General features: G+C 43.8%; 1 pseudogene; it reads right to left on the bottom strand.

Moving 5' to 3' along the window:
- Positions 1 to 61793: 61793 nt before the first annotated feature.
- On the bottom strand, positions 61794 to 127019 carry LOC105705574 (argininosuccinate synthase-like; annotated as a pseudogene).
- Between the last annotated feature and the right edge of the window lie 16939 nt (positions 127020 to 143958).

The raw sequence follows: 143958 nt of genomic DNA, 5'->3' as shown, positions 1-143958 counted from the left end.
AACAATTCTCCTGCCTCAGCCTCCCGAGTAGCTAGGACTACAGGCGTGCACCACCATGCCCAGCTAATTTTTGTATTTTTAGTAGAGATGGGGTTTCACCATGTTGACCAGGATGGTCTCGATCTCCTGAGCTCGTGATCCACCCGCCTCGGCCTCCCAAAGTGCTGGGATTATAGACATGAGCCACCATGCCCAGCCACCATCAATTTCTAATACTAGTCATTGTATTTTTTGTTTCCAAGTTTTACTTTATGACTTCAGATACATCAATTCGATTCTTATAAAATGTTATCATCCTGCTATAGCAGTCATATGATCTCACTGAACATTTACAGGAACAATTCTTAAGCTCCTATGTTACATGTGACCACATCGATTCTATACCATTCTGTTTGGAAGAGGGAAGTGTTGTATCGTGACTAGTACACAGAGACGTGCCACAGACAGTACGAGGGTTGAACAGGATGGGTTATCATGCTGAAGGGGCTTAGGCAAGGCACAGAGTACAAAGAAAATGTTTTCTGAATGTTGAGAAGAAGATTGAGTTTGGCTGGGGGCCGTGGCTCACGCCTGTAATCCTAGCACTTTGGGAGGCCGAGGTGGGTGGATCACCTGAGGTCAGGAGTTCAAGACCAGCCTGGCCATCATGGTGAAACCCCATTTTTATTAAAAAAAAAAAAAGAAGATTGAGTTTGGAAGCCAACAACAACAGCAACAAAAAAAAAGAGAGAGAGAGAGAAATAATTCCATAAAGATGAAGATGGTATTATAGTATTTTTCTTCCCTGCACTTACCTTCTTCTTTGTTGCTGTTGTTACAATTTTCCTGCTTTAGGGTCATAATAGGTCTCTACTAAATGTCTGTCTAATCTATTCCATCTGTAGGTTTAGCTTTCTCTCCCTTCCTTCCCCCATTCTCTAGCTCTCTTTAACCAGCAGTTTTCTTTATACATATTTAATGTTTATATTGTAGTCAAACAGAGCTACTCTTATTGATTTGTTAATACACCAAGTGGGCCAGATACTGTCTATAGGCATCTGGCACATTTTACGCTATGCTATCTCCCCTGTTTTGCAGGGACTGGAAACCTGGGAAAGATTTCTCTCTCTCTCTTTTTTTTTTTTTACTTTTTTGAGACGGAGTCTCGCTCTTGTTACCCAGGCTGGAGTGCAATGGCGCGATCTTGGCTCACCGCAACCTCCGCCTCCTGGGTTCAGGCAATTCTCCTGCCTCAGCCTCCTGAGTAGCTGGGATTACAGGCACGCGCCACCGTGCCCAGCTAATTTTTTTGTATTAATAGAGACGGGGTTTCACAATGTTGACCAGGATGGTCTCGATCTCTCGACCTCGTGATCCACCCGCCTCGGCCTCCCAAAGTGCTGGGATTACAGGCTTGAGCCACCGCGCCCGGCCTTTTTTACTTTTTTATTTTTAAAGAAAATAGAGACGGGGTCTCGCTATGTTGCCCAGGCTGGAGTGCAGTGGCTATTCACAGGCATGATCCCACTACTGATCAGCACCGGAGTTTTGACCTGCTCCATTTCCGACCTGGGCCAGTTCACCCCTCCTTAGGCAACCTGGTGGTCCCCCGCTCCGGGAGGTCACCATATTGATGTCGAACTTAGTGCAGACACCTGATCCGCATAGCGCACTACAGCCCAGAACTCCTGGGCTCAAGCGATCCTCCAGTCTCAGCCTCTCGAATAGCTGGGACTACAGGCACGCGCCACCGCGCCCGGCAAGATTTCTCATATTCCCTTGCCAGCACAGTTTCAGACACAGTCTGACTTCTGCCAATCAGATATATTGGTGAGAGACTTGGAAGGCAGAGGGAGATGGCAGCCACCATTGGCTTTTTCCTTTGTTGCTGGTGATGGGCAGCCCCTGAAGTCAGCAGGGTCTCCAGCCTCCAGCCTCCAGTGAGCAAATGGACCCAGTGCTAAGATCCTTAGCTTTCAGAGAGGGGAGAGACACGGTCGAGGGGACTTTTGCTTGATCTCTGTTGTTCCCAATTATTGCAATGTGAATGTGTTCCTATATTCTTTATGTACTTTGTAATAAATTTAAATTAATTTCTACTTTTTTTTTTTCGAGATAAAATCTCCATCTGTCACCCAGGCTGGAGTTCAGTGGTGCAATCTTGACTCACTGCAACCTCCGTGTCTCCAAGGTTCAAGCGATTTTCCTGTCTCAGCCTCCAGAGTAGCTGGGATTACAGGCATTCACCACCACGCCCAGCTAATTTCTGTATTTTTAGTAGAGATGGGATTTCACCATATTGGTCAGGCTGGTCTCGAACCCCGCCTCAGCCTCCCAAAGTGATGGGATTACAGGCGTGAGCAACCCTGTCTGGCCAAATTTCTACTTTTTATTTATTTATTTATTTAAAAAGACGGGGTTTCACCATGTTGGTCAGGCTGGTCTTGAACTCCCGACCTCAGGTGATCCACCCGCCTTGGCCTCCAAAGTGCTTGGATTACAATCGTGAGCCACCGCGCCCGGCCCCACATTTCTACTTTTTAAGGAAAAGTAGGAGGATACTTTTTTGAAACCCCTCAAAGAACTGTGGGGCATAGTGGCTCACGCCTGTAATCCCAGCACTTTGGGAAGCCGAGGCAAGCAGATCATGAGGTCAGGAGTTTGAGACCAGCCTGGCCAAGATGGTGAAACCCCGCTCTACTAAAAATACAAAAATTAGTTGGGCCTGTGGCGTGTGCCTGTAATCCCAGCTACTCTGGAGGCCGAGGCAGGAGAACTGCTTGAACTCGGGAGGTGGGGGTTGCAGTGAGCCGAGATTGTGCCACTGCACTCCAGCCTGGGCAACAAAAGAGAAACTGTCTCAAAAAAAAACAAAGGTTGTCAAAGACCTAAATATCTTGATATAGACCTGTGAATATGTTTTTAAATCTAATTATCTGAAAAATCCTATTTTCCATTTTAGGTGTGTGGAGTAGAATCATCACTAAAATATATTTTTTAAATGTTCCCGAGTATATCCATATAAAGAATCCAGTGTCCCTCTTTAATTTCCCCATTCAGATTAATATCTATTAAAGTAACACATTTGAAATTTCTATTATATTTAATATAATACCAAATGAGAAAAACAGAAAAGAAACATTACCCTAATATGATTTAAAAAGCACTTAATGATCTAATATGATTATCTCTTAAGCCCCAATTATAATATATTATTATCCTTACGAAAAAGCCAACTGTCTTGAGTCATAGATAAAAGTGGTAGCATTAAAAAAAAAATGGCCTGGCACGGTGGCTCACGCCTGTAATCCCAGCACTTTGGGAGGCCAAGGTGGGCAGATCACCTGAGGTTGGGAGTTCAAGACCAGCCTGACCAACATGGGGAAACCCCATCTTTACTGAAAATACAAAATTAGCTGTGGTGGCACATGCCTGTAATACCAGCTACCCTGGAGGCTGAGGCAGGAGAATTGGTGGAACCCAGGAGGCAGAGGTTGCGGTGAGCTGAGATCGCACCATTGCACCCCAGCCTAAGCAACAAGAGCAAGACTCTGTCTCAAAAAAAAAAAAGAAAAGAAGGCCGGGTGTGGTGGCTCACGCCTGTAATCCAAGCACTTTGGAGGCCAAGGCGGGTGGATCACCTGAGGTCGGGAGTTCAAGACCAGCCTGACCAACATGGTGAAACCCCGTCTTTAATTAAAAAAAAATAAATAAGGCCGGGCGCGGTGGCTCACGCCTGTAATCCCAGCACTTAGGGAGGCCGAGGCGGGTGGATCACGAGGTCAAGAGATCGAGACCATCCTGGTCAACATGGTGAAACCCCGTCTCTACTAAAAATACAAAAAATTAGCTGGGCATGGTGGCGTGTGCCTGTAGTCGCAGCTACTCCGGAGGCTGAGGCAGGGGAATTGCTTAAACCCAGGAGGAGAATTGTTTAAACCCTTGTAGTGAGCCAAGATTGTGCCACTGCACTCCAGCCTGGCACCAGGCAACAGAGTGAGACTCTGTCTCAAAAAAATAATAATAAAATAAATAAATAAGTAAATAGCACTTAAATGATCATGACTATGTAAATATTATTCATTGCAGAGATAAACAATGTGATGTATTTCCTGTTCTATTGTTCCAATATGACAACACTGGTAATATTCAAAGAATGAATACAATGAATTCTCCCTGTTGCAGTCAATCAATTGCTCAAAATCATGACACATTTAAAAATATTAGCATCATACCTTTTCTTGTGGAGTTTTTGTTTTTCCTGAAGTTTCTAATTACATTCCTCTCATTCTTTTTTACTGCTTTGTGTAAGAGTCTGGCATAGATGCACTATAATTTACTTCACACTCCACTATTGTTGAGGATTTACGTTGTTTTCATTTTTTCCTACTATGAATAATGCTCCAATGAATATCCTGCCCGTACATTTTTGTGTACATACAAATTTCTGTAAGATGCAAAGCTAGAGGTGGAATCGCTGGGTTGAAAAGAATATGCATGTTTAAGAACTATTGCCGGGGACAGGCGACAAAAGACAAAACTATTGCCAAACAGCTCTCAGAAAGAGGCACTGCCATCTACCTTCCTACCAACACTCTAAGGGAAGGTATAATTCTTTTTCTGAGACAGAGTCTTGCTCTGTCACCCAGGCTGGAGTGCAATGGCACGATCTTGGCTCACCACAATCTCCACCTCCTGGATTCAAACGATTTTTCTGCTTCAGCCTTTGAAGTAGCTGGGATTACAGACATGTGCCACCATGCCTGGCTAATTTTTTTTATTTTTTAGTAGAGGTGGGGTTTCACCATGTTGGCCAGGCTGGTCTCGAACTCCCAACCTCAGGTGATCCTCCTGCCTCAACCTCCCAAAGTGCTGGGATTACAGGCATGAGCCACAGTGCCTGCCTCTTTTTTTTTTTTTTTGTTTTTGTTTTGTTTTTAATGTTTAGGGTTCCTTATGTATTTTGGACACTAATTCTTTTTTCTGTTGAAAAAGTTGTAAATATATTCTCCCAGTATATCAATTGTCTTTCACCTTGTGGTGTCTTCTGTCAAAGAGAAGCTTTAATTTTCATGTAGTTTTAAAATCACTCTTTTTTCTCTGTAGATTTTATACTTTGTATTGCTTAACATCGACTTCCCTAGCCTAAGATAATAATCATGCTTTTCTGTGTGTTGGAAAATACCTTTATAGGTTTCTTTTTCCCTTTTTTTTTTTTTTAAAGTTGGGGTTTCACCATGATGACCAGGCTGGTCTTGAACTCCTGACCTCAGGTGATCCACCTATCTCAGCCTCCCAAAGTGCTGGGATTACAGGCATGAGCCACTGCACCCAGCCTTCCCTGCACATTTTAAATTATCCATCCCTCTCTTCTCTCTTTCTCTCCTACCTTGAAGTCATTGGTCAGTGTATGACATACTTCAATAGGCCTTTCTAATGTTATGAATAACCCCAGCACCTATGAAATATCCATTGCTTTCTCTCTCTTATTTTATTTTATTTTATTTTTTTGAGACGGAGTTTCGCTCTTGTTACCCAGGCTGAATGGAGTGCAAATGGTGCGATCTTGGCTCACTGCAACCTCCGCCTCCTGGGTTCAAGCGATTCTCCTGCCTCAGCCTCCCGAGTAGCTGGGACTACAGGTGCGTGCCACCATACCCAGCTAATTTTTGTATTTTTAGTAGAGACAGAGTTTCACCATGTTGACCAGGATGGTCTCGATCTCTTGACCTCGTGATCCACCTCCCTCGGCCTCCCAAAGTGCCAAGATTATAGGCGTGAGCCATCGCTCCTGGCCATTTTTTTTTTTTTTTTTTTTTGAGACGGAATCTCGGTCTGTTGCCCAGGCTGGAGTGCAGTGGCCTGATCTCGGCTCACTGCAACCTCTGCCTCCCAGGTTCAAGCAATTCTCCTGCCTCAGCCTCTCAAGTAGCTGGGACTACAGGTGTATGCCACCACGCCCGGCCATTTTTATATTTTTAGTAGAGACGGAGTTTCACTATATTGGCCAGGCTGGTCTTGAACTCCTAGCCTTGTGATTCGCCTGCCTTGGCCTCCCAAAGTTCTGGGATTACAGGCATGAGCCACCGTGCCCGGCTGCTTTCTCTCTACAGAAGCCGCCATAGGGCTTACCCACATCTGGTTCTCCTCTCCTCCTAGGGCACATGGAAAACTGCACGTCTCACATCCCATGCTTAGTGATCTGTGACTCATTCTGGCCATTAACTTCCGAGTGGAAACGATGCATCATTGACACGTCATTTCAGGCTGAGGAGTAGAGCCCCACCTGATCTTGCAGCTTCTTTCCTGAGCTCTTGCGTTGGGACAGTGGCACCTGTGTATGGAGACACTGTAAGGACAAGCTGACCTGCTGACTTGCTCAGAGGACTTGGTGTAAGTGAGAAATAAACTCTTCACGCCTGTAATCCGAGCACTTTGGGAGGCCGAGGTGGGTGGATCACGAGGTCAAGAGATCGAGACCATCGTGGCCAACATGGTGAAACTCTGTCTCTACTAAAAAATGCAAAAATTAGCTGGGCGTGGTGGCGTGCACCTTTAGTCCCAGCTACTCGGGCGGCTGAGGCAGGAGAACTGCTTGAACCCAGGAGGCGGAGGATGCGGTGAGCCGAGATCACGCCATTGCACTCCAGCCTGGCGCCTGGTGACGGAGCGAGACTCTCTGCCTCAAAAAAAAAAAAGAAAAGAAAAAAAGTCTTTTGTGCTAAGCCACTAAGATATTTTGCTTGTTTTTTATCACATCAGAAGGCCAATGAGTAAAGTATGACTCTATTTCCCAGTCAACCTTGATTCTGCTATTTTATTTTTTAGTTGACAGTTTACAGACTTTGATCCTTTATCATAGGAAACAAGTCATTAACAAAGTATCTTGTAATTGGTCTGAGAAATACCAGTATTATTTATTCATTATTTAGGGATGTTAATTGTGCATAAACCCAGAGGCTCTGTGAATGAGATGTGAGTACAGAGACCAGCTCCATGAGCAGACTGGCAGTGATCTCATAGAGAAGGCTGTGCAGGGAATGGCTAAGGGTGTGGCTTTGGAGTCAGATGCCCTACATTTGAATCTCGGCCACATTTGAATCTCGGCCTTGCCTCTTATGGGCTGAGTAGATTTACTCTAGTCAATTAATCTCCCAGTGCTTAATTTCCTAATCAATACAATTAAAAGTACAGGAGTTAATGCATGTAAAATATTTAGCACGGGGCTTGACAAGCAATAAGCACTAAACAAATACTAGTTATTACCACTATTGCAACCATGGGACTAGAATACACCCAGGTGTGTGAGGGGTAGACAGAACTAGAGTCCAGAAACATAAAACCAACGTCACCACATCACATTCCCAGCCTAGTAATTTGCCTCATGCTTCAGTAGGGTGTCCTCATCATCAGAAAACTAGCAAAATAGTTCTAAGGCAGTAAGAAGCAGGTATTATAAAAAGCACCTGACCAGGCACGGTGGCTCACGCCTGTAATCCCAGCAGTTTGGGAGGCCGAGGCGGGTGGATCACGAGGTCAAGACATCGAGACCATCCTGGCCAACATGGTGAAACCCCGTCTCTACTAAAAATAAAAAAAATTAGCCAGACTTGGTGGCACTTGCCTGTAATCCCAGCTACTTGGGAGGCTGAGACAGGAGAATTGCTTGAACCCAGGAGGCGGAGGTTGCTGTGAGCTGAGAATGTGCCATTGCACTCCAGCCTGGGTAACAAGAGCGAAACTCCGTCTCAAAAAAAAAAAAGCACCTTGTGTTGTCATTCCTCTCTCTCTCTCTCTCTCCTATATATATATATATGTATATATACACATATAAAATATATATATACACACACACATAAATATATATATATATATATATATATGGGGGAATGGAGTTACTCTCTGTCGCCGAGGCTGGAGTGCAGTGGTGCCATCTTGGCTCACTGCAACATCTGCTCCCTGGATTCAAGCGATTCTCCTGCCTCAGCCTCCCAAGTAGTTGGGACTATAGGCGCACACAACCATGCCAGGCTAATTTTTGTATTTTTAGTAGAGATGGGGTTTCACCATGTTGGCCAGGATGGTCTCGAACTTCTGACCTCAGGTGATCTGCCTGTCTCGGCCTCTCAAAGCTCTGGAATTACAGGCATGAGACTGCTCCCAGACTTCATCCCTATATATATTTCTTTTTTTCTTTCTTCAAAGCTACTGCAATGCAACGTCCATATATTTTAATTTTTAATTTTTAATTTTTGAGACAGAGTTTCACTCTTGTCACCAGGCTGGAGTGCAGTGGTGCGATTTCGACTCACTGCAACCGCCGCCTTCCGGGTTCAAGCAATTCTGCGTCAGCCTCCTGAGTAGCTGGGATTACAGGCACCCGCTGCCACATGCAGCTAATTTTTGTATTTTTTAGTAGAGACAGGGTTTCACCATGTTGACCAGGTTGATCTCAAATTCCTGACCTCAAGTGATCCTCCTGCCTCTGCTTCCCAAAGTGCTGGGATTACAGGTGTGAGCCACTGTGCCCAGCCCAGCCCTATATTTTTAATGTTTAACTTTTAATGTTCCAGGGCTCTGACTTAAAGAAAGATATTCTATTTTTAGTTGACCTTGAAAAAAATGACATCCAGGCCGGGCGTAGTGACTCACACCTGTAATCCAAGCACTTTGGAGGCCAAGGCGGGTGGATCACCTGCGATCAGGAGTTCAAGACCAGCCTGACCAACATGGTGAAACCCTGTCTTAAAAAAAATAAAACATAAAATAAAAATGACATCTAGATCATGGACTCTGAAATTCTTAGTATATGAATGTGTGTGTGTGTGTATACACACACACACACACACACACACACACATATATATTTGAGACAGAGTTTTGCTGTCGCCCAGGCTGGAGTGCAGTGGTGCAATCTTGGCTCACCAAAACCTCCACCCCCACGGGTTCAAGCAATTCTCCTGCCTCAGCCTCCTGAGTAGCTGGGATTACAGGTGCCCGCCACCACACCCAGACAATTTTTGTATTTTTAGTAAAGATGGGGTTTCGCCATGTTGGCCAGGCTGGTCTCAAACTCCTGAACTTGTGATCCACCCGCTCCCAAAATGCTGGGATTAGAGGCATGAGCCACTGCGCCCAGCCAGTAGATGAATATATTATAAGAACTTTGTATATTTTGCTTGTGGCTAAATATCGCATATATACACATGTACTTAAACTTGTAGAGATACACACATATCTAAATGCACTTTCTATAGAGAGGGCCAGATTGTTTTGAACCCTGAACTTTAAATGTAGCTGTTACCCAAGATTACAGAACAAGTCAGTAGCAGAGACAAGATTAGAATCATAAAATCAGCAAATGTTCCTTCCATCACAAGCCTGTCTCATAGAAGAAATAACCACCTTTGACTTACTAGAGCTGCAGTCAACTCAGAAAATACAGTAATATATTGCACATGCATACCTTTTTATTGCTAGACTGTATAACCTTATCTTCAGTGGAGGTTTCAATATTTTCTCAGTAAACAGAAACCACTTCCTTTGTGTACCAGTATAGCTAAATTATTAATAAACGCAGTAGGCAGCAAGGTCTTTGGTAAAGCTGTAGATCTAATATTGGGTCAATTACAGAATCTCACTCCTTGCTTCTTACAAAAAACTGCTTTACCTTTTTATTCTTGTAGCCCTCTGTACCATGTCCTCCTAAACCACTAACCAAATCCCCAAGGGAAAGAAAAATGAACACTTATTATGATACGCACATTTTTATGCTAGGAAGAGTCTTCACGTAAGCACAGACATTCAACATACAATCAATTCAAATATAGACATGGTGCATAATTTTATTTCAGGTTTATGAAATCCTGAAGAGCTCACAGAAAAGCAGGCAAAGGAAAAGGACTGTAACCTTCTTATCATCTTTATTCTGGTTTGGATTGGTATTTGGTTCACAAAGAATCAATGAACTGTAACCAATTGCCAAAACCATAAAAACCTCTGGTTTTATATGTGAATGTGTTGTGTGTATGTGTTGATTATTTGTTGTGAAAATATGTGAAATATGATTAGTAAACTTTTGAAAAAATTCCTATGATCTCAATTACCCAGAGAAGTCCACTGTCAATATTTTTTATTATTATTATTTTTATTTAGAGACGGGGTATCGCTATGTTTCCCAGGCTGGAGTGCAGTGGCTATTCACAGGCGTGATCCCACTACTGATCAGCACGGGAGTTCTGACCTGCTCCTTTTCCGACCTGGACCACCCCTCCTTAGGCAACCTGGTGGTCCCCTGCTCCCGGGAGGTCACCATATTGATGCTGAACTTAGTGCGGACACCCGACTGGCATAGCGCACTACAGCCCAGAACTCCTGGACTCAAGCGATCCTCCAGCCTCAGCCTCCCGAGTAGCTGGGACTACAGGCACGCGCCACCGCGCCCGGCCACTGTCAATATTTTGAGGTATATACTTCAGAATTTTTTTCTCTGTGTGTATGTGTATTGTGACTATATTTTCATGCTAAAGTACACATCTGTATACTTTTATACAGATGAATAATTATTAAAGGTCTAAATCACAAACACATAGATAATGCAAATAAAACGGCCGAGCGTGGTGGCTCACGCCTGGAATCCGGAGGCCAAGGCGGGCGGATCATCTGAGGTCGGGAGTTCAAGACCAGTCTGACCAACAGGGTGAAACCCCGTCTTTATTTAAAAAAAAAAAAAAAAGAAAATGCAAATTAAACTCCATATAGGCTACACAGATAAATTCTCATTCCACATTGAAATGCATACCTTGGTACAACAGCGATGATAGAACACGTAGCCAAGCCAAACTCGTTTTACACTTAAGATAGTAGCCTCAAAATCACACATCAGGGAGTGAGGGTAGGCATAAAGCTCATTGTTAAAGCCTGCATATTTTTCCCTTGTACCGTAACTATGTACTATAATTTATATATCCAGTATCCTATTGCTGGTCAATTAAGTTGTTTCTAACTTTCGCTGTCATAAATACCCCAATGGAATTGCTGAGTCAGATTCTTCAGAACAGGATATCAGGGCTATTCAAGGTAAAGGCATGTAGCTAGGTCCTCTGTATTTCTCACTGTTCAGCCTATGGGCCCTTCATTCCTCTCTTCCTAGAGTATGGTAATGTTCAAGGAACATGGATAAGGGAATCCATGGGATACGGATACTTGGATTCCAACCTCAATTCTGATTACTAATTTTTTTTTTTTTTTTTTTTTTGAGACGGAGTTTCCCTCTTGTTACCCAGGCTGGAGTGCAATGGCGCGATCTCGGCTCACCGCAACCTCCGCCTCCTGGGTTCAGGCAATTCTCCTGCTTCAGCCTCCTGAGTAACTGGGATTACAGACACGCGCCACCATGCCCAGCTAATTTTTCGTATTTTTAGTAGAGACGGGGTTTCACCATGTTGACCAGGATGGTCTCGATCTCTTGACCTCGTGATCCACCCGCCTCGGCCTCCCAAAGTGCTGGGATTACAGGCGTGAGCCACCCGCCCGGCCGGCATTCATCTTTTATGCTCCCTTCTCCGTTCCCCTAAATCCTTTATAGTCTTCCCTGTGGTCCAGGAAGTTTGTGTTTAACAGTACCGGAAAAACAAAGAGAGATTAAAAAACAATACATTAATTAAAAACAGAACTCTTGCCCTCAAGGTGGCTCACGCTTGTAATCCCAGCACTTTGGGAAGCCAAGGCAGGTGGATCACCTGAGGTCAGGAGTTCAAGACCAGCCTGACCAACATGGGGAAACCCCGTCTCTAGTAAGTACAAAAATTAGCCAGTCGTGGTGGCATATGCCTGTAATCCCAGCTACTCGGGAGGCTGAAGCAAGAGAATATCTTGAACCTGGGAGGTGGAGGCTGCAGTGAGCCAAGATGATGCCACTGCACTCCAGCCTGGGCAACAGAATGAGACTCGGTCTCAAGATAAATAAATCAATCAATAAAAACAAAACTCTTGGCCAGGCACAGTGGCTCACACCTGTAATCCCAGCACTTTGGGAGGCCAAAATTGGCAGATCACCTGAGGTTAGGGGTTCGAGACCAGCCTGACCAACAGGGAGAAACGCCATCTCTGTAAAAATAAAAACAAACAAATAAAAACAAAACTCTTGAATCATTTTTAAGAAGCAAATTAAAACAAAGATAATAAAATAGTCTTTGTGTTACTTCTTAATGATTTACCTGTTGTCTAGTTTAATAAAGCGTTGGTTTTAAAAATTACATTTTATTCTTTTTCAAAGTCTGATTGAAATTTTTCTTGTTGTTCAGACAGATGCCACATGAGAAATGGCAAATAAGCTGCCTAGATGACAATTGAAAAGTCCAAAGTCACTTGCAGTTCCCAAAATCTATGATTTTATTTCAGATAGTCTTATAGATGCTAGAACAATACACACACAATTGGCAGGTCTAACTCTCTGTCTCTATGGGGAATATGCTAACAGAAAAGACTCTTATTAAAATGCAGCTGTTTTTTGGAAAGTGAAATATAATACACTGATTCAGAGGTACAGCCAGTCAACCAATACTAATTTAGAACACAGGGTTTATCTAAGATCTTTGCTTTCGAGTATCAGTTCAATGGAAGTAGGCTTAGAAAGCATATATAGTATTTTCATTTTTCATTCTATTTTTTTTTTTTGAGACAGAGTTTCACTCTCATTGCCCAGGTTGGAGTGCAATCTCAGCTCACTGCAACCTCCGCCTGCCAGGTTCAAGAGCTTCTCCTGCCTCAGCCTCCCGAGTAGATGGAACTACAGGCACGTGCCGCCACCACCCAGCGAATTTTTTGTACTTTTAGTAGAGACGGGGTTTCACCATGTTAGCCAGAACTGTCTCGATCTCCTGACCTCATGATCCACCCGCCTCGACCTCCCAAAGTGCTGGGATTCGTGAGCCACTGCACCCAGCCTGGTGCTGAGCTGTTTTCTAGGTTGTACTTCACTTAAAATGTGATATTCAAGAATAGAGGTGCCAAAGGTTGCTATTGCTGAGAGTCATTTACAGCCTCAATAACAAAGCTAGTGTTAAATATGAAATCATTCATAATACTCAGCAAAAAAAGTATACTCGAGGGCTCCAATTTAAGCCCTCATAGCAAAAAGAAACCTAGAATTGGAATTGTCTTGATAGCCTCAATTTACTATTTGAGGGGTTGGAGTGGAAGGGTTAGGATTTAATTCTCCTTCCACAGGGAGAGAGAAGACTGTCATGAAGTTAGGAAGCCACAGACTGAAAGTTCTTCCCCTTTTGTGAGGGGAAACTACTGTAATTCCCCCAAAGTGCAGAGACCTTCCTTCTCAAGTGAATGAAGCAGAGAGAAACCATGCCAGCTTTGCTCCTTTCTCCTGCAATCCTGGGGGTGTGGAAGAAGTAACATGGTAGTAATTGTGTGTGTGGTTTTTTTGTTTTTTTTTTTTTGGGTATGTCTTTGAGAAAAGGACCTTTGAAATATAGTCAGTCAGCCAGGTATGGTTGCTCACGCCTGTAATCCCAGTACTTTGAGAGGCTGATGTGGGCGATCGCCTCAGGTCAGGAGTTCGAGAACGGACTGGCCAACACAGCAAAACTCCGTCTCTACTAAAAATACAAAAATGAGCTGGGTTTGGTGGTGCACACCTGTAATCCCAGCTCTGTCTACGTTCAAGCCTCCCAGGTTCAAGCAATTCTCCTGCCTCAGCCTCCCAAGCAGCTGGGATTACAGGTGCCCGCCACCACGCTCGGCTAATTTTTATGCTTTTAGTAGAGACAGAGTTTCACCATGTTGGCCAGGCTGGTCTCGAACTCCTGACCTTGAGTGATCCTCCTGCCTTGGCCTCTCAAAGTGCTGGGATTATAGGCATGAGCCACCCTGCCTGGCCTTTTGTTTCTTTTGAGACAGGGTCTCGCTCTGTCATTCAGGCTGGAGTGCAGTGGCACGATCATAGCTCACTGCAGCCTCTGCCTCTTGGGCTCAGGTGATTCTTCTACCTAGCCTCTCAAGCAGCTAGAATTACAAGGCATGCGTCACTATGCCAGCTATTTTTTTTTTTTTGTATTTTTTGTACAGATGAACTTTTGCCACGATGCCCATGCTGGTCTAGAACCCCTGTGCTCAAGCAATCTACCTGCCTTGGCCTCCCAAAGTGGTGAAATTACAGCCTCGAGCCACCACGCCCAGCCCAAAGGTAGTTTTATATACATAGTAATAGCATTTATCGAGCTGCTTAGTGAGAAGCCCCATTAAAATGACTCGTAGGCTCCAATTTAAATTCACATAACAAAGAGAAACCTCAGGTTGGAATTAGGGGAGGTGGAGGCTCTGCTCTGTGCAGTCACTTAGAGACCTTCTTTCTGAAGTTTTTGCAACACCCGGGACATCGGAGCCCTCCAACAGAGCCTCAGATAAGGGATGAAAGAGAGTGCATGTAGAAAACACACCTGTCAACTGCCATGGCCCGAAAGTGCCTCCCATCACTCACTCACAACGCACTGGAGAGAGCTCCTCATGATTCCTTCCTAGATTCAAGGCGCCTGGGCTGTGCAAGCCAGCAGAATGGGAAACAGTTAGCCAATCTCAGAAGTTCTCGGTCAGTATTTGTTAGACTGAATGAACTGCTTTTTTTAATTTTTTTTTTTTTGAGACTGAGTCATGCTCTGTCACCCAGGCTGGAGTGTAATGGCGCCATCTCCGCTCACCACAACCTCTGCCTCCCGGGTTCAAGCGATTCTCCTGCCTCAGCCTCCTGAGTAGCTGAGATTACAGGCACGTGCCACCACGCCCAGCTAATTTTTTGTATTTTTTTTTTGACACGGAGTTTCACTCTTGTTACCCAGGCTGGAGTGCAATGGCCCGATATCTGCTCACCGCAACCTCCACCTCCTGGGTTCAGGCAATTCTCCTGCCTCAGCCTCCTGAGTAGCTGGGATTACAGGCACGCACCACCGTGCCCAGCTAATTTTTTGTATTTTTAGTAGAGACAGGGTTTCACCATGTTGACCAGGATGGTCTCGATCTCTTGACCTCGTGATCCACCCGCCTCGGCCTCCCAAAGTGCTGGGATTACAGGCGTGAGCCACCGCACCTGGCCAAGTTTTTGTATTTTTAGTAGAGACAGGCTTCACCACGTTGACCAGATTGGTCTTGAACTCCTGACCTCGTGATCTGCCTGCCTCGGCCTCCCAAAGTGCTGGGATTACAGGCATGAGCCACCGTACCCCACCCTAAATGAACTACTTCTTTCTGACTCCTGTATATTGAAATGAATCATCCTAGACCTTACACTTGGACCTTGCTAAAGGTGTGGTAATAGCTCCCAGTTTATAGCTCCCGGAAAACATCTATATATAACAAGCCTTGGTGACACAACTCCTTAACCCAAGACAATGGATTGGGAATGGTGAGAAGGGCGTAGCCCGGACCTATACCCTCCGAAGTGGCATTTACGTATCTAATACTTGACTATGTGACTAGTAATACAGTTTCACCTCTTTGGGAACAGCAGCTCCCATGAAGTGCGTGTTGTTTATTTACATCTATGTTGCACGTGTCCTCTTGCAGGCAATCTTTGAAGCCCTTTACTAATGAGAAATGATTGAATTCTCATAAGCCTATGAGGCACTGTTTAGCTCCATGTTGTAGCTGGGAAAACTGAGGCACAGAGAAAACAGGAAAGTTGGGGGGGTGGGGCTAAAAAAAAAAAAGAAAACAGGAAAGTGCCTAAGAATAATAGCTTATAAACAATGAGGCAGAGATTCAAAACCAGAGAGTTGGGTTCCAAAGACGAAGCTCGTAACCACCATACCATGCTCTGTCCTCATGTCAGCCTCTCCCTCTCTTTTGTCACATTTGAGTTTACACTCCAGGACATCATGTACACAAGTAGGGGTTTGCCTAATATTTTTTTTTTTTTTTTGAGATGGAGTCTCACTCTGTTGCCAGGCTGGAGTGCAGTGGCGTGATCTCAGCTCACTGCAACCTCTGCCTCCTGGGTTCAAACGATTCTCCTGCCTCAGCCTCCCAAGCAGCTGTGATTTCAGGCGCGCACCACCACACCTAGCTAATTTTTGTATTTTTAGTAGAGACAGGTAACATTTCACCATTGCCTAACATTTTTCTAGGGCCAATGTTCTTTCATATTGTTGGTAGTTACAGATAAAAATGAAGCCTGATGGCCGGGTGCAGTGGCTCAGTCCTGTAATCTCAGCACTTTGGAAGGCTGACTGAGGTGGGCAGATCCCTTGAGGTCAGCACAGGAGTTCGAGACCAGTCTGGCCAATATGGAGAAACCCCGTCTCTACTAAAAATACAAAAATCAGCTGGGAGTGGTGACGCACGCCTGTAATTCCAGCTACCCAGGAGGCTGAGGCAGGAGAATCGCTTGAATTGGAGAGGTGGAGGTTGCGGTGAGCTGAGATTGCGCCATTGCACTAAAGCCTGGGCAACAAGAGTGAAACAGCGAAACACCGTCACACACACACAAAAAGGGCTGGGTTTGGTGGCTCACGCCTGTAATCCCAACACTTTGGGAAGCTGATGCAGGTGGATCAGGAGGTCAGGAGTTTAAGAACAGCCTGGCCAACATTGTGAAACCCCATCTCTACTAAAAAGTAGAAAAATTAGCCAGATGTGGTGACAGGTGCCCGGAAGCCCTGCTAATCTCAGCTACTCGGGACGCTGAGGCAGAAAATTTCTCGAACCCAGGAGGTGGAAGCTGCAGTGAGCCGAGATTGTGCCACTGCACTCCAGCCTGGTGACAGAGGGAGACTCCGTCTCAAAAAAAAAGAAAAAAGAAAAAGAAAAATTTTTTTTTTGAGACGGGGTTTCACCAAATTGGTCAGGTTGGTCTCGAACTCCTGACCTTGTGATCCACCTGCCTCAGCCTCCCAAAGTGTTGGGATTACAAGTGTGAGCCACCACGCCCAGCTTTTTTTCTTTTGGAAAAAGAAAAATTTTTAAGCAGGGGAAGTGACTTGATCCTTTTCATTTTAGAAAAAACTTTTTGGCAGACAAATTTGAGGGGTTCACAGTGGAAACAGGTAGATGAGTTAAGAGGCCAGTGCAATGGTCCATACATACTTATATTTATGCAACTGGCCACCAAAAGTACATGTGAAGTTGTCCTTATCAATCCCTCTTGAAACTCGAGATACAATAAAAAGCTTTCCATACTGACTTGTATCTTGCTTGTTTCGGCATGGATGGCCCATCTCTCCTTGGAAGAGGACACCTTTAGGACTCCAAATATAACTTGTAAGAAGGCATTTTGCAGGGTTATCTTCTTTTTCCATTATAATTTAAGATTGATAACATGGAAGCAGCAGGTCTTATAGAGGGCATCCAGATAACTGGATAATAAAAAATTGAAAGGTTATATAAATAGATCATTGAATATAATAAATATTTATAGTACGCATGAGTGAAAGGAAAAAGCACATGAAGAACCATCAGTGAAATGAGAGGTGATTCTAGAGTTTTTTCTTTGGGGATAAGGATGCTATTTTTCAGAGGGGAGGCTGGGTTTTGGCAATGTAATCTGGAGTATTTTTCTTTTTTAAACTCATGTAACAAGTAGTTCAAGAATGTTATTATCTATCTATCATCTATCTATCTATCTATCTATCTAATTTCTTTTTTTTTTTTTTGAGATGAGTCTCACTTTGTCACCCAGGCTGGAGTGCAGTTAGATGATCTTGGCTCACTGCAACCTCCATCTCCCAGGTTCAAGCGATTCTTCTGCCTCAACCTCCCAAGTAACTGGTACTACAGGTGCCTGCCACCATGCCTAGCTAATTTTTGTATTTTTAGTAGAGACGGAGTTTCACCACGTTGGCCAGGTTGGTCTCGAACTCCTGACCTCATGATCCACCCACCTCGCTCTCCTAAAGTGCTAGGATTACAGGTGTAAGCCACAACACCTGGCCCAAGAATATTATTTTAGGATGGGTATGAGGTGGCCTTTCAATCAGAGATAATTGTTCCTGCGTTATTGACCATTCATCCCTAAGGTGGTATTGATCTTAGTCAAGGTTTTTTTTTTTTTTTTGAGGCAGAGTCTTGCTCTGTCACCCAGGTTGGGGTGCAGTGGCTCTATCTCGGCTCAATGCAACCTCCTGGGTTCAAGTGATTCTCCTGCTTCAGCCTCCCAAGTTGAGTAGCTGGGATTATAGGCGTGTGCCACCACACCCAGGTAATTTTTGTGTCTTTAGTAGAGACCGGGTTTCGCCATGTTGGCCAGGTGGTCTCGAACTCCTGACCACAGGTAATCCACTCACTTCAGCCTTCCAGAGTGCTGGGATTACAGGTGTGAGCCGCAGCACCTAGCCTACCTTAGTAAGGTTGATAATAGCTAACTAGCCAGCAGGAAGGAGAAGCGGAGAAGTGAAGATCAAACATACTTCCTTTAATAACACACCCCACAAGTTGTACATGATGCTCTGCTCACACCTCATTAGCCAGCACTTAGTCACACAGACAAGAGAGACTGGAAAATCTAGTCTGTTACTGAAAGAGTAGAAAACATATATTGAGGCTGGGCTGGGCACAGTGGCTCACGTCCATAATCCCAGCACTTTTGGAGGACAAGGCAGGAAAATCCCTTGAGCCCACGAGTTCGAGCCTAGCCTGGGCAACATAGGGAGCCCTCATTTATATTAAAAAATTTGATGAATGTCGGGGCTTATGCCTGCAGTTTTAGCTGCTCAGGAGGCTGAAGCTGGAGGATTGCTTCAGCCCAGGAGCTCAAGGCTACAGTGAGCATTGATTGTGCTATCGCACTCCAGTCTAGGTGATAGAGTGAGCCCTTGTCAAACACACACACACACACGAGCGTGCGTGCACACTCAGAAGAAAAGAAGGCCAAGAGCTGTGGCTCATGCCTATAATCCCAACACTTTGGGAGGCCGAGGTGGGTGGATTACCTGAGGTCAGGAGTTCGAGACCAGCCTGGCCAATATGGTGAAACCCTGCCTCTACTAAAAATACAAAAATCAGCTGGGCATGGTGGAGCATGCCTGTAATCCCAGCTACTTAGGAGGCTGAGGCAGGAGAATCACTTGAACCCGGGAGGTGGAGGTTGCAGTGAGCCGAGATGGCTCCACGGCATTCCAGCCTGGTCGACACAGTTAAGACTCCATCTCCAAAATAAAATAAAATAAAATAAAAATAAAAAATAAAACAAAGAAAGAAAAGGAAAAGAAATTAGATATTGGGAACAGACAGACAGCATTCTCACCATGGGGCTGTAGGTTAAATGAGGCTACATTTTTGGAGCTTAATGCCTATTGAGAAAAAAGACATTAAACAAATAATTATACAAATTATAGCTGCATATAAAATTACTATAATTATAAGCACAGGTGCTATTAGGGTCACTAACAAAGGAGTCGAACCTAATCTGCTGGAGTGATGGGAATGGGAGTGAGGGTCCGTGGAATACTTTTCTGCAGAAATAACATCAAGACTAAGACCTGAAGGAAGATGAAGAATGAACCAGGAGAAGGGCATCTTTTGCAGAGGGAATCAGAAGGGACCATGGTAGATTCTGGAGACTCAGAAAGAAAGGGTGGAGAAGGAAGGGCTCCCGTGTGACCAGAAGTAGCTGGTGGGAAAAAAAGAGTGACTGGAGCTGAGTGGGGAAAATAAATTCCCTGAGGAGTTAATGATGCAGTTTGCCTGACAAAAAGATCATCCACCTGCAAAGTAGAGAAGTATGGGCTGAGACAAGACCGGAAGCAGAGCGATCAGGTGGCGGTAAACCACGTGGGGATGGGCAGATCTTGTACGTCTGAAAAGGTCTTTATTCTGCCATCGTAAGTAAATGCTGCTCAGACTTGATTCAAAATTTTAGACTTCAGCCAGGAACAGTGGGCACGCCTGTAGTCCCAGAGACTCAGTACGGATCACGTGAGCCCCGAAGTTTGAGGCCAGTCTGAGCAACGCAGCAAGACTATCTCTAAAAAGAAAAAAGAAAAGAAAAAAACTAGACTTCAAATCATGTTGTTGTTTTTTTTTTGTCTCAGAATACTGAAGACATTGCTTAATTATCTTCTTCTTCTTTTTTTTCTTTGAGACGGAGTTTTGCTCTTGTTACCCAGGCTGGAATGCAATGGCTCGATCTCGCCTCACCCCAACCTCCGCCTCTTGGGTTCAGGCAATTCTCCTGCCTCAGCCTCCCAAGTAGCTGGGATTACAGGCGTGCACCACCTCACCCAGCTAATTTTTGTATTTTTAGTAGAGACGGGGTTTCACCACATTGGCCAGGCTGATCTTGAACTCCTGACCTCAGGTGATCCACCCGCCTCGGCCTCCCAAAGTGCTGGGATTACAGGCGTGAGCCACCACGCCCAGCCTGCTTAACTAACTTCTAATAATCAATGTTGCCAATGTAAATCTGATTCCAGTCAAATCATTGTTCCTTTGTAGACTGTGTCTAGAATTTTCTGGTTTTCCTGAGAATCTTGAAATTCAACCAGTATTTCTGTTGGTTAAAAAAAATTTTTTTTGGCCGGGCGCAGTGGCTCACGCCTGTAATCTCAGCACTTTGGAAGACTGAGGCGGGCAGATCACCTGAGGTCAAGAGTCTGAGACAGCCTGAGCAAATGGAGAAACCCCATCTCTACTAAAAATACAAAAAATTAGCTGGGCATGGTGGTGCCTGCCTGTAATCCCAGCTACTTGGGAGGCTGAGGCAGGAGAATGGCTTGAACCCGGGAGATGGAGGTTGTGGTCAGCCAAGATGGTGCCATTGCACTCCAGACTGAGCAACAGAAAAAGACTCCATCTCAAAAAAAAAAAAATTTTTTTTTTTTAATTTGTTCTGCTTGGTCTGCAGCCAGTGGTACTTGGAGCGTTAAGCTCCTTGACTTTCTTCAACTCTGGGAAATTGTACTTTTCTTCTAAAATATTCCATATTCTTTATTTCTGTTTCCTCTTTCTAGAGCTGCTGATGGAACTTTTTAATTATCTGAAGTATTCAGCTGTTCTGTAATACTTGATATTGCTAATCAAGTATTCTTTTCTGGCTAAGAAACATTACTTTGGACGTTTTAGTTAACTAATTTGATCTCCAACTGAGTCCATTCTATATTTATCCTGCCTATTGAACTTCACAGACACTTTTTTTTTCATTTGTAAGATGAGAGTTTTATTTTATTTTATTTATTTAAGATGGAGTCTCTCTCTGTCTCCCAGGTGGAGGGCAGTGGCGCCATCTTGGCTCAGTGCAACCTCTACCTTCTGGATTCAAGTGATTCTTCTGCCTCAGCCTCCTGAGTAGCCGGGACTACAGGCACTCGCCATCGCGCCCGACTAATTTTTGTATTTTTAGTAGAGATGGGGTTTCATCATGTTGGCCAGGCTGGTCTCAAACTCCTGGCCTCAGGTGATCTGCCCGCCTCAGCCTCCCAAAGTGCTAGGAATACAGGCGTGAGCCATGGCGCCCGGCCCAACTTTGGCTACTTTGTAAGAATATGAACTGACTATATATTTGTGGATTTGTTTTTAGACTTTCAATTTGGATTCATTAATCCCATAGGCCCATCTTTACACCAGTCTTTTTTTTTTTTTTTTTTTTGAGATGGAGCTTTGTGTTGTCACCCAGGCTGGAGTGCAGTGAGTGATGTGATCTCTGCTCACTGCAACCTCCGCCTCCCGGATTCAAGTGATTCTCCTGCCTCAGCCTCTTGAGTAGCTGGGATTACAGGCATGTGCCACCATGCCTGGCTAATTTTGTATGTTTAGTAGAGATGGTGTTTCGCCATGTTGGCTAGGCTGGTCTCGAACTCCTGACCTCAATTGATCCACCCACCTCAGCCTCCCAAAGTGCTGAGATTACTACTTTTGCTTTGTAGTAGGTCCTGAAACAAGTTGGTATGAGTCCTCTTATTTTTTTCTTTCAAAGTGACTATTTTCTAGTGATTCTTGATCTTTAGCATTTTAATATAAATTTAAAAATCAGCTTGTCAATCTATGTAAAAACATCTTCTCAGGTTTTGATTGAGGTTTCATTAAATCGGCGGGTGCTGTGGCTCATGCCTTTAATCCCAGCTCTTAGGGAGGGAGAGGTGGGAGGATAGCTTGAACTCAGGAGTTCGAGACCTGCCTGGGCAATATAACGAGATATAATTTCTGTTCTCTACAAAAAGGAAAAAAAAGATTTAAAAAAATAATAAAAGTGAGATTGCATTAAATCCATAAGTATCTTGGGGAGAATTAATATCATAACAGTATTTAATCTTGCAAGCCATGAACATGGTGTACTCTCTGTTTATTTAGGATTTCTCTGCTCTCTTTTCAGCAACGTTTTACAGTTTTCAGTATATAGGTCTTACAACTACTTTTAAGTATTTTGTGTGTTTTGGTGGTATTTGAAATGGTTTTATTTACTTTTTATTTTCCAATTACTTGCGCAAGTGTGTATAAATACACATGAATTTAGTATATCGGCCTGTATTTTGCTACTATGCCAAATTAACTTATCAGTTCTATTAATTTTAAAAAATATTCCTTCAGATTTCCTAAATACCTGATTATGTCCTCTGCAAATAGGCAGTTTTACTTAATTCTTTTCAAGTTACATGCTTTTTTATTTTCTTTGCCTTATTTTATCATCAAGCTAGATCCCCCAGCCCACAGTTGACTAGAAATTGGAAGAATTGTCATCTTAGCCTTTTTTCAAACTTGGATAAATGATAATCTTTTATCATTAAGTTTAATGTTACCTGAGGGCTTTCTCATCAAATTTAAGAACAAATGTTCTCATGAAATTTAAGAAGTTACTTTCTCTTTCCAGTTTACTGAATTATCATTTTAAAATCATGAATAGGTATTGAATTTTGTCAATTCTTATTTTACATCTATTGATACGATCATGGTTTTCCTCCTGTGTTCTGCAAACTGATTTTCAATTTTTAAATATTGTATTCATTGTATAAACATCAGTTGTATTTCTTTCCAATTTTGAAATGTACCTCTTTTTTATTTTTATTTTTCCAGAGTCTCACTCTGTCGCCCAGGCTGGAGTGCAGTGGCACAATCACGGCTCACTGTAACTTCCGCCTCCTGGATTTAAGCGATTCACTATGTTGGTCAGGCTGGTCTCGAACTTCTGACCTTGTGATTCTCTCACCTTGGCCTCCCAAAGTGCTGGGATTACAGGCATGAGCCACCGCGCCTGGCTTGAAATGTACTTCTTAGCTATAGGTTTTGTGTTTGTGTTCATAAGGAATATTGCTTTTTTGTTTTGAGACAGAGTCTCGCTCTGTTGCCCAGGCTGCAGTGCAGTGACACGATCTTGGCTCACCACAACCACCACCTCCCAGGTTCAAGTGATTCTCCTGCCTCAGCCTCCCGAGTAGCTGGGACTACAGGTGTGCCTGGCTAATTTTTGTATTTTTAGTAGAGACGGGGTTTCTTTATTTTGGCCAGGCTGGTCTCGAACTCCTGACTTTGTGATCCATCCGCCTTGGCCTCCCAAAATGCTGGGATTACAGGCTTGAGACAACGTGCCTGGCAGAATATTGTTTTCTTTTTGAGTAATATTTTATCTGGTTTTGATATCATGGTAATGCTTATAAAATGAGTGGGAGGATTGAATAAGAGTAATGTTTATAAGATGAGATTTGTGTAAGATTAGCATTATTTCTTCCTTAAGTGTTTGATAGAATTCACCAGTAAAGTCATTGGGGCTCAGAGTTCTGTTTGTGGGAAGATTTTGTGTTACAAATTTAATTTAATAGATAAAAAGTGTATTCAGCTTTTTTTCTATCTTCTTGTATCAATTTTCCTTTGCTTTCTTCAAGGAATTTTTCCACTCCCTCCACGTTGTCAAATATATAGGCACACTGATCCTCACAGTATTCTGTTATTATCCTTTCAATGTCTGTAGGATTTGTAGTAATGTCCAGTCTTTCATCTCCATTGTCACAACGTGTCTCCTCTCTTCCCTCTCCTCTCCCCTCTTGTCCATTCACGAGTTCATTACTTTTACTGATTTCTTTAAATTCCAGCTTTCCATTTTGTGGATTAAAAAAATTTTTTTTCTGTTTTCTGGTTCATTGATATCTGTTCTTATCTTTTTTTTATTGCATTTTAGGTTTTGGGGTACATGTGAAGAACATGCAAGATTGTTGCATAGGTGCACACGTGGCAGTGTGATTTGCTGCCTTCCTCCCCATCACCTATATCTGGCATTTCTCCCCATGCTGTCTCTCCCCAACTCCCCACCCCTCGCTGTCCCTCCCCTATTTCCCCCCAACAGACCCCAGTGTGTAGTGCTCCCCTCCCTGTGTCCATGTGTTCTAATTGTTCAACACCCACCTATGAGTGAGAATATGGGGTGTTTGATTTTCTGTCCTTGTGTCAGTTTGCTGAGAATGATGGTTTCCAGGTTATCCATGTCCCTACAAAGGACACAAACTCATTGTTTTTTATGGCTGCATAGTATTCCATGGTGTATATGTGCCACATTTTCCATGTCCAGTCTATCATTAATGGGCATTTGGGTTGGTTCCAGGTCTTTGCTATTGCAAACAGTGCCACAATGAACATTTGTGTGCATGTGTCCTTAGAACGATTTATTTTATTTTATTTTATATTTTAAAGATGAAGTTTCACCCTGATGGCCAGGCTGGTCTTGAACTCCTGACCTCAGGTGATCCACCCACCTCGGCCTCCCTAAGTGCTAGGATTACAGGCGTGAGCCACCGTGCCCGGCAGAAGGATTTATAATCCTTTGGATATATACCCAGTAATGGGTATATATGGAATGGAATTTCTATTTCTAGGTCCTTAAAGAATCGCCACACTGTCTTCCACAATGGTTATCTTTATTTTCTCACCACAACTTCCTTCTCCCGGGTTCAAGTGATTCTCCTGCCTCAGCCTCCCGAGTAGCTGGGATTACGGGAATGCTCCACCACACCCGGCTAATTTTGTATTTTTAGTAGAGATGGGGTTTCTCCATGTTGGTCAGAGTGGTCTCAAACTCCTGACCTCAGGTGATCCACCTGCCTAGACCTCCCAAAGTGCTGAGATTACAGGAGTGAGTCACCGCCCCGGCCTCTTTTTTTTTTCAGAGATGGTATGTGGCCCTATCAACCAGATTCGAGTGCAGTGGCACAATCATAGCTCACTGCAGCCTTGACCTCCTGGGCTTAAGTGTCCTCTTGCCTCAGCCTCCTGGGTAGCTAGGACTACAGGGATATGCCTGGCTAATTTTTGCATTTTTTTTTTTTTTTTTAGAGATAGGGTCTCGCTATGTTGCCCAGGTTGGTCTCGAACTCCTGGCCTCAAGTAATCCTCCCCACTCCGCCTCCAAAGTACTGGGATTACAGGCATGAGCCACTGCACCTGACTTATTTTCTCTTTTAAGTTTTATTTCAACTTCTTTTTTTAGCTTCATAAAGTGGAATCTTGGTTGACTGTTTTAAAACTTCACTTTTTAATATACTTAAAGCTATACATTTCTCCTTTGTCGTTAATTTTACTTTATTTAACTTATTTGTGTATTTATTTATTTATTTATTTTTCTTTTCTTTTTTTTTTTTTTTTAAGACAGGGTTTCACCATGTTGGTCAGGCTGGTCTTAAACTCCCAACCTCAAGTGATCCTCCCGCCTTGGCCTCCAAAGTGCTTGGATTACCAGCATGAGCCACCACGCCCAGCCTTATTTATTTTTGTTTTTGGTAGAGCTGGGGTTACCCAGGCTGGTCTCAAACTCTGGGCCTTAAGCGATCCTCCCACTTCAACCTTCCAAAGTTCTGGGATCACAGGCATGAGCTACCGCACCTGGTTCCCACACATTGATTTAGCTACATCCTAAACAGTTTGATATACTATGCTTTTATTACAATTCAGTTTAAATACCTTTCTGTATTCCCTCGCAATTTCTTCTTTAACCCCTAAGTTGTTTGGAAACATGTTATTTAATTTCCAAAACTTTGAGAATATTCCACATATCTATTTGTTGTCATTTTATAGTTTAATTTCATTGTGGTCAGAGAACATGCTCTGTGGGATTTCATTCTTTTAACATTTATTGAGATGTGGCCCAGATAGGCTCTTTTGCGGTGAACGTACCATAAGCCCTTATAAACAATGACTGTTCGGCCGGGCGCGGTGGCTCACGCCTATAATCCCAGCACTTTGGGAGGCCGAGGTGGGTGGATCATGAGGTCAAGAGATCGAGACCATCTTGGTCAACGTGGTGAAACCCTATCTTTACTAAAAATACAAAAAAATTGGCTGGGCATGGTGGCACGCGCCTGTGGTCCCAGCTGCTCGGGAGGCTGAGGCAGGAGAATTGCTTGAACCAAGGAGGCAGAGGTTGCGGTGAGCCGAGATCGTACCACTGCACTCCAGCCTGGGTAACAAGAACAAAACTCCATCTCAAAAAAAAAAAAAAAAAAAAAAGAATGACTGTTCTACAGTTGTTGAGTATAACGTTTAACTTTGTCGTGGCGATTAGTTTTGTTGTTCAAGTCTTCTCTGCCTCTACTATATACTATATACTGCTGGCTTACCTTGCTGGTCTGGGTCAACAGCCAGGCACACCGCTGCCCTGCTTCCTCTACCCTTGGTCCTCCTTCAGTTTCTCTGACTCTTGGTCAACTGTGTGTTTAGGTCCCTGATAAAGGGTGCCAACTTCTTTTGCAGAAAACTCTTCATTAACTTTGGAGGTGCGGAAAGACTGGTCTAACTTCTAGTTCATCCAGATTATAATTGTGGGTTCTAATTAGTCCTTACTCCCCACACCCCCGTATTTTTTTTCCCAATGGCTTTCCTGCAGACTTCAAATTCCAGTGCCAGACACAAAGACAATAGCCTTAGCAGGATTATTTAGCTAGCTGCCCATATTACTTAAGGTTTTTTCCCAGGCCGGGCGTGGTGGCTCACGCCTGTAACCCAAGCACTTTGGAGGCCAAGGCGGGCGGATCACCTGAGGTCGGGAGTTCAAGACCAGCCTGACCAACATGGTGAAACCCTGTCTTAAAAAAAAAAAAAAAAAGTTTTTTTCCCTAAAATAAAGTGTAAGCTTTAAAATCTGTATGAGTTATCTACTGTTGTGTAACAAATTACATCAAAACTTAGTGTGTGAAAACAATAGACTTTTTTTTTTTTTTTGAGATGAAGTCTCCTTCTGTCACCCAGGCTGGAGTGCAGTGGCATGATCTTGGCTCACTGCAACCTCCGCCTCCTGGATTCAATCAATTCTCCTACCTTGGCCCTGAGTAGCTGGGGACTACAGGCATGTGCCATGATGCCCAGCTAATTTTTTTTTTTTTTGTATTTTTGGTAGAGACAAGGTTTCACCGTGTATGTTGGCCAGGTTGATCTCGAACTCTTGACTTCAGGTGATCCATCCACCTCGACTTCCCAAAGTACTGGGATTACAGGCGTGAGCCACACAGTCTGGCCGACTTTTTTTTTTTTTTTTTTGAGATGGAGTTTCGCTCTTGTTAACCCAGGCTGGAGTGCAATGGCGTGATCTCAGGTCACCGCAACCTCCGCCTCCTGGGTTCAAGCAATTCTCCTTCCTCAGCCTCCTGAGTAGCTGGGACCACAGGTGCGTGCCACCATGCCCAGCTAATTTTTGTATTTTTAGTAGAGATGGGGTTTCACCATGTTGGTCTGGGTGGTCTTGATCTCTTGACCTCATTATCCACCTGCCTTGACCTCCGAAAATGCTGGGATTACAGGTGTGAGCCACCGCGCCCGGCTACCCTTTACTAATTATAGTGGAAGAGGAAAACTCTGACTCACATAGCTTATCTAAAACTCACAATTTAATGAATTACTCTGACGATTATGTTAAAGCTACTCTACTTTTCATTTTTGTTGCTTCTGAGCTTAGAGCATACCTGGAATGGTTCTTTTGCAGCTGAGAGGGAGAGGGGAATGGAGTCTTGCTCTGTGTCCCAGGCTGGAGTGCAGTGGTGCAATCTCGGCTCACTGCAACCTCCACTTCTCAGGTTCAAGTGATTCTTCTGCCTCAGCCTCCTGAGCAGCTGGGACTACAGGCACACACCACGATGCCTGGCTAATTTTTGTACTTTTTTAGTAGAGATGGGGTTTCTCTGTGTTGGCCAGGCTGGTCTCAAGCTCCTGACCTCAAGTGATCCATCTGCCTTGGCCTCCCAAAGTTCTGGGATTACAGGTTTGAGCCACCAAGCCCAGCCTATGACTCTTAATTTTAAAGTGGATTTGTATTACACTCTTATTTAATTTTCCAGAATTCAATTAGATTATATGGTAAAAATTTTTTAAAATAAGTTTTAAAATGTGGCAGATGATTTTGCCTGTCATTCAATTCAATGAGTTTTGTCCCAGAATGAGCATGTGCCTCTTGTAGTAAAAGCATTCACCACATTTAGTATGACAATAATGGTTAAAGATATAGAGTTGTTTCTATGGCACAGCTTCTAAATATAAGCTAAACAAGTTTCCGTCAGGTGTTTAATTAAAGAAATGTCTGTTCCAATGTTGAGGAAAAATCAGTTGTGCTGGATGCTTATGGCTGTCTGCCATGTGGCCTTATTCCCAAGAACTCTTCAAGAATATTTATTTATTTATTTACTTACTTATTTTTGAGACATAGTCTCACTCTATTGCCCACACTGGAGTACAGTGGCACAATCTTGGCTCACTGCAACCTCCACCTCCCGGGTTCAAGCGATTCTCCTGCTTCAGCCTCCCAGGTAGCTGGGATTACAGGCATGTGCCACCATACCCAGCTAATTTTTATATTTTTAGTAGAGATGGGGTTTTGCCATGTTGGCCAGACTGGTCTCAAACTCCTGACCTCAACTGATCTGCCCGCCTCAACCTCCCAAAGTGCTGGGATGATAGGCATAAGCCATCATGCCCAGCCTATTCATTTTTTTATTATTTTATTTTATTTTATTTATTTCTGAGACAGAGTCTTACTCTATCACCCAGACTGGAGTACAGTGGTGCGATCTCGGCTCACTGCAACTTCCACCTCCTGGGTTCAAGTGATTCTCCTGACTCAGCCTCCCGAGTAGCTGGGATTACAGGAACACACCACTATGCCTGGCTAATTTTTTGTATCTTTTAGTAGAGACAGGGTTTCACCCTGCTGGCCAGGCTGGTCTCGAACTCCTGACCTCGTGATCTGCTCGCCTCAGCCTCCCAAAGTGCTGGGATTACAGGCATGAGCCACCGCAGCCGGCTCATTTATTTTTAAAAATAATGTAACTATGAAGTTTTCATAAAGATGACTGTGTTAGTTGGAAGACAGTAAAGTGCCAAGTAAATAACACGAATACCTTGAACGGAAATAGAAAAGGTATAGGTTGCTACATCCAGGCAGCTATATGGAGCAAAAAGCACAGCAGCCACCTCCCTGTCGGAGGGGAAACTCACCTGGCTGCCCTCTCCCACAGAGGGGTCTTGCTGCTGGCAGCACCACCTGTTGATGGATAGAATCTTAAGGGTCTTTAAGAGCTCTTGTTGCCATTCTCTCAGATGCTTTACTCCTTCTTGATCACTTTCAACTGTCCTGCATCCTTTGGTTACATTTCTAATGGTCACCAGGTGCAAACTAACTCGTGACCCCCAGCACATTCCTGAATGCTTACTGTCAGAACAGGGGAATTGGAGATCAATTGCCCAGGGCAGTTTTTCCAGGTATACTAACCCTCCAGCAGACCCAGCTGGGCCTCCTGAAACCATTCCCAATGTAATACATGCATAATGTACAACATTTTAAATGGACGAAAGAGTGCAGTGAAAATAAATACCTTGTAAATGCAAATTATAAACAATTTTTGCTTGTAAAATACAAATTCACTGAAATACTCTTGTGTCTGTGCTGCGGACTGGGTGGGGTTTTGTTTTCTTTTTGGTTATTGGCTATTTCCCTTTAATTTCACATCACTTTGTTTCTTCCTCAAATTTCTGGTCAGATGATGGTGCAATTTTTTTTTAAGCACAATTACCCTTTATAAAGTTACCCTTTATAAGATAAATGTTTTTTCTTTTCTTTTTTTTTTTTTTGAGATGGAGTTTCGCTCTTGTTGCTCAGGCTGGAGTGCAATGGTGCAATCTCAGCTCACTGCAACCTCCGCCTCCTGGGTTCAAACGATTCTCCTGCCTCAGCCTCCCTAGTAGCTGGGATTACAGGCACCTGCCATGATGCCCAGCTAATTTTTTGTATTTTTAGTAGAGATGGGGTTTCACTATGTTGGCCAGGCTGGTCTCCAACTCCTGACTTCAGGTGATCCACCCACCTTGGCCGGTCTCCCAAACTGCTGGGATTACAAGTATGAGCCACCGTACCTGGCCCTTTTTTTTTTTTTTTTTTTTGAGACAAGGTCTCACCCTGTTTACTTGACCGGAATGTAGTCACAAAATCATGGCTCACCTCCCTGGGCTCAGGTGATCCTCCCACTTCAGCCTACCCAGTAGCTGGGACTGCAGGCACATGCCACCATGCCTGGCTACTTTTTGTACATTTCGTAGAGAGGGGGCATTTGCCATGTTGCCCAGGCTGGTCTTGAACTTGTGGGCTCAAGCAACCTACCTGTCTTAGCCTCCCAAAGTGCTGGGATTACAGACGAGAGCCACCACACCCAGCCAAAGGAAAATTTAAACTTTTTTTTTTTTGGTAGGCTAAAGGGATTGGGGAGAGAAGGCTAGATAGATATATGCGTTTGGTCTGACAGCTTGATCTAAACTTCATGTTTGTCTTTGGTTTTGCTGTTTCTGTGTCTGCACTCCTAGTTTTTGGCTGTTGCACAAGGACTTTGGCTTGGGTTTCGTCTCCATTCTCCTTGCTTTTACTGTTTCTGATGGAATTCCTGCACTGGCTGCCATTGCTGAACCTAATTTCTGTTCTTGCTATTGTGTTTAATGTTGTGACGACCTGTCCAATCCCCCAGGACTGGGGAGAGGACCTGGGCAAGGCCTCTGCAGTGCCCGGTGGCGGTGGTAGCTGCCTCTAGAGCCCCTACTTGTCCCCCCTCCATTGCTCTCGCTGAGGTCACACAGTCTCCTGTCAGTGCCTTGAGCTAAAACAAATGCCCAGTTTTGCTTCACAGGCTTTTCCATGCTTTCCTCTGTGTCTAGGACAGGCTTTTTTTTTTTTTTTTTTTGAGATGGAGTTTCGCTCTTGTTACCCAGGCTGGAGTGCAATGGCTCGATCTCGGCTCACTGCAACCTCCGCCTCCTGGGTTCAGGCAATTCTCCTGCCTCAGCCTCCTGAGTAGCTGGGATTACAGGCACGCGCCACTATGCCCAGCTAATTTTTTGTGTTTTTAGTAGAGACGGGGTTTCACCATGTTGACCGGGATGGTCTCAATCTTTTGACCTCGTGATCCACCTGCCTGGCCTCCCAAAGTGCTGGGATTACAGGCATGAGCCACCGCGCCCGGCCCGAGCACGCTCTTTTATACACTCTAACACTTAGATATTGCTTAGTCATTTTCAGGCCTCAGTTCTAATACCACAGCCTCAAGAAGATCTTCCCTGACTCCCTGTACGATCTAGATCCTGGAGCATGTAGCAGTTTTCTCAGGGAACTCATTACAGTTTGTAGTTGTGTTTATTTGTATTATAATTTAATTAATACATTTTTTGAGACCACTAGACTTACAAGTATGTCCAAAGGATCATGTCTGTTTTGCTGTTATAATCTCAGCTACTAGCAGTGCCTATATGAATTGCTGAATGAGGAAGTAAAGTGCCAGTGAGTCTTCAGTAACATGGTTTCAATGAAGACATTGAAATGATAAATAAGACTGAGGTTTAATTCTTCTTGGATTTCTGACATTAATAGTATTATAGGACAGATGTTTATATTTATAGCATAGAACAATACACATAGAGCTATATATATATCATAAAATAATTTATATTTACAGCACAGAAATTAGATGGTGACAATTTTAATACACACCAACTTACAGATTTCTTAAAGTATACATTTTGTCCTAGTAATATATGTATTTATTTTAAAGACAGGGCCTCACTTTGTTACCCAGGCTAGAGTGCAATGGTTCATTGCAGCCTCAACTTCCCAGACATAAGCAATCCTCCCACCTCAGCCTCCCAAGTAGCTGGGACCACAGGTGTGCACCACACCTGGCTAATAAAAAAAAAATTTTTTTTTTTTAAAGATGGGGTCTCACTATTTTGCCTAGGCTGGTCTTGAACTCCTGAGCTCAAATGATCATCCTGTTTCAGCTTTTCAAAGTACTGGGATTACAGACGAGCCACCACATCTGGCCTATTAATATTTTATTTTATTTATTTATTTATTCATTTTTTAAGACAGGGTTTCACCATGTTGGCCAGGCTGGTCTTGAACTCCTGACCTCAGGTGATCCGCCTGCCTCGGCCTCCCAAAGTGCTGAGATTACAGGCTTGAGCCACTGCTCCTGGCCTAATATTTTATTTAACAACCTCAACTCATATATATGTCAGTGAATCCGTTTGTAAAAATGTTATGAGATACTTTGTTTCCATTTTGTAGGCTCTATTAACAACACATAACATCAGTGTGAGTCACGGTTCTTTAGGCAACAAGGATATGGCCACAATAAGTTAGCTATTATTGATGTAATAGATTCTATGAATTTAAATTAATCTGAATTTGCTTTATAAAAATGTAGAATAGAATATTTTCTCCTGTGTTGTAGACACAACATAGTAAACATGGTCCACCTATATATTAGGTTGGTGCAAAAGTAATTTGCCATTAAAATTTTTGAGAGAGGGTCGAGTGTGGTGGCTCACGCCTGTAATCACAGCACTTTGGGAGGCCAAAGCAGGTGGATCACTTGAGGTCAGAAGTTCGAAACCAGCCTGGTCAACATGGTGAAACCCTGTCTCTACTACAAATACAAAACAGTTAGCCAGCTGTGGTGGTGCGTGCCTGTAATCCCAGCTACTCAGGAGGCTGAGGCGGAGAATCGCTTGAACCCAGGAGGCAGAGGTTGCAGTGAGCTGAGACAGTGCCACTGCACTCCAGCCTGGGCAACAGAGCAAGACTGTCTAAAAAAAAAAAAATTTAAGCGAGACAGTGTCCTGCTCTATTGCCCAGGGTAGTCTCAAACTCCTGGCCCCAAGCAATTCTCCCACCTTGGCCTCCCAAAGTGCTGATATTATAGGTGTGAGCCACTGCACTTAGTCTATCTTATTAAATAATTTTATAATACTAAAAATCCAAAGTTATGTTGGTTAGGGTTTTTAGTGAAAAACAGGTAAGTCTATTCTGACTAATTTAAGCAGCAAATGCCACTAAGTCAGTCATAGTATTAAGGTGATTGTAAGGCTCATCTGTTTAGTACAGTTCTGATTTACCCTTGAAATTATTAATAGCAGGCCAGGTGAGGTGGCTCATGCCTGTAATCCCAGCACTTTCGGAGGCTGAGGCAGGCAGATCATTTGAGGTCAGGAGTTCCAGACCAGCCAGACCAACATGGTGAAACCCTGTCTCTACTAAAAATACAAAAATTAGCCGGGCATGGTGGTGCATGCCTGTCAGCTACAGGGGAGGCTGAAGTGGGAGAATCGCTTGAACTCGGGAGGCAGAGGTTGCAGCAAGCTGAGATCGTGCCACTGTACTCCAGCCTGAGCAACAGAGCGAGACTCTGTCTAAAAAAAAAAAAAAAAAAAAGAAATTAGCTGGGCATGGTGACAGGTGCCTGTAATTCCAGCTACTTGGGAGGCTGAGGCAGGAGAATTGCTATAACCGGGAGGCAGAGGTTGCAGTGAGCTGAGATTGTGCCACTGCACTCCAGCCTGGGCAAGACAAAGCAAGACTCTGTCTCAAAAACAAAAACAGAAAACCATCACAGCAACATCCAGACTAGCATTTGACCAAATATTTGGGAACTATATCCTAGCAATGGCATATAACATCACCATCCCACTGCCTTTTTTGTTCTTATTCAATTAAAAGCATCCAGCTTCATCTTCCACATGCCTTCCTACTCTTATGATTATTTGGTCCCTGAAACGCTTGTCTTTGATAAGTTCCTCATTCCACATGGCCAAGTGATCATTTAGTTACCGTCTCTCCCTGCTGCGGTGGTCTGGATCCTCGCTGCCTTTTAACCTGACCTCATCACATAAGCATTTCCTGAAAGGTCTGTTGCCCATCACCACATCTGCTATTAATTACTATATTGGTCAAGGCTCCTGTTTTCAAATAACAGAGTTCACTCTGGCTAATTTTAGCTGAAATAGGTTTAATAAAAGATGTTAGGTAGTTGATGGGATAATTGAGAGGTCTGGGTAAATGGCTGAGTCTCCATAAATACGGTCTAGAGCCATCCTGAAGCACTGCCCTAATGAGAGAGTTGCCACCATTGCTGCCAGTTCCAGACCACACAGCTGAACCAGCCAGATGAGAAAACTCCTGGGTGCCAGCCCCAAGGGTGGAAGTCTGAAAGTGCATTGCTTATGACATCTATACCGAAGGATGGAATAGCAACAGCGCATCTCTTTTTATTCTGGTTTGAAGGAATAGCCGTCCTCAAGTGTTGAATATCTAACTTCATTTTTTTCTTTTCTTAATTTTTTAAAGATGGGGTTTCACCATGTTGTCCAGGCTGGTCTTAAACTCCTGACCTCAGGTGATCCGCCCGCCTCGGCCTCCCAAAGTGCTGAGATTACAGGCATGAGCCACCACGCCCGGCCGAATATCTAACTTCAAAACAGTGGTGACAGGGCAGTGCTGACAATGACACTTCCAGATAATTAGGTAAGAATCTAGGCATGGCCTCCCTCTTAAGGGCTGTGAATTTAAAGTAATCATGATAACTTCAAGCAACAATATGCTCTAGGTTGTTGGGGTAGAAGGATTTGGAGATGGTCCCCAGGATTCTGTCCCCTGATACACATGCCCTGTAAAACCCCCTTCCCTGGAGTGTGAGTGGGAACAGTCACTATGATGGAGTCAGAGTCGGTGATTCCCAGGACCCCCACAATGAGGTTGCTAATTGATTCACTTTGACTTTATCACAAGGGAGATGGTCCTGGGAGGACCTGGCCTAATCAAATGAACTCTTTAAAAGAAGGTGGGTTGGGCCGGTGACTCTCGCCTGTAATCCCAGCACTTTGGGAGGCCGAGGCAGGCGGATCACGAGGTCAAGAGATCGAGACCATCCTGGCCTCCATGGTGAAACCCCGTCTCTACTAAAAATACAAAAATTAGCCTGGTGTGGTGGTGCGCGCCTGTCGTCCCAGCTACTTGGGAGGCTGAGGCAGGAGAATTGCTTGAACCCAGGAGATGGAAGTTGCAGTGAGCTGAGATTGTGTCATTGCACTCCAGCCTGGTGACAGAGCGGGACTCCGTCTCAAAAAAACAAAACAAAACCACAGAAATTAGCCAGGCGTGGTGGCGTGCACCTGTAATCCCAGTTACTCAGGAGGCTGAGGCAGGAGAATTACTTGAACCCAGGAGGTGGAGGTTGCGGTGAGCCGAGATGATGCCACTGCACTCCAACCTGGGCAACAGTGGGAGACACCATGTAAAAAAATAAAGAAAAAAAGAAAGAAGGTGATGCATCAGTGAAGTACTCTCCTGCCGGCTTGAAGACAAGCAAACTGCCAGGTTGTGAGAGAAGGCAGGTGCGTAGCTGAAACCTGCGGGTTATCTCAAGGACTTGAGGATACACCCTGGCCAACAGCCAGCCAGAAAATGGGGACTGCAGTCCTACATTGTAAGGAACTGAACTTTTACCAGCCCTCTAAGGGAGCTTGGAAGAAAGTCCTAATCTTGATATGAGGACATGGCTTGACTGACACCTTGATTTCAGCCTTGTGAGGCCCCACACAAGTAACCCAGCATGCCACACCAGACTTTCACCTTACAGAAAGTTTGAGGTGATACATGGGGATTGTTTAAGCCATTAAGTTTGTGGTAATTTGTTATACACATATAGAAAATGATACAGTTGTGGTCAGGAGCTATTGAGAAAATTCTTAGTGGCATAAAAATGCCTCTCAAAATCTCATCACTTTTTGGAATGAAGACTTTCTTGAAGATATGGGAGAAGAGAAGAAAAAAATTCAGCAATACATCAGTGAATCTACTGAATACATTTCTTCAAATACAGGATTCTTATGCTGTCACCAGTGATTTAAAAAAATAAAGCCCAGATTTGGGGGTAAATCAAAAGACCTGTCTCCAAGCGCCAAGATCTGCTACAGAACTTGGCCTGTTATTGGTACATTTAAATAATAGCTATTATCATTATTATGAAATATATATTTGTACATATTTTAAAAATCTTTCTCTCCTTTTCTTTTTTTTTTGAGATGAGATCTCACTCTGTTGCCCAGGCTGGAGTGCAGTGGCACAGTCTCAGCTCACTGCAACCTCTGCCTCCCAGGTTCAAGCAATCCTCCCATCTTAGCCTCCTGAGTAACTGGGACCACAGGGGCACACCACCACGCCCAGCTAATTTTTTGTATTTTTGGTAGAGATGAGGCTTCGCCATGTTGCTCAGGCTGGTCTCGAACTCCTGAGTTCAAGTGATTCATTCGCCTCCGTCTCCCAAAGTGCTGGGATTACAGGCATAAGCCACTGGCCTGGCCTAAAATCTCATTCAGTTCTACAGTTGAGAAGTTCCTACAGCTTCCTTTGTTAAAGCTAAAACCCATTCACCTGAGTGAGCAATATTACCTATATGCATATTTCTAAGCACAGGAATTCTTCACATAAAAAAAAATCAAAATACTTTATGTACTTCTTGTCAATTTTAAAAGAAAAAAAATCAGTGAATGTCTTCTTTTCTATATCCAAATTAATTTTACTGAAATAAATGGAGAGAGGATAGTAGCATTAGTGTTTTTTCTTTCTTAATAACTGAATCTTATTTTTGAATGAGTGATCTGATTCACCAACAGATGATTCCATTTCAGATACTGTTTGAAAATACCTAGTGGCTGCAGAACAGAATGTCTAACCATGCTTTGTAGACCTATCCCAATTTTTAAGCTTCAAGATGTTGAAAAGCTGTATAGCCTCTGCTGCTGTTTATCTAATCACTGGCAATTTAGAAATTTCTTTTGGCTGTCAAAGAAACCAGAAAAACAGAATTTTAAAGGAGACACTTTTGTGTTCTTCCTTTTTTTTTTTTTAAAGACAGGGTTTCACCATGTTGGCCAGGCTGGTCTTGAACTCCCAACCTCAGGTGATCCACCTGCCTTGGCCTCCCAAAGTGCTGAGATTACAGGCGTGAGCCACTGCGCCCGGCGTGTTCTTCCCATTATGTGATGTCTGGAGCTAGGCATTTCAGGGCTGGCACGTGGCTTCCAGTCCAGTCTCCTTCTGTGCTTCCCCTCAGCCATCCTTAGTGTGTGTTTATTGCCTCCTAAGCACAAGCTCCCTGCACCACCTCTATCATCATGTCTACCCTCAAAGACAGAAGAGAAAAGGCAATGGAAAATATTTGTTAGCTGAGAGTATGCTTCTTTTAAAGAGGTTTCCTAAGAATTCCACCCAACGGCATCCACTTATACATTATTATTATTTTTTGAGATGGAGTCTTGCTCTGTCACCACGGCTGAAATGCAATGGCGTGATCTTGACTCACTGCAACCTCTGCCTCCGGGTTCAAGTGATTCTTCTGCCTCAGCCTCCTGAGTAACCGAGACTACAGGCGTGCACCAACATGCCCGGCTAATTTTTGCATTTTTAGTAGGGACGAGGGTTTCACCATGTTGGCCAGGTTGATCTCGAACTGCTGACCTGTGATCTGCCTGCCTCGGCCTCCCAAAGTGCTGGGATTACAGGCCTGAGCCACTGCATCTGGCCAACATCTTTGTTGTTGTTGTTGTTGTTGTTGTTTTATTTGCTTGTTTGTTTTATTTTGAGACGGAGTCTCACTCTGTCGCCCAGGCTGGAGTACAATGGTGTGATCTTGGCTCACTGCAACCTCGGCCTTCCAAGTTCAAGTGATTCTCCCGCCTCAGCCTCCCGAAGAGCTGGGATTACAGGCACCCACCATCATGCCTGGCTAATTTTTGTATTTTTGTAGAGACAGGGTTTCACCATGTTGGCCAGGTTGCTCTTGAACTCCTGAACTCAGGTGATCTGCCCACCTCAGCCTCCCACAGTGCTGGGATTACAGGTGTGCGCCATTGTGCCCTGCCCACATCTTTGTTTTGTTTTTAATCACTTTGCTATCCCAAAGTAAAAGAAAGTGAGGAGAGAGAAAATCATAAATCTTTGCCACATAGAGCACAGACAAAAACCAATATTATTTCAAAAAGAGGAGCTGTACAGGCTCTTCGACTTTGAATTGATAAGCAAAACTATTTCAGCATTTGAAATTATTTAAACAGAGAGTACACATAAATTCCATTAGTAGAGTTATCTGATAACTAATATGGTCAAAATCCAATGAAACTTTTAGGTTTTTTGTTAACTATTGATTTGCATTAAGTACATTTTTTTTTTTTTTTTGAGACAAAGTCTCGATCTGTCACCCAGGCTGGAGTGCAGTGGCTCAATCTCAGCTCACTGCAGCCTCCTGGGTTTAAGTGATTCTCCTGCTTCAGCCTCCCAAGTAGCTGGGATTACAGGCGCCTGCCACCATACTGGCTAATTTTTAAATTTTTAGTAGAGACGGGGTTTCACCATGTTGGTCAGGCTGATCTTGAACTCCTGACCTTGTGATCTGCCTGCCTTGGCCTCCCAAAGTGCTGGGATTATAGGCGTGAGCCACCATGCCCGGCTATATTTTGAAAAATAAGTATTTAAACACTCATTTTTCCTAAAACAGAGATTCATATTTTCAGTTCTTTTGTTTGTTTTTGAGAGGAATCTAGCTCTGTCGCCCAGGCTGGAGTCCGTGCAACGGTGCAATCTTGGCTCACTGCAACCTCTGTCTCCTGGGTTCAAGCTATTCTCCTGACTCAGGCGCCCAAGTAGCTGGGATTACAGGTGCTGGCCACCATGCCTGGCTAATTTTTTGTATTATTATAACAATAAGTATTTTTTTGAGATGGAATTTCGCTCTTGTTGCCCAGGCTGGAGTACAATGGCACAATCTCGGCTCACCACAACCTCCACCTCCCAGGTTCAAGCGATTCTCCTGCCTCAGCTTCCTGGGTAGCTGGGATTACAGGCATGTACCACCACACCCAACTAATTTTTTGTATTTTTAGTAGAGATGGGATTTCTCCATATCGGTCAGGTTGGTCTTGAACTCCCGACCTCAGGTGATCCACCCGCCTCGGCCTCCCAAGGTGCTGGGATTACAGGTGTGAGCCACTGTGCCTGGCAGTACTTTAGTGCTTAAGAACATTTATATAGCAATAAACAAATAAAATTTGTTCTAAGGAAAAAAAAAAACTGGAGCTATAATAAGGAGATGAACAACTTGGTGAACATTTTCAACACTGAAATAGGTATTTTTTTTTTTTTTTGAGACGGAGTTTTGCTCTTGTTACCCAGGCTCACCACAACCTCCGCCTCCTGGGTTCAGGCAATTCTCCTGCCTCAGCCTCCCGAGTAGCTGGGATTACAGGCACGCGCCACCATGCCCAGCTAATTTTTTGTGTTTTTAGTAGAGACGGAGTTTCACCATGTTGATCAGGATGGTCTCGATCTCTTGACCTCGTGATCCACCCGCCTCGGCCTCCCAAAGTGCTGGGATTACAGGAGTGAGCCACTGCACCCGTCCTGAAATAGGTTTTATACAACATGAAGACACCGTTTTCCTGATTAGCAGAACAGTTGATCCAGCTGAGAATAACCTGCCTTTTGTGTACAAGCTCAGAATAGTTTTGCCCACTGAGGAAGTGGGTTAATTTCCGAGGAGTGCAATTTTAGGTGGGAGAGAAATGATGGATGAACACACTTCATAACCATTGTCATTCAGCACACCATCCACAAAGAATCTCTAGAAGATGGCATTTTTATGCCAACCAAAATATATTTACTCTACTTACAGGCATATAAAATATATTTGTGCCTTTGTGTCCTGTCTGTAAAATGGGAAAAATAATTATACCTACTTTAACTCAGGCTTCTGAGTTAATATGGGAAAATCACGTAGAATGTTGTGTGGTATATACCAAATGCTTTATGAGTTTGCTATTGTTTGTTATTTAAGCAAATTAGAAAATAGAGTTAATAACATCTGTTCTTCGGATGAAGTTCGTATAGGGCTGTCAAATGGTGATTTATTCTTCCTGGGGAGAGTGAAGAATGATGGCTTGAAATTAAATTTGTGCCTCCCTGTGTTTTTGTTGGCTATGATAAGACTGTTTCACTTTCATTCACTCGTGGACCTTAGCAGGATTATTGGAGAGGATCGAGGGAGGGAGCAACAGACAGAGTCCATAGCAACTAGCTCTCATTACCTGGATCCTCCATTTCCTCTGTGTATTTGTAAAGCCTCTTTTATCCTTGTTGGATACAAGTTTTCTGCCCCTAAGTTTGAAGCCAGCAAATTACCTGATGAATCTATTAAAGAGAAAGAAAGCATTGCTTCCAGAAAATGTTTTGTACGCTTGGGCTCCAAGCTAAGGCAGCTGCTGAGGAAGACACTGACATTTCATTGGACAGTGTTATCTTAACAGAAGAAAAATTACTACCTGTTTTAAACAAGAAAACTACAAAAAGACATGGACTATAATGTCGAATTTCATAATCTTTAGAAAGGTTGAAGGAAGCACTGCGGTTGGAGCCCTGAGTCCAAGCCCCAGCTCTGCCTCGTATGGGTTGTGTCTCCTGCAAGGACCCTGGCATCCATGAGGATGGTCCCTGTATTTAACTGGGTTCCACCTAAGCGTCTGTGGCAGAGAATGCCAAAATACATTGGCTATAATAAAGCAGATGCTTGTTTCTTTCTCTGTAGACATCTGGAAATAGGTAGCTCATCTCTGGCTTTTCGTTTGTTTTGAGATGGAGTCTGGCTCTGTCACCCAGGCTGGAGTGTACTGGCGTGATCTCGGCTCACTGCAGCCTCCGCCTCTCAGGTTCCAGCGATTCTCCTGCCTCAACCTCCAGTAGGTGCTTGTTTCTTTCTCTGTAGATGTCCAGAAATAAGTAGTTCATCTTTGAGTTTTTATATTTGTTTTTGTTTTTGAGACAGTCTTTCTCTGTCGCCCAGGCTGGACAGCAGTGGCATGATCTCAGCTCATTGCAGCCTCCACCTCCCGGATTCCAGTGATTCTCCTGCCTCAGCCTCTCAAATAGCCTTGACTACAGGCATGTGCCACCACACCCGGCTAATTTTTGTATTTTTAGTAGATACGGGGTTTCACTGTGTTGGCCAGGCTGGTCTTGAACTCCTGATCTCGTGATCCACCCTTCTTGGCCTCCCAAAGTGCTAGGATTACAGGCATGAGCCACCACGCCTGGCTATCTCTGGATTTAAGATGCCTGCTTTTGTTCTGTCTGTCTCATAGCCAGCAGGAAGAGAGTAAAGGGTCAAGCATACACAATCTTTGTAAGGGCAAAGCTGAGAAAAAGGCATCTAGCAGCTTCTCAACATTTCATTGCTAAAACTTAGTCATATAGCCACCTCTAGCTGCAGGTGTGTGGCTAAAGTAGTGATCTTTAGTTAGGTAGCCATGGGCTCAGTGGAAATTCTATGTCTGTGGAAGGGGAGGTCAGATACTGAAAGGCAACTGGCAATATGCCTTGTCTTGGGAGTACTTGGAGTATTTGGAATAACTCACAGTACTTGAGAGAAGATAAAATGAAAACCCAGTAGAAAAAGCACAGGACTGATTTTAATTCTATTTTTGTGGTGCCACCGATGGCAATACACTCAGCCTGATAGTTGCGGGTAGGAAGGCAGGAGTTGCAGCAAAGGAGGCTGGGCTGAAGGCATCTGTCATTTTTCTGCCTTAGTGTACAAAGGGATATTTTTCTCTTAGGGTTAAAAATATTTTGCAGACTAGGTTGGCTTTAGGAAATGTTTTTGTTTCCTTTTGGGAGGTGTGCGTGTGTGTATATGTGTGTATGTTGTTTAAAAGTGACCTTGAGGGCTGTGGCTCAGGCCTGTAATCCCAGCACTTTGGGAGGCTGAGGTGGGTGGATAACCTGAGGTAGGAGTTCAAAACCAGTCTGGCCATCATGGTGAAACCCCATCTTTTAAAAAAAAAAAAAGTTTAAAAAGAAAAAAAGGGCCAGGCGCGGTGGCTCACGCCTGTAATCCCAGCACTTTGGGAGGCCGAGGCGGGTGGATCACGAGGTCAAGAGATCGAGACCATCCTGGTCAACATGGTGAAACCCCGTCTCTACTAATACAAAAAATTAGCTGGGCATGGTGGCGCGTGCCTGTAATCCCAGCTACTCAGGAGGCTGAGGCAGGAGAATTGCCTGAACCCAGGAGGCGGAGGTTGCGGTGAGCCGAGATCGCGCCATTGCACTCCAGCCTGGGTAACAAGAGCGAAACTCCTTCTCAAAAAGAAAAGAAAAGAAAGAAAGAAAGAAAGAAAAAAATATATAAAAATTATCTGGGCATGGAAGCGCACACATGTAGTCCCAGCTACTCAGGAGGCTGAGGCAGGAGAATTGCTTGAACCCAGGAGGCGGAGGTTGCGGTGAGCCGAGATTGCGCCACTGCACTCCAGCCTGGGAACAAAAGCGAAACTCCGTCTCAAAAAAAAAAGTGACTCTGAGACAAGTAGGAGCATTATTCCAAAGGAAAGTACGGTTTTATTTTTCCATGGCAAACAAACAGGGAACCAGAAACCAAGTCAGAGTTGACTTGGAGTCAGGGTCACTGAGGAGACAGGTTATAGCCAGATGGTCTCTAGGAAGGAAATGAGATGGGCCCCGTACTTTGAAAGATAAATATTTAATTACTTACGTTTCCTATAACAAAGTGTGTGTGTTGGTGGCGTGCTGGGTGCAACTCTCATTTAGAAGTGGGGAGGGGACTCAAGCTGTTTATGTAAATATCAAAGGAAAGGGTGATGTCAGCAGACTAGACGGTTGGGAGCTTCCAGGGAGCATCCTGTGGTACATAAACAGGTAAACAAACCAGGACAGTAAGTTCAGAGTGGGTAAGTGAGTGAACGGTGAATGTAGCTGATCCTTGAGTCCAGGCTGCATTGGGAGGCTAGGAATGGGGTGTTGGATAAAGTATATTTTCAATTTGGAATCAAGGACTTGGAGTAGACCCTTTTGGCAAAGAGCAAGTTGCATGGGAGTGCCTAAGCAGAAGTGGACGGTCAGGAGCTGGTGGTCAGTGAGAGAGAAGAGGTCAACATCTTTTTTTATTTTTAATTTTTATTTTTTTAGAGAGGGGGGTCTCGCTATGTTGCCCAGGCTGGAGTGCGGTGGCTATTCACAGGCGCGATCCCACTACTGATCAGCACGGGAGTTTTGATCTGCTCCGTTTCCAACCTGGGTCGGTTCACCCCTCCTTAGGCAACCTGGTGGTCGCCCGCTCCCGGGAGGTCACCATATTGCTGCCAAACTTAGTGCGGACACCTGATCTACAGCCCAGAACTCCTGGACTCCAGAGATCCTCCAGCCTCAGCCCCCCGAGTAGCTGGGACTATAGGCAGCGCCACCGTGCCCGGCAGAGATCAACATCTTAAAGCCACGTGCTGACTGAAGCAGGTCAGGCACGACATCACAGAGCGACACACCTTTACAAACCTGTGGGCTGAAAAAGGAATGGATTGCTTTTTCCCCTTTATAACAGACACTTCTGGATTATGAAGAGAGAACACTTAGCTCTTCTCTGGCTTTAAAACAAAATAAATAAATAAATGAAAAATAAAAGAAGGAAGATCTTCTCTGGCTTTACAGGCGATGTATGGCCTACCTGGTGATACTCTTTACCTGCTCTGTAAAAGAACATCGCTAGCCCATTCCACCCAGCAAGTGTTTGCCAAACTTCACTGGTCAAAAGCAGGACCTGAGGTTTATTCCAAGCCAATTGACTCAGAACTGCAAAGAAGGGAATCTAAGACTCAATATCTTTAACAAGGGCTCCTGTGCATTCTTTTGACCAGGGACATTTGGGAAATACCGTGTTTTCTAAGCAGTGGCGGTCATGTTAGACTGCTGGCGTAGTTCTGTATGCAGAGAGCAGGTGTACTTAAAATTTAGGACAGGATTGGCTGGGCGTGGTGGCTCAGGCCTGTAATCCAAGCACTTTGGAGGCCAAGGCAGGCGGATCACCTGAGGTCGGGAGTTCAAGACCAGCCTGACCAACATGGTGAAACCTCGTCTTTAAAAACAAAACAAAAAAAAAACTTAGGACAGGGTATAACAGGAGAAGGGAAATTAAAGTGAAGCTGAGATGAGAAACAGAAATTCAAAGAGCAGCAGAATGACAATAGTGGATTTCTAAGTTCTTTATCTGAGTTATTTTGCTCTCTGGGCCTCTTTTTCCACATCTCTAAAATGAAGGGGTTAATCCAGTTTTAAGGCCCTGGTGGATGTCTCCAGGACCATTCTGAAGGGGAGAATGTCTTAATCTGTTTGTGTTGCTATAAAGGAATAACTGGCCGGGTGCAGTGCCTCACGCCTGTAATTCCAGCACTTTGGGAGGCGGAGGCAGGCGGATCACCTGAGGTCAGGAGTTTGAGACCAGCCTGGCCAACATAGTGAAATCCCATCTCTACTAAAAATACAAAAATTAGCCAGGTGTGGCAGGCACCTGTAATCCTAGCTACTCAGGAGGCTGAGACAGGAGAATTGCTTGAACCTGGGAGGTGGAGGTTGCAGTGAGCTGAGATCGCACTTCAGCCTGGGTAACAGAGTGAGACTGTCTCAAAAAACAAACAAACAAACAAACAAAAACAGGAATAATTGAGGCTGGGTAATAGATACAGAAAGGAGGTGTATTCGGCTCACGGTTCTGCAGATTATACAAGAAGCATGGTGCCAGCATTTGCTTCTGGTGAGGGTCTCAGGCTGCTGCTACTCATAACCAAAGGCTAAGGGGAAACAGTGTGCAGAGGTCACATGGAGGGAGGTGCCAGGCTCTTCTTAACCACCAGCTCTCACAGGAACACATAGACCAAGAACACATCATTCACCCCCAACCCCACCCAAGAAAGGGCATCAATCTATTAATGAGGGATCTTCCCCATGACCCAAACACCTCTCATTAGGCCCCACGTTCAATCTTGGGGATAAAATTTCAACATGATTGGTTGGGCATGCTGACTCATGCCTGTAATCCTAGCAATTTGAGAGGCCGAGGTGGCTGGATCATGAAGTCAGGAGTTCGAGACCAGCCTGACCAACATGGTGAAACCCCTTCCCTAAAAGTATACAAATTAGCTGGGTGTGGTGGCATGCACCTGCAGTCCCAGCTACTCAGGAGGCTGAGGCAGGAGAATTGCTTGAACCCAGGAGGTGAAGGTTGCAGTGAGCCTTGATCATGCCACTGCACTCCAGCCTGGGCCACAGAGCGAGACTCCGTCTCAAAAAAAAAAAAAATTTCAACGTGATTACTGGAGGGGACAAACATCCAAACTATAGCAGGCTCCCTCAGGCTTGTCACAATCTCCTCTTCAGCCAAAGCAAATCTGCTTGGATTTGCTTTGCTGATTGGGCTTCTATGTTAGATTTCATTTAAGTAAAATATTCAGTACAATTTTTATAAAAATTTTGAAAACGACTGCACTAAGTGATTTCTAAGGTCCTTACAGCTCTAGGATACTAAGTGTGTCTTCAGCAGCCATGCCAACAACAGAGGTCATTAGCACAGAAAAGAGCACCAAGAGCCTTAGGACGCAGGCTACACTTTGAGACCTAGCTTTTAAATAGTGACTCCTGCTGTTCAAGCCTGCTGGCTTCCTTGTTGTGGGCTGATATTCAAGTGGAGAAGAAATAATTGTGGCGTTTCCATGAATGTCGCAACTTAAAGACAAAAAATCAACCACAAAGATTGTTTGTCATTGTGTAGACAAAATAATAACTGGTTAATTGTCTGAATTTTCTTCCTTTTCACTGGTCGTTTTCATATCAAGTAGCTATAGTCAGATGTAAGTTCTGTTGAGTGACTGGGCGTAAGACCAGCTGTGCATTCAAAAGCAGGTGTACCCAGCGACAAGCCAGGTGCCTGGTGGGAGAGCCTGCCAGGAGTTTAGAGATGCCACTTCCCCTATTTAGGCAGTGCATGCTATACTGTATCTGTAGAAACAAGCATCTGTTTACAGATGAATATAACCTTTGCCTCCCTACTCACCTTTCATCCTAGGGGAAAGGACTGCTATCGACGTCTGTGGCAAAACGTGGGTTCAAGTCCAGCTCTGTGCTTGTTGTGTACTTTGGACAAATCACCTATCTTATCTAAACTGGGAGACTATAATATCTACTTTGTAGCACTGCTGTGCGGATTAAAAAGATAATGTATGTGAAAGCGTTTGGTAAATACCACAGTCTTAAAAATGTAAAGATACATTTATCATAATGAATAATGGCACCATATTCAAGCAAACAACATTAGGAAGAAAACACTTTTACATTCACAAAGTATACAGATGCTTTTATGTATAACCAGACAATAGATAACATGTTTATTAACACATCCATTTATTCATTTATTCATTCATTCACTCATTCCTGCCTATATAGCACTAGTCCCTGGGGAAATAAGAAGTAAATTAAGGGAAAATGGTTAGATAAAAAATACATTTAGAATTTGATGATCAAGGCCGGGCACGGTGGCTCACGCCTATAATCCCAGCACTTTGAGAGGCCAAGGCAGGTAGATCACGAGGTCAAGATATCGAGACCATCCTGGTCAACAAGGTGAAACCCTGTCTCTACTAAAAAATACAAAAATTAGCTGGGCATGGTGGTGCACGCCTGTGGTCCCAACTACTCGGGAGGCTGAGGCAGGAGAATTGCCTGAACCCAGGAGGCGGAGGTTGCAGTGAGCTGAGATCCCGCCATTGCACTCCAGCCTGGGTAACAAGAGCAAAACTCCGTCTTAAAATAAAAAAAAAAGAATTTGGTGATCAAACAGTTCGGTGTCTATTGAGCCAGTACTATGTTCCCGGAGCTCAGTTCCTTTCCCAGGGAGCACAGGTCTCCAGTGGAGAGGCTCATAGTCACGAAGAGAGGATAATGGCTCGGTGAAGTCTGAAAACTCCAGAGGATATCCAGAGTTTGCTCCCAGCTTGGCAGATGGATGCTGACTCAGCACAGATTTGATCTCAAGGCCACTTTCCAAAACTTTCATTGCTCTCCTCATTTCCATTCAATTGCACTCATGTCCCTGGCTGCTCAGGATTCTCCCAAATGCGCTGAATGAACTTCACAGTACCTCAGCTGAGCCCAGTTTGGCCTTTCAGAGTAAAATGACTACACTTTTGGATGACTAGACTAGTAGCCTAGTAGAGAGATGGTCCTCAGAGCCTCTTTAACACAGTACTGAAGGAAAAGTCTTTTTTTTTTTTTTTTTGAGAGGGAGTCTCGCTCTGTGACCCAGGCTATAGTGCAGTGACGCGATCTCGGCTCACTGCAACCTCTGCCTCCTGGGTTCAAGCGATTCTCCTGCCTCAGCCTCCCGAGTAGCTGGGATTATAGGCACGCGCCACCACGCCCAGCTAATTTTTGTATTTGTGGTAGAGACGGGGTTTCACCATGTTGGCCAGGCTGGTCTCGAACTCCTGACCTCAACTGATCCACCCACCTCAGCCTCCCAAAGTGCTGTGATTATAAGCGTGAGCCACTGCACCCAGCCAGGAAATGACTTTTTAAATAAACAATAAAATAAAGATGGTGTGCCTCCTTTGAGCATGTTCTTTTTAAATTGTAGTAGCCAACACAAATGATTTAGCATATACATGTATGATTATGTTGAGAAGATATGCAAGATGAAATAGCTTTAAGCAGCAGAGATAAAGGGACCGGGGGCTGCCAGTTGTAGAGTTAACCACACCCCTTGGTTACCTGTGTAATTTTGCATCATGCTGCACAAGGCATGCCTCTCTCACAGGTGGATCATTTAGGTCACTGCTCATGGTTAATTCCAAACTTGCTCCTCCTGCTTTTACTGAACGTAAATAAAAACAAATTTAAGATTGGCCATTTATTCCCCTGCAGAAGGCTGGAAGTGGATGGTACCTACATCTTTCCAGTCTAAGTGAAACCCTTGCCTTTGATCTCTCTCACTTCTCTCAGAAAATGGTAACAAAGAAGATTAAAGTTTTTCCCCTGTTGAGTGCTCCTCCTCCCTCCCACCCTTCCCTCTTTCGGAAGGGCTCTTAGGTCAGACAAGAGCATTGCATATATTTTGCAATCCAAAGCGATCAAGCAGGGATAAAGGGCGTGGTTTCCTGCCCAGGGAAGAAGCCTCTGCCAGCGGCCTCCCCTCTGAGCCTTAGTAAGAGGCTCCTTGACAAGCCCTGACTTTCTCCGTGCCTTTGACATTGATTAGTTCCAGGGACTCCTGTCGGGGGAGCCACCTGGTGTGTATTTTTCCTCTGCGTGTCAGAAAGGCTTTCAGGCACCATGTGACTTTGAAGTGGGTGCCTCGTGGCCTGTTACAGAGATTCCTCAGAGAAAGACTGTGTCCTCGTCCACAGCCTGGTGGCAGGCAGATGTCTTCTTGCTTTGGATACTGTTTTGCCCAGGCCCGTGGTGACATCCGTGCCTTGTTTCATGATATCTTGTAATCTTTTGTTTATTTATCTAGCAGTTTTACTCAGCTCTTGAATATACACAAAATGTATATTTCTTTCACTGTTCTTTAACATCATAATATTAGTGGAACCTGCTTTCTACTCTCTTTAAAATCCTTATTTATTTATTTATTGAGATGAAGTCTCGCTCTGTTGTCCAGGCTGGAGTGCAATGGCGCAATCTCAGCTTACTGCAGCCTCCACCTCCGGGTTCAAGTAATTCTCCTGCCTCAGCCTCCCGAATAGCTGGGATTACAGGCACTCACCACCACATCTGGCTAATTTTTTTGTATTTTTAGGAGAGACGAGGTTTCACCTTATTGGCCAGGCTGGTCTCAAACTCCTGACCTTGTGATCATCTCACCTCAGCCTCTCAAAGTGCTGGGATTACAGGCATGAGCCACCACACCCAGCTTAAAATTCTTTTTTAATACGCAAGGTTGTATAGACTTACAGTTGCGTAAAAGTTACGTGGAAAACTTAACTTTTGGAACTTAGATTATGTATTTTTTTTCTTTTTTTTTGTTTTGTTTTGTGAGACACAGTTTTGCTCTGATGTTCAGGCTGGAGTGCAGTGGTGTGATCTTGACTCACTGCAACCTCTGCCTGCAGTGTTCAAGCCATTCTCCTGCCTCAGCCTTCCGAATAGCTGGGATTACAGGTGCCCACTACCACATCCGGCTAATTTTTGTAAGTTTAGTAGAGACAAGGTTTTACCATGTTGACCAGGCTGATCTCAAACTCCCGACCTCAGGTGATTTGCCTGCTTTGGCCTGCCAAAGTGCTAGGATTATAGGTGTGAGCCATCACACCCCGCCTAGATTATGTATTCCTTGTGACTAAACACCATTACAAATTAGTGATCTTCTAATAAATCTCATAATAATTCTAAGACCAAGGTTATCCTGAGCAAACCATGGATATCTCCACCGCCAACACCATAATAATAATGACAACTACAGCATTCACCTAAGGCATAGAAGTTTAAAAAGTAGTTTCTCTAAATGACCCATTTTGTTCTTCATACCAGTGTCCATGTCATTTTACAGGCAGATAACCAAGACTTAGAGAAGAGAAGAAGAGAAGAGATTTGCCCAGGATCACTCAAGGGTACACGAAGGAGGCAGGATTTGAAGCCAGGTTTCTGACCGCAGAGCCACAGGGCCTGCCCAACATGTACGAATTTCATACATTTCTCTAAGAGTCGTGCGATCTGGCCACAAGTGGCAATAAATGTATGTGAATGGGCATCAAGGCACCGTGGTTTGGTCATGATGCTGCTGCCTGTGACTATGCGGTCCTCTGTAAATCTCTTCACTCAACCAGGCCTCAGGTCGCTCATCTCAAATAGCAAGAGCCTGAACAAGATGGGTGTTTGTCAACAGGGATGACTCTATGCGGGTATTTCAAAGATTCTGCAAATGCCTGGCTGATTTCATGGAGTTGGAGGCTGACCTTTGATCACAGCAATCTTTTTTTTTTTTTTTTTTTTTTTTTGAGATACGGTCTCTCTCTGTCCCTCAGGCTAAAGGGCAGTGATATGATTAGCTCACTGTAATCTCAATTTCCTGGGCTCAAGGGGTCCTCCTGCCTCTGCCTCCAGAGTAACTGGGACTACTGGCTTGCACCACCACGTCCAGCTAATTTAAAATATCTTTTTTGTAGAAACAGGGTTATGTTTTGTTGTGCAGGCTGGTCTCAAACTCCTGGTCTTAAGTGATCTTCCTGTCTCAGCCTCCCAAAATGCTGGGATTATAGGTGTGAGCCACCATGACTGGCAATAATTATTTTTAACGCTTATTTTCAAATTCCTAAATATTTAGAGTTCATCTAAACATCATCTTAGTTCGAATGTTACAAATGTGAACTCAAAACATATTGTAGGAGAGACCTATTAGGCAGAACCAATAAAAAGATGTTGAAATCAATTGGTTTTTTTTAGACAAAGTCTCGCTCTGTCACTCAGGCTGGAGTACAGTGGCACGCTCTCTGTTCATTGCAACCTCTGCCTCCCGAATTCAAGTGATTCATGTGCCTCAGTCTCCTGAGTAGTTCAGGTTACATGTGTGTACCACCATGCACAGCTAGCTAATTTTTGTATTTTTAGTAGAGATGGGGATTCATCGTGTTGGCCAGGCTGGTCTCGAACTCCTGATCTCATGGTGATCTGCCCGCCTCGGCCTCCCGAAGTGCTGGGATTACAGGTGTAAGCCACCATGCCCAGCCTGAAAACTAGTTTTGCAATCCGCCACCCACTTTGGAATGAAACAAGATTGGAGTTGAAGAGGCCAGGAATGGTGGAAATGGGAAGAGTGCTAGATCTTTATAGGGAGTTGTCAGTGTGCTGTTAGTACCCTTTACCTTCAAAGGAGGGAAAAGGGGGTGCTTTCTCTTACCCTATGACCCGTGGAAAGGGCTTCCCCTGACTACTTAGAGTGCTTGATTTGTGTCCCTTGCAGTGTGAGAGGAACCAGTGCACCAGGATCTGACTGACTTTATCTTGAGAAAGCTGGAGCAGGAGGATATGCACATGGCCTGGAGCACTGTGATTGAGGAAGTAACTGTACTCCCTTTGTAAGAAAGAGAAAGAGCTAGCATTGGGGGATTGCCTTAGATTCTACCTCGGAGAGCTACCTAGGAGAGCAAGGAGACCCCAGTAGAGAAAGGCCGGAGGACCCGGGTGCAATGGCTCATGCCTGTAATCCCAGAACTTTGGGAGGCCAAGGCAGGTGGATCACCTGAGGTCAGGAGTTCAAGACCAGCTTGGGCCGGGCGCGGTGGCTCACACCTGTAATCCCAGCACTTTGGGAAGCTGAGGCTGGCGGATCACAAGGTCAAGAGATCGAGACTATCCTGGCCAACATGGTGAAACCCTGTCTCTATCAAAAATACAAAAAAATTAGCTGGGTGTGGTGGCGTGCGCCTGTAGTCCCAGCTACTCGGGAGGCTGAGGCAGGAGAATTGCTTGAACCTGGGAGGCAGAGGTTGCAGTGAGCTGAGATTGCGCTTTTGCACTCCAGCCTGGGTAACAAGAGCTAAACTCCGTCTCAAAAAAAAACAGTGAGGAGTTTGAGAAAGATCAAGGTAGGGACTGATGGAAGACTCAAGTCACCCATCTTGAAGACATCCACTTGTGAAAGTCAGAAAAACAGCAAATGAAAGTCATAGAAGTGAGAGTCTCCCAAGAACCCATGAGAGGAAGAGTTATCTTCCGAAACTCCATCCTAATGGCTAAATAGTAGAAAGGAGAGCTTTACAGGGGACATCAGTTTATAAACCAGGAAGAGAGAGTTTCTGGCATGTACCAAAGGCACTCTCTAGGCCAGGTGCAGTGGGTCTCACCTGTAATCCCGTCACTTTGGTAGGCCAAGGTAGGTGGATTGCTTGAGCCCAGGAGTTTGAGACCAGCCTAGGCAACATGGCGAAACCTCATCTCTACAAAAAATGCAAAACTTAGCTGGGTGTGGTGGTGTAGCCTGTAGGAGGCTGAGGTAGAAGATTGGCATGAACCTGGGAGGCAGAAGTTGCAGTGAGCTAAAGTCTCACTGCCGCACTCTGGCCTGGGTGACAGAGGAAGGCCCCGTATCAAAAAAAAAAAAAAAAAAAAAAAGGAAAAGAAAAATAAAAGTCCAAAGCCCCTTTCCCTTTCTCATTGCTGGAGCTTATCCTGAGGCAGTGCTAACTGGGGAGCAGAGAAGCATAAATTTTGAAAGGAACTGACAGTTTTCATTCCACTGGACGCATCTGATTAATAACTGAACTGAAACTGAGGGAATACTGGACGAAGGACTGTCTTTTTTTTTTTTTTTTTTTGAGACAGAGTTCCGCTCTTGTTGCTCAGGTGGAGTGCAATTGTGCCATCTTGGCTCACCACAACCTCTGTCTCCCAAGTTTAAGCGATTCTCCTGCCTCAGCCTCCCAAGTAGCTGGAATTACAGGCATGTGCCAGCACATCTGGCTAATTTTGTATTTTTAGTAGAGGCGGGGTTTCTCCATGTTGGTCAGGCTGGTCTCGAACTCCTCATCTCAGGTGATGCACCTGCTCCAACCTCCCAAAGTCCTGGGATTGCAGACATGAGCCACCATGCCTGGCCATCCGTCTTCCTTTTTAGATCTAAGAGAGGGATCAGAAAAAGCTGCCACTAAATTGCATCCAAAGGAAGAGAAATAGCAGCCTCAGAGAATGGGCATGCAGGGGCAGAAGTGAGACACAGATGAAGACTTTTTTCTGCTGTGTTTCATGGGTCCTGAATATTTTATATAATGGTTACATCTATACACTTAAAAAAAATACAGACATTATTTTTCTTTGTTACAAGTAACTTGATTTTAGGCCTGGTGCAGTGGTTCACACCTGTACTCCTAGCACTTTGGGAGGCTGAGGTGAGATCACAAGGTCAGGAGTTTGAGACCAGCCTGGACAATATGGTGAAACGCTGTCTCTACTAAAAATACAAAAATTAGCCGGGCATGGTGGCGGGCGCCTGTAGTCCCAGCTACTCAGCTGGCTGAGGCAGGAGAATTGCTTGAACCTGGAAGGTGGAGGTTGCAGTGAGCAAAGATTGTGCCATTGCAGTGAGCCAAGATTGTGCCATTGCACTCCAGCCTGGGTGACAGAGTGCGACTCCGTCTCCAAAAAACAAAACAAAACAAAACAAATAAGTTGATTTGACAGTGTTTCTTAATTTCTTTTTTTTTTTTGAGACGGAGTTTCACTTTTGTTACCCAGGCTGGAGTGCGATGGCGCAATCTCGGCTCACTGCAGCCTCCGCCTCCTGGGTTCAAGCAATTTTCCTGCCTCAGCCTCCCGAGTAGCTGGGACTACAGGCATACGCCACCATGCCCAGCTAATTTTTTTTTTTTGTATTTTTAGTTGAGACAGGGTTTCACCGTTTTGATCAGGATGGTCTCAATCTCTTGACCTCGTGATCCACCCACCTCGGCCTCCCAAAGTGCCTCAATTTCAAAAGCTTGAAAACTACCAGAATTTGACGATGTTGAAAGCCACTTCCAACACTGGCATCAATACCATTAATTACAGAGTGGAAGAAAAGGTGACTGAATGTAATTCCCCTCGCCCTTCACCACTGTGTTACTATCCCTTTTTTTTTTTTTTTTTTTAAGAAATAGGGTCTTACCACATTGGCCAGGCTGGTCTTGAACTCCTGGCCTCAAGTTATCCGCCCTCCTCAGCCTCCCAAAGTGCTAGGATTACAGGCGTGAGCCACTGCGCCTGGCCCCATTTAGATCTTATGGCATGAAATTAAAGAAACTGAAATTGTTTTCTTCTTCACAAAGAGATGGCAAATCTTTGATCTTGGTCACCCCCATCCGCCCGTCCCCCACCCCTAGACAACAGTCACTCTTACACGGGTTCGCGGAGAGTAGGAGAGAAAATAAAGAAATTGGGCGGAGCGGGTAACAAAAATGAGGTTGAGGAATAGAAAAGGAAAGAGGAAGTCTTGAAAAAGGTTACTGTGGGCACAGAGCAGCCTTCCTTATCAGAAGGAGGAAAGCGAAACAGAGCCTGCTGAGGGAGGACCGGCTACTGCTTCAAGTACTGGCTGGGCAGTGCCACCTCTCACTCGAATGAGGCTGCACACAATTACAGGCACATCTTCTGGCTTTTATTTATTTATTTTTTTTGAGATGGAGCCTTGGTTCAAGCAGTTCTCTGCCTCAGCCTCCCAAGTAGCTGGGATTACAGGCCCACACCACCATGCTGGGCTAATTTTTGTATTTTTAGTAGAGATGGGGTTTCATCATCTTGGCCAGGCTGGTCGTGAACTCCTGACCTCATGATCTACCTGCCTCGGCCTCCCAAAGTGCTGGGATTACAGGCATGAGCCACCGTGCCTGGCCATCTTCCCGCTTTGTACCCAAGCCTTGGTACTGACCTACCACCCCTTCCAGTGTCTTTCCCCTCTCACGGGGATGCTGACATCCTCCTTGAGGTCTCACCCATGCCCCTCCCCAAGGCCTGTCCCTCAGCCAGCTGTACAATGTGTCACTGGGTTACCTACAGCCACAGGCTATGACTTGGTGCATATTCTCACAGTACCAACTCTATTTGCTGCCAAGTCATTTAAAATAGTGTGTATTGCCTGTAATCCCAGCACTTTGGGAGGCCGAGGCGGACAGATCACCTGAGGCAGGAGGTTGAGACCAGACTGGCAAACATGGTGAAACCCCGTCTCTACTGAAAATATAAAAATTAGCCAGGTGTGGCAGTGGGCGCCTGTAATCCCAGATGCTCGGGAGGCTGAGGCAGCAGAATCCCTTGAGCCAGGAGGTGGAGGTCGCAGTCAGCAGAGATCTCACCGCACTCCAGCCTGGGTGACAGAGTGAGACTCCGTCTCAAAAACAAATAAAAAACAGTATATATTAAAGCAAATGGATATATTATGGTATAGGATGTTGGATTCACACAAATGCTAAATCCAGCTGGAGACTTGGAAATGCTCAGCATCTGGCTGCTGCAGACTTAGTTCACTCAGTGTTATTAACTCACCCTGATCTGAGATATATTTTCCCCTGGAAATGATTGAGGAAATTTAGAGATATTTTTTCCCCTGGAAATGATTGAGGAAATTTGGCCTAATTTGCTCATCTTCTGAGGAGCATCTTTACTGGCACTAGATTAGCAAAAGTATTAGCAAAAAACCAAAGACATGGCACTTTATATTTTATTTTTAAGATGGGGTCTCCCTCTGTTGCCCAGGCTGGAGTGCAGTGGTGCAATCTCGGCTCACCGCAGCCTCTGCCTCCCAGGTTCAAGCAATTCTCCGACCTCAGCCTCCTGAGTAGCTGGGATTACAGGCACACCACCACGCCCCGCTTATTTTTGTATTTTTAATAGGGACGGGGTTTCACCATGTTGGCCAGGCTTGTCCCAAACTCCTGACTTCGTGATCCACCCGCCTTGGCCTCCCAAAGTGCTGGGATTACAGGCGTGAGCCACAGCGCCAGGCCGACATGGCACTTTAACGACAGAAATGAAGGCGGTTTGAAGGGAGGTGGAAGAGCTCTGTAGGTGGTAGGTGAAGTGATTCTGCCAACTGACAGAGCCAGCTCTGTTTATCAGTGTCTGTGTGGGCCAGGTCATAAAAATAGGAAGCACTCACTGAGCGTTTTTTAGAGCAGCTTTTCCCAAAGTCTATTTCATGGAATATTAGTCTTATTAAATGCCTCAAACAAGAAGGGTTCTGTGTTCAGATAAGTCTGGGAGACACTCTTGGAGGTTCACAAAGTACAAGATGTTAAAGGCTCTGAGAAATCATACAAATAAAGAAACAAATTGGTTTGGCTCAGTGTTGCCGAAGTATAATGGACCCCTTTAAAAAACACGTGACTCTTCTCTTTATAACTCTTATAATACGCTGGAATCGGTATTCTAGGGAACACGCCAAGGGAGACGCCATCCTAGATAATATTACAGACCAGAAGTTACCATTCCTCACTCAAGGGCCTTTTTGTTGTTCTCCCATCCCACTCTATCCTTTTTTTTTTTTTGAGACGGAGTCTTGCTCTGTTGCCCAGGCTGGAGTGCAGTGGTGTGAATGTGGCTCACTGCAACCCCCACCTCCTGGGTTCAAGCAATTCTTCTGCCTCAGCCTCCCCAGTAGCTGGGATTACAGGCGTGTGCCATCAGGCCCGGCTAGTTTTTGAATTTTTAGTAGAGACTAGGCTGGTCTCGAACTCTTGACCTCAAGTAATCCACCCGCCTTGGCCTCCCGAGTGCTGGGATTACAGGTGTGAGCCACCACACCTGTCCTGCTCTCTCCTTTTGTCTCATGTTTTGAACACCTTTTCTTAGCAAATAGAACCATATTTATCTTATTCACAGTGATATGTAAACATAGCAATGTATAGGCAGTATTCGCTGGCACAGGCTCCTTAATTTCAGCTGTCCGCCCCTGTGCTCCCCTGCTGGGCTATTCTGCTTTGGGTATTGTTTGGATATTACCACCTGATAACAGTCTGATCCACAAGTTTCACCAGAGCAATGCCAGAGGTGTCATCAACAGCCAATTAGGACTTGGGCAACATGAGCTAGTCCGCTGGCAGACTGAATTGATCTAATTTTAGCCCAGAGCAAAGAAATATGAAGTTATGGCTGACTTGTATAAATAGGTATAACGACGATTGTCATTAGAGCTTTTTCAATGGTAAAATAGCGCTGGAATGTCTTGCCCACTTCACAAATCCCTAAGAGTCTGGGTATTAGGGGTGGGAAAGTACCATATTAAGCCGTTCTACAAATGGTATTATTGTGCCTATGTAACATGCACTGTTTTTGTATTCAAGGTTCTATTAATCCAAAGGAGACCGTATTAGGTAGTTCTCAAGATTTCAAAAAAGGTGATACTACAAAAAATTATGAAAAAGTAAGAAAATTATAAAGCATGGCAAAGCCTCTGGTCTTTAAGCAGCAGTTTTTATTTTCAGTCAGTTGAATGTAGGAGCTTCAGAAGAGTCACATCCATGAATCATGTTTTATAGATGACAGTGCATTCCTACGTTCACTGTATCACTTTCTTCTCCCAGTAATCAGGTGATATCTTCATTAGTACACAATCTGAGCATTGAAAAGCACCACATTCTATAATTTTCAGGAACTTTTTGTTACAGATGTTAGAAACCCAACATAAACTACCTCATGCCAGAAGCCCAATTAATTGCAAGAATTCTAGTATTTTCTTTTCTTTCTTTTTCTTTTTTTTGAGACGGAATTTCAGTCTTGTTGCCCAGGCTGGAGTACAGTGGTGATCTCAGCTCACTGCAGCCTCTGCCTCCCGAGTTCAAGCGATTCTCCTGCCTCAGCCTCTTGAGTAGCTGGGATTACAGGTGCATGCCACCAGGCCTGGCTAATTTTGTATTTTTAATAGAGACGGGGTTTCTCCATGTTGGTCAGGCTGGGCTCAAACTCCCGACCTCAAGTAATCCACCCACCTCGGCCTCCCAAAGTGCTGGGATTGTAGGCATGAGCCACCACACCCAGCTGATTCCAGTATTTTCTTTTGATCTTTTTTTTTAAAAATAGAATTCTAGGAATAACTGAATAATCAAGACACAGGAATAGCAGAGATGCAGCTGAGAGCCAGACACTAGAAGGCTGTCAGAATTCTTCTCATGTTCCCCTCTGAATGTTGGCTTCAGTCTCATTTCAGAGTGGCTTTCTCCTCTTAACGGAGGCCATACTTGCCAGAAGCATATGAGTTCATATCTATTAATAAATGTGGAGCCAGTGAAGAGAGATTAGTCCAGCTTGCCCGTCATTCCTAGGCTATGAGCCACGAAGAAGGACCGTGGCCCAGCTTAAGTCCAGTGCTAACCTGTGGATGAATGAACAATGACCAGGGAACAGGGCCCTAAGGTATAGGTAAGGTGACTCCTATGATAAAAATGTACCTGAGTGGGAGTTGTGAGAGTGGGGGTGGGGAGGAAATAAATTCTTAGAAAAGACATGTTAGGCAGGTAATTCTGTAGGCATGCACTCCAGATTTATGCATTCTAGATGGGCATATTGTGTACATATTATGGAGGCCTGTCAGCAGATCCCCAAGTCCATGCTGGCTGAATTTATGCTCAACTATATGAGGAGAATGATTACATTTTTTTTTTTGAGATGGCATCTCACTCTCTTGCCCAGGCCGGAGTGCAGTGGCTCAATCAGTGCAATATGTCCCAGGTTCAAGTGATTCTCCTGCCTCAGCCTCCCAAGTAGCTTGGATTACAGGCGTGCACCGCCATGGCTGGCTAATTTTTTGTGTTTGGTAGAGGCAGGGTTTCACCATGTTGGTTAGGGTGGTCTCGAGCTCCTGACCTCAGGTGATCCACCCACATCAGCCTCCCAAAGTGCTGGGATTACAGGCATGAGCCACCACGCCTGGCTACATATTAGTGGAAACTCCGCATTTCATTACCTCCAAATCTTCCCCATCTCACAACAAGAATGGCAGAGGTTTGCTCTTAAGCTTCTATTTTAAGGGTAAGACTGGTTAGAAAAGATCTGTAAGGAAATAACGCATGACCTGGTGGAAGAAAAGACATTGTAGGCTGGACTATTTCCTTATAAGACAATTTACAATGAGATAAGGATGAAGGCGTGGGTGTCCCGGGAAGCTCTATCTGCAGATGTCTCAACTCCTCCTCCAGGAGGGAGGGGCAGTAAAAAAAGGTGTGGGAAAGAAAAGCGACAGTTCTAGGAATTAAAAGGAGGAATTCGTTGGTAGGAATTGTTTGGTTCCCAGGTAGGTGTTGGGTGTAGCCAGGCCTCCACACCTCCACAGAAACACATTGATAGGCAGCTATAGGACCAGAAATCATTTCTTTAGGAATTTGATGACTTGTGCTGTTTGAATTTTCTCTAATCATATCCTTTTACTTATTTTTTGTTTATTTATTATTTTTGAGACAGAATCTCACTGTCGCCCAGGCTGGAGTACAGCAGAGCCATCTTGGCTCGCTGCAATCTCCGCCTCCCAGGTTCAAGCGATTCTCCTGTCTCTGCCTCCTGAGTTGCTGGGACTACAGGCATGGGCCACCATAACGAGTTACACTGCTCAATTGTTTTGAAAAATAATTCAAACCATTTAGGAAAGTAAAAATGAAAAGTAAGAGTGAATCACCTAAAATACCACCACCTAGGCCCTGCCACAGTTAATGCAATTTTTGTATTTTGTTTAATAGAGACAGGGTTTTGCTGTGTTGGCCAGGCTGGTGTGGAACCCCTGACCTCAAGCGATCTGCCCACCTCAGCCTCCCAAAGTGCTGGGATTACAGGCCTGAGCCGCTGCGCCCAGCCTTTTTACTTCTTTTAATATTTTTCTTGAAAGCGAGGGCATACTTCAGTTGTGCTAGGGGGAATTTTCACCCCATGCATATCTTCTGAAACCTTCTGCTTTCTGTACATAATTTATGGGAGGGGCTTAATATTCATGTGGCTAGTTTTGGTGAATGATTGAGAAAAAAGTGATACAATTTTCTTGTTGTCGTTGTTTTTGAGACAGGGTCTGACTCTCTCACCCAGGCTGGAGTACAGTGGCATGATCACCCCTCACTGCAGCCTCGACCTCCTGGGCTCAAGTGATTCTCCCACCTCAGCCTCCCAAAGTGTTGGGATTTATAGATATGAGCCACTGCACCTGCCCTCTCCCCTTTTTTAAGAACTTCTTTTTTTTTTTTTTTTTGAGACAGAGTCTTGTTCTATTGCCCAAGCTGGAGTGTAATGGCTCGATCTCGGCTCACTGCAACCTCCACCTCCTGGGCTCAAGCGATTCTCCTGCCTCACCCCCCCGAGTAGCTGGGATTACAGGTGCCCACCACCATGCCCAGCTAATTTTTATATTTTTAGTAGAGATGGGGTTTCACCATGTTGGCCAGGCTGGTCTTGAACTTCTGACCTTGTGATCTGCTCAACTTGGCCTCCCAAAGTGCTGTGACTACAGGTGTGAGCCACCATGCCCAGCCTTTTAAGAGCATTTTTAAATTCACAGAAAAATTGAGAAAAAGGTACAGAGATTTTCCATATGCCTCCTTCCCCTACAAATGCATAGCTTCGGCCATTATCGACATTCCTTACTGTAGTGGAACAGTAGTTCCCATCAGTGGACCTACACTGACACGTCATTTTTACCCAAAGTTCACAGTTGTGTATGAGGGTATTGTATATTTTTTTTTTTTTTTTTTTTTTGAGATGGAGTCTTGCTCTGTTGTCCAGGCTGGAGTGCAGTGGCACCATCTCGGCTCACCACAACCTCCGCCTCCCTGGTTCAAGCGATTCTTCTGTCTCAGCCTCCAGAGTAGCTGGGACTACAGGCGCACACCACCACGCCTTGCTAATTTTTGTATTTTTAGCAGAGATGGGGTTTCACTATGTTGACCAGGCTGGTCTCGAACTCCCGACCTCATGATCTACCCGCCTTGGCTTCCCAAAGTGCTGGGATTACAGGCGTGAGCCACTGCGCCTGGCCTGGGTGTTGCACATTCTGTGAAATTGGACAAATGCATGACATGCCTTGAATTACTGAACATTATTGAATTATACAGATTATTTTCACTGCCCTAAAAGTTCTCTGTGCTCTTCCTGTTCATTCTCCCCCAACCCCCAACTCCTGACAACCACTAATCTTTTTATTGTCTCCATAGTTTTGCCTTTCCCAGAATGTCGTATAGTTAGAATCATACAATATGTAGTCTTTTCAGATTGGTATTTTTCATTTAGTAATATGCATTTGAGTTTCCTCCATGTCTCTTTTTTTTTTTTTTAAAGATGGGGTTTCACCATGATGGCCAGGCTGGTCTTGAACTCCTGACCTCAGATGATCCATGCACCTTGGCCTCTCAAAGTGCTAGGATTACAGGCATGAGCCACTGCGCCCGGCCTCCTCCATGTCTTTTCATGCTTGATAGCTCATTTCTGCTTGGAGCTAAATAATAATCCGTTGTCTATATGTACCAGAGTTTATTTATCCATTCACCTACCAAAAGACATCTTGGCAGGGCACAGTGGCTCATGCCTGTAATCCCAGCACTTTGGGAGGTCAAAGCAGGTGGATCACCTGAGGTCAGGAGTTCGACACCAGCCTGGCTGAGACAGTGAAACCCTGTCTTTACTAAAAATACAGGGGCATGGTGGCGCATGCCTGTAATCCCAGCCACTTGGGAGGCTGAGGCAGGAGAACCCCTTGAACCTGGGAGGCAGAGGTTGCAGTGAGCCAAGTTCTTGTGTGGACGCAAGTTTTCAGTTCATTTGGGTAGCTACCCAAGAGCGTGACTGCTGGGTTGTAAGGTAAAAATGCGTTTAGCTTTGTTGGAAACTGCAAACTCTCTTCCAAAGTGGCTGTACCATTTTGCATTTCCACCCGCAGTGAATGAGCGTCCTCTTGCTCCACATCCTTGCCAGCATTTGGTGTTTGCAGCGTTCCAGGTTTTGGCCATTCTAATAGGTGTGTACCTCATTGTTTTAATTTGTATTTCCCTGATGACATATGATGAGGAGCATCTGTCATATGCTTATCTTCCTGTAAATCTTCTTCTTTATTAAATGTATCTTTTTAAAATTGTCATTTTTTCAGCACCTCACTGCAGCTACCCCCCACCCTTCCCTTCGCTGACCACTTTTGCAGGCTTCAGGGGGACCAGGGACCAAACCGGAGCCTGGTAGCTCCACTACGCTACCAGCCAGGGAGAACAAGTCACGATTACAGATTATCACAACAATTAGTGCCTGTACTCGGGGCATCTGCAAAGTGAGGAGACCCCAACTCCTCACTGTACAGGGTCTGTTTGGCAGTGACCTTGCTCTGGTGATATTCCTTCAGCCTGAGGGAATTTATGTTGATGAAACCGGTGGCATTGATGGCATCAATTGGCTCCTGGTCACCCTGCACATTCATGATCACCCACTCCTCGTTGTAGAGTGGCAGTGGGGACTCCAGGCGGAGGACTTACACTTGGCCCTTAAGACGACACCTGTACTTTCCCTTCCACCGCTCCTGGGACTTGGCGATGCAGTGGTGGACAAATTCACACTCGGCCGTGCCAGAAACCGGTGTACACCAGCTCAGCCAATGTCAAGTCCAGGCCTTGTTTGATTTTGCCCATGTTCCGATCCATGGTGAACGCCTGGATGTCTAACAAGCATGGTAAAGGATGCTGCCTGCTGGGGTCTGGTAGATATCTTGGGACTTCATTCCAATGAAGCAGTTTTCCGCAATGTCAGTATGTCCCATGGCGTGCTTGCCCGCGACTTTGTTCAGGTATACGAAGAGCTCCAAGGAGGTCTGGTGGGTGGTGCCATCCTTGACGTTGGTCACCTTCACGGGGACCCCTTTTTTGAACTCAATCTCAAGAATGTCAGGGGTGTTGGGGGCTCTGGCCGGGTGCTGGGTCTTCCTGTAGAGACCTGGAGGCACTTGGTTCTTGGGACTCTCCAGGACTCCAGCCTCATAGCTGATGTGCATGACGTTCTCATCTGTGCCCCACGGGTTCCTGGGAGTGACTGGGAAGGGAATCCTGTGTTGCTTTGTGGATTCCGTCAGATTACTGCAGATCTTGAACTGACTGTAGAACTAGGACATCCTCCCCGGAGCAATGACCTTTATCTGGGGTGCCAGCGAGTAGCAGGTGAGCTCCAACCGGACCTGATCACTGCCCTTTCCCGTGGCGCCAGAGGATACTTACCTGGTCCCCTCCCACTGGGCAATTTCCACTTGTTTGTGGGTGATGCAATGCAGCACCTGGGGAAAGAGGTGCCCAGGAGGTAGTGGTCCTCGTACAGCGCACTGGACTGGATGGCCAGCCAGATGAACTCCTCCAAACCCCCCTGCTGACACCCTCAGTGAACACCTTTTCAGGCCCAAGCTTCGGTACGTTCTTCCTGGCTCCCTTGAAGTCTTCCTTCTCGCCGATGGTGACCAGGTAGGCAATGATGTCATAGCCTCGTTCCTTCAGCCACAAGAGGATGCAGGAGGGTCAAGGCCGCCGCTGTAGGCCAGAACCACGGAGCCTTTGCTGGACACAGTGTCTGGGATTGGAGGCGTGAGTTCCCAGTGTCTGGAATCTGTCTTCAGAGCTCAGTGAACCACCTGGGCCCGGACAGTGGTGGCAGGTGATAGAGCCTAAATCTTCTTTAGTATGCATCAGTTAAAGTCCTTGGTTCATTTTATTTTATGTTTTAAAATTTGGGGGGGTACATAGCAGGTGTATATATTTATGAGGAACGTGAGCTATTTTGATACACGTATATAATTCATAATAATCATATCAGGTAAATGGGGTATCATCACATCAAGCTTTTATCCTTTCTTTTGTTTTACAAACAATCCAATTATTATTATTTATTTTTAAATGTTTATTTATTTATTTTTTGAGATGGAGTCCTGCTGTGTCGCCCAGGCTGGACTGCAGTGGCTCACTGCAACCTCTGCCTTCTAGGTTCAAGCGATTCTCCTGCCTTAGCCTCCAAGTAGCTGGAATTACAGGCGCGCACCACCACATCTGGCTGAGTTTTGTATTTTTAGTAGAGATGGGGTTTCACCATGTTGGCCAGGTTGGTCTCAAACTCCTGACCTCAGGTGATCCACCCACCTTGGCCTTCTAAAGTCCTGGGATTACAAGCATGAACCACTGCGCCTGGCCTACAAACAATCCAATTATACCCTTTAGTTCCTTGATAATTTTTATTTAGAAAAAGTTTCTCTTTTTTAGAGAGACAGGGTCTGGCTGTGCTGCCCAGGCTGGTCTTGAACTCCTGGGCTCAAGTGATTTACCCACCTTGGCCTCCCAAAGTGCTGGGAGTACATGCATGAACCACCATGTTCAGCCCTTTTTAGTTAGTTTTAAATGTACAATAAATTACTGATGACATCTTGTAGTCATCTTGTGCTATCAAATGCTGGCTCTTATTCATTCTATCTGAATATATTTTTGTACCCATTAATCATTCCCACTCCCGTGCAGTCCCCCACCCCACTACCTCTCCAGCCTCTGCTGACCATCATTCTACTCTCTATCTCCATGAGCTCAGTTGTTTTAATTTTTGCCTCCTACAAATTAGTGAGAACACATGAGGTTTGTCTTTCTGTGCCTGGCTTATTTCACTTTTCTTTCTTTTTTTTTTTTAAAAGAGACAGGGTCTCACTATGTTGCCCAGGCTGGAGTGCAGTGGCTATTCACAGGCGTGATCCCACTACTGATCAGCACAGGAGTTTTGACCCACTCCGTTTCCGACCTGGGCCGGTTCACCCCTCCTTAGGCAACTTGGTGTTACCCCGCTCCTGGGAGGTCACCATATTGATGCCGAACTTAGTGCGGACACCTGACTGGCATAGCACACTACAGCCCAGAACTCCTGGGCTCAAGTGATCCTCCAGCCTCAGGCTCCCGAATAGCTGGGACTACAGGCACACGCCACCGTGCCCGGCTATTTAATTTTTCATAATGTCCTGCAGTTTCATCCATGTTGTTGTGAATGACAGAATCTCATTCTTCTTTAAGGCTGAATAGTCCTCTGTTATGTATACATACCAAGTTTTCTTTATCCATTTGTCTATTGATGGACACTTAGGTTGCTTCCAAGTCTCAGCTATTGGGAGCAGTGCTGCAATAAACATGGGAGTGCAGGTAACTCTTTAAGATTCCCATTTCCTTTCTTTTGGATATATACCCTGCAGTAAGATTGCTGGATCATAGGATAGCTCTATTCTTAGGTTTTTGAGGAACGTCTAAACTCTTCTCCATAGTGGCTCTACTTGTGACATTTCCACTATCAGTGTGTGAGGGCTCCCTTTTCTCCACATCCTCACCAGCATTTGCTATTGCCTGTCTTTTTGATAAAAGCCATTTTAACTGGGTGAGATCTCATTGTAGCTTTTATTTGCATTTCTCTGATGATCAGTGATGTTGAGCTCCCTTTCATATGCCTGTCATTTTTATTTGTTTGAGAAATGTCTACTAACATCTTCTATTTCCCCACAGCCTCCCATTTTTTTTATTTGAAATGGAGTCTTGCTTTCTTGCCCAGGCTGGAGTGCAGTGACACAACCTTAGCTCACCACAACCTCCCCCTCCCGGGTTCAAGCAATTCTCTACCTACCTCAGTCTCCCAAGTAGCTGGGATTACAGGTGCCCACCACTATGCCTGGCTAATTTTTGTATTTTTAGTAGAGACAACATTTTACCATGTTGGCCAGACTGATCTTGAACTCCTGACCTCATGATCCACCTGCCTCGGGCTTTCAAAGTGCTGGGATTACAGGCATGAGCCACAGCATTCAGCCTCTTTTGCCTATTTTTAAATCGGACTATTTGGTTTTTCCTATTGAGTTGTTTGAGCTCTTTATATATTTTGGTTTTTGTTTCATTTTTTTGAGATGGAGTCTCGACTCTGTCGCCCAGGCTGAAGTGCCATGGTGCGATCTCGGCTCACCGCAACCTCCGCCTCCTGGGTTCAAAGCAATTCTCCTGCCTCAGCCTCATGAGTAGCTGGGATTACAGGCATGCGCCACCACGCCTGGCTAATTTTTGTATTTTTAGTAGAGATGGGGTTTCACCATGTTGGTCAGACTAGTCTTGAACTCCTGACCTTGTGATCTGCCCACCTTGGCCTCCCAAAGTGCTGGGATTACAGACGTGAGCCACCGCGCCCAGTGAGCTCTTTATATGTTTTGGTTAATAATCCCTTGTCAGATGGATAGTTTGCAAATACTTTCTTCCATTCTATGGGTTGTCTCTTCACTTTGTTCATTGTTTCCCTTGCTGTGCAGCAGCTTTTTAATTTGATGTGAAAAACTGAGAGAATTTTAAGGAGAAGCTTCCCTTTCCTGGCTGGTAAGGTAATAGTGTTGGTGGGAGGAGCCTCTGGTGGGTGTTTGGAAACTGTGATGATTAATGTGTGTTCCAACTTGGCTGGGCCATGGTGAGCAGATATTTGGCCAAACATTATTCTGGATGTTTCTATGAGGGCTTTTTTTTTTTGGTCGAGATTAACATTTAAACCAGTGGATTTTAAATAAAGTAGATTACCCTCCATAATTTGGTGAGCCACATACAATCAGTTGAAGAATTTAATGGAACAAAGATGGAGTAGGAAGTTATTCTGCCAGCAAACTGCCTCTGGCCTCTTCCTCTGGTTTCCAGGCTATCAGCCTACCCTACAGATTTTGGTCTTACCAAGTCTCATGATTTCATGAGCCAATGACTTCTCTCTCTCTCTCTCTCACCCCCACCTCCTCCTTCTCTCTCTGTCTTTTGGTCTCTGCACATCTTGTGGGTGGTTCTGTTTCTCTAGACAACACTGACTGATACAGAAGCTATTCCTACCATCAAGCATCATACAGATTTTTCCCACTCAGACGTCTTCTTTTTTTTTTTTTTGAGACGGAGTCTCACTCTATCACCCAGGCTGGAGTGCAGTGGCGCAATCTCGGCTCACTGCAACCTCCGCTTCCCAGGTTCAAGTGATTCTCTTACTTCAGCCTCCTGACTAGCTGGGATTACAGGCGCGTGCCACCGCGCCCAGCTAATTTTTGTATTTTCAGTAGAGACTGGGTTTCAACATCTTGGCCGGGCTGGTCTTTTTTTTTTTTTTTTTTTTTTGAGACGGAGTTCCGCTCTTGTTACCCAGGCTGGAGTGCAATGGCGCGATCTCGGCTCACTGCAACCTCCGCCTCCTGGGTTCAGGCAATTCTCCTGCCTCAGCCTCCTGAGTAGCTGGGATTACAGGCACGCGCCACCATGCCCAGCTAATTTTTTGTGTTTTTAGTAGAGACGGAGTTTCACCATGTTGACCAGGATGGTCTCGATCTCTTGACCTCGTGATCCACCCGCCTCGGCCTCCCAAAGTGCTGGGATTACAGGTGTGAGCTACCGCGCCCAGCCGAGACCTCTTCTTAAATCATGGATGCTGTTGGTGTTCATAGCCCTACACTTGAAGAGTATAATGAAAGAGAAGAAATTAATTTCCCAGATATCAGAGATGATTTATCATTTATTGAGGACCTCTTTTTGTAGAGGGTTTCAAACACAGCAAGGTGAAACGTATTTGTGTAGGAATAGAGTGAAAGGGGGTTCTCTTTTTGTATGGGGACCTACAGGGTCGTGTGGGGACATGAGGAGGGGATGGACATGTTTGATAGGTACCCAGGAAATAGGAAGGGAAATATAAAAATGGCCTGTTGGAAAAGGTTTGTATGGCCTTGATTGCCAGGTTAGTGAGTTGGGCTTTTTCTGGGAAGGCAAATGGCTGTTACCGAGTTTTTAATGAAGGAGTGAAATATCTGAAGGGGAGGAAGCTGGCAGTGCAACATACAGTAGCTTGAGATTAGGAGTCCGTCTGGAAAGTTATTTTAATTATCTCTGTATTAATTCCTTTATTCTTTCTTTCTTTATTTATTTATTTTTATTTATTTATTCTTATTTTTTTCCAATGCAATAATTCCTTTATTCTTTTACTCACTGAACGTTTATTGAGGCTCTGTTAGTGCCAGGCACTGCACAGCTTAAAGACAAATCAAACAGGGACTGTGCTTGGGGGAGACGTGTGCAGTGAAAGAAATGTAAGTAAATGCTCATGGAAGTATTCCCAATTTTTTTTTATTGTACTTTAAGTTCTGGGGTACATGTGCAGATCATGCAGGATTGTTGCATAGGTACACCCATGCCATGATCATTTGCTGCCTCAATACCCCGTCATCTACATCAGGCATTTCTCCCAATGTTAGCCCTCCCCAACCTCCCCGTCCCCCGCTGTCCCTGCCCTACCCCTCACCCCCCAACAGACCCCAGTGTGTGATGCTCCCCTCCCTGTGTCCATGTGTTCTCATTGTTCAACACCCATCTATGAGTGAGAACACGCGGTGTTTGATTTTCTGTCCTTGTGTCAGTTTGCTGAATGATGGTTTCCAGGTTCATCCATGTCCCTACAAAGGACATGAACTCATCCTTTTTTATGGCTGCATAGTATTCCATGGTGGGTATGTGCCACATTTTCTTTATCCAGTCTATCATGGATAGGCATTTGGGTTGGTTTCAGTATTTCCCAACTTTTGATTCTTAGGTCTGCAGCCTGACCCACATCAGATTTTGACACCGAACTGAGAGTTCACATTTTTTTGCAGGGTGCCTGATAGAGCGGTGTAAACTGCAGTTATTCCTTGCTCTTCTGTCCTCTCTAAATAATAGAAGATAAAGATCCAGAGTGAATGGGAAAAAATCACCCCAGCAATTATGGACGCGATATACATTTGGCCCATCATCTCCTGACTCCGAAGTTGGGGGTGGCGAGTATGCTGTCTAGGCTAACTTGGGATTAGAATCAGAGTCTGAGAGAATGCCCTAACTGGTAAGGACTGGTCAGCTCCACGCTGATGACTCTGAGGATGGGCCCTGTGAATGTAAGAGATTGGACTTGGACCTGTCGCCAGGATACAGTAGTTTCTTATCTTTAACCTCCGCAGAGCTTGTGTTCATTCTTCTCTCACAAAAGCCAAGCCTAAAGTGAGATGCTGGAGTTGTTCCTCTTTGGACAGCTGTGTGTGCCCTATAAATGCCCTCCTGAGATGGAGAGGAGGAGCTGCGTGCACAGTGCTGTGAGCTGGACTGGAAAGCATTCCTGTGGCCCAGTGATACATGTACAGCGACACACTCGAGAGCCATGGTTCAGTGAAGGGCTAGGAAGGGCTTTCCTTTTGGTCATTCATTCACCCGGAAAGGCTCAGCACTATCTCATGAACCTGGTTTCTGGGAAGTCAGGCAACCTGATTGCAATTACAACTTGGTAAATGATATACTCTATGGGCTCATAAAAATTAATCCAGACGCATGATGCTGCAAAGCTGATACCATGAAATCATGAGTGCAGACCTCCTTCTATTTGAGTCCAGAAAGGGCCAGGTTTTGTGTGGGTCTGCACAGGGCCAAGGAGGAAAGAGACTTTACTACCAGTTTTCATTGCTGAAACTGTCCATTCTCAGCTCCCCTGGAAACAGCCCTCATACTCCTGCCATAGACACAAAAAAGTAATAGGTGTCATGGAAGTGGGGAAAGCTACCTTTGGAGAAGTTTCCAGAACATTTTCCAATTTGGTCCTATTTCCAAGTCCCTCCTTTTGAGTTAATGAAATAATTAATTATTTTGAAAATAATAATAGGTACCATTTACCAAGGATCTAATATGTACCAATTTATTTACATATGTTGTCTGTTTAATTCTTCCCATCACACACCATGTTCCGTGGTCATATGCCCTGGGAATCAGAAAGAAGAACTTGCCAAAATCACACAGCTAGAAAATGAGAATCAGTATTCAAGACTAAATTTCAAAGGGTCAGTATTTAAACCGACGTTTCTATTCAAACCTAGAAATGAGAGTTAGTGTTCAAACCTAGTATCATGGCCCACACTTACATGAATTCTGTCTCATTGAAGACAAGGTCTGGCTCACTAATGGACTGCAGTCATGCATGTGTGTTTCAAGTGGGAGAAAGTAAAAGGCTTAATTTTTTTCCTTTTTTTTTTTTTTTTTTTGGTTGAGTCAGAATCTTTATTTGTCACACAGGCTGGAGTACAGTGGTGTGATCTTGGCTCACTGCGGCCTCCGCCTCCTGGGTTTAAGTGATTCTCCTGTCTCAGCCTCCTGAGTAGCTGGGACTATAGGCGTCTGCCATCACGCCCAGCTAATTTTTGTATTTTTAGTAGATACAAGGTTTCACCATATTAGGCTGGTCTTGAACTCCTGACCTCAGGTGATCTACCCGCCTTGGCCTCCCAAAGTGCTGGGATTATAGGTATGTGTCACCACATTCAGCCAATTTTTTTCCTTTCTTCCTTCCTAAGATTCTCTAGCTCTCTTCCATTGAGGGAGAGAGTACAGGCAAGGGTGCATGAAAGAATTTTGAGTCATTTTTTTGTAAGCACTGCATCAAGTATTTAAGAGCAAGAAGATAACTAGGGAGCAACTTGATATTTTTAGAATTGAAAATTTATTTTAGAAAAACAAAGAACATTTAGGTATATATTAGGTAATTTGCATTTTAGCTTCTAGTATTTTTTTAAATTAATTAATTAATTATTTTTTTTTGAGACAGAGTCTGGTTCCGTGGCCCAGGCTGGAATGCAGTGGCGTGATCTCTGCTCACTATAACCTCTGCCTCCCAGGTTCAAGCAATCCTCCTGCCTCAGCCTCCCAAGTAGCTGGGATTACAGTTGTGTACCACCATGCCCAGCTAATTTTTGTGTTTTTAGTGGAGATGGGGTTTCACCACATTGGCCAGGCTGATCTTGAACCTCTGACCTCAAGTGATCTACCCGCCTCAGCCTCCCAAAGTCCTAGGATTACAGGTCTGAGCCACTGCACCTGGCCTAGTATTTTTTTTTTAACTGCTTAACTGTTTTGAAAAATAATTCAAACTAGGAAAGTAAAAATGAAAAGTAAGAGTGAATCACCTAAAATACCACCACCTAGAGCCCGCCACAGTTAACACCGAGGGACTTGCCTCTTTCTATGCATGCGCTCAAATAGTGATATTGCATAAAAATGTCCTCGTGGCATACGTACTATTTCTCAATAAAAACTGTTGAACTCAACAGAAGAAAAATAAAATGAAATGTAACTGGAGGAATTGTTGAACTTCAAAAAAAATGTTTCTCCTCCCCGAGAAATATTTCCTAAAATAGTCCTCTAAAGTTATAAAAGAGGTTATGAAGAACATTTAAAAGTATTTTCTGGTTAGGTGCGGTGGCTCATGCCTTAATCTCAGTTTTTGGAGGCCTAGGCGGGTGGATCACCTGAAGTCGACCAGCCTGGCCAAAATGGCTAAACTCTGTTTCTACTAAAAATACAAAAATTCTCGGTGTGGTGGTGTATGCCTGTAATGCCAGCCACTCAGGAGGCTAAGGCAGGAGAATCGCTTTAACTCGGGAGGCAGAGGTTGCAGTGAGCCGAGATCGTGCCAGTGCACTCCAGCCTGGGTGACAGTGAGACTCTGTCACCAAAAAAATACAATAATGTTTTAAAAAGTATTTTCCTCTCAATTTTAGGTAGTATAAAGTGTGAACATTATCCGTATTTTGTCCCCTCTTTTGCCCATCTTCATTGGCTGTTATATTATTATTTTCGAGTTATCCAGATTTACAATGTTTACTTTCTGTAATTACAGTTTCCACTATTTTAGTATAACTATATTTTAGTATAACTTACTGGTTTAAATGCAAGTATTGTTCCCCAACAATCTTTGTGCCAAGGCTTCTCTGATCTTTACTTTGATTCACCTCTTATTTGCTTAGATTTCATTGTCGGATATTTTTTCAAGAAGGCAGTTTGGTGATATTCCCAGTTCTTTTATGTTTAAAACTATCTGTTGTTATCTTTATACAGAAAGATGCCATGACTGAATCTGTGCTCCTGAGTCACGTTTCTTTTCTTTGTTTTTTCCTTTTTTTTTTTGAGATGGTATCTTGCTTTGTTGCCCAGGCTGGAGTGCAGTGGTGTGATCTCGGCTCACTGCAGCCTCTGCCTCCCAAGTTCAAGCAATTCTCCCATCTTAGTCTCCCGAGTAGCTGAGATTACAGGTGCACCACCACGCCCGGCTAATTTTTGTAGTTTTGGTAGAGACAGCATTTCACGATGTTGGCTAGGCGGGTCCCGAACTCCTGACCTCAGATGATCCACCCTCCTTGGCCTCCCAAAGTGCTGGGATTACAGGCATGAGCCACTGCGCCCCTATAATTTTATATTCAGTGGTATCTATTCTTCCTTGCCATCTTCCAGTTTATTGATTAGTCCTACGATGATATAGTTTCAGTATCATCTTCCTTTTAATCTCATTCTGTGGTTTTATCATCTCCTCTTTGAGCTCACACTTTATTGAATTAATAGTCTCATTAATGTATGTTATGGCATGAAACAAATGGTAATAATTTCCTTCTGATCTTCAACTTGGTTTTTCTTCAAGGTCTTTTCTGTCCTTCTCTTCCCTCTCTCCCTCCCTCTCTCTCTCTCTTCTTTCTTTCTTTCTTTTCCTATAGTACGTTTTCAGAGCTTCCATTGCATTTATTTTCATTGCTTTCCTGCTTGCTCAGTTCTGTTCAGGCTTGACTCTGTTACGATGTGAAAGACTTCTTGACTTGATTCCCACTGTATTCAATGTGATTTTCTCTTGGGCAAGGGTTTGAATCTCAGTACTTTTTCTTCTGTTTATTTTATTTTTATTTTTAAAGATGGGGTCTTACCATATTGGTCAGGTTGGTCTTGAACTCCTGACCTCAGGTGATCCGCCCGCCTCAGCCTCCCAAAGTGCTGGGATTACAGGCATGAGCCACTGCGCCAGGCTTCTTCTGTTTATTTTAAGAAGCTAATATGACTTTGGGGGAGCTGAACTTCGGCTTAATAGCGGAGTTAAACCAGCTCTCTCTTGTTTCTCTTAGACTGTTGGCTTCCTTTCCCTAATCATTACTTTTTGAAATACAGCATTAGGTTACACCTTTTTCCTGTTGGGTTGCCTTTGGTGAATCCATGCCTAAGAATGTTCGTAAATCTACGCTTTGTTCACATTTTATTTCCTTTCATGTTTTCAGAATTCTTAACCCAGAAATTGGAATTGTATAAGAGGAAACTAAATGAAGAATTTGATTTGTATTCAAGTTAAAACAACTTTAAACAAATTCAGGCCTGGCACGGTGACTCACGCCTGTAATCCCAGCACTTTGGGAGGTCGAGGCGGGCGGATCACAAGGTCAAGAAATCGAGACCATCCTGGCCAACATGGTGAAACCCCATCTCTACTAAAAATACAAAAATTAGCTGGGCGTGGTGGCGCGCACCTGTAGTCCCAGCAACTCGGGAGGCTGAGGCAGGAGAATTGCTTGAACCTGGGAGGCGGAGGTTGCAGTCAGCCAAGATCGTGCCACTGCACTCCAGCCTGGTGCCTGGTGACAGAGTGAGACTCTGTCTCAAAAAAAAAAAAAAAAAAAAAAAAACAGGAAAACTGTATTGTATAGTGAAGGAGAACTAGACTGAGCATCAGATAATCTTAAATTCTAGCCCCAACTCTAGTATATATAGCTAAAACTATTTTAGGTGCATAAATGTCTAAACCTATTAATTCTCAATGAGAGATAAATATAGAATAAGCTGAAAACATTTTTCAAACTAGCCACAATCTCTCTATCAGACTACAGACAGGGGAATATATATATATATATTTGTATATATATATCTCCCTTCAATAGTTTCAGATGTGGCCCATGGCAAGGCTGCGCATTGTGAAGGGAGGAGGAGGGTCTGTGAATGGGGAGGCCTGCAGTTTGCTGAAGAGAGAAGAAAGGACAGCATTAGTAATGAGAGTAAAATAAGGCTGGGAGCAGTGGCTCACACCTGTAATCCCAGCACTTTTGGAGGTGGAGGCAGATGGATCACAAGGTCAGGAGTTTGAGACCAGCCTGGCCAACATGTCGAAACCCCATCTCTACTAAAAATACAAAAATTAGCCGGGTGTGGTGGCACGCACCTGTAATTCCAGCTACTATATATATCTATATCCCTTCAATATATATATATTTTCCTTCAAATAAGTGAAAGGAATTCTCAGCTCTAAAATGAGTTGATTTTATCTATCATGACTATTTCATAGAGCTATTGTAAGTGTCAGATGAAATAATTAGATGAAAGGACTTTGTAAATAGCAAAGTAACATTCAATACAAGGTGTTGCCATTATTTTATTGTAATTATTATTACTGAATCTTTATTTGTAGAAGATCATCATAAAGATGGTTAGAGGAGAAGTTCTTAGGAAGGGGTTTAGCAAGGTGAGGGGCATAACTTTCTGATTAAGCTAGAAGTTTTCCCAAGCATTTATGTTTCCCCTGTCTCTAGTCTGATAGAGAGAGGGATTGTGGCTAGTTTGAAAAATGTTTTTAGCTTATTCTGTATTTCTCTCTCATTGAGAATTAATAGGTTTAGACATTTATGCACCTAAAAACAGATGACTAAGTTTCTCATATAGCTGTATGTTATTATAAATATTGGCTAAGTGCCCAAGTAATTCTTTTTTTTTTTTTTTTTTGAGACGGAGTTTCGCTCTCGTTACCCAGGCTGGAGTGCAATGGCACGATCTCAGCTCACCGCAACCTCCGCCTCCTGGGTTCAGGCAATTCTCCTGCCTCAGCCTCCTGAGTAGCTGGGATTACAGGCACGCGCCACCATGCCCAGCTAATTTTTTTGTATTAGTAGAGACGGAGTTTCACCATGTTGACCAGGATGGTCTCGATCTCTCGACCTCGTGATCCACCCGCCTCAGCCTCCCAAAGTGCTAGGATTGCAGGCTTGAGCCACCGCGCCCGGCTGTGCCCAAGTAATTCTTGCAGTACAAAAGAGTTAATAGTATTGATCATACTTTAATATTTTTATGATTCATTTTGGGTTTCAAGAGACTTGCACTGTTGTTTTCAATTTTGATTATGATTCTTTTCAAAACATAGGCATGAAAAATGTTTTCTTTACTGACCTGAAAGAGAAGAAATTTGAAAGCTTTGACCGTAAGATTCAGCAGTGAACTTTGTTTATAATACTACTTAAAACTAAAGCATTCAAACAAAATAATTTGGAAGGCGAAGTTAGGGAAACAGAAAAAAGAAAAAAGAAACAAAAAAATCCCAAAGTAATTTATTGCTTATGAGTTTTATTTTGAAACCTAAAACTAAATTTTTATTTATTCAATCTATAGCATTATTGAATTTTGTAATTCTTCCATTTTAAACATGCATATTTAAAAAAAGCAATTGACACATGGGTCTAGATGTCATACCCTCATACATGCTAAAAAGTAAAATAAGGCCAGGAGCAGTGGCTCACACCTGTAATCCCAGCACTTTGGGAGGCCGAGGCAGGTGGATCACAAGGTCAGGAGTTCGAGACCAGCCTGGCCAACATGGTGAAACTCCGTCTCTACTAAAAATACAAAAATTAGCTGGGTGTGGTGGCGCACGCCTGTAATCTCAGCTACTGGGGAGGTTGAGGCAGGAGAATTGCTTGAACCTGGGAGATGGAGGTTGCAGTCAGCCAAGATCACGCCACTGTACTCTAGCCTGGGTGACAAAGCAAGACTCCATCTTGAAAAAAAGGAACGTTAAAAAAAAAAGTAAAATAAGCTCATTGACATTGATTTTGCTTTCCACTTCATTCACGCTTTCAAAATATTCTTAGTCTGGGTAGAAGAAGTACTTAATTGAAGAGTTTTAAAAAGAAACCATTTATACAGTGTCTATAATTTTAATTTTAGTTTATAAATTGATTATTCTGCTTTTGCATTCATTTAGCCTACTGTAATAAAAGTTTTTATAAAATAATTCTTGCTGTGTAACTTTGAAACTCAATTGCAGCTGCAGAAATGGAGTAGTGAGATACCAGGTTGGGGAGCAAACATTTGTAAATATCAGCTTGAGATGGAGTGGTGGTACAGAATCTAACGTTGCGTTTGCATGTAGAGAATGGCAGTTTCAATGTACACAGGTTTGGCTCTGCTGCCATCCTAAGTCATACCTGTGTTAATGAAATGGTCTTATCAACTCAGTGTTAGGCAAGACTTAAATTTTTACCATAGAAACATTCCTACCCCTGTAGTTCAGAGAACCAGCCACTGAGATTTACAGCCAAGTTCTAAGGTATGTTTTGGCTGTGTTTGTTTTCAGGACTCATATTATTTTAAAATAAATGTATCATATTAGTTGGAAGCGTGTCTCTTCTAGATCTATTTTCTTTACTACTTATCAGCATAATCATTTCAAATCTGAGGTAGAGATTGAAAACTGAGCATTTGATTTCAATATACGGTATGAAAGGCCATTACACAGAACTTATTACACCATTTTTGCACCGTTAGTACAAAAAAAGAAAAAAAGGGTGAAAGAGGCCTCCTAAGAAGAATTAGATGTTTCCATTTGGCAGTATAAGCAGGGCATGGTGTTTTTATTCACTAAAAGTAAAAAATTATTTTTACTTTCAAATTCAGCCTATTTCCTGGGTTGTTTTCATTTATCACAAACAAAAATGGCCAATATATATTAAGGAATACCAGTGCTAATGTATCTTACTGGAAATATCAGATCAAATACCCAATATTTCCTTTAATCTTGGACAAAAAAAATGATTTGTGATTAGGTTTGTCAAGATATACACAATGTGCTTTTCTGACTTTTTTACTTCACTCATTCTGATTTAACAACTGATATTTTACATATGCTCATGACATTTTTCTATTCTTTTTTTTTTTTTTTTAGACGGAGTTTCGCTCTTGTTAACCACGCTGGAGTGCAATGGCGCGATCTCGGCTCACCGCAACCTCCGTCTCCTGGGTTCAGGCAATTCTCCTGCCTCAGCCTCCCAAGTAGCTGGGACTACAGGCGTGCACCACCACGCCCAGCTAATTTTCCATATTTTTAGTAGAGACGGGGTTTCACCATGTTGACCAGGATGGTCTCGATCTCTTGACCTCATGATCCACCTGCCTCGGCCTCCCAAAGTGCTGGGATTACAGGCGTGAGCCACCGCGCCCGGCGACATTTTTCTATTCTCAATAGCATGGCGAAGTTAATTGTGAATAAATACACCAAGGGTTTAGTCACAGATCAATAGCTTGTGTTGACAATCTTTTTGTCCTCAGCTCCCATCTGAGAAAGGAGAAATTCTGGGGTGGGGGTGCTCCGAGAACCACTCTTCGCTCAGGAATCACTCAGGGAAGTCTAGCTAAGTAGGACTCTAAGTTATTCCACTCCCATTTTAGCCAAAGCAGTTTTTCTTTTTCTATTTTTATTTTTTGAGATGGAGTTTCGCTTTGTCACCCAGGCTGGAGTGCAATGGTGCAAACTTGGCTCACTGGAGCCTCCGCCTCCTGGGTTCAAGCGATTCTCCTGCCTCAGCCTCCCGAGTAGCTGGGGCTACAGGCACTCACCACCATGCCTGGCTAATTTTTTGTATTTTTAGTAGAGAGACAGGGTTTCACCATGTTGGCCAGACTGGTCTTAAACTCCTGGCCTTAGGTGATCTGCCCACCTCAGCCTCCCAAAGTGCTGGGATTACAGGTGTGAGCCACCACACCCAGCCAGCAGTTTTACTTTTATCTGTTTATTATATTCGACTAAATTATAAGGTTCTGTATATAGAAAAGGTTTGACTGAGAAAAAAACAAATGAACAAAACCTTAAAACCCACTGTTCTGGTGATGTATTGTTGTGTGACATATTTCTCCAAAACTCAGTGACTAAAAATAAACCTTAGTGGGTCATAGTTTTTTGGGCTAATTTGGCTTAGCTGGGTGGGTGTCCCCTGAGGTCTCTCCTAGAGTCATAATCAGACAGTGTCTGGGGCTGAAGTCATCTGAAAGCTTGACGGGGTTGAACATCCAAAATTACTTAAATACTGGTAAGTTTGACACCTGGACAATTCAAGACACTGGAGTCATGGAGATCAGTTACAAGCCTTTTTTTCCCCACCTCAAAATCTGCTTAACTGAGGTATAACTGACATACAACAAAATGCACGTATTTAGAATGCACTTTGTTTTTTTGAGATGCAGTCTTGCTCTGTGTGAGTGGTGCGATCTTGGCTCACTGCAATCTCCGCCTCCTGGGTTCAAGTGATTCTTCTGCGTCAGCCTCCCAAGTAGCTGGGGCTACAGGTGCGCTCCACCATGCTCAGCTAATTTTTGTATTTTTAGTAGGGTTTGGGTTTCACCACTGGCCAGGATGGTCTTGATCTCATGATTAGAGTGCACATTTTGATAAGGTTTGCATATGTATACAGCCAAGTAACCATCATCACCAATATCAAGAAAATGAATATATCTATCACTCCCCAAAGGTTTCCTTGTGTTCTTTTGCGACATCTCCTCCTTCTCCTACCCCAGGCAACAACTGATCTGCCCTTTATCACTATGGATTAGATTGCATTTTCTAGAACTTTATGTAAATGAAATTACATAGTAAGTACTCTTTGTTTTTGGTTTGGCTCATGACCTACCATGCCCAACCCTGTTTAAATTTCTGATTTTGTTGTTAATATGTAGAAATACAGTTAAATGTCACATATTGAAATTCACATAATTTTAATCCCACAATCTTTCTCAACTCACTTATTAGTTCCAGTAGCTTTTGTATAAAGTTCACTGTATTTGTTACATAGATGATCTGCTAATAAAGATAGTTTTATTTATACCTTCTTAATCTGGATGCCTTTTACTTATTTTCTTGTCTTAAATCTTTGGTTAAAATCTCTAGTACAACGAACAAAAGTAAGGACAGAAGATATTCTTGTTGCGTCACTGATGTTAGGGGAAAAGTATTCAATCTTTCCCCACTAAGCATGTTATTAGCTGTAGGTTTTTTAATGGGTGCTCTTATCAGTTTAAGAAATTTTCCTTCTATTCTAATTTTTATTTATTTATTTATTTATTCATTTTAATTTATTTCTATTATTTTTTTTAAGACAGGGTTTCACCAGGTTGGTCAGGCTGGTCTTGAACTCCCGACCTCAGGTGATCCGCCCACCTTGGCCTCCAAAGTGCTTGGATTACAGGCGTGAGCCACTGCACCTGGCCTCTAATTTCTGAAGAGTTTTTACTGGGCCAGGCATGGTGGCTCATGCCTGTAATCCCAGCACTTTGGGAAGCTGAGGCAGGTGGATCATGAAGTGAAGAGATCGAGACCATCCTGGCCAACACAGTGAAACTCCATCTTTACTAAAAATACAGAACGAAATTAGCTGGGTGTGGTGGTGCGTGCCTGTAATCCCAGCTACTTGGGAAGCTGAGGCAGGAGAATCACTTGAACCTAGGAGACAGAGGTTACAGTGAGTCAAGATCGTGCCACTCAGCCTGGTGACAGAGGGATAGTCTGTCTAAAAAAAAGAGTTTTTGTCATAAATTCACATTGGATTTTGTCAGGTGATCTTTCTGCATTTATTGAGGTGATTTGTTGTTTGTTTGTTTGTTAGTATGCTGAATTACATTGATTGGTTTTCAAGTGTTAAACCAGCCTTGCTTTCCTGAGATAAACTCCACTTGGTTATGAGGTCCTATCTTTCTCGTATGTATTTGGTTTCAGTTTGTTCAATCACTTTTAAAAATTTTGCTCATGAAGGATTTTTGTCTATAATTTTATTTTCTTGTAATATTTTCTAATATTGATAATGGAGTAATTCTGTCCTCATAGAAGTTCAGAAGTGTTTCCTTATTTTCAATTTTTATAGAGATTTTGTGTTGAATTATTATTTCTTTCTTAAGTGTTTGGTAAAATTTACTCATGAAGCCATCGTGGCCTGGAGGTTTCTTTTTTGGAAGGTCTTTAACTGAAAATTTATTTTGTTAATTAGATAATGGAATATTCAAGTTATTTATTACCTCTTAAGTGAGCTGTGATAGTTGGTGTCTTTCAAGGCATTTGTCCAGTTCATTTAAATCGTCAAATTTATTAGCATAAAATTGTTCAAATACTTATTTATTTATTTATTTGAGACGGAGTCTTGCTCTGTCACCAAGCTGGAGTGCAGTGGCACAATCTTGGCTCACTGCAACCTCCGCCTCCTGGGTACAAGCAATCCTTCTGCCTCAGCCTCCCGAGTATCTGGGACTACAGTGTAACATACATCAAACATTTTATAAGACTACGAAAAAAGATGGCAGTTTGTTAAAGTCTTTGATATATCATGTAGCTCTTGAAGTCACTGGAATTAAATGATAAATGATACTATTATTAATGTAAGTCTTATGGTATTAGTCAAAACTTTGCTCAAGTTGAAACTTTCGGTATTATAAATTCTCACTTTCAGTTTTATATGTTTCTCCAATCTGTGGTTTGGAAGTTGTGTCAAAAGGATGAGAACATGTAGGGTAAGACATATTCATTAAAATAACAGTTCAACAATTTATGCAGATATTCGATACTTTTTTTTTTTTTTTTTTGAGACAGAGTCTCACTCTGTCGCCAGGAGCCAGGCTGGAGTGCAGTGGCGCAATCTCGGTTCACTGCAATCTCTGCCTCCTGGGTTCAAGCAATTCTCTTGCCTCAGGCTCCCGAGTAGCTGGGACTACAGGCACGCGCCACCACGCCCAGCTAATTTTTGTATTTTTAAGTAGAGACAGGGTTTCACCATGTCGGCCAGGATGGTCTCAATCTCTTGACCTTGTGATCCGCCCGCCTCGGCCTCCCAAAATGCTGGGATTACAGGCGTGAGCCACTGTGCCCAGCCTGGATATGTTTAATTTAGATTACATGAGCACTTGGATCAATGTATTTCTATTATTATAAGAAAAATCCAGAACATAGTACCATATAGTTCCCAGGCCACATGGGCCAAGGATCATCTTACATCAAGTCTGCCCTGGTCATGTAGAAAATGAGTATGTATGTTTAAGACCATTTTATATTTTTAGGGATACAAAAAAACTAAATATAGCAGACAGGTCAATAGTCAGTGCTAAATAATATTTCTAGATTTCATTTAGCATGCAGTCCAACTGACCTTCATCAGACCAAGCTCCCTCCGAAATCACAATAATCTTTGTGACAATTAGGGGTTTAGTTATTGAATGAGGTTAGAGTCTATATATTGTTCCTTCAGCTCAATAATGTCTCCATAGTGGTTTTTTTTTTTTTTTTTTTGAGACAGAGTTTCGCTTTTGTTGCCCAGGCCGGAGTGGAGTGCAATGTCAGGATCTCAACTCATGGCAACCTCTGCCTCCTGGGTTCAAGTGATGCTCCTGCCTCAGCCTCCCGAGTAGGTGGGATGGATTACAGGAATGCACCACCATGCTCGGCTAATTTTGTATTTTTAATAGAGATGGGGTTTCTCCATGTTGGTCAGGCTGTTCTTGAATTCCCGACTTCAGGTGATCTGCCTGCCTTGGCCTCCCAAAGTGGTGGGATTACAGGCGTGAGCCACTATGCTCGGCCCTCTGGAGCTTATTTTTATTTTTATTTATTTTATTTAATCTTATTTTTGAGACAGAGTAGTCTTGCTCTGTTGCCCAGGCTGGAGTGAAGTGGTGTGATCTTGGCTCACTGCAACCTCTGCGTCCCAATTTCAAGCGATTCTCCTGCCTCAGCCTCTTGAATAGCTGGGATTACAGATAGGTGCCACCACGCCGGGCTAATTTTTGTATTTTTAGTAAAGATGGGGTTTCACCATGTTGGCCAGGCTAGTCTCAAACTCCTGACTTTAGGTGATCTGCCCACCTTGGCTTCCCAAAGTGTTGGGATTACAGGCGTAAACCACCGCTCCTGGCCTCTGGAGCTTATTTTTAAAGATGAATTGTAAAACTTTAACTTAGGAAAAGCTCTTCTGTAAGCAAGTTTATATCTACCATAGAAATTTAATAATTAGACTGAAAATAAACCAAATCCACTTACAGAGAGAAGCTTGATCTCATTTACGAATGGAACTACAGTGTCAGGTTCAATGATTGCCTTTTGGAAAACATGCAACTTAGGAGGATGTGGATTTCTTCTAGTTGACTTTTTTTTGTTGTTGTTTTTTCAGTACTTCTAAATATCAGTGCATGGTACATACAATTATATTTTTAGCAACACAATTCACAATAAAACTTAATTCTGGGCCTGGCGTGGTGGCTCACGCCTATAATCCCAGCACTTTGGGAGGCCAAGGTGGGTGGATCACGAGGTCAAGAGATCGAGACCATCCTGGTCAACATGGTGAAACCCCGTCTCTACTAAAAATACAAAAAAAAAAATTAGCTGGGCATGGTGGCGCACGCCTGTAGTCCCAGTTACTCGGGAGGCTGAGGCAGGGGAATTGCTTGAACCCAGGAGACGGAGGTTGCGGTGAGCCGAGATCACGTCATTGCACTCCAGCCTGGGTAACAAGAGCGAAACTCCATCTCAAAAAAAAAAAAACTTAATTCTGTTTATTAAAAAATAAAAAAATAAGGCTGGGTATGGTGGCTTATGCCTATAATCCAAGCACTTTGGGAGGCTGACATGAGAGGATTACTTGAGTCCAGGAGTTCAAAACCAGCCTGGGCAACACAGATGGTGAAACCTCATCTGTACTAAAAATACAAAAATTAGCTGGGCAATTGAGGCAGGAGAATCTCTTGAACCCAGGAGGAGGTTCTCTACAAATAATAAAAATAAATTGGCCATGCATGGTGGTACAAACCTATAGTTGCAGTTACTCAGGAGGCTGAGGTGGGAGGATCGTTTGAGTTCAGTAGGTCAAGCCTGCAGTGAGTCATGATTACATCACTGCTCTCCAACCTGGGTGACCAAGTGAGACCCTGTCTCATAATAAGAAAAACAAAATAAATTCCTGAACCCCTGCCATATGAAAAAGGATTCTATTTTTGTATTTTCTCAGAACTTGTGCCGTATGGATGCAGTTGTAACATAGAAACTATTGGAAAATACAATCGATATAATTTAATTACTGCAGAGTGGTTCAATATAATTTAATTACTGTAGAGTGGTTTCAGGTATTGAATATTGTCTTAGTCCCTTTTCTGCTGCTATAACAGCATACCACAGACTGGGTAATTTATAAAGAAAAGTTTATTTGACTCATGGTTCTAGAGACTGGGAAGTCCAAGAACGTGGTGCTGACAGCTAGTGAGGTCCTTCTTGCTGCTTTATCCCATAGTGGAAGGCATCACATAGTGAGGAAGCTCTCAGCATAGAGAGGGGATATGGGGCCAAATGCATCCTTTTCTCAGGAGCCCATTCCCAGCATAACTAACCTACTCCTGTGATAATGGCATTGATTAATTCACTTATAAGGCATACCCTCATGACCTAATCATTTCTTAAAGGCCCCACTTCCCAACATGGTTACACTGGCAATTACATTTGAACATGAGGTTCGAATGGGGATATTCAAACCATAGCAAATATGAACACTATTGTTCAACAGGGCTTCTGATTTTTATTATAATTATGACATTACATTGGGAATACTGCAAATACTATGGGTTTTAATTCGGACGAGGCATTTGACAAGTCTCTTGGGGACAGACTTCTGGACAAAATTAAAAAAATGTTGGTAAGATGAGAGCTCATCAGTGTATTCATAACTGCAGAAATGACCACAAGAGTCTAAAATTTCAAAATTAAAATAACATCGTGTGCTTTCCCTTGATTAAAAACATAGGCTCTCCATGGACATTTTGGAAAATATAGCTAAGTACAAAAAAGAAAATGAAAGTCACAAGCAAACTCAAACCCAAACCCACATCTAACCACTCTTTACATTTTTGTAGACATATTACTATCCAATGAAATCATACATTTCTCTTTTGGGTAAACATTTTTTTCACTTAGTAAATTCATGAACATATTTCCATGTTACTAGCCATTTTTCTTTCTTTTTTTTTTTTTAAGATGAGGTTTCACCATGATGGCCAGGCTGGTCTTGAACTCCTGACCTCAGGTGATCCACGCACCTCAGACTCCCAAAGTGCTAGGATTACAGGCGTGAGCCACCGCGCCCAGCCTCTTACTAGCCATTTTTCTACAACATCATTTTAAACAAATGCATGGTTTTTATCAGGTGTAGGTACCCTAATATATTTAGCAAATCCTCTGTAGTGTCTCCTTTTTTTGGTTATTAAAATTAGGACTATATATTGACTTTTAAAAAGATCTTTTCAACATCTATTAAGTTGACCAAATGGCTTTTCTCCTTTAACTTTTTGCCATGGTAAAATATTTTTAATGTCAAATCATTTCTGCATTTCCAGAAATCCCCTTATTTGGTTCTGGTGTTAATTATAGTTTCTTTTAGTTATGGAAATTTCAAACGTACTCTATAGTCTAGAGAATGACATAAAGAATCCTATGTGACCTACAGATAAATTCAGTAATTATCACTATTCTCGTTTCATCTGTCCTTTTTCTTTTCCCTGTTTGGTTGAGTATTTTAAAGCAGATCCTAGAAATGTACCATTTTACCCATAAAATCAGAACTATTTATTTATTTATTTATTTATTTTTGAGACAGAGTTCTCTTCTGTTACCCAGGCTGGAGTGCAGTGACATGATCTCAGCTCACTGCAACCTCCTCCTCCTGGGTTGAAGAGATTTTCCTGCCTCAACCACCCAGCTAATTTTTGTATTTTTAGTACAGATGGGGTTTCACCATGTTGGCCAGGCTAGTCTCAAACTCCTGACCACAGGTGATCCACCCGCCTGGGCCCCCCAAAGTGCTGGGATTACAAGTGTGAGCCACCACTCCTGACCAAAATCAGAACTTTTTTTTTTTTTGAGACGGAGTCTCCCTCTGTCACCCAGGCTGGAATGCAGTGACGTGATCTCACCTCACTGCAGCCTCTGCCTTCCAGTTTCAAGCGATTCTCGTGCCTCAGCCTCCCTGAGTACCTGGGATTATAGGCACCCACCACTACTTTTAGTAGAGATGGGTTTTCGCCATGTTGGCCAGGCTGGTTTCGAACTCCCAATTTCAGGTGATCCACCTGCCTCTGCCTCCTAAAGTGCTGGGATTACAGGTCTGAGTCGCTGCGCCCGGCCCCAAATCAGAACTTTTAGGGTCACTTAAGTCATTAAGTGACCCTTAAGTCACTTGGCTCAAATATTGAGGTTTTTTTTTGAATTGTTGGTTTGAAGCAGTCTCACAGCTCTCTCTTTTCATTTTTTCATGCTTTGTTGAAGAAATGGGGTCATTCGGTGCATCTCTATATTCAAGAGTTGGTTGATTGCGTCTCTGTGGTTGTGAATACATCCTTCTCCCCTGCATTTCCTATTAACTGATGGTGAGACCTAGAGGCTTGATTACATTAAACTTCAAGACTATTCCACACATGGTTCTGTATCCTTGATTTTGTACCACATGACAAGGCACACAAAATTTAGTTGTCCTACTTTTAGTGATCTCGGTATTGATAAGTGATTTCAGGTGTTAGAGACGGATCCAGCCATTATAACGTTTCCTAACTGTGTATCATTTGAATTTTAGCACTAGATTTGATTGGCCACAATTTTATATAGGCTTTTAAAAAATATACAGTCCATATATTAGAAGGACACATGCACACGAATGTTCATTGCAGCATTGTTTACAATAGCAAAGACTTGGAACCAACCCAAATGCCCATCAATGATAGACTGGACAGGGAAAATGTGACACATATACACCATGGAATACTATGCAGCCATAAAAACGATGAGTTTGTGTCCTTTGTAGGGACATGGATGAAACTGGAAACCATCATTCTCAGCAAACTGACACAAGAACAGAAAATCGAACACCACATGTTCTCACTCACAGGTGGGTGTTGAACAATGAGGACACATGGACACAGGGAGAGGATCATCACACACTGGGGTCTGTCGGGGGGAATAGGGGAGGGACAGCGAGGGGTGGGGAGTTGGGGAGAGACAGCATGGGGAGAAATGCCAGATATAGGTGATGGGGGAGGAAGGCAGCAAATCACACTGCCATGTATGTACCTATGCAACAATCTTGCATGTTCTTCACATGTACCCCAAAACCTAAAACGCAATAAAATATATTAAAAAAAAACCAACAACAACAAAAAATAAATACAAAAAAAAGAAAAAACAGTCCATAAATAAGCTAATTATCTTGCTTTTTTCTGTGGTTTATTTTGACAGGTAAAGGCAACAGGATTACAGAGTAGGGAATCCAAGGAGGGTGGTACTTTGATGTTAGGAAACCTGGGTGGCATCTCAGAAGGCCCTCATCACCTTTTTGAGATAGGCACAGAGCACTAGTTCCTTAGGGGGAAACTGGCAAAAATACGATCGGAATCACGTCAGATACCCATCCTGAGAACAAGGAGCACGATTTGGAGCAGCGTTGAGGGCACAGGCTGCACTTCATTCTCCGGCTAGTCACCAGGGTCTTGGTTTCCTGAGCTGGTTAGTATCAAGAGACTGAGGGGATCACCACAAGAACCTCATCCGCAGTCTACGACAGCCCTCGTCCTATCCAGAAACGTAGACGTGCATTTCTTTCTAGATCACAAAGAGTTAATCATTTTGAATTGTTTCAGGATTTCAACAGTTCACCATTTTTCCTCACTGCTTCCTGTCTGGAGATTTGTTTTCTTCTTTGAGAGTAGATAATTTAAGAAATAGTTCTCATTGCCAGAAGGCTGACTCCTCGACAGGAAAGACATTAAATTTTATGCAAATCTCAGAGTGTGTGCTTAATCATGCACTTGGGGTTATCTTGGCAGTTGACATTCTAACGCTCAAAGGGAGCTGTGAGATGGCTTTCAGAAGCGCGGTCCCTATAGGATGTCCTTCCCACTATCTTCCCTTTCCTTCATTCTGTTCTTGACCTGGGGCCTCCAGATTCGAGATCATTCTTCATCCTATTGCTAAAATCCTGATGCTTTGGGTAATGTGCTTTAAGAATGTTTTATTGGCCGGGCGCGGTGGTTCAAGCCTGTAATCCCAGCACTTTGGGAGGCCGAGGCGGGCGGATCACCAGGTCAAGAGATTGAGACCATCCTGGCCAACATGGTGAAACCCCATCTCTACTAAAAATACAAAAATTAGCTGGGTATGGTGGCGTGTGCCTGTAGTCCCAGCTACTTTGGAGGCTGAGGCAGGAGAATTGCTTGAACCCGGGAGGTGGAGGTTGCAGTGAGCCGAGATTGTGCCACTGCATTCCAGCCTGGCGCCTGGCAACAAAGTGAGACTCTGTCTCAAAAAAAAAAAAAAAAAAAAAAAAAGAATGTTTTATTATCCTGACTATCCAGGCAGGTTCATTACTGAGGTTAGTTTAAGATCTGGTTTCAAAGCATGCCTTCCTGTGTTCAATCATTACTTGCTAAACATTTATTAAACCCTCTTGTGCTAGGTCCTGGCTAAGGCTGGGGAAATACTAAGCTGAAGAAGACGTATGTCCTGCCTGCCAGCAAAGAGATAGAGTCCAGCCAAATAATTACAACAGATGTGAATGCGGAAGCACAAAGGAAGGAGAAGCTGACTCTTCCTGGGAAAGGTGACATTTCTTCTGGGTTTCAGGGCTTCCTCTACTCCTCTCAAGTCTTAAATTTCCATTCTCGGTGGAACAATTTATTCTGCCTCGATGGTTTGGGGCAGAAAGAAGAGAATCTTGACAAAGTATATCTAGAAAGACTGGCAGAAGAGACTGTGAAAGATTTTCTTAGGAGTAAGAAACAACACAATTTTCTTAATATTCCTGTGCTATTTTCACATGCAAAAAATATTTTCCATCTTCTACCTCATCTGTGGGGCAATGGACAAAATGTCTTTTCTTATAGTAAATAGCATGTCCCATGTAAAATGATGCCATGATCTCCCTTTTTTGCACTTCTAAATATTTTATTTTTTTGCACTTTAAAATATTTAAAAATTGCTGGATTTTTTTTTTCTTTCCATTCTTCCTTCTGTACCTTCTGACAATTACTAAAGCTGGTATGATCGGTAACACAACTCAAGTTAGAGGAAGTCTCTCTCTTTTTTTTTTTTTTTTTTTTTTGAGATGGAGTCTAGCTCTGTCTCCCAGGCTGGAGTGCAGTGGTGCGATCTTGGCTCACTACCACCTAGAGGAGGCCTTTTTAAATTCAAGAGCCTCTTTTGAAATTATAAGCCCTTGGGAATATGTTGTGGGGAGGCCCCTTGCAGCAGTGTGAAAGAGCATGTTATCCTTTTTTTTTTTTTGAGATGGTGTCTCGCTCTGTTGTGGCGTGACCTCGGCTCACTGCAACCTCCACCTCCCGGGTTCAAGCAATTCTCCTGCCTCAGCCTCCCGAGTAGCTGGGACTACAGGTGTGCGCCACCACGCCCAGCTAATTTTTGTATTTTTAGTAGAGATAGGGTTTCACCGTGTTAGCCAGGATGGGCTCCATCTCTTTCTTCGGAAAGAGCATGTTATCTTATACGTGCCTGTAGCCCATCTGCATACATGAAATCCCCGTTCTCCCGAGTGCAGTGGAAACATCTCCACTCCTGTGGATGAACTGAAGAGGTGATAGTGAAGCATATTTCTAACTATTTGCTGTTGCTTGTTTCGACACAGTAGGAATTTCAGTGCCAGTGGCAGTGGGAGCTCTCATTTTATTGTAGATGCCTTTTTTCATTTCAGCTTACAAAGTTTCCCTCAGTTCGGGAGTGGGAGCCACAGAAATAAAATGGAACGCAAAGGAGGGACGCTCTGTGATTTTTCAGCTCATTGTCTCATTTTGAAACTGCCCCAACTGTATAGAACTTCTCGGAAGCCTGTACATGTTTTCACGTTCCAGGGGAAGAATGCTTCTCTTAGGAGCCAATGCTTTAAAAATTTTCTTCCAGGTTGCACTGGCATGCATGTCTGCTTAAATCACCTCTCTCCTCATGACATTTGACAGGACTAGGAAGTTCACGTCAGTCCCAAGACTGGCCCACGTGACCCCATCTCCAAAGACAGGCAGGTTCACTGCCACGTGAACTGAGAAGCAGACAGCATTCTGTGTAATGGGTACATGCTGAGGCTGCAGTTTTTGAAAAGTCATCGTTTTGACTTCCCTATATTCACATCTAATTATGCTTTTAGTCTTTGGTCTCAGCACTCTAGGAGGGGCTATATATCCTGTTCCTGTGTTTGCGGGAAGACTAGAAGCTGGGCAAAATGCCACTAGGAAGGCTAACATATGGTGATGTGACCCCAAGGGAAACTGAGGTCTCACATTGTCCAGCAACAGAAGGAGGTTAAACTCTGGAGGAGAATTTTTTTTTTTAAACTCAAACCAATAAAAGATGTTCATACATTTATTTATTTATTTTATTTTATTTATTTAATTTTTTTTGAGACGAGGTTTTACCATGTTGGTCAGACTGGTCTCAAACTCCTGACCTCAGGTAATCCACCCGCCTTGGCCTCCCAAAGTGCTGGGATTACAGGCGTGAGCCATTGTGCCATGCTGGGCCTGTAATCCCAGCACTTTGAGAGGCCGAGGTGCGCGGATCACGAGGTCAAGAGATCGAGAGACCATCTTACCAAAAATACAAAAATTAGCTGCGCGTGGTGGCGTGCGCCTGTAGTCCCAGCTATTCGGGAGGCTGAGGCAGGAGAATTGCTTGAACCCAGGAGGCGGAGGTTGCAGTAAGCCGAGATCGCACCACCGCACTCCAACCTGGCGCCTGGCGACAGAGCGAGACTCTGTCTCAAAAAAAAAAAAAAAAAAAAAGATGTTCATACATACTAAATATTTTTATTTGGATGCTGTGTGTGTTTTAAAACTTTTATTATCAACATAAAAAATGTATGCGGGTGTCTGTTGGAATCCAGTTAGGAAAAAAAGAAATCATACTAGGTGTTTTAAACAGAGGCAGGTTAATACAAGGAATTACTCACCTGAAGGAAAAAAAAGGATAGTGAACTAACCCAGAGACTATTGAAATCATAAGCAGCTACCATCCTTACAGCTGTGAGGAGCCGCTGCCTCAGAGTGGGGTCTGGGGAGAGGTTGCGGCTTAGTTGTTATTGAGATACAGCTGTGCTCAGTCACTGAGAGCACCTGCCCAGCTGGCTCAGTCCTCCATAGAGGTGCCCCATGGCTAAGCCAGGAACTGCGGGGGCTTCTAGGAGGCCACTGTGCAGCTGGTGTCCAGACCCAGAGGGGATTTGACCTGGCCGTCCTCGGGATGCCAAAAGATAGGGACTTTCTGTCTCTGTGCTGGAGAGATGCTGACGATGGCCAAGGGGAAGAAAAGTATCTCTTCTCCCCTTTTTCTCCCTTCTGGAGTTCCCTCAATGGCTCTCACTGGCAGAATTTAGAGAAAGTTGGTAAAGAGTCTTAGAAATGGTGGTTCGAGGTCAGGAGTGGTGACTCACGCCTGTAATCCCAGTACTTTGGAAGGTCGAGGCGAACAGATCACCTGAGGTCAGGAGTTCAAGACTAGCCTGGCCAACATGGTGAAACCCCATCTCTACAAAAAATACAAAAATTAGCCAGGCATGGCGGCATGTGCCTGTAGTTCCAGCTACTCGGGAGGTTGAGGCAGAAGAATCGCTTGAATCTGGGAGGCAGAGGTTGTGGTGAGCTGAGATCATGCCACTGCACTCCAGCCTGGGCGACAGAGCAAGACTCCATCCCGAGAAAGAAAAAAAAAAGAAATGTGTTTCTCACATCTCTAACCCAACATCACAGAGCACAGTGCAGAAGCTGCGTCTGGGGCTGAGAGAAAGGAGGTGAGTAAGCATCACGGATGCCCCCTTGGCTACCAAGCATCTACGCATCGTCCGCTCCCACGCGAAAACTTCTCGACTACGCAATAGTAACTTCATGCTTCTGGTAACAAGCTGTAACTTCCCTTTGAAAACATGCTTTCAACTTCTCCCCCCAAAATGGAGTTATAAATCTCTTAACACTCTTCACATTTATCTCTGGGTGACATTAATTATTTGTTTTTATTTATAAAAGAATATATATATATATAGTGTATGTATATACTCTTTATGTATGGTAAAGTTAATTATCACCAACACTGTTTATATAAAATAATTGAAAGTTAGGAGAAAAAAAGAAGATAAATGAAGACAAAAGGATTAATACCTGCTACTTTATTTCTAGAACTGGTCACAAAACCACTGTTGATATTTATAAATTCCTTTTTCTAGTACCTATTCTATATTTCCCTTGCCTTCAGACAGTTGGTCAATATTCCTTATCTGGTGAGGTCACCAAGAAGGGTCTGAGTTTCTTTTCAGCTCCCTGCTTTTTTGTTTTTTTGAGATGGAGTCTCTCTCTGTCACCCAGGATGGAGTTCAGTGGCGAGATCTCGGCTCACTGCAACCTCCACCTCCCGGGTTCAAGTGATTCTCCTGCCTTAGCCTCCCGAGTAGCTGGGATTACAGGCGCTACCACGCCCAGCTAATTTTGGTAGTTTTAGTAGAGGTGGGGTTTCACCATATTGGCCAGGCTGGTCTCAAACTCCTGACCTTAAATGTTCCACCCACCTTGGCCTCCCAAAGTGCTGGGATTGCAGGCGTGAGCCACCATGCCTGGCCTAAAGCCCTATCTTTCTTGGACATAAGAATTGCAGAGACGCCTTAGAGAGTCCCTTCAGCTCCAGATCTAGTATGCCCCGGCCACGCTGTGCAGCAGCCAACACAGCTAAACAGAAGCAATCGCCCCAACCAGTGGGTAACCTCTTCCTTTGTCTGTTCGTTCAGTGATACTAGGAACCGAAATTGCCAGATGGTAATCTCAACTTCCAATTCAACAGAACAATTGTTGTTCCCCCTGCTAGAATCAGTCTTCCTTTAGGAACTAAGCTCTCTAACAAGTGGAACACAAAGCTATGGGAATAGGAAGCAAAAATTCTATAAGTGAGCTATTAGGAGGAACAGTGAGAGAACTATTATCATTTTTTCCTCTTTATTTTCAGAATCGTAGTTTCTGGCTATGGGGAAAGAAGCACCACGTATTGGTCACTGGTTTAAGTGCATATACTGTGTCTCATAGGGTAGTGATTTCACCCCACAGGTGTTCTCTCAACCGAGTTGCTGGGAGACCATTCTACCTCTTCTCTGAGGACAGGTCTTTCTGTCTTTTTTTTTTTTTTTTTTTTGAGACGGAGTCTTACTCTGTCGCCCAGTTTGGGGCGCCGTGGCAGCGATCTTGGCTCACTGCAACCTCTGCCTCTTGGGTTCAAGTGATTCTCCTGCCTCAGCCTCCTACGTAGCTGGGATTACAGGTGTGCACCACCATGCCCAGCTAATTTTTTTTTGCCTTTTTAGTAGAGACAGGGTCTCACCATTTTGGCCACCCTGGTCTTGAACTCCTGACCTCCAGTGATTGACCTGCCTCCACGTCCCAAAGTGCTGAGATTACAGGCGTGGGCCACTGTGCCTGGCCGGGATTTCTCTTTGTTAGTGTGTTTGTTTGTTTTAGCACACCTATGATCGTGGCTATAATGCTCTATTTCTAGCTTGCCAGTGTATTGGAAAAAAAGAAATCTATAAACCAGGTTCTTCTTCAGCGATCTGTTCAAAGGGAGATTGCCATAAAAACTTACCATTGGATGAAAGAAAGACGGCAATGCAGCAGAAGAATGTGCCACAGGAGCCCGAGCCATCAGTACACGTGACTGCGCTGTTGCTCCGGGATCTGCTGGAGTCTGGTTTCATGTGTACCATTTCCACTTGCTGATGAAGTATTGCCATGCATGCTTAATTGTGTGGCCTAATGAATCAAATAACATCTAGTCCATTGTGGGCAGCTCAGCTGACACAGCCAGGTGTTCAGTCTTTTTAAAGCTCAATAGCGGCCGGGTATGGTAGCTCATGCCTGTAGTCCCAGCACTTTGGAAGGCCTAGCGGGATGGGCCTCTTGAGGCCAGGAGTTCAAGACCAGCCCGGCCAACATAGTGAAACCCCGTCTCTACCAAAAATACAAAAGTTAGCCAGGTGTGGTGATGTGCGCCTGTGGTCCCAGCTACTCAGGAGGCTGAGGCAGGACAATCGCTTGGACCTGGGAGGCGGAGGTTGCAGTGAGCCAAGGTCATGCCACTGCACTCCAGCGACAGAGCAAGACTCTGTCTCAAAAAAAAAAAAAAAAAAAAGAAAGTTCAATAACAAGACAGAAGTTTCTTAAAAGGAAAAGGGTTATCTGGAAAAGAGGGCACACCTTTACTTCAAGCGCTGGGAAGACGCACGTGGTTATCCTCCTAAGGTTTGCTGTCGGCTCCATATGGCATCCCTGTTTACTACAGAAACATCAGGTGCCGCTGCATCTGCCAGCCACGGGGCCCATGCCTTGCACGCGCTGGCGCTGGATTCATCTACAGTCCTCATTCTGGACTAGCTCTCCGTTGGTCACCACTCAAAGCTGGTTGTATTAATATTACCCTAAATTGGTCAGAGCAGCACACTCAAATGTGCCGTATCTTGCCTCCAATATAGAGGCTCATCAAACACTGACAATCTTTCTTGTTTATAGTTGATGCACGGTACCAACTTGCCTTTCACTTTGTAGGGAATATCTTAATAGGATCCAGAATGTTAGATTCATAGAAACGTCACTCAGGTAGCTGGCTTCTGGATTTCATGGGTTATAACTTCTACCTTCTGACAAGCTTGTATCTTAACGAGGCACCTGATGTACACACTATCTACTGCTCCTTACATCCAGCCATCACGGTGTATCCCAGGCCGTGGACCAATGTGATCTCTCGTAGGATCAACATCCCTGCACACTAGATTATGACATGAGACTCAACGTAGCCTTGAGACAAGATGATAAAGGTGTCTTCCGGTAGTTTTTTAAAAATTGGTGTAGAGAAAAAAGCTTAAATTACTAGTTGCCAGAATATAGGGCCCTCATATAGAAGCCTGGGCTTAGGCCTGAGAAACAATGAGAAAATAATTAAAATAATGTTCTTCGAGGGTCGGACGCAGTGGCTCACGCCTGTAATCCCAGCACTTTGAGAGGCCGAGGCAGGCAGATCATGAGGTCAGGAGATCGAGACCATCCTGGCCAACTTGGTGAAACCCTGTCTCTACTAAAATACAAAAAATTGGCCAGGTGTGGTGGTTCACAGCTGTAGTCCCAGCTACTCGGGAGGCTGAGGCAGGAGATTCGCTTGAACCCAGGAGGCAGAGGTTGCAGTGAGCCGAGATCACGCCACTGCACTCCAGCCTGGCGACAGAGCAAGACTCTGTCTCAGAAAAAAAAAACAAAGTTATTCCCAATTAATAGAAAGTGGGACTATGCAATACGTAACGTGGTAGATGGGGGCAGGCATGGAAGATACTTTAACAAAATCCAGATACGATTGCTGGATCTTTATTTAAAAAACACAACGTTATATGACTTTTACACCCTTTTTTGCTAATTATAAAATGCTGTCACATCTTTTAAGGATTACATGGAAGAGTATATGAATTAAATAAATGGAAAACAAACTCTATAAATGTGCAGGGTTATTGATGTTTACATTAGACCTCAAACTAGGCTTGTAAAACAGTTGGGCTAACGCTCAGCCTCATTGTGTAGATGAGGAAAGTGAGGCTTTCTGGGTTTCAGTATCTTGTCTAAGTTCTCACAGCTGACCAGTAATAGAGTTTCAAACCAAAACCAGCTATCTTGATTGATATATTGATATTGGTGATATTGTTACAGTGTGTGCATGTTTACATAACTGAGATATTAACTTTTATTTTCTTGTTTTATTTTTCTCCCTTCCTTTTCCCCTCTCCAAATCCTAACTCAAGATTTGCTTTGGAAGAAAGAAAGCTCCAAATCCTAACCCAAGAATCCTTTGGAAGAGGGATAGAAACAGCAACAACAGACAATGGAGAGACTCTTTAAGATTAAGAAAGAATGCTGGTCTTCGGCTTGTTCTTCAAGTAAAGACGCATGCCCAGCACTCTTGAAGCATGTTGGAAGGAACTTGGAGAGGAACGACTATGTGGTGTACTTAGGCTGAATATCAGATTTGGAATCCTTCAGCCCTGGCAAAGATTTCTGTGCTGGGCTTGGCAGGAACCAACAGACCTGTCTGACCTTAAGGGATCACAGGAGCTTGGACATGAGTACACATGTGGTGATCGCTATGAACTGAGGACAAGAGGCTTGGTCCAATGGGGTGCTCTGGGCAAGTTCCCGGAGGCTTTTGCACACCATTGGAAGACCCAGTAAGATGAGGACTTATCATTAAATGTATTTTTATTTATTTATTTATTTGAGACAGGGCCTCACTCTGTCACCCAAGCTTGAGTTCAGTGGCATGATCTTGGCTCACTGCAACCTCCACCTCCCTGGTTCAAGCTATCCTCCCACTTCAGCCTCTCGAATAACTGGGATTATAGGCGCCTGCCACTCTGCCTGGCTAATTTTAGCATTTTTAGTAGAAATGGAGTTTTACCATGTTGGTCAGGCTGGTCTCGAACTCCTGACCTCAGGTGATCCACCCGCCTTGGCCTCCGAAAGTGCTGGGATTACAGGCGTGAGCAACCGTGCCTGGCTGTATGTTGATCTTCAACCAAAATGAAGTATTGCAACATGTTTCATACACTCTTGTTTGTGGAGTAAAAGTCATACTTCTTACTTGTATTTTTGTGGGTGCAGAAGAAAAAAGCAGGACAGCGACGGTGATAGGAGTTTGAGTCTGGGTATTAGAAAGCTTGAGAATTTGCATGCTATCACCAAGGGCTGAAAGGGAAAAGAATGAGCGATTGTGCACCTTCATATCACTCTCAACTCAACATGTTTTCAGTTTATTATTGGTATGTGCCAGCCGCGGATGCACTTAGCTGTTTAGAAGAGAGTGCTAAGGAGGCCAAGGTCACGGTCCTCATTTCCATACAGTCAAATACACTTAGTGAGAGAATGTCACCTCCAGTCGGCACAGATTCAATCCCTAACTCTCAACAACTGGTTCACACATATGTGTGCTGGGTTGCTGGAGGCCAGGTGAGAGTGTGTTAATGGTTCAGCACAAAGCCTTACCACCACCATGACAAAAACAAAACAGATGTCCTGTTGATATCCCTGAAGTTCTTATGCTTATGAAGGAGAGAGCACGCTGCTGCCATGTGAACTAATTCACAAAGCAGAAATACGGCAAGCCAAATTGCTCTAATTTTTGAAGAGAAGCTGATACCATTTCACCCATAATGTAACACATGTTGTGGTGTAATTTACAAAAATAATGCAAATTTTGCGGCCGGGCGCGGTGGCTCAAGCCTGTAATCCCAGCACTTTGGGAGGCCGAGGCGGGTGGATCACGAGGTCAAGAGATCGAGACCATCCTGGTCAACATTGTGAAACCCCGTCTCTACTAATACAAAAAAATTAGCTGGGCATGGTGGCGCGTGCCTGTAATCCCAGCTACTCAGGAAGCTGAGGCAGGAGAATTGCCTGAACCCAGGAGGCGGAGGTTGCGATGAGCCGAGATCGCGCCATTGCACTCCAGCCTGGGTAACAAGAGCGAAACTCCGTCTCAAAAAAAAAAAAAAAAAAAAAAAAAATGCAAATTTTAAGAAGCATATTAGGCCAGGCATGGTGGCTCATGCCTATAATTCCACCAGCACTTTGGGAGGCCGAGGCGGGTGGATCACGAGGTCAAGAGATTGAGACCATCCTGGTCGACATGGTGAAACCCCGTCTCTACTAAAAATACCAAAAAATTAGCTGGGCGTGGTGGCGCATGCATGTAGTCCCAGCTACTCGGGAGGCTGAGGCAGGAGAGTTGCTTGAACCCAGGAGGCGGAGGTTGTGGTGAGCCGAGACCGCGCCATTGCACTCCAGCCTGGGTAACAAGAGCGAAACTCTGTCTCAAAAAAAAAAAAAAAGCATATTAAAAAAACTACAAAATGAAGATTGGGATTCTAAGATTACCTTTTAAATATAAATTCTAGAAAAGCAATGTAATTAGAATATGCCGGGTGCAGTGGCGCCCGCCTGAAGTTCCAGCTACTTGGAACGCTGCAGTGGGAGGATTGCTTGAGCCCAGGAGCTTGAGGCTGCAGTGGGTTAGAATGGCACCACTGCCTGGGTTGGGCACAGTGGCTCATGCCTGTAATCCCAGCACTTTGGGAGGCTGAGGCGGGCGGATCACGAGGTCAAGAGATTGAGACCATCCTGGCCAACATGGTGAAATCCCGTCTCTACGAAAAATAAAAAAATTAGCTGGGCGTGGTGATGAGTGTCTGTAATCCCAGCTACTGGGGAGGCTGAGACAGAGAATTCCTTGAAGCTGGGAGGTGGAGGTTGCAGTGAGCCGAGTTCGCGCCTCTGTACCACAGCCTGGGCGATAGAGGGAGACTCCCTTGCAAAAAAACCAAACCAAACCAAAACAAAATAATGCATAAGACTTTTTAAATCTTTTTTTTTTTTTTTTTTTGAGACGGAGTTTCGCTGGTGTTACCCAGGCTGGAGTGCAATGGCGCGATCTCGGCTCACCGCAACCTCCGCCTCCTGGGTTCAGGCAATTCTCCTGCCTCCGCCTCCCGAGTAGCTGCGACTACAGGCGCGCGCCACCGTGCCCAGCTAATTTTTGTATTTTTAGTAGAGACGGGGTTTCACCTTGTTGACCAGGATGGTCTCGATCTCTTGACCTCATGATCCACCCACCTCAAAGTGCTGGGATTATAGGCGTGAGCCACCGTGCCTGGCCAGTTCATTTCTTTTTATTTTGGTATGAAGGTAACACAAGTGATCTATCATCCTGTTCATAAACATCTGGTTTTCTTTTTTCCTTTTTTTGAGACAAAGTTTTGCTCTTGTTGCCCAGGCTGAAGTGCAATGGTGTGATCTTGGCTCACTGCAACCTTTGCCTCCTGGGTTCAAGCAATTCTCCTGCCTCAGCCTCCCCAGTAGCTGGGATTACAGGCCTGTGCCACCACGCCCAGCTAATTTTGTAGTTTTAGTAGAGATGGGGTTTCGAACTCCTGACCTCAGGTGATCTGCCTTCCTTGGCCTAGCCTTTCAAAGTGCTGGGATTATAGGCATGAGCCACCGTGCCTGGCCTCTTGTTTTCTACTATTAAGGCTAAGCCTTCTGTAAACATTTTTCCTAAATTTCACGTGTAAATTCTCATTTTTCATGCTATGCCTTTTTGAGCAGAAAAGGTTCTTTACTATAACTCCTGCAAACCGTTTGCTGGTTCCTTTACTTTGCTTTGATTTTTAAAAATTGTTGTTAAGATTCAGGAGTTGAAAAAAGCTAAATTTTCCCAAGTGACTGATAAGTTATGGGTATGGTATTGAGAAAGGCAAAATTAAAAAGCAGGTTCTCTACACCCAGTTTTCAGGCATCAAGTGCAACTTTCTGAGCCGTGCCAATTAAACCCAAACATGTATGTTTTTAATTCTGTGTTCCGAAAGCCTCACCTGTTTGCTGATGTGATTTTTTAGATAATTCTTTGTTTATACAGCAAAAATTTATTAGACTCCTATTATATGTTTGTTGGGCTTGTGCTGGGCTCTGTGTATATAAGAGCATGGATTGCATTTGTAGCAGAACTCCAGAAAATGCTGGCGGTGCCTAGCACAATGGCTAGCACATAGAGGTAACTAAATGAATTTTTAAAAATTCTTTTGAGATGGAGTCTTGCTCTGTCACCCAGGCTGGAGTGTAGCGGCACAATCTCAGCTCACTGAAACTTTCTCCTCTCAGGTTCAAGCAATTCTCCTGCCTCAGCCTCCCAAGTAGCTGGGATTACAGGCACCCACCACCATACCCAGCTAATTTTTTTATTTTTAGTAGAGATGAGGTTTCACCATATTGGCCAGTCTGGTCTCAAACTCCTGACCTCAGGTGATCCACCCACCTTGGCCTCCCGAAGTGCTGCGAAGATTACAGGCCTGAGCCACTGCACCTCACTCTGTCGCCCAGGCTAGAGTGCATTGGTGTGATCTTGGCTCACTGCAACCTCCACCTCCTGGGTTCAGGTAATTCTCTTGCCTCAGCCTCCCTGGGACTACAGGTGCACACCACCACGCCCAGCTAATTTTTTTTTTTTTTTTTTTTTTTGGTATTTTTTAGTAGAGATGGGGTTTCACCATGTTGGCCAGGCTGGTCTTGAACTCCTGACCTCGGGTGATCCACCCACCTCTGCCTCCCAAAGTGCTGAGATTATAGGCCTGAGCCACTGTGCCCAGCTAGGAATAGTGCATTTTATGTTTTTTTTTTTCTTTATGCTTACAGGCATAGAGTAAATTGCACAGGAAACTTCTCTGATTGAATATTGAAGGTCATCTTTTGGTAAGTGTAGCTCACAATGAATCTAGGCATTATAAATTCTAAGATGTAAATTACAAGAGCTTTGAAGTTTGAAATGATTCTCCTAGGCAATGCATTGCACAAAAGAGCAGAGTGGAAATGTCATCATTTATGTTTTATTTTGGAGAATATCACTTCCTCAATTCTTTCCTTCTCTGCTTTAGCAGACTTTGACATAAAAGAGATCTCATATTCTTTGTAGATATAATGTGGAAGTCTAATATTTCAGAATTCAGAATAAAACTATCTTTCGATGCCTTTAATAAGATCTTAAAGCATTTAAAAAGCATTAATTAAGCTTTACAAAGCAACTCTAAGATGATTTGATCAATTCAAAAACATAATTGTAAAGTCTGCGCTCAACTTTCAATTACTCTGTGTCCCAGTGGAGAAAAAAACATAGATAATACAAACCACACATAATAACCAAACCATTTCTACTCAAGGAACGATGGCACAGCTACTTTTAAAAAGGCAGCTAATTCCAAATAATTTATATTTGATCTTAGAATGCATTATATGATTTTCTTTCATGAAATCATGTGAAGATTTACTATTACAATTATGCTTTATTTATATGAAAACTACAATTAATTCAGTCTCCCTATATACTGATCACTGGAAGGAAGAAATATATAAAAATTACAGGTTGTGTGTCAGAGAGAAGTGGTGCACAGATGTGTATTTTTGCCTGTTTACAACGTGCAAAGTGAAGCCATCCACGTAAGGTTGCATTTCATAGAGGTTTAGAGATGAATGAGTTCTCCTAAACTACATCAGCCCAACTCATTTGATAGGTAACAATGAGGCCCACTGGAGTGACAAATGACCTGCTAGGGCTGTCTAATGACAGTATTATTTACAATGGAACAGTGAGAAAAAAAGAGCGAGAGAGCCTGAGCACAAAAGTCTAAATTTTTCACAACTAAAGAATGTTTGAATAAATTATGAGCCATCAACCTCATGCCATTCAACTACCATTAAAAAGAAAAAGTAAGTAGGTAACAGCAGCCTTAACTGAGATCCCTTCTTCTAAGATAAGCCCTTCTCTATTTCCCATATCTGGGATGGAGGCCCCTTAGGGATTCTACCTTTGAGATTGAATATACCCTATTGTAATTATATACTTAATTGTATTTTCTCTGGGCAGTTCTAAGCTCTTTGAGGCTTGGGCAATCTTATTTATCATTTTATTCCCAGATCCTAGCCAAGTGCCTGGCTCATTACTATTGTTCATTAAATATTCATTTCAGTGGAATAGAATGTCATTAATACCAACAAGAAAAATCAAGAAGAAAATGGATTCACAGCTAAACACAAAATCTCAGACTCTCCCCCTCTACAACGACGTCCTTCTATATTTAGCACTGATCCTTTCCTATCGGGTTACCCAGCTTGTTACCCAAGAACCAGAGTGATGGCTTAGAGTGACAGGGTGCTGGGCTGTCACCGATCATACACAAAGTGGACATGGCACTGAGACATAGTCATTTTGACAGAGAAGCGACATTTTGATACAGCCTAAAAAACAATTTGTTAAATTTTCAGCTTTTAAATAGGACCAGTAGATGTGTGCAACAGACACACTCACCTCAAACTTAAGCAAATCAAACCTTCTCAGGGACCCCTAGAGATGGATATAGCTGACAAATTTAGCGAATAAGCCAGGATGCAGGTCTCCGGACCCCAAGAGCAGTGCTTTCTATGTGCCCCACGCCCCATCTCAAAGGGCAGAGAGGACAGCAGGAAGTCACCGAGCATTAGCCCTGTGCTGCCTCCGGATGCTCCCCTTGTTCTCAGACAGATCTGTTCTGCTCCCTCTGATTTAGGATTAGTTTTGCTCTAAAATTTATCTTGAAAAAAGAATGAAAGCTTTTTCTTGTGGTAGGGCCGGGTTCTAAAGTCTAAGTGTCAGAATTTCGTCATTGAGTTCAGGTGAGGTCACTGTGGATTGAGGGAGCTAAGGCAGGCTGTAACGAAGACAGGGCCAGCATTTTCCAGGGAGGTGGCCCAGAGGATGTTCTAGGAGGAATTTCTCAGGAGTGGAGGGAACGGGGACACTTAATGTAGGCCACGCCCGGAAGTCCAGGATGGCAGGTGGTTAGCATTCGGGGTATTTGTCTTCAGATGTCACATCCTCCACCACCTGCCTGGGGCTTCAGTGCTCATATGGCAGCCTGCCTTTTCCTTCCCAGTACTTCTCTCGGTTGTAATTACATACCCTATATGTGTACATTTTTTTTTGGCCCTGTCTCCCATCAGGCAAAGATCATGCGTTTTTGTCTTATTGACTTTTGCTGTTGCCACAGTATCCACAGGCACGGAACAGTGTTTGGCACATAATAAGCATACATACATATATCTTGAGTGAATAAATGATGGAACAAATGAATTAACTCAAGTTCATTGTGTGTATTCTGAGAGGGACTAGGTTAGGTTACATTGGGCTTCATTGATGGAGAAGAAGGCAAATGTACAATTATCTAATAAAGATGGCTCGGGGCTAGGAAAGTAAAGCCGTAGATGCTGAGTCTCAGAATCCAGGCCAAAGTTATTTGTCTCTCCTGGCTGAGGTACTGTTAGGTCCTAGATTGGATTAGACCTGAACATGGGTGTCTTCAGGTACTCTGCACAGTATGGAGAGGTCTTGGGTTTATGTTATCTGGAACAGTGCAGGGCTGACCCAATGTCTTTTGACCATATTTGGTTCAATTCATTCCTTTAAGCTCAGAAGGCTAGGCTAAGTCTCTTTTGGAGTTAGAGTGTGAACAATACATTTTTTTCTCCCCTTTGCTTTCTAAATTCTTTGGCCCAGTCTAAATCATGTTATCTGAAGTCAAGGAAGTACCAGCGATCATCCGGAAGCATACTACCGCACTCCGTTCCTACATCTTCAACTAATGTACTGTTCTTCTGACCTGCTTCTCTCCCTATCTCTCTCTCTCTCATTCTCATTAAGCGGAGACCTGCAGGTCTGTGCACAGACCCTGAAGCATATTCAGAATACAATACTCAAAGTTGGCCGAGCGTGGTGGCTCACGCCTGTAATCCCAACACTTTGGGAGGCTGAGGTGGGCAGATCACTTGAGGTCAGGAGTTTGAAGCCAGCCTGGCCAACATGGTGAAACCCCATTGCTACTAAAAATACAAAAATTAGCCCGGCGTGGTGGCACACGTCTGTAATCCCAACTACTTGGGAGGCTGATACATGAGACTCAGTTGAGCTTGGGAGGTGGAGGTTGCAGTGAGCCAAGATCGTGCCACTGCATTCCAGCCTGGATGACAGAGTGAGACTCTTCCTCAAAAAAAAAAAAAAAAACAAAAAAACAACAATTCAAGGTCCTTCTCCTTCCTTTGGCTGAACCCTTTTAAAAGAGTGGCTTCTGTTCCCACTGTAGAAAGTTGTGAAAAGAGGCCCAATGGGATTCTTCTGCAGTTCCTCCTGCAGAGGAGTGACTCGCATATGTTAGACATAGCAATGCTTGCATTCGGTGATGGGGGGCTCACGTTAGTCTGGACCCAGCCTCTCGGCTGATGCTCAGCTGTGGTGCTCAGTATCTATCACTCATTCACAGGAGGGCCAGTTCCAATCAAGTTCGCTCTCCAATAAACCACACAGCTTAGGACTCACCCTTGTGCGATAAAATTGTGGCAGGTCTAATAATAGAAACCACAAATCCTGCCTGCCAATCCTGCATTCTAACCTCTAATCTACTTGTAGCAAGGACAAATGTTTTCAGGAAAATAAAATGACACTGCATAGAACACGGTGACACAACTGTTCCTATGGTCAGAACTTCCACTCAAAAAACCTGGAGAAAAAAGGATGAATTCCATCTTCCACACCTTGGTCACCATATACCTGGTTTCAACCTTCCTCTAATTTCTAATAGGATCTGAATTACAAAAGCAATAGAAAAAAATGAAAAGAGAATATGAAGCAGGAGGGGGAAAGAGACATAAATTTCCCCCTTGTTACAACTTTCTTAATGATGGGCATTTGTCTTTTGCGTTTCAGTACAATGGAAATGGACTAACAGAAGTTCAATATTAGATTAATAGGACTCTCACTTTGTCAAATGGAAAGCTGGTTAAGGAGGTGGATTCCTTAATCAAGTGCCTGGATTTGAGGACAGAGGCAGCCTGCTTAGTAAAAAGGACCCTCAGAAAACCTGAATGTGAGCCCCAGCTTGCCATTCACATCTAGTTCAAAAGAGGGCCAACTATTTCATCTCCTGCAGTCTTGGTGTTCTTATCTCTAAAATGACATTGCAGCTGGGTGCGGTGGCTCATGCCTGCAATCCCAGCACTTTGGGAGGCCAAGGCGGGCAGATCGCCTACGGTCAGGAGTTCAAGACCAGCCTGGCCAACATGGTGAAACCCCATCCCTAATAAAAACACAAAAATTAGCCAGGCATGGGGGCACATGCTTGCAATTCTAGCTACGCGGGAGGCTGAGGCAAGAGAATCACTTGAACCTGGGAGGCGAAGGTTTCAATGAGCCAAGATCACGCCACTGCCAGCCTGGGCGACAGAGCTAGACTCCTTCTCAAAAAATAAATAAATAAAATAAAATGGCTTGCAATTAACAGCCTTGTTTGCACAGAACTGTTGTGAGGCTCAGTGAGAGAGAATTCATGGGAAGTGCTGCATAAACTGTAAATCTATCTATAACTGAGGGATTATTATTGCTGGACACAAATTCATTGATTGTTCTTGATTATTGTACACATAATTCAAATTCCCCAGAAAACAGCTCTGCCCTTCATTTCCAGCTGTGTGGTATGCAGCTTCTAAACATTTTTCCTGAAACCCTGCCTCTTAACTGTTAGTCTTGAGGGTCTACACAGAGCTCCCACGCTCAATTAAGTGTTACTTCCCCAGCCAGCTGCAAGGCAGAAATTTCTGATTTGTGTTACAACCAGCTTAGCCCTCTATGTCTTGGCTACAGACAGACATGCCTCCACAAAGACACGAACCAGAATGGAATCTAACAGGAACCTTGGTGAGAGATGCGCTCCGGGAGGAATCTGAGTTAACAAATGAGATATGTAAACAGGACTCAAGAAACAGTGGCTATAGAATTCTCAAATGAGGCTTTAACTTTCTCAGTTTTGAAATGCTGCATTTGCTTTGCTGTGTGATGAATATAAGTGAATTAACAATGCGCTTACAGATTTCTTAGCTGGTAGTGTGATAAAATTTAAAATATTCTTGTTTGGTATCATTTTGAAATTTACATGGCACTTATGAAACTAATGAGAAACCCCCTCACGCTGTTGGAGTGAGTGAGTGATTTTCAGGCCCAGCGTTTGGGCGCTTCAGTCTTCCCTAATTAAATGCATGACAATAGATTTATTATTGAAGAAATGAAAAAAGAGGTCAGGCAAGAAAACAGCAGTTAATCATTTGAAGACACTGAGTCATCTACTATTTTATATCAGAAATCTTGTAGCCATGTTTACATAATAATAAAACATAGCTATGAGGGCACATGTTTTATGCCTAGACGTTCGCTAGTCAGTAACATGTAAATGTGAGAGTTCTAGTGGTTACGGCTTCACTTCTTGCTTTGGGGGTTGCTAGTCAGTTTTTCCTTGCTGCTCAGAAGCTACCAAATAATATACATTTGCCTTCGCTCTGGTCTGCAGTGAAAATAAAATGAGAAGAGAAAGAAGAAGATATGAATTATGAAGTGGAACAATGTGGTTGGGAAATTCCCATGCCTTTACCCTAAAAAAAAAAAAAAGAAAAAAAATTACTCTTTTAAGTAAGGCCCCAGAGGATATTAAATGCATATACTACAATTCAAAGTATTAGTCATCAAAGTGACCCCTGGTTTTGGCAGCGTATGTGAGACCTAAGGGTGGCAGCCTGCACGCTCTTAGTCAGTACATTTGTATCAAACCACAGGGGTCTGAGTTCTTACTGCCTAAGTGCCCATTTCCTTGGGTGTTTTGCTTTTGTCTCCAGAATATCCAGAGAATGAGTTTGTTAATTAAAAATAAGACTGGCCGGGCGCGGTGGCTCATGCCTGTAATCCCAGCACTTTGGGAGGCCGAGGCGGGCAGATCACCTGAAGTCAGGAGTTCGAGACCAGCCTGGCCAACATGATAAAACCCCGTCTCTACTAAAAATACAAAAATTAGCCTGGTGTGGTGGTGCACACCTGGGGTCCCAGCTACTCAGGAGGCTGAGACAGGAGCGTAAGGCCGGTCGCCTCGCCGAGCGCTCGGACACGCCCACTCCTCCTCCGGGAGCTCGAACACACCCACCCCCCCCCACACCTAGAAACTGCGTCATCATCCCACGCCCACTTCTGCACTCGGCACTAGGCTCTGCACTCAGCACCTAGCCAGCCGTTGAAGAATCCCGCCAAAATTTAAAAGAAGCCCCGCCAAAACCTGCCCAATAGCATTTTGTATCCTGCTTACCTGCCAATGGCAGCTTGCCCCGCCCACGACCTGCTTCCCCACAACCAATCAAGACGCGTCCACTCCCTATAAAACCCCCACTCCTGAGAGGAGTCAAGCGAGACTTCTCTGGCCCCTCCTGTTGGACAGCAGAACTTCCCCCCGGGAGCTTAGTAAGTTCGCATTCGATCTTCTTGTACTGGCCTCAGTTTTCCCATTTTAAACTCGGCAATAACCCTTACAAGGAGAATCACTTGAACCCAGGAGGTGGAGGTTGCAGTGAGCAGAGACTGCGCCATTGCACTCCAGCCTGGGCAACAAGAGTGAGACTCCATTTCAAAAAAATAATGATTTTTTTTTTTTAAAAAAAAGACTGGCCAACAGATAAAAATAATCAAACTCCTCCAGAATTCATTACAAGATTTAAATACTTTCTAGTCATTTCTTTTTCTAACCAGATTTTGGAAGTATGAACCAAAAAAAGTCACAGCATCATGCTCTCTGGTCAGCTTGCCTCAGGTAATGGCTTGTGTGACCAGTGGAGGTCCTGGGGGAAGGGAAATTCAGAGAGCAATAAGGAACTTCTCTGTTATCTCAGAGTTTCACAATACATGCAGGAAACATTTGTAGCCGGCCCTCTGTTAGTCTGAAAGATTAGCTAATCCCTTGTTTCACCATAAAATGCATTTTTAGCACTAGTTCCTGAGCTGCATGCAAAAACTCGGGTGGCAGGCTCATAGTCCTCCTGGATTACAGTTGAAAGATGCTTTGCATGGTAGATACTGGCTTGGGCAATAAGGAAACTGATATAGTTCCTGGGGATGTGCCGGGGTGACATGAATCTCTCCATGTCCCACCACCAATGGAGCAAGCCAATTTCATGTCCAGCATGGCCTATGAATTCTACCACAGTGTTCTTAGGGTAGCGTCGGATTCCTGAAGCCCAGAGATGGATTAACTGTCCAGGTGCCCCACCTGAATTCTAACTCAAATGAACACATCCTGTTTTTACAACCTCTCAACTCTATATAGCAAAACTGTGACCTCCTGTTCAAACAGGAAAGATAAGCAGCCATGTTTTATCACAGTGGTTCCTGAATATGTTTGCTACTAGCCTGATTTACTCATTTGTAGTTTGCCCATTTAGATCTTTTTCTCTAGACATAGTCATTTATTTCTAAAAGACTTGGGGGAGGCTTGGCATGGTGGCTCACGCCTGTAATCCCAGCACTTTGGGAGGCTGAGGTGGGTGGATCACTTGAGGTTAGGAGTTCGAGACCAGCCTGACCAACATGGAGAAACCCCGTCTCTACTGAAAATACAAAATTAGCTGGGCATGGTGGCTCATGTCTGTAGTTCCAGCTATTCCTGAGGCAAGAGAATCGCTTGAACCCAGGAGGCAGAGGTTGCAGTGAGCCAAGATTTGCTCCATTGCACTCTAGCCTGGGCAACAAGAGTGGCAGCTCACACCTGTAATCCCAGAACTTTGGGAGGTCAAGGCCAGTGAATCACCTGAGGTCAGGAGTTTGAGACCAGCCTGACCAACATGGAGAAACCCCGTCTCTACTAAAAATACAAAATTAGCCTTGTGTCATGGTTCATGCCTGTAATCCCAGCTACTCAGGAGGCTGAGGCAGGAGAATCACTTGAACCCGGGAGGCAGAGTTTGCAGTGAGCTGAGATCATGCCATTGAACTCCAGCCTGGGCAACAAGAGCAAAATTCCATCTCAAAAAGAAAAAAAAAAAAGACTTGGGGGAACTTTCAAAATTATATTTTAATTTGTTTAAAGAATTTATCACAGATTTATTGTACTGGAAGAGGTTTTAGAGATTATCTACCCCAATGGCTAAGGTCTTTATTTTACATATAAGGACATGAGAGACCCAGAGAGGTTAAGTATCTTGCTCAAGGTCACTCAGCTAGTTAGCTACAGTACATCTGCAATGTGAGCACATGGTTACTTCCTAAAGTATTCCCACAGGTCCTATGTATACGCAGTTCCTCATTACGCAAAGGTCCTAACTCAGAGAGCTGTTTTGTCTCACATGCTGTACCCAGCACTTTTCACCTCTAAGATACTGGGACGGTATCACCACGAATACCACTGGCCTGAGGTCAGCTTGGAGGGTCAGCTGCTCACAGGGTTTCCTGTGCAGTAAGGCAGCACGACAGCTGGGGAGTATCTATCCCATTTGTCTTTCTGAATAACCCTCATAACTGAGATGGCATTTGGCACAGATTCCAAATTGCAAATATGATCAAATTCACGTGTGCTACCCCACAGTGCATGAGATTATTTATTTATTTTGTGTTAATTAATTTTTATGTTTTGCTTTCATTATTATTTTTAACTGACACATAATGATTGTACATATTTATGGGGTACTGCATGATATTTGGATACATGGATACAATGTGTACTGATCAAATCAGGATAGTTAGCATAACCATTACCTCAAATGTTTATCATTTCTTTGTGTTGGGAACATTAAAAATCTGATCTTCTACCTATTTGAAAATATGCCATAAATTTTTTTTTAATTTTTAATTTTTTTTTGAGACAGAGTCTCACTTCTGCCCAGGCTGGAGGTGCAGTGGTGCAGTTTTGGCTCACGACAACCTCTGCCTCCCGGGTTCAAGCTATTCTCCTGCCTCAGCCCCCTGAGTAGCTGGAACTACAGGTGCGTGCCAGCATGCCAGGCTAAATTTTATATTTTTAGTAGAGACAAGGTTTTGCCATGTTGGACAGGCTGGTCTCGAACTCCTGACCTCAAGTGATCTGCCCTCCTTGGCCTCCCAAAGTGCTGGGATTACAGGCGTGAGCCACTGCAGCTGGTCTGAAAATATGCCATCAATTGCTGTTAACTGTAGTGACTCTCTAGTGCTGTATGTAGAACACTAGAACTTACTGCTCCTATCTAACTATACTTCTGTATACCTTAACCAACTTTCTGCTGCCCCTTCCCTGCCCTCTCCCACCTCTAGTAACCACTATGAGATTTATTTACTTCTGTCCATCTTATACCTCAATGGTTTTTGAGGTTCTCTCTATATATACAAAATATAAAAATATAAAATAACAATAGAAGCAATTAGGATGAAGGCAACATTGTTTTATTTTTGATAGAAAAATAATGCAGATAGGTAAAACTGATACACATAAATATTATAAAACCCTTGTTCTGTGTTTGGAGAAGAATGAAAAATTTGGCTGAGAGTTTCTTATTGGCCTCAGCAAAGGGAGAAATATGATCTATTATAAGATTCAGAATGTTTGTCAGATTTAAATTAAACCAATTCAAGAGAAATGTAGTTTGTACTCATACTAAAACCTGAGAGAAGTTTCTTCCTTGATAACATCTTCTTAGCAGAGATCACAGTGAATTTCATACAGCTGTGTCTCATATTCCTCAGTGCAAGTCAAAGGCACAACAACTCATGCAAATCAGAAAAGACATTTCCAGGATATTGAGTGTGGGAGAAAAATGATGAGCCCACGTATACACTGGACTATTTGGAAATAAGTGAATGTAGACAACTTCAAGAAATCTTCTGTGGATGCTATTCCTTAAAACCATTTAAAAAAAATAATGGCTGGGCAGCAGAGAAATAAATAATTAGATAAGAGTTCAATGAAGATCGTGCTTCCTGAGGCAAAGGCTCGAATTCTTCCCGATGTCCATGTTCTCTGCTGCTTTTAAGGCCACAGCTAGATTGCATTTCCCAGTAACCTTTGCAGTTGGGTGTGATCGTGTGACTGAAATTGGGCCACTGGAATATGAACAGGTCTTGCCTGTAAAACCCTCATGTGCCTTTCTCACTCTCTTTTCCTGTCCAACCTCTGAACTCAGAGGACTCCACGGATCTAGAGGAGACCAGAGCTATAAGATGGAAGGACCCTGGGTTACTGAATGGCTGTGAAGAGCAGAGTTGCTGATCTACATTGGGGTGTGATATAAATGAGAAATAAACTTTCTGAAAATATGTTTATTTGAGACAGAGTCTCGCTCTGTTGCCCAGGCTGGAGTGTAGTGGCACGATATCGGCTCACCACAAGCTCTGCCTCCTGGGTTCTGCTGCCTCAGCCTCCCAAGTAGCTGAGACTACAGGCATGTACCACCTTGCCTGACTAATTTTGTATTTTTAGTAGAGATGGGGTTTCACTATGTTGGCCAGGTTGGTCTCGAACTTCCAACCTCAGGTGATCTGCCTGTCTTGACCTCCCAAAGTGATGGGATTACAGGCGTGAGCCACCACGCTCAGCCAATAAATAAACTTTCATTGTATTCATTGAGGTTTGGAGATTTGTTTCAGCACCTAGCTTTACACTAAATAACAGAATTAAACTTTCAAACTTCAAGTCCCATCTACGAAGCAGAAGGTTACATAATCTAATCACCCTTCCTTACACTGAGAAAACAACAATCCAAATTGCGACTTCTTCAAGGCCATAGCCTTTGACTTCCACTAGTCTCTAGGAGACTGTTTGGTAGACAGATTGGACCACCTGGGCGTTACCTTTAAATCTGCGATCGCTGTGCCCTGGGCAAGTTACCTCACCTCTCTAAGCCTCAGATGCTCCATCTGTAAGATCGGGATAATAATAGGACCGACTGTCAGACTTGCTGGAAGGTGGTACCTTATACAGAGTGCTTAGCCCAGGGTTTGACATGTGGCAAGCACGTGATAAATGTTGGCTAGTAAAGCTCATCATTCTTTACAGATGTATCCTCATATTTCTGGCTGATGGTGGGGAAGGCTCACAACAGGACAAGCTACGCCTGGGCAAAGGTGGCTGAGTTTCTAGCAGTAAAGCAGTTCACAGCAACCAGGCTCTCCTCCCGTCCACCTCACCCTTTCCCTTCTCTCTCTTTTTAAATTCATGCAACAGCCCACACAACCTCCAGACTTTGAACTAGGCTACTGTGATCTGAGACCTGTTCACTCCACCCAAAATTTCTGAATAACTGTCATAGGATACTTCTGGAAAAAGAAGATAATACCAGTGACAGCAACAATAATAGTTCCTGATGCTAAGTACAAGCGCTTTTGAGTTTATGAAAGTTTTTTTTTTCCACTCAAAATACCCATGATGATTCCACCAGAGCATTTTTTGATGTTGGAAAATCTTAAAACATTTCCTGATAAGGCATGTTTCTGAAATGATAATTTCATAAAAATAGTCAGTTTTGTATTGAAACAAGAAATAATTCCATTTCTGAGTGAAAGACTATGCAGTACGTAAATCTTTCTTGAGGAATTTAGTGGTTTTTTTTTCCCCTTGTACCTGACTGGATATATAAACATAGCTATGGTCTTGGCGAATAATAACATCACCATGTGTACAGACCTGGCGTTCTTCAATACCTTTGCAGAGGTATTTGTGTCGGGAAGGATTTTATCATAAGTGCATTTCTTTTCTCAGGATCACATGATGTGCAATTGAATTTCCCATCATACAAACTTTCTAATCTCCCTTGCAGTCACAGAAGTTGAAGATAGATATAACTAATCAGCACTTAAGTACCTTATCATCTGTAAAGTAAAGCAGATGTGGGTAGACTGGCAGTAGAACACGGCAGGATTCTGGGCTAGTGGGTCCTGACTTCACTCCATTATTAATGAGTTCTGCGACTTCCACACCCCCCGGATCTCACTGTGATCCAGATTCCACATGTGCAAGTTAAGTTTGTTCCTCTGAGTTTCCCTGTAATTCTCAGTCAAATGAGTGTCATAATTCTCAATGTTTCAGCCTAATCTACAGCAGTGACTTTACTCATGATTCAAGACAGACCGGGGCCACATACAGGATCGCTGTGGCCTTTTCTGAGCTTAGGAAATCTGTACTGGGAGATCTGCCAGTTTCCTTGGCCTTAATCTCCAGTTCTAACAACAAATGTTCCCATAGTGACAAGTTGTATTAGAGTTGACGTGGGCAGCTTTCCTCCCATTCGAGTCTATTCCATTCCAAGTATCTATTTATTTATTCTGTTTTACATTTAAATCTCATCGTGCTAAAGCAAACTTCTCTTCTGAGAATGCCTGTGAGGCAATTAGAGAACTGACCAAGTGACTAAATATAACTTCTAAGACCTGACTTTCCTTGAGCTCTTCAAATCTAAAAATAGATTTAAATCTATTTAGAATTTAGCTATTTGGTTCATCTGAAAGGTTGACGATTGACTCAAAAATAGTTATCCTTTGGTAGGATTCTTCTTCATCAAGTATTCTGAGAGTGAAATTGGGGAAAATAGGGCACTTGAGAATGGAGTTAGGCAATGGTAGTTACCTGCGAATTTGCAAGATGCTGACAAACAAAAGAATGCAAAGTAAACAAGAACAGAGCGGATATAGAGAGTTAACATTTCTTTGACTCAAAGATAAGGCTTTACCGCAGAAAGTAGAAGGGTGGAATTGTTTCCTGTTTAGGTACTGGCTGAATAGGGTAGTGTGTGTGCCATTTGTGAGAATGTTTCGTAACAGGAGGAAGTCTGCAACGCACTGCAAAACCTAATCACGTAGTATTCGATACCCCGGGACTCAAGTCCAGGTCTAGCCAGACCTCAGTCGTAATTTGGCTCCCAGCCAGTTTGATTCCTGTAATATTATTCGGTGTGAAACTCCGTGGACGGATTTTATTATTTTTAGAGACTAAGTAGTGAACTGAGAGCCAGATGATAAACCAAACCCCACTCCCCCATCCAGTTTGTTGCGCACTGGGAAGCGACACGCAGCAGGGGTTTGATTCTGGAAATGTTCCTGTACTCTAGGTTTTTGGGTCATTGTTGTTGTCGCAGTCCTTAATTCCTTTATGCCATCAATGGTGGCAGTTACTGGATAGGCTTTGGCCGGTGCCTCGGGCCTGCTGCTTTGCCCAGTGGCTGTATCTTTCCTTTTAGCATGCTGATCATACTTGGAAATTATGAGTCAGTGAAATGCAGCCGCTCGCAGTGGGGGTGGGGAGATTACTAGGGAAAGTGCAGCCAAGACTTCCTGCACCAACTCAGGGTCATGATCTTCGGGGGAAGGTAGGAACTCAATACGGCAGTAGAAACACCTACGCTCACCTGGCATTTGCTGTGTACTATATTGATGTAGGGAGGATACAAAGAAAGAAAAAACAAAGAAAGAATTAAACCTTCTTTTGTAGACGCCAGGGTGGCGCTTTGAGAGTCATGTTTTAATATCCCTGTTATTGACACCTTCAACTTGCTATTAGTTGCTGAGACTCATTAACTATTCACATTTGTCTGCCCTCATTCAACTCCTAGCAACTGCAGTTACAGTCCTATTTAAAATAATAGAGTAAGATTGGTAACATTACTGATTTAACAGGAAATTAGAAGACTTACATTCACAGAGCTTGGGTAATTGACACCAACAGCACTTTTCTTGTAATTTATGCACTATGATTGATTTCATTCCCCAGCTAGTCCTAAAAGAATCTCTGAAGCATATTCAGCCATCAGATTACTGTGCAAAGGAATTAAATGAGTATTGCCCTGCTATCTATTTCACAGCTGGTAAAAAGTTTCTAAGTGGTTTGGAACTCAGGAGTCAGTCTAAAATTATAATGCCAATATAAAAGAGTTCAGATTTAGAGCATTTCTTTGTAAGTGACAACTGTGGATTCACAAGAAAAAGGCCTGTTATTGATAACGAGGACAAAACTACAAGGAGGTCATTTGTTTATGATTTTAAGGGTATTTTTTGGTAAGCTATATGCAGATATGTATTCCCTGGTTTTCCCTAACACACACTCACTGACCTATAACAGTTGTGCTATAAATGATTCATTTCCAGATGTTTATTTAGTGTGGCATTTGGATCATAATATATCACCACACTTCATGCTCCTCCCCCTCCACAATATAATTAACAATGCTGAGTGCAAGAAGTTTGATAAATGAGGAGGAAATATATTATTTAAGTCATGTATTCTACCCTGGAAACTTCATGAAACATTGGCAAGGAAGAGGTAGTAAATCTACCATGTTCAAATAAATCATCATTATTATTATTGGAGGGTTTTGGGCTTTTTTTGCTATTTATTTAGCAGAGTAGGTGTGGTCTCAGATCTACCCTATTTCGCTGGCTTTGTGCTCTCTCCTATGAGGCTAGGCCTAAGGAGAGCAGTCTATGCCCATATGATTCCAGGACTCTGGGGCTCCTTGCACACAGCTCACAAGGGGACATGCCCAGAAATGGCCAGGCTCCAGGTTCCCCTGGAGGAACTGACCTAAGGTAAGTTCAGGTGTTGACCTAAGGCAGTAACAGGTGATGGGTAAAGAGCTCCTGCAAAATATTGTTTAATATTGCAAAGAAGCAGAATAAAGATACGACAGCTATGCATGAAAAAGTAAAATTCTGTGAAGATTAAGACAAGAGCAGGTTTAAATACTTTCTTAATTGCTATTCTGGGTAGAAATTCAGCTGACAAACTAGGATGAAATCCCATGTACGTCAATGATTCTTCAGATTCTTCTTAGTTAACTCAGTGCTTTCTTTATGCCTGTCTTCCACTCAGAGGTCGGTTTTTTGTTGCTGTTTTGTTTTTTTTTTAACTTTAACAAAGTTTATAATTTGTACTTAGGAAAAAATTCAATCCTAAAGGGTTACTTTCAACATGGCAATATACATTATTCAGTTAAATTCTTCAAACAACTGTAACATCTATTGCATACATACACGTATCTTTGCTGGTAACAGTAATACAATGAAAAATTACAATAGTGATTGAGCATCAGCTCACATTTATATAGCACTGCACCAGCACATTTGTCTATTTTTTTTCTCATGTACATTTCAAAAGATACCTATGAGGCAGACAGGACCAACAGCAGAAAAACCTTTTTTGAGCCTCCGTACCTCTTTTATGGTGCTACTACTACAGAGCTGAAGGAGGTGGGAGGTGGTGCAGAATTTAAGGAGGCCCGCACTCTCGGGATCATGCCAGCAGAGTTAACACCTGAAAGCTGCCTCCTTAAATCGTGCATCCTAGGCACTTGGCTTGAAGAGACCTTCTTGACAGTGGAGTTTTGATTGTTCTCAGGCAGGGGGTGTAGCTAACTGGTTGCCAGGGGCAGAAGAGAGATTTGTCTCTTTGTCCTTCCACACCATTTGGATTTTATACCGTACACAAGTATTGTTTATTCAGAATCAAATTAAACAGCCGCAATACTTAACTCCCCAAGCCATATTCTCAACTGATGACCTTGTCTTTACTTCAGTGAGAAAACCGAACAATCAAAAGGCAACATGGATGAGCCTAGAGAACATTACGCTAAGTGAAATAAGCCAGAAACTGAAGGAAAAATACTGCATCTGACTTGTATGTGGAATCTTAAAATAGTGGTTGCCAGGGTGGGCTGGAGGGAAAGAGAACAAAACTGGAAGCAGGAAATGGGGAGACGTAGGGTCAAAGGGTACAAAGCTGCAGATATATGAGTGAGTCTAGACAACTAAGGTACAACAGGAGGGCTATGGTAATAACATTGCATCCTGTACTGGAAATTTGCTAAGGGCGTAGATTTTTGGTTCCTTTATAATAACAACAACAACAAAAGGGAAATTACACAAGAGAATGGGTTTGTTAATTTTCTTAACTATAGTGCCCATTTCACTATTTAAGTATATCAAAACATCATGCTATATACCTTAAATATATACAATTTTAAAAACTAGACTTCTAAAATTTCGACCATCAGCCAAAACAGTGCCTAAAACTAAGCATTCAACTCCCTAAATGTATGCTGAATATCAGACTTCTGCAGCTTCCCAAAGCTCTGTCCTTAGCCTGTCTTGTCGGACTTCCCCGTTCAGGCTCCATGGGCTGTATCTTGACTACATGTTTCCCATTTCCACCGCTGGTGTCTTGTTATTCTTCTGGCCTAAGACACCCTCCCCCAACTTTAGCCCCTCCTTATCTTAACCATGCTTCAGTACAGCTCATCTCTCACCACTCTGTGAAGCCTTTTGTGACCCTTCCAACTTGTCACTCATTTCTTGCGCTTTTCACAAATTTGGGACCTGGAGTGACCTCAGTGAAATGAACGAGAGTTGGAACTTTGTCTGACATCACTTTGTGGCTCCCTCAATACATACACAATGCCCTGTACATAGCAGATGCTCAATAAAGACCTTTGGACTGGCTGAAGACATTTTTATAAATTCATGCAACCGGGAATATTGGGACAGTGGCAGGGCCTAAATTCCCCTCCCCTCACCACTCTCATGGAAATCTGAATTTCTTAAATGTAATTGAAGAGAGCCTCAGGCTCACACTGTTTCCGCCAAGTGTTAATTATGTGTGTGGAATCCAAGGGGATTTCCATGTGTGGATTACAAGGGGTACAATGAGGGGACATTAAGAAAGACAGCTGTGGAGCAGGAAGACACTCCTTTATAAACTTTCAAAGACCAGCAGTTATCTCCTTTCTTTTTGGGGGAGAGCTCTGTTCTCCCATACCCTTTGTTTGTGCTTAGTGAAACAGTAGAGAATACTTAACTTCCAAGAAAAACCCTTTGTCTGATTAGCTCTTTGCATTATTAGGATTCAAAAACATAATGGAAAATCCTCAATCATTTTCCCTGAATTACAACTGCTAAGATATTATAAACGCTGACATCATTGTGGAGGTCTTCATCCGGCCAAAACCAACCAGTGAGAGCAAGTACGAGGGTCTCCTTCCAAAACATTTCCAGAAATGTTATTTTTAAAACAACTTTAACATGTGGAGTGAACATAAAGTAATAGGATAAACCAGACAGATTATTGTCTGTTCTGTGTAGTCACTTGAGAAGCAACCTCTCCAACTTAAACAATTATTCCAACTGTGTTATTATTGCTCAGAATGAGACTGGTTTATCTTTGAAGCCATATAAAGAAAATAACTTCTTCTTTCATAGTCACACCTCATTTTAAAACTCAATCTAATCTGTATTAGCCTGATCATGTGTCTCCTTCACCACATTTGGCACCAGACGATTTTGGGCTGTTTCCCAAAAATGAAATCAAAGAACGAACATTTGCTAACATTAAAACTACTTCCGAAAAGCAACGAATACAGACCCTGAAGGCAATTTCAAAAAAGGAGCCACAGAAAAGTTGTGAGTAATGGAATGAGTGTTTTGTTGCCTGGGGTAGCTTTTTATTTGAGACAATACTCATATGGACATGGAAGAGTGTATATATTTCTTTACAATCAGTTTCCTCATCTTGTATGCACATCTGATATTTGAAACTCACTTTGAACTGAAGGAATGTTCTTAGCTGAGGAAGACTCTAGGACATTGAAAAAAAAAACTGGAAAGAAATTACATCCTGCCAAACTTAGAGAAAGAAGAGTGGTAGGCCAGGCATGGTGGTTCATGCCTGCAGTCCCAGCTACTTGGGAGGCTGAGATGGGAGGATCCTTTGCGCCTGGGAGGTTGAAGCTGCGGTGAGCCATGATTGTGCCACAGCACACTAGCCTGGGTAACAGAGTGAGACTCTGTCTCAAAAAAAAAAAAAAAAAAAAGTGTAGCAGGAAATATATCATTAAAAAATGACAGATGGCAGCCCGACGCGTTAGCTCACGCCTACAATCCCAGCACTTTGGGAAGCTGAGGTGAGCAGGATCATCTGAGGTCAGAAGTTTGAGACCAGCCTGACCAACATGGAGAAACCCCGTCTCTACTAAAAATACAAAAAATTAGCCAGGCATGGTGGTACATGCCTCTAATCCCAGCTACTCAGGAGGCTGAGGCAGGAGAATCGCTTGAACCCAGGAGGCGGAGGTTGCTGTGAGCCAAGATCATGCAATTGCACTCTAGCCTGGGCAACAAGAGCAAAACTCTGTCTAAACAAACAAACAAAAATGCCAGATGGCAGGAAGTATTAGAACCACACAGACGTAGATTCAAATTCCAGCACTTGTTTGCTACTTTGGGCTTGTTATTCAACCTTCCTAGGATTCCATTTCTTTTTCTATACAACGGTGCTCTATTAAATGGGAACTTACTTATAAGCTACTTAGCACAGAACCTGGCAAATATCAGGATATTAGGTACTCAAAAAATGTTATTTTCTTTTGAGAACAAAACATAATTTAGTAGAAAGAGGATCTTCTGGGACTTGAAACTCCTGAGTTCTAGTCTCAGCCTTGACTCGGTCGTTCATACATTCTGAGGTTCAGTTTTAAGATTATATTATCTACTGTGATGATTAATTTTATGTCTTGACTTGGTCAGTGGAACTCAGATTTGGTCAACCATTATTCTGGATGTTTCTATGAGAGTGTTTTTGGATGAAATTAACATTTAAACTGGTGGATTTTGAGTAAAGCAGATTGCTCTCTATAATGTGGGTAAGCCTCATTCAATCAGTTGATAACCTGAATAGCTCTCCCCAAGCAGGAAGGACTTCTGATAGCAGATGGACTTGGTCTTCAGTATCAGTGCTTTCCTGGGTCTCCAGTCTAATGGCGACCCTGTAGACAGTGGACTTGCCAAGCCTCCATAATTGAGTGAGTCAATTTCTTAAAGTAAATCTTGTATATCTATCCTATAGGTTCTGTTTCTCTGCAAAACCCTGACTAATCTATCTATGCCACAGATTTTTTGCCCCAGGGAGGAACAAGGACGGTCATGTATGGAGCCCTGCCTGCCCCAGGCCTGCTCAGGGCAGTAGCTTAGTAGGCATCAAGTTTTCTTTCCCTGTTCCCACCCTGTGCTTGTTGAGCCTTAGTTTTCTCAGGAGGAAAATGAACAGGTTAGCCACATTAGATCATTTCTAAAGCCTCTTATAGATATGAAAGTCTGTGTATCTATATAAAATGAATTGCTCGGCTGTAACATTCAAATACAGGCATGACCAATTTGGATTTCTGCCAAGAAAGAAGGGCATGGGCGTGCATAAAGACTATTTACCTAGAAACAAACCTTTTCAGGGGTATGTAAAAGGTTTGGGGGACAAACGGGGAACTCCTCGTAGCCCTATAAATATTCTTATAAGCCCGAATGCTTTCTCAGTGGTTGGGGGAAGTCACGTGTGATCGCTTACTGCATGTAGCAGAAACCGGGGAAAGCACCTACTTTACCTGTTAGTACCTTTATGTGTGTCCCTGTTCACCTACTTAAGTGACTAAACTGCGGAGAGCAGAGTCATTTGACGTCTTGTAAAGAACCCATGGGAGCGGGTTGAGCATAGCACTAACCTTTGATCTCTGAAAATTTAAGGTCCGACACAGTGTTTGTCAGAAGCATAAAAGTAGGTCCCCATTGTATTTTAACTATATTCGTAGCAATTCACCAGAAATTGTTCTGGTGTATTTCAGGATAGAAGTGTTACTTCCTTTCTTAACCGGTGAAGTGGCTAGATACTTACACGTACTGGCTAGGGTATTTTGGATCTTTGAGTCTTAGATGAAATGGTTGGGAAAATCCTTTGTAAGCTCTTTGGTGCTATATAAGGGTGAGTGATTGTTAGTCTTACAATACACACTCAGGTGATACCCGAAGGTTGAGGCTCGGTTGAAAGAAGTCTGGCTATGAGGGCTTCCTTCCCAACACTGGAGTTTCATATTTTCTTTCTGGCACATTCTGGGAGCCCTTGTCGGTAGGCCAGTGAGCAAAGTTAGCAACTGCTCACATAGCTTGAATTCAGAGACTCAAATAAAGCTTCCTGCTCATCAGTCCAACTGCCCACAGCCGGCGACCTGGGCTCTGAGCCACCAGGCTGTACCCTATTCTATTCCACGATGTTTCCAAAGCCATGTTAGGCACTTTCGCCATCATGACAGTTCACTGCTTAAAAGATTCAATGCTTTGCCTGTAGGGTAAAACCCAAACACCTTAGTATCCACAACATACAAGGCCTTTGGAAAACTATGGCCTCTTATTTCTTTAGTCCTGTCTCTGCTGTGACTAATGCCCACTCTTCGATAGCAAAACTCTAGGCTCCAGGCTGTAAACTGTCATTCTTAGCTTTGATATTTATTTAGCAAACAATTCATGCATGCCCACTATGGAGTATCTGGCACTGTTTAAAGAGCTGGGGATATGTCAGTAAATAAAATGGAGGCTACAATGTAGGAGAAATGAATGAAGAACATTATACAACATATTAGAAAGTGATGAGAACTATAGGAAAACCCCAGTGAGCTAGGGAGCCTTAGTTATGCTGGGAGTGGGAATGGGGGGCTGCATTTTATATTAGACAGCCCTCTCTGAGAAGGTGAGGGGATGCTTCAGTTATGTAGCATTATTGTAACAACAGCTAGCTGACAAAGGGAGCAAACCATACAAACATTTTGGGTAACAGCTTTCCAAGCAGAAGCAACGAGTATCTAGAAGGTCTCGAGACAGGAAGGGGCTATTTGTTTAAGAAACAGCAATGGGGAGGCCAAGGCGGGTGGATCACGAGGTCAAGAGATCGAGACCGTCCTGGTCAACATGGTGAAACCCTGTCTCTACTAAAAATACAAAAATTAGCCGGGCGTGGTGGTGTACACCTGTAGTCCCAACTACTCAGGAGGCTGAGGCAGGAGAATTGCCTGAACCCAGGAGGTGGAGGTTGCGGTGAGCTGAGATCGCGCCATTGCACTCCAGCCTGGGTAACAAGAGCGAAACTCTGTCTCAAAAAAAAAAAAAAAGAAAGAAAGAAAGAAAGAAAGAAACAGCAAAAAGGCTGGTGTGCTGAAATGCAGTGAGAAAGCAAGTGAACAGAAGGCTACTGGGAGGGGGTGGATGCTGGGCAGCGGGGCCAGATATAGTAGGACCTTCTATGGCACCGTCAGAACTTTGGCTTTGACTCCATGAAACAGAAAGCAACTGGATGGTTTTGTGCAGCAGAGTAACATGACCCATCTGCTGTCTTCAAAGGACCCCTGTGGCTGCTGTGTGTGGACACACTGAAGGGTAGAGGTGAGAAGATCAGTTGGAAAGCTGTTGCAATAACCAGGAGAGAAGGTTATGGTTTAGACCAGCAGTGGACATGTAAGAGGCAGTCAGATTAGGGATCTATTTTAACATTACAACGATAGGGTTTGAATGTGGAATGTTCCAATATTCAGAGGACAGAAGATGGGCACAGCAAAGGAATTAGCAAGGAGATCGAGAAGGTGCAGTCAGTGAGGGAGGAGAACAATCAATACGGTAGCATCCCAGATACCAAGTGAGGAAAGTGTTTCCAGAAGGAACTGTAATTAACTATATCAGATGCGTCCAGGCATGGTGGCTCATGCCCGAGAGCGAGCCACTGCACTTCAGCCTGGGCGACAGAGCAAAACTTTGTCTCAAACAAAACAAAACAAAACAAAACAAAAACAACAACAATAAAAAAACCGTATCATATGCTGCAGATAAGTTAATAGGATGAGGCTAAAAACTGACCACTGGACTTAGCAATATGGAGGTTATTTATTTATTTTTTGAGACAGGGTCTTGCTCTGTTGCACAGGCTGGAGTGCAGTGGCATGATCTTGGCTCACTACAACCTCTACAACCTCTGCCTCTCGGGTTCAAGTGATTCTCCTGCCTCAGCCTCCCCAGTAGCTAGGATTATAGGTGTGTGCCACCACGCCCAGCTAATTTTTGTATTTTTAGTAGAGACAGGGTTTCACCATGTTTGCCAGGCTGGTCTCGAACTCCTGACTTCAAGTGATCTGCCTGCCTTGGCCTCCCAAAGTGTTGGGATTACAGGCATGAGCCACTGTGCCTGGCCAGAGGTTATTATTAACCTTAAGAAGAGCAGTTTTGGCTGACTGGTCGGGGAATATGCCTGCCTGGCAAGAAGTAGAAGAAAAAGGGAGAAGATGAATGATCAAAGTGAGCCTAGATAACCCTTCAGAGCATTGCTTAGCTAGCAGAGTAATGAGGCAGTAGCTGTAGGGGCAGTGGGGTCAAGAGAGACCTCCCTGAACACATACCTTTGTGCCTTTCTGAAATGCCTTTCTCCTCATTCACCTGGTGAACTTCCACTTTTCTTGAGGAGTTAACTCAGGCATGTCTGTACTGACCTATCTCTACTATCTGCACTGATTCATCAAAAAAGACTTACTGTGTACCTATTATAAAATAGACTCTAGTCAATGAACTCATTAATGAACAATGAGCAAGCCTGATATGATCTCTGCTTTCCTGGAGATTATGTTCCAATGGGAAGACAGGGAAGACGGAAATAAACAAATAGGTAAAAGAATTGAGGACGATAGATTATGATAAGTGTGTGCCGGCCATAAACGGAGTGTGTGATAGAATGTGAGATGTAGGGGTCATGGAAGGCCTTTCTAGGGGGCTGACCCCTGAACTGAAACCTGAAGGATACTGCCATGCAATGAATGTTTGTGTCCGTACCAGATTCCTATACTGAAGCTCCAAACCCTGACATGATGGTATTTGGAGGTGGGGTCATGGTGTCTTTGGAGCTGATAAGGTCATGAGGGTGACGCTCTCATGAATAGTCTTAGTGCCTTTATAAGAAGAGACGTGGCAGGGTGCAGTGGCTCACACCTGTAATCCCAGCACTTTGGGAGGCTGAGGTGGGCAGATCATGAGGTCAAGAGATTGACACCATCCTGGTCAACATGGTAAACCCTGTCTCTACTAAAAATACAAAAATTAGCTGCGCGTGGTGGTGTGTGCCTGTAGTCCCAGCTACTTGGAAGTCTGAGGCAGGAGAATCACCTGAACTCAGGAGGCAGAGGTTGCAGTTGAGCCGAGATTGCGCCACTGCACTCCAGTCTGGGTGACAGTGAGACTGTCTTAAAAAAAAAAAAAAAACAGAGACATGAGGCGAGGTGTGGTGGCCCACGCCTGTAATCCCAACACTTTGGGAGGCTGAGGTGGGCAGATCACAAGGTCAGGAGTTTGAGGCCTGGCCAACATGGTGAACCCCGTCTCTAGAAAAAATACAAAAATTAGCCGGGTGTGGTGGTGAATGCCCATAATCCCAGCTACTCAGGAGGCTGAGGCAGGAGAATCACTTGAACCCAGGAGGTGGAGGTTGCAGTAAGCTGAGATTGTGCCATTGCACTCCAGCCTGGGCAATAAAGTGAGACTCTGTCTCAAAAAAAAAAAAAAAAAGACATGAGAAAGATGGTTTCTCTCTCTACTACGTGAGGATATAGCAAGAAGATGTTCACCTACAAACCAGGAAGAAGGCTTTCACCAGGAACTGAATTTGCTAGCTCTGTGGCCTTGGACTTCCCAACCTCTAGAACTGTGAGAAATAAATTTCTGTTGTTGGCTGGGTGTGGTGGCTCATGCTTGTAATCCCAGCACTTTGGGAGGCCCAGGCAGGCAGATCATGAGGTCAGGAGTTCAAGACCAGCCTGGCCAAGATGGTGAAACCCCATCTCTAGTCAAAATACAAAAATTAGCTGGGCATGGTGGGTGTGCCTGTAAGCTCAGCTACTTGGGAGACTGAGGCAGGAGAATTGCTTGAACTGGGACATGGGAGGCAGAGGTTGCAGTCAGCCGAGATCAAGCCACTGCACTCCAGCCTGGGCTATACAGCAAGACTCCATCTTAAAAAAAAAAAAGTCTGTTGTTTAAGCCACCCTGTCTATGGTAGTATCAGGCTGCTTTTGCATTGTTATAAAGAAATACCTGAGGCTGGGTAAATTATAAAGAAAAGAGGTTTAATTGGCACGTGGTTGTGAGACAGTATAGGACACGTGGTGTTGGCATCTGCTCTTGGGAGGGCCTCAGCAAACTTACAATCATGGTGGAAGGTGAAGGGGGAGCAGGCATGTCACATGGTGAAAATGGGAGCAAGAGTGCAGGGAGGTGCCACACACTTTTAAACAAGCAGGCCTCATGAGAACTTACTATTGTGAGAATAGCACCACGAAATTCATGAGTGATCTGCCCCCGTGATCCAAACACCTCCCACAAGCCCACCTCCAACACTGGTGGATTACAATTCAATGGGAGATTTGGAGGAGACAAATATCCAAACCATATCAATGGTATTTTCGTTCTAGCGCCTGAACTGTCTTAAGACAGATATAAAGGAGCCAGCTCAGGAAGGGCCAGTCCTCCAGGCAGAGGGAACCAACTCTAAGAGCAGAGGCCTTAGTGGGAAGAAGTGAAGTGGTGAAAGAAGAGAAAAGGGTCTCCAGTGGCAGTGGTGGCCTCAACTGGGGGAAGGTGCAGGGAAAGAATAAAAGGAGCAAATGACCGAAGACATAGGAGGCCTAGACAAGGAGTTTCAGTAGTGTTCTCAGTGTGCTGGGGTTCGGGCAGAGGTTATGGCCCATGAGCCGTGGAGAGATGCGATGTCTTTGCTGCATGGTGGCAGTGTAGATGGAGGAGTGCATGCAGACAGACAATTTTGGAGGGAAACCAGCTGATGGACTGGGTGTAGTGAATGACAGAAAAGAACAAATCTGGGTTGGGTGCGATGGCTCACACCTGGAATCCCAGCACTTTGGGAGGCCGAGGTGGACAGATGAGCTGAGGTCAAGAGTTTGGGACTAGCCTAACCAACCTGGGAAAACCCCATCTTTACTAAAAATACAAAAATTAGCTGGGTGTGGTGGTGGGCACCTGTCATCCCAGCTACTCAGGAGGCTGAGGCATGAGAATCCTTTGAACCTGGGAGGCAGAGGCTACACTGAGCCAAGATCATGCCACTGCACTCCAGCCTGGGCAACTGAGCAAGACTCTGTCTCAAAAATAAGTAAATAAATTTAATATATATTCATATATATACACCAGGAATCACCTCTTTGGCATGAGCAGCCAGGTGGATGTGATATGGTACCATTATCTGGAAGTGAAAGATATCTAGAAAGGAGAATTTAGGCATGAAGATAGGAGAATAAGTGGGGGTGGGGAAAAGACAACTGCTTGGAAAACAAGAAAGTAACATCAGGGAAGTCTCTAGATAAAATATTTCAAGTAACAGTTGGAAAGTCAACGAGGTAAAATGCTGCCGAGAGATGGCAAGGGGATGGCGTCGAGAAATCACTCTTCCGTCACCCTCAAAGCTTGTCTAACAGTGGTTCTTTTCTGCCTTTCTCCTTCATTATTTGATAAATTGCTAGAGGGTTCGGGCCTCCTTTTAAATTCACCTTTATCTCTCTGGGCTCAACAGGGTGCCTTAGGAACAGAGGAGACTGCACAGTTCCGGACTGAAAATAACACTGGCAAGGAAACGCCCCAAGGTGCTATCAGCTGCCAGATGCCACCGGGAGATAGAAGGGCTTAGACTGCTCCCTAAAAAGCCCTACCCAGAAGCGGTGTGTCACAGGCTCAACCCAGTGACTTATAGGCTGAAAATTGCTCTGTCTTCTCCGAGCTAGAAAGGGTGTTCAGATAAGGCAGGGTGGGACCCTGTCTCATGGACACACAATTAGCCGGCTTTTGTCTTTGAATCTGACTGGAAGTGACTCATGAGCTGGAAAAAAACCCTTTGGAAACAAATGAGGGGGGAAAAAAAAGGAGGGTAAGCCATGACTGCATTCTACTCTCAGATAAAATGCGGATCTCCTGTCCTATAAATGTGGCATACTGTACATTTCCTCAGCCTCCCTGCAACAAAGACCCAGGGGAAATTATTAAGCCTGACGATTCACTCATTTTCTCTAAGAATTTTATTAAACGCAATTTAGAGGGGATAAAGTTTCTTCTCTTTTCTCTTTCTATTCACTTGAATAAGCCCTAATTACCACTAGGGTACAATAAATGGGCTTCTAGAAGGCTGTGGCAATTGGCGATGCTTTCCCTTTAAATTAACCAGTTGAAGTCTCCACTTTCAGCAGCCACCAGGGCACTTCCTGTCCACTCACAACTTGCTCAGTGCAATCTGAAGAGCATTTATTGAGCACCTTGTTACGGGGCGCTGACCTACGCTGTGGAGGATAAAAGACGTCTCTAGGGGTTTATAAGGGGGGATGGGGAGCTTGTCTTCATCTCAACTGACATACTGTGTAAATTAATCTAGTAAAGGCCATGGTGGGATTTTTGGATTACAAGCAACAAAAACACAAACTAAGTTAAACAGTAAGAATTTGTTGTTAAAAATAATGGGTTGTCACAAGGAACCGGGGGCAGGCGGGGCTGTAGCAGGGACACCGGAACCGGTGCTGCCAGTAACATCAGACTCTTGCTGGCCTCGGCTCTCTCCCCCAGACTGGCTGGCTCTGGCTCTACCTTTGTGTTTTGCTAGATTTCTATCTCTGTTTCTGTCCCTGTCCCTATCATGAGTTCTGCCTTCAGACTGGCCTCTTCTCTCCTGACCCTGGGAAACATGGGCACGCATTATAACATCTTGCCGTTTTAGCCCTGGGGAGAAACTGACTTTTTCTTCCAGTTTCAAAATTTCCCAAGAAGGCTTCTGATTGGACTCAAATATGTCAGCTCTTCCCGCTGGGACCAATCCCTTGTGGCAAGGTGGGGGAGGGAAATTTGAGGAGGGCTGTGAATGGTCCAGCTTAGGTCAGAGGTACAGTTTCCACCTCCCCACCCCCACCCCCGCCCCGTCAACAAAACAACTCTGCCCTGTTAGCCTGTGGGTGTGGGTGAAGGTGGTAGTGGGTCGGAAGAGGCTGCGGGCTCCCCAGAGCCGGGAGGGTAGGGGGAAGGGCTGAATTTAGGAAACAATGGGTCTAGCACTTCTGCTGACCCTGTTTTCAGAAAACCACAGGGGCTCTGGCCCGAGTGGAACTTGACTCTGGAAGGCGAGAGCCTTGACTACTTTAAAAAGGGGGTCTTAACGAAATCTGGATTTCACTTAATCCTCAGAACAACGATTGAGGGGGTTTTTACTACTCCCATTTTAAGACGCGGTTTGCAGAGAGGGCAAGCACCCTGTCCACACAGCGAACACGAGGGGTAGGGCTCAAGTCCAGGCGGTTCCAAAGCCCCTGTGCTGTTTGTGCCACGCGGTGCTCCCACCCAGCCCACTCCGCGAGGAGAAAAACCACAGGCCTGGGAGGAGGAGCCGCTCCTCGCAGTTGGGTGGGGCAGAGGCCAGCGCGAGGCCTTGCTCACTGGAGGATTTCCGCAGGCCTGGAACAGGCAGGACGGGAGCTCTGCAGGCGGGCCCGGGCCTGCGCGCTCAGAATCCCCAAGGTGCGACCGCCAAGCCGGTGGGCGCGCACTGCGGGGCCCGAAGGAAAGGTCCAGACCCGGCGGGGAAGGCCACGCCCCGGGTTGGAGCGTTTCCCTCCAGATCCCGGCCTTTCACTGCAATTCCATTTAAGGGCAACCCTGCCCGGTTCACACCTAGCCTTGAAGATGACAGATTGCACTGTGAGCAATTTGCAGGGTGAGAACGGGAGCCCACGACTCTGCACCTGCACCGCCAGAGCCATAAACACAGCAAATCATGGCCCATAAAATGTCACCACTGCTGAGGTGCAATTTCCCAAGGGGTCTTCTGCAGAGGGAACTCCACCCCAGAGAGCGACCCTCGGCTCTGCAGCCTAACAGGGAGGCCCCTGCAGAGTGGGGGAGGGAACAGGGAGGCCTTTCTTCCCTTCCCCATTCGCGCCTCTGCTCCCCACTTTGTAACCCCGCTCTGCCACGTGGTAAAAGCTTCCAGGGGGCGTGGGGGCTGCCTTAGTTATTTCTGCCTGAGGAGTTTTTGACCAAACGTAAACATCAGAGGAGCGGGAGCCGGGGCCCCGCCTGGGCCGGGCGGCAGCGACCCCGACGCCGCGGCGGCAGAGCCCCAGCTCCGAGCAGCGGCGGCGGCTGCGAGCCGCCCCTCCCCCGTCAGGCCGGCGAGCCCATTTTCGCTTGGCCGGTCCCCGCGCAGCCGGATGGATTGCGCCCCACCCCCGCTCCTCTGCTCAGTCATTCAGACTTGGAAAGTCAATAACACGCTGACATCATCAGGGGTTTGTGTATTATTACACGGCTACTTTCCAGAGTACCTGGCATTATCTAAGAGAGGAGCACTCCGGCTGCCCAAGAAAGGGCCTGAACTGGGAGCTTGGCGGCCTCGGGGAGGGGCGGCTGCTCAGAGCCAGGCCTTTTCCTAGTGGGGAGAGCATTTATTTACAGGGCACAAATTAGAAACAGATTATGAGTTTTTGCTGCACTAAATGTAGATGCACTTTAGATATCGATACATGCTTCATTTTGGCTTGGGGTGCACTTATAAATCATCCTTAAGTGACCTCTATTTCTACCAAAGACATCCACTTGGTCTTTAAAAAGCAGTCTTAGTGATCCTCAGAAAGGAAAAAAGGAGACATTTTCTATGACAGGAAGCCAAAGGCTGATTTTTCTTTCTTTTTTTTTTCTGAGACTCTTGGAGCGTGTGTGTGTGTGTGTGTGTGTGTGTGTGTGTGTGTGCGTGCCTGCCTGCGATTCTCTGTTATGTAATCACCATCACGGGTGATTAGGTCTTCTAGATCTTCTCTTTCCCTCCGGACTGAACTGGATGGTTTGGTTGCTGTGTTTTTCTTAAGCCTCACACAGGGCAAACACACATGAAAAACATGTCCCAGATTCATGGCGCAAAACTTCTCTCCAAGCAAATTGCCTTAGAAGACTGTGTCATTTTTAGAGGAGGGAAACAGATGAATTTGTTGCTAATTAAGACTCCTTATCTTACTACGCTGGCATTTCCTTTTTTCTAGAACGAGATTTTAAAAATAATTTTATGTATTTTAGATGTTCCTTCTCCTCTCCCTTGCTGTAATGGTACTTAAAATAGCTTAAATAACTAATTAATTGTATAGACAACTATACTTTTGTTCTGTACACACACACGCACGCACACACACACACACACAGACACACACATCAGTTAAAAAAACATGAAAGGCAGTAACTCACAAAACATGGTACTTTTTCTATTTGGCCAAACAGGCTATTTCCTTCTTTACACCCACAAGGCTGATCTTATTTAAATTCTCTTAGCATCTTAAGTTGCAAAAAATGGCAGCCTGCTGAAAACTGGCTACCTGGAGAATTACAAGGGGAGGGAGCTATTCTTCAGCTTCCTCTTAATCTCTCTGTACCTCAGGCAGGGAGTGATCTCTGATTGATACAAGTCCTTAGAGCTCCCCAGGAGGAAGCAAAGCAGACATATTTCTCAACAATGTAACAATTTCCCTATGTGTACTTGATCATTTTGGGAGAACTTGTAGTAGATTGTGACTACTTCCCTCCAGATGGTCTGAAAGAAATAAGCTCCCACCAGACTTGCACTTCTAAAATCACTTCCCTAGGCCTGTCCCTCCCACCCCCCACCCATTTCCCCTTTTGGAGGTGAAGGCAGCTGGGGAGGCCTGGAGCACCAGCCCTCCAAGATGGTCCAGCCTGTGTTGGGGCTGGCGGCTGAAGCTGCTGAAGTGGGGAAGGGTGGGGGCACTCACCTCCAACTGGGAACTATTTACCTAGGGGGTTTCCATCAGCTTATTAGAGAAGAACATGCAGACCTGAGGGTCTGTCTCGAGTTCTCAAGCTGCAGAAGCTCTTCATTCTCTAAGCACTTCTGGTTTTTAGCCCAGCGGACCCTCTGGTCTTTGCCTAAGCCCCTCCTGGACACAACTGCCCAATATAGGGATCCTTGTGAGGCAAGGACATGGGCCACCTCGCTTTGGGTGCTGAGCTGCAGCATCGGGTAACCGACTTTCTACCCTGGAGCTTCTCCCTAAGCAGGAGAAGACAAAGTCTGGAGGAGCAGCTTGGGTAGAACCTGACAGGCAGGAGGCTGGCTGCCAGTTGTCAAAGTTTAGCACCCCAAACTAGAGGCTGATAAGGTTCTTTGCCTAGTGAGGAACCTTATATTGCACAGAGGGGGAGAGAATTCAGTGAGGAGGAGCCATGTTGGGGGATGGAGGAGCAGGAGTCTCTGCCTTGGAGAAGCTCAGTGTATTGGAACAGGCAGACACAGAAACGACCGCCTGAGTGAGGGCCTCTAAGGGATTGGTCCTCTTATGCTAGTGGAAGGAGAAGGAACTCCAGGTGACCATGGCATCAGGCTGTTCCTCCCACAACTGGCCCTGGAGGAACCTTGGTAATCTGATGGGCTAAGAGCGGTCCTCCAGGAGTGACACTATTTCCCCCATTTCTCTGGGCCTTCACTGCCAAATATTTGTGAGCTGGAAAGAACTGGCTGCATTTGGATTTGTACGCTTGTCTCCTTTAGGCGGTCTGTGTGATGATTCCAGACACGACATTCAGTTATCACATACAGCATCCTCCAAGGGACCCCTCGCTTTGATGCTTAAGACTATGGCAATGCTTCTTAAACTGGTTGTGGGCAAGATTTTCAATCCACTGCTCACTGACAGTTTTGCTTCTAAAAAATCAGAAAAATAAATTAAAACATATATAAGATACAAGCCAATTTTTTATTATTAGATTCAGAAAATTAGATGACAACATTACCCTGTCAAATTGTTATGGATATTTCTAAATGTTATTCTCAGTTGCTACGCACATTTCATTGTGGAATGCAAGAAACAGTTGTTGATCCTGGGACCACACTTTGAGTCGCACTGGAGCAGATGTTGAACCTCGGTTTAGCTCCCATTTGTATTTAGGTTGGCCTGAACAGTTTTTTAGAAAAATTGGATTAAAAATCCAGAGGATTCACAGGAAAATCCAGCTTTTCCTGAAATGTAAAAAGCTGTGGGCAACACAAGCCTTGTCAACAACTAGGTGGGGCTGAATAGCAGCTGCCCCTTTGAAGCCGGCACTCAGCCTTCTGCTGGCTACAATTCCAGCCCCTACCTCTTTTCTTACCCATAGGCAGGTTCACTCATTTAAGCTACCTGCTTGACTGCAAAAAGCATTGGAATCTGTGTATACCTTAGCAGGACAGCCACTTGAAATGAACTGCGTGGGTATTTTTCTAGCCTTCCCACAGGAAAAGACCACTCCGCAAAGGTCAATGGCACCCATCCAGTGTGGTTCCGAGACTGGAAGCTGTGGTATAGTGCAGAATTGCTGTGAACCATTGGGTGTCCTGGATACTCTCTAGATAAGTGGGTCATATACCTCACATCTATATGGCTTAAAATCTTCGGATGTTATTTTGATGAATATAAAAATTCATTTAATAATTTATACGTGGCTGGGCGTGGTGGCTCACGCCTGTAATCCAAGCACTTTGGAGGCCAAGGTGGGCAAATCACCTGAGGTCGGGAGTTCAAGACTAGCCTGACCAACATGGTGAAACCCCGTCTTAAAAAAAATCAATATAAATAAAAAATAATAATAATAATTTATACGTGTTATTGAGTACCAACCAGTTTTTTGTTATTTGATTTTTCTTGGTTAATAGGTATAGAAAGTAAAACTATGATTGCTTTTATTTTTAAAATGTTCAAGAAGGGATACTTTCTTAAAAAAAAAAAAAAGGTTGGGGGACTGCTACTCCATGATAGCTGTCAGTGTCACACTGTTTTGTGCATGTACCCCCAAAAGAATCTTGAAAAGCAATGAATCCCGGACTCTTTTTAAAAATGACAGCTACAGTTTGGCGTCCTGAGTGGAAGTTGTTGCAAAGGACATAATATGTAGTATACTGCAAAAAGCTGACATTTTAGCATAACATCACTGTAAAAAATGTATCCAACAGGATCCAAATACCACAGCAATTGGATACCCATCATAGTTCACTTAAAAAATTCATGAGCAAGCTCTTCTTTAACACTGGCAGGTTTTACATCATTTTTCTTTCCTTGAATTGATGTAGCCATACTTCCATCTCATCAACAAAATAAATACAAATTTTAATTAAAAAATTATGTGTGATCATATGGCTCTAAGTCTCCATACTAAGTGTTAATTTTTTTTTTTTTTTTTTAAGACAGAGTCACACTCTGTTGCCCAGGATGGAGTGCAGTGGCGTGATCTCAGCTCACTGCAACCTCCACCTCCTGGGTTCAAGTGATTCTCTTGCCTCAGCCTTCCGAGTAGCTGGGACTACAGGCACGCACCACCACGCCCAGCTAATTTTTGTATTTTTAGTAGAGACAGGGTTTCACCATGTTGGCTAGGCTGATCTCAAACTCCTGACCTCAAGTGATCTGCCTACCTGGGCCTCCCAAAGTGCTGGGATTACAGGCATGAGCCACTGCACCCTGCTAAAGTGTTAATTTTTATTGATAATATATCTCTTAGTGAGGTGAATATGGCTTTTCTTCCAATTAGGTTCTGTAGCCATGGATGACTCATATTACCTATTACTAAACTGAAAAGTTCAGCATCAATTCTGTTTCTAATTTATTGTTCACATATATACATGCATGTGCACAGACATACTCAGGAAACTTGATCACAGCTATAGGTGATAGAAGTAGTTTTTAAAATAGCAATATTATCCCCAGATTCTCCAAACTCCTTTTGAATCATTTGCCAAAGATCTCATGGCTTGCCAGGAGTCAGTTGTGATTAAACCCTATTTTAGTCTTGTGGAGCAAAGAATAAGCCATCTGATGAGCAGAAGTACTTATTTTAAATCATTGGAATTATTCTTCCTCTGCATTAATTTGTTTTTTCTTTTTTTGAGGCAGTGTCTTGCTCTGTCACCCAGGCTGGAGTGCTGTGGCGCGATCCTGGCATCCTACAGCCTTGACTTCCCTGGCTCAAGCCATCCTCCCTCAAGATGTAGCCTCCCAGGTAGCTGGGACTACAGCTGCACACCACCATGCCAGGCTAATTTTTGTATCTTTTGCAGAGACGGGGTTTTGCCATGTTGGCCAGGCTGGTCACAAACTCCTGGACTCAAGCAGTCTGCCTGCCTCAGCTTCCTTAAGTGGTGTGATTACAGGCATGAGCCACCACGCCTGGCCATCTCCACACTGATTTTGAGAATTAATTCTTCCTTTGCTGGTGCTCATGGTTGGGGCCATGCAACACAGTAAGATTTGGAATGGGTAAAACGTATGCATTTCTTCAGTAAAGTAGAAGGCAGGAGATGAAGAGGTCACCTTGATGTTAAGCGCTTTCTCAGATAGAATGCATGTAAGTTGAGGAAATAGATTCGCTTAAAAGTGTCCTTTTCTGGGTACCCTTTGGAAAGTCTTCACGTACCCACAGTTTGAAGATGGCTGCCCTAGAAAAAAGTCAGTTCTGGGTTCTTGCAATAAACAGGAAATACATGGAGGTCAATGTAGGCAGTGATTGTACTAATAACATATGATGTTTGAATTGCAGGCCCAGTTGTGTTTTGTGGCCCATTCTAAGGAACTGTCTGTTAGGGTTCTGCTTAGGAACTGCAAGGGGGATCTTTGCTGGGAGCCTCTGGCTACTAGTGGGGCTGCTGGTGGTCGGCAGCTAGGCTAGCATCAACAGCACTGGCCTTTCTCATAGCTACGGTTTAGCTCAGGATGTCATTCGCTTGCTTGGTTCCTCCTTTTCCACTGGGATAATTTCAGTGAGAATAACCTGTACATGGTTGTGCTCTTCTTCACCCACACTTTCCCTCTACCATAGACGGAGTTGAAGAACGATTCTTATTCCTTCCTAGGTATGGGCAGCTGTCTGTCCTCACCCTTCATCCTCCATTGCACAAACCATCTTCTCAGGTTGTTGTTTGGAAGAAATGGTTCAAAGTAGGCTGGGCGCGGTTGGCTCACACATGTAATCCCAGAACTTTGGGAGGCTGAGGTGGACGGATCACCTGAGCTCAGGCGTTCGAGACTAGCCTGGCCAACATGATGTAACCCTCTCTCTACTAAAAATTAGCCAGACGTGGTGGTGCACGCCTGTAGTCCTAGCTACTTGGGAGGCTGAGGCAGGAGAATCACTTGAACCTGGGAGGTGGAGGTTGCAGCTAGCTGAGATCGTGCCACTGCACTCCAGCCTGAACAACAGAGCGAGACTGTGTCTCAAAACAAACAAACAAACAAATAACAAACAAAAGCAAGCCACACATTTCTAAAGGGGATTGCTGGTAATCCAGCATGCCCTTTTGTTCTTTACTTGCATTTTCTTTTTTTTTTTTTTTTGTAATATATATTTTATTGCGTTTTAGGTTTTGGGGTACATGTGAAGAACATGAAAAATTGTTGCATAGGTACATACATGGCAATGTGGTTTGCTGCCTCCATACCCCCTCCGTCACCTACATCTGGCATTTCTCCCCATATTATCCCTCCCCAACTCCCCACCCCCCACTGTCCCTCCCCTAGTTCCCCCCCATAGACCCCAGTATGTGATGCTCCCCTCCCTGTGTCCATGTGTTCTCATTGTTCAACACCCGCTTATGAGTGAGAACATGTGGTGTTTGATTTTCTGTTCTTGTGTCAGTTTGCTGAGAACGATGGTTTCCAGGTTCATCCATGTCCCTACAAAGGACACAAACTCATCGTTTTTTATGGCTGCATAGTATTCCATGGTGTATATGTGCCACGTTTTCCCTGTCCCATCTATCATCGATGGGCATTTGGGTTGGTTCCAAGTCTTTGCTCTTGTCAACAGTGCAGCACTGTTTACAGAAGCATTTTCTTCTTTGTAGTTCTGGGGTTTTCCTCTGGAGGGTAAGCCAGTCTTCCCTGCTCCTGGCCATTAATCTGTTCTCACCAATAAGAATACTGAGGGCCTTAAGAAGTCAGTCCCATTTTGGAGACACCTTAGGGATTTGGGTCCATTTTAAGGTATACCTGAGAAATTCAGTCTAGGACACTTGAAATAATTTTAAATGAAATGTATTCTCTTAGATAGTGATTGGAGAGGCTGAGACCACAGGAGCCTGTGTACAAAGAGAAGAGAGCCAGGAAACAAAACCCAGGGATCGGATTAAACTAATACTTAAAAGGGTCACCAGCAATAGAGATTGGGAAGAAATAGCCAGAAAAGAAGAGTGAAAACCAGGAAATTTCTGTTTGCTTGCTTTTTTTTTGCAAGGATGTTAAGGGTGGCAAGAGAGTTCAACAGTGTGAAAACAGCTAACAGATCACAGAAATAAACCATTGCATCTGGCCTAAAAGGATGAGTAGCTCTCTTGGCAAAAGCAGTTTCTGGAGAGAAATAGCAGGTGGGAATCTACAATGGGTGAGAAGAAAGTGGGTGGTGTGGCCAAGGAGGCAGTGATTGGACATAACTTTTTATTTATTATTATTATTATTTTTGAGACAGAGTTTTGCTCTTGCTGCGCAGGCTGGAGTGCAATGGCACGATCTTGGCTCACTACAATCTCAACCTCCCGGGTTCAAGTGATTCTCCTGCCTCAGCCTCCCGAGTAGCTGGTGTTACAGGCATGTGCCCCATGCCCGACCGACACAACCTTTTAATAAAGATTGTGTTGTGATGGAGGAATGTATAGATATATATGAAATGGGCACTGAGTCAGCATACTTATAATGCTGATGATGGCAAGGAGCCAGGAGAGAGGGAGAGCTTAAAGCTGTGAACACAGCAAGGACAAATAATAGTGGGAAGGGGAGAAAATGTCAAAAAGGTTGCAATCCAGAGGGGAGTGAAATTTATGATGCATTGAAAGTCTCCCCCACTTCTTTTTACAAAAGAGAGAGAATAGAATGTGGAAACGAATATGTCTCATCATTGCACTCACAGGGTGGTTTTCTGTGTAATTTGCTCACGAGTTTTGGAGCTGTTGCAGGGGACACTTCACATATTTGGCTCTGTATTTCCGCTTTTTGTTTGTTTAGGTGGAGTCTCACTCTGTTGCCCAGGCTGGAGTGCAATGGGGCGCGCTCTGCTCACTGCAGCCTCTGCCTCCCGTGTTCAAGCGATTCTCTTGTCTCAACCTTCTGAGTAGCTGTGGTTACAGGCATGCGCCAACACGCCCGGCTAATTTTTTTGTATTTTTAGTAGAGACAGGGTTTCTCCATGTTGGCCAGGCTGATCTTGAACTCCTGACCTCAGGTGATCCACCCACCTTGGCTTCCCAAAATGCTGAGATTACAGCCATGAGCCACCGTGCCTGGCCCGTATTTCCATTTCTTAACTCAACTTCTGCACTTAGTAGGCATTATGATTAGTAAGCACAATTTTAGTATTTATTGATGCAACCAGTTATTTTTTAAAAAACAAAAGATTAGAGCATTAGGCTCCATTTGTAAGACAGACAACAACAAGAAAAACAACCCAACAAACAAACCCCTAAAACAAAAAACCAACCCAAGACAGGATGAAAGATAAAGCAGTTCCTACCAAGTTTCAAGCCTGGTTGCTAATTTCTCCAGATGCACCACAGCCAAATCAATCAACAATCAATCAAGCAATCAATCAATCACAACCCAGGTGCAGCATTAACTGGCTTCACTTTTCAGGTCAGCTGTGCTGGGATGGCTGTATACAAATATGTTTTTAAATTTCTTATTTCCACAGAGAAATTCAAAGACCAACAGTTTATATATTCAGAATCCTCATGCTGTAGACACACAACTCAAAATATACTGTAGAGATATTAACAAATAGAAGTCACAGGGCCAATAGAAAATATTAGATGTTCTCCCCAAATTCTTTAGCTTGGGGTTTGTTTGCCACGTAGCTTTACTATTGCAGAACAGTTTTGTGAGATGCCCCCTTTTCTAGGATGTGGGCTAGTTAAATCGAGACCATCCTGGCCAACATGGTGAAACCCCGTCTCTACTAAAAAAATACAAAAATTAGCTGGGCATAGTGGTGCGCACCTGTAGTCCCAGCTACTCAGGAGGCTGAGGCAGGAGAATTGCTTGAATCCAGGAGGCAGAGGTTGCGGTGAGCTGAGATCGTGCCGCTGCACCCCAGTCTGGCGCCTGGCCACGAAGTGAGACTCTGTCTCAAAAAAAAAGAATCTGCTGCAGTAAGAATATGGGCAGCTTTAGAAACTGTGTCTAAGTGAGAACTCCCTTGGTCCAAAAGACTGTCGGCTGTTTTAATTGAATCCATTTATTAGCCTGTCTCATCAGTGCATGCTGCTAAGACTGTGTACGAGAATATGAATACATATCCAGGGCTAGACAATTCATGATTTTGTTATTAAAAGAAAGTTGCTGGTAGAATTCCATCCATAAATATTTGAGTAGAGTTACAGAGGGACTGGCAGGCTGCATTCATTCAAATTGGCTTTACTGGTCAGCTTTTCAGCTAAAGCCTGTGAGAAATTTGCCAAAAGAAGACTGAAAAATCAAGCTCTGTCCCAGCGGGTAACTTGGAAGGATCCTGACTATTTGTGGGGCAGCTTTTCAGCTGGTAAGCAGACCTGGTCAATTTCTTTTTAAAATGCCCCCTGCATCTGTCTCGTTTTCCTGCTATTACCAGCTGATCCAAGCCTTTATATCTCACCAAGCAATTACTGCAACAGTTCCCAAGTGGGGCCTGTGCTTCCAGGCCCTGCCAACTTCAATGCAAACTCTGTCAAGGGGATTTTTTAGATCACCACTCCCCCTTGGTCATCTCTTTGTTTTTTTTTTGTTTTTGTTGTTTTGTTTGTTTTGTTTTTGAGACAGAGTCTCACTCTGTCACCCAGGCTGGAGTGCAGTGGCGTGATCTCCGCTCACTGCAACCTCCGCCTCCTGGGTTCAAGCGATTCTTCTGTCTCAGTCTCCCTAGTAGCTGGGACTACAGGCGCAGGCCACCACACCTGACTAATTTTTGTATTTTTAGTGGAAACGGGGGTTTCACCATATTGGCCAGGTTGGTTTCAAACTCCCGACCTCATGATCCGCCTGTCTCTGCCTCCCAAAGGATTGGAATTACAGGCGTGAGCCACCTCGCCCGGCCTGCTCATTTCTTTAAGAATCTAAGTGCAAATTCTGGTATATTGTGATTAATGCTTAGGAATCCCTGTATTTGAGAGGAAGGTGTTATATTAATGAACAGTGCCAAACACATTGTGCATATCTACAGTTTAGTCCTTGAATGTATGTTACTGGATTAGCTCCCTCCTCCTTCTGTGTGATGGTACCATCCATAGAGTCAGTCACATCCTTGTGATGTTTTATATGGAGTTTGGCAACATGTAAATCATGTGTAAAGCAAGTTTTTATGATTAAGGAATCAGATTTATTAATTTTTTATTGAAAGTTGAAAACATGTATGAACAAAAAGCAATGAAAGAATATACTCTTTTCATGGACAACAACAAGAAAAAAATCTAAGTGCCTGGGTATTGTTTACTGAATCAAGTAGGGATTTTTATTTTGAAGCGAGATTTATTTATTAGCATAACTAAAACCATACACCTTGATTAAAAGTAACATTGAAAGTAGAGAGACTAGGTCCTTTCTAGGAAGAAAGGCATTCGAGAACTGTGAGAAATGAAAAAGATTTTAGTTCAAACCAGGGTCATCCAGGGCCTAGTGCTTATATGACCATGCGAGGGCCTTTTTAAAAAAAAAAAAATAGAAAGTATATAAATACAAAATTAGATGTAGGTCTTGGAAGGAATTAGGGCTTGAACTTTATTAGCTTAGTAGTAAATCTGCCTCTGGGTCAAACAAACATGGCCTAATAGCTGAGTTTATTTGTTTTGAATTTTCATATTTGGATCAAAGTGATACATTCACGTGGTATCAACTCAGATTGTGCAGAAAAGCTTAGGATGAACAACATTCTCTGGTCCCCCACCCTCCTCATCCTTAGTTCCCTCCCCAGAGACAAGCTATTTTAGCTTTATTTTTCCTTTGGTGTTTTATCACGAAAGGTTTAGTACTATATGCTCATAATATTTTTATGATGAATCAAATTTAAATAGTACCTACTGACTCATTGCTATGGCAGATGAGGATTTATCTTATTTCATGCCACCTCCTCTCAATGTAGTAACTATTATTGCTTTTTAGTAATTATTATTGCTTTTATTAGTCCTTAGTAGCTTAGTCTAGTAACTGGTTTTAATTTCAGTTTTGTGTAATTTAGAAACGGCTCCACGGTCTAATTCCACTGTCTTTCAGTGTGTGGCATCTCTGCTGGTCTCTTCTGTTGCTTCCCTTTGCACACTAGATGCACGGTGCCCCTCTCTTCCAGCTCTGCCTTCTTTGCCTATTGAAGCCCTTTCTATCCTTCAGCGCCCGGATCAGTTCTTACCTCATCCATAAATCTTAGCTGTTCCAGCAGACTTTGGTATCTCTCTTTGAATGCTTCTCATTTGACTTCTGCAACACGCAATTTAGCACTTAATTATAAAGCTTAGTGTTTGTTTCTGAGCCCAGCCCCTCCTCCTCCCTGGAGCCAGTCGCTGTATCTCTTGCAAGGCTGGCTCTCAGTAAGTGTTTATTGAACTGAATCATTCTGTTCTCTGATTGTTTCAGATCTGTGAGTCTTACCTGCCTCACTAGATTATCAACATCATGTATTCTTGCATTTTCCCATAGTGTGAAACACACACTAGGCACTCAATAATAAGTAATTGTTGAATAATTTGGATCTTTTGCTTCATCCACATTATCTTGAAGCATTTCTCTTGTATTTACTGGAAGATAGGAGAGGGTAAGTGAAAGCATACTATTTAGTTTTAACTCTGGGCCATATTTTAAAAAATATGTTTTATCTGTCTTTTCTTTGTGAGTTTAATTCTTTTTCCTCATTCATTCACTAAGCTCCCAAGAATGTTGTTAAATATGGCTTTAAAAATATCCTTCAAGGCAGTTCTTGTGTGCAGAAAAGATTACTGAGTTTTTTTGTTTTAAAAATTAATAATCAATTAATTAATGTTACAACTCCACACATGTAGTACTTTCTAAGCTTTGAAGTTCATTTTATAAATCTTATTTTTCTGTTTATAAATACAGCTAATTTTAACAGTCATTTTTAAGGGGGCTATTGACTAATATTTGGTCCTTTCTACAAACCTAAACAAACAGCCTGGAACACTTAAAATTTCATTTATAATTTAAATGTGCTTGGTTTTCTTTTTATAGACTATGGTTGTTTGTTTTAACTAACAGAACCCTTTCTAAGTACTTAAATAACTGTTGTAAATCTAACAAATCAAGTTCAGCTATGGGAACACTAAAAATCACTTAAATCTTCCAATATTATATAATTAAAATTACAACTCTAAATCAATAACTCAATTATATATTTTAAATTGGAATTACAGGGCTGAACTGTTACATGAAGAGGCCAAAGTCTCATGTGACTAAATTCCAAATAGTCTCATATCCCTTAATAACAAAATTATAAAGATTACAGGTTTCATTTTATTAAATATTTATCAACTCAATTTTCAAAATTTATGGGAATTAGAAGATGCTTATCTGGCTGGTCATGATAGCTCATGCCTGTAATCAGCACTTTGGGAGGCTGAGATGGATCGCTTGAGGCCAGGAGTTCAAGACCAGCCTGGCCAATACGGTGAGACCACGTCTCTGTAAAAACGTCGAAAAAAAAGATGCTTATTATTACGAAGCAAATGTGTTACTCTGATGAATGTTGGGGATTGCTGTCTGTCTTAGTCAGTTCCAGCTGCTGTAACAAATTACCATAGACTGCGTGTGTTAAATAACAGAAACTTTTCTCACAGATCTGGAGCTGGAAATCTAAGATCACGGCACCAGCATAGTAGGGGTCTTGGTAAAGGCCGTCTTCCTGGTTTACAGACCATAGTGTTTTCATTGTACCCTCACTTGGTGGAGAAAGAGATCATTTCTCTAATGTCTCTTATAAAGGCATTAATCCCATTCATAATCTAATTACCTACCAAAGGCCCCCCACCTTTAAAATATCATCAAATTGGCCTGGCGAGGTGGCTCATGCCTGTAATCCTAGCACTTAGGGAGGCTGAGGTGGGCGGATCACAAGATCAGGAGATCGAGACTATCCTTGCTAACATGGTGAAATCACGTCTCCACAAGAAAAAAAAAAGAGAGAAAATTAGCTGGGCATGGTGGTACGCGCCTGTAGTCCCAGTTACTCAGGAGGTTGAGGCAGGAGAATCACTTTAACCTGGGAGGTGGAGGTTGTAGTGAGCCAAGATTGCACCACTGTACTCCAGCCTGGGTGACAGAGCAAGACTCCGTCTCAAAAGAAAAAAAATTCCATCACATTGGAGATTTAGGCCTCAACATTTGAATTTTGGAGGGACGAAAATAATCAGTTTGCTACCTTTCTACTTGATTTTGGGAGTTGTGTTTTTGGCTTGTTGAAGGCGCTTCCTGCCTGGAGAAGATGGCCTGGGTATAAGTAGAGTGTCATGATGGACTAAAACAGTCTGGCAGGCCTCTTTTCATTGTTACGGGGTAAATGGCCTCCATTTGGCGTGATCTGACGTTCACTAGATTCGACTGAAACTTTTCCTAATTTTGTCTGTCAGAGAAGTCTGTTACTTAACCGGTTTTTAGATATGCAATCTGCAATATCTAGTTATTGCAAGCTAAAGCAAGGACCCAGGAGGCAGCCATACTGGACTGGTTTTTCATTTTTTTGGCTCTTTAGATATATAAATCATTAAGATTGCAAATCTTAAGATCTTGAACCTTAAATGGTAAATCTTTGCATCCAGCTCTTCTAACCTTTGAACTGGCTAGAATCAGGCATTCTTTTAATATGTTTCTTGTCTTTAAAAAGCCACGATTTTTACACATTAAAATATTATCCAGTTGAATTAGGAAAGTCTCGGCTTTGGCACGGCAGTCACAGTGTCTGAGCGCGTTCTGTTACTAGATGTGAACTGGGCATAGGTTTATGAAATAAAATCTAGAAATGGTACTGTGCAAACTAATGATGATTACTCGCTCTGATTCACCAGCACTGCAGTGGGGAACAGAAACCTCACAGTGGAGCAGATGTCACCCAGCTAAGCCTGTAAAAAGTCTATAAAAGGGCATAGCCAGGCTTCCTCTGGGACTTCATCTAGAGGTCAGTGAAGGGGCCTCTATCCCACAGGGTAATTTTCATAGTTTGGTTCATGTCCGCCTTGCTTAGGGTACTATCCTCAATGCCCAGAACAACGCTTTGCAAGCCATTAATAAAGATATTTTGAATGGATGGATGGCAGGCTGTACCAGCCGGGCTCTCTCCTGTGCATACACAGGACATGTGTAGAGGAGATTGTTTACATAGCTACCGTTTGACATGGAGCTAGAACCCAGTAAACTGCAAAATTCATGAGTGGAGCAGAAGTGGGCTGGTTTACTAGGAAACTTTTATAAACACTCAAGGTAATATAACAGCAACAGCGAAGTAAAAGCCCCAGAGCCTCGCTGCCATAGGCAAAGAGGCTTGAATGAGGCCTTTGATGTGATAAGCATGATGTGTGAATCACAGTTTTAAAAAGTGATCATGGTTTTCTTCAGTCATTTTCTGATATTTTCTTATGGGCATAGACGAGTGTAACCTGTGCCTATGACACCAATGAGGACAGACAGGCAGGCAGGATGCCCTGTTTTTGCTTGTGATTACCAAAATAGCAAGTTTCCAGTCTGATTTTTCTCCCTAGGTGCTCTTAAATGCCATCATAAGTATCACTGCAGACAGGGAGCAAACTGGGTTTGGAAATTGCCTCCAACACAGCAGATGGATTCCAGTTTTCTTACTGTATTCACTGCTGTGTCATTATGGGGGAAAGCAATTGAACAACAAGGAGCAGACATATGAAATTAAGTCTTTGTTACCTATAGGTAAAGAAGTACACTGATTTTGTGAGATGTTGTCAGAAGAGGAATGATAGGAATCTCATCCCAGTGTGTGTGGGTATGGGAGACAGATTAAAAGCATTCTTAGGAGGACCAGGGATTTCAGGAGCTACTAAATGATAAAAGTGTGAGATCTTAATCAGAAAGATGATACTTTGTGTATAGGATTGGACCTGAGAGAAATTATTGAAGTATTGTAGGAGTGGTTTGGAGGGGGAGGGGTTGGAAAGTACAGAGGGGACTCCTGGGGAATGAGAGAGCTTGCTTTGGTTCAGAAGCATTATTCTTTAATGTTGAGGGCATTTGAAAAGACCTAGAATGGAAATCATACTAAAAATCAAATCAGCAAGTGTTTTTTTTGTTTTGTTTTGTTTTGTTTTGAGATGGAGTCTTGCTCTGTCACCCAGGCTGACCTCAGCTCACTGCAACCTCCACCTCCTGGGTTCAAGCGATTCTCCTGCCTCAGCCTCCCGAGTAGCTGGAATTACAGGCGTGCGCCACCACACCTGGCTAATTTTTGTATTTTTAGTAGAGTCAGTGTTTCACCAAGTTGGCCAGGCTGGCCTCAAACTCCAGACCTTAAGTGATCTGCCCGTCTACCCAAAGTGCTGGGATTACAGGTGTGAGCCACTATGCCCAGCCAAGTATTTTTCTTTTTCTTTTTCTTTTTGAGCACCAGTTGTATGCAAGGCACTGAAACATTCTGTGCTTTCCCCATGTTTCATGTTCACTGTTGCTTCTCTCAAATGCGCAAGGATGAGAAAAGAGGAGTCACGCTGTGTCTGCATATCTTTGGCTATTTTTTATGAAGGAGGCACAGATAGTCAAAGACATTTGTGGACTCGCCTCTATTACTATTTTTAGTCCTATAAACTAAAACTTAAGTACTATGACACGATAGCCATAATGTTCCCTACAGCTCTTCACAATATGCCAATTTCTGAAATGGTTTCTTTCCCATTATGCAGCCCCAAAGCAGTGAGATCATGAGGTGGGCAGCAAGAGAAAACAATATTTAATTTGTCCTAGAAGGGTGCCATGGGAATACAAAAATATTCTCCTTTCCCCTGAGGTTTAAATACGTGGACACAACCAAAAAATGCAGGAGGGATGCACACCAACCAAGCTCTCATGTAATTACCTAATTAAATCATTTTCATCTAATGAATATAAGCAATAAAATAAACTGGCATAGCAGTGAGTCAGGGAGTGATTCCAATGGAAGCAACCGCAGAGCGGGCGCAGCTGTGCTGGGACTTGCAGAGTCTTTCCGCTTATTTTCACGTGATGCCCGTGTTTGCACTTCAGCTCCAGGTGAGTAGATCTGAGAAGGCGGCTCTGTCTGGCAGTCTCACAAACAGGGTTGGACCTCCTATGCACCTTCACCTTTTGCCTGGGGAAAGCTCGGTTTTACCCGAGAATGCTGGCAATTACAGGCTGGGCTAAGTGTGTTCCCGAGGGCTGTGGGTGAAGGGGTTTCCCCAGCTGGCCTCGAGTTTGTCGGTAACAGATTATTTACAAAGACAAATCCCAGGTTCCTTGATCTTGGTAATGGTAGGTGGAAAAAGTTGATGATGTTATTCTGTGTTGCTTTAGCATGAGGTCAACAATGAGTGCCTTCTGTCTCAAAATGGTAAGGGATATTTTGGAAGTATTTCAGAACAATTTTTCAGCCTTTACCATCTTGTTTGACTTCTCCCTTCAATATTGTCTTCTTGGCTGGTCACACTGGCTCATGCCTGTAATCCCAGCACTTTGGGAGGCCGAGGGGGGTGGATCATTTGAAGTCAGAAGTTCAAAACCAGCCTGGCCAGCATAGTGAAACCCTATCTCTCCCCAAAATACAAAAATTAGCCTGGCCTGGTGATGTGTGCCTGTAATCCCAGCTACTAGGGAGGCTGAGGCAGGAGAATCGCTTGAGCCTGGGAGGCTGTGGTTGCAGTGAGCAGAGATTGCTCAACTGCACTCCAGTCTGGGAGACAGATCGAGACTCTGTCTCAGAAAAACCCCCCAAAACATGAAACCATCTTCTTTGCTTCTTGCCCCACCTATAGAAAAAAAATAAGTTGACCACAAGCACAGATTAGTGCATTTTACATTAGAAAAAAAACAATGATTTTGGAAGTATTCTGACATATATTGGCTGACAGCTGGGTTCTACCACTCGTGGGTTCTGTGACCGTGGACAGGGTGAGACTCCTCATCTGTAAAGTAGCAATGGTAAAGCAGATTCAATGAGACGGCGTATGA

This window comes from Aotus nancymaae, unplaced genomic scaffold (genome assembly GCF_030222135.1).
Source record: "Aotus nancymaae isolate 86718 unplaced genomic scaffold, 86718_ANA_hifiasm-v0.15.2.pri h1tg000019l, whole genome shotgun sequence".
NCBI classification, from domain to species: Eukaryota; Metazoa; Chordata; class Mammalia; order Primates; family Aotidae; genus Aotus; species Aotus nancymaae.
This window is presented reverse-complemented; position numbering and strand designations above follow the sequence as displayed.